The sequence below is a fragment of the Canis lupus genome, chromosome 8, assembly GCF_048164855.1.
Source record: "Canis lupus baileyi chromosome 8, mCanLup2.hap1, whole genome shotgun sequence".
Taxonomy (NCBI): Eukaryota; Metazoa; Chordata; class Mammalia; order Carnivora; family Canidae; genus Canis; species Canis lupus.
In genome coordinates, this window is record NC_132845.1 from 16,796,675 (window position 1) to 16,938,600 (window position 141,926).

The 141,926-nt window shown below is 40.0% G+C and overlaps 2 long non-coding RNA genes and 1 other non-coding gene across 3 annotated transcripts; 1 reads left to right on the plus strand and 2 right to left on the minus strand.

Annotated features, from left to right (window-relative positions):
• Positions 1 to 53,141: 53,141 nt before the first annotated feature.
• Positions 53,142 to 57,381, minus strand: LOC140637551 (uncharacterized). Its single transcript, XR_012034641.1, has 4 exons — positions 57,267 to 57,381; positions 56,970 to 57,183; positions 55,558 to 55,637; positions 53,142 to 54,493 (listed from the first exon to the last, which is right to left on the minus strand). It is a non-coding gene; the product is annotated as an uncharacterized lncRNA (long non-coding RNA).
• An 8,891-nt stretch (positions 57,382 to 66,272) lies between these two features.
• Positions 66,273 to 118,398, plus strand: LOC140637898 (uncharacterized). Its single transcript, XR_012034975.1, has 6 exons — positions 66,273 to 66,628; positions 77,410 to 77,455; positions 115,738 to 115,760; positions 116,466 to 116,503; positions 116,665 to 116,758; positions 117,949 to 118,398. It is a non-coding gene; the product is annotated as an uncharacterized lncRNA (long non-coding RNA).
• On the minus strand, positions 80,726 to 80,832 carry LOC140639284 (U6 spliceosomal RNA). Its single transcript, XR_012036056.1, has one exon. It is a non-coding gene; the product is annotated as a U6 spliceosomal RNA (small nuclear RNA).
• Positions 118,399 to 141,926: the final 23,528 nt, after the last annotated feature.

The following is a 141,926-nucleotide window of genomic DNA, read 5'->3' on the forward strand; positions in this document are numbered from 1 at the left end:
ATAAGCAACACGAGGGCTCCACTTTGGTATGCTACACAAAATTAAAATGTCAATATTTACACATGACCTTCAAGGCTCTTACACTCTTGCTTTCTTAGGATTCGGTACAGACTGCATTTTCCTTAGTCCGTTACCAACAGCTTGGAAATTCAGTTAGAGGACATAACCCAAATGTTCTCCAAATGTTGCTTCCAAATGGTCATCTTTGAAAAGTGCTGTTTGAAGGCGCGCACCCTCTCTGCACTGAGAGAGAGCTGTCGCTCTGCTTGCCTAACTGCAGGGGAATTATCCAAAGATTAAAACCACCGATGATAAAGACAGTGCTGTGCAGCGGACTTTAATTTGTTGATAACTAAGGCACAAGAGGCCTTTTTACATGCTTCTTGAAGCTTCACTATTGTGTATTGCACATTCCGCCCCTGCTTGTGTGCTGACACAAATAAACACGATCATAACGGTTGAAATGTAGTTAGAAACACAATTGAGAACATCTGTATTGTAAGCAGAAATAAATTAGAAATACTGAAGTGTTTTGTAGCTGTGAAAACGAAGAAATAAAAAAATAACCCACAGTACCTGGATTAAGCGGTTATAAATAATGTATAAAGCAAAAATCTCATTACCCCCTGTGTAAACTCCCCCCTAATGAAATATATTTTATGAATGTAGTAACACTGTAATAACCAAAGCATTTGTTTTTCCCCCACAAACTTTCCACTTCATAACTGTAAGATTGTTCGGATTTACAAGTTGGGGACAAAACATCGCAGAGTTTACCGGTTTGGGTGTCTTCCTCGTGACCTTCAGCTCCGGGACTGCTTACTGCACACCTTCACACTCCACCATTTATCAGGATGGCACTTTGCACACGGCAAAGTTTGCCCCAAATACCATCACATAAAAACCAGCAGAAGTGAACACAGACCCCCACAGACCTGGACGAAAAGGCTTTGAGACGGTTGGGGAAGGCAGGTGAACTCCACCTGTGCAGGTCAGACACCTGCTGTGGCCCAGAGGTGCACGCAGGGCCCAGGCTGCTAGCCACAGAATCCAGCCTGTTGCTGATGTCACTGTAAGTAAAGTGACAGCTGTCAGGTTAGTGTGCTTTGTCCAACTGAGCTATGAGGCCATTCCAGGGGTGGCCGGAATGTTCCACCGGGCACCGTCCTTAGCATTTCCAGGAACCAGGAGAAAAGCAGTTCTCTGCCTGGCCCTCTCACACCTGCCTGCAGCAACCCTCCCCTATAAGGTTTCTTGTTTGTTTTTAAAATCCTAAACCCATGGTCAGTCTCTGGAACATCATGGGCCTCAGCAGCATGCCGAAGGGTCAAGCATGACTCTGGAGTCCCGTTATTTATGAAACCATGTGCTCCTGTGTCAGGCAAGGTGAGCCCCATATCTTTAAGATATACTAGGGTAAGAAGTAAAGCATAGAGAACTGACTCAATACATCCTTTGTATAAAAGGAGCTACTTACCGTAAGCCTGTGTCCTACCTCAAATACCTAATGATTCCTCTGAGCTTCTAATTAATGAATTAATGTACGTCCTATCTGGCTCTCCTCATGTCCTTGGAATGTTTCCTAACTGAGTCACAGATATCCATGCAGATACCTGCCTGAATCTAGCCTGATGCTTGGTCAGTTGCAACTCTTAACCTGCATGACTTGTGCCCATGTTCCATTTTTGCCCAGCCCCCTTGGGACAGCAGTGGTGGCCAATGGCTGAGCAGAATGGCCCCAGTAGATTCCCTTCCAGTATGATGTCATTTCTGGGCTCATTTTTGGAGTCATAGTCAGAAACTTGAAATTTCTCCTCATTTTGGTATGCAGCTATGGCAATAGTGAGGGAAATTATTGGATTATGAGTCAAAAGACTCGCTCTTAAGGCCCACCTTGCCCCCTCACTACCTGATGTTGGATCAGTCCATTTCTGAGCCTCGGTTATCTAGAAAACAGAGATGCTAATTCATACTTCTTTTAGTGGGACTAAATAAAGGAATGCAAATAAGAGACTTTATACAGTTTAAAGTATTATTGAGTGGTATCACTGGGTTACTGAGTGGTGTCATCTATTTGTCTTAGTCTGTTTGAGTGGCTGAGGCAAAATACCAGAGGCTTCCACGTGGTCTAAAGGTGCAAGGTTGCTCTCTGGAGCTTCTCTCTCTCTCTCTCTCTTTTTTTTTTTTTTTTTTTTTTTTGGAGCTTCTCTTTAAAGGGCACTAATTCTATTCTTGAGATTCTTGAGGTCTCTGCTTTCTTGACCTAATCACCTACCAAAGTCCCCACCTCCTCATACCATCACTTTGTTGGTTAGAATATCCACATATGGATTTTGGGGGGACACATTCAGACCAGAGCGTCATTATTAAAAAGAAATGTCTATCCTACCTTCATTACAATGTATTTTGAGGATCAAATTAAATCAAATCTGCGAAGAGGGCTTTGAAGAGTGTAAAGAGCTCATCAGTGCAAAGTCCATAACTATACTGAGAATGGAGCATATGTCAGCTGGATTACCTATGGTCACTAGTTCCCTGTCCACATTTGCCACAGCAGCACAGTCTTGTAGACCGAAAAGGGGGTACAGAGGCTGGAGATACTAGAGCTAGCATTACCTTTATCAAAACCTTCTATTGTGAGCCCTTCCATTAATTGTTTGGGATCTTTGTTTCATTTTTTCTTTTCTTTTTTTTTTTTTTTTTTTTAACATGAAGGAAAAACAGTCACCTCCTAATAGAGTTGTTGGGGAAACATAATTGAAATGAGTTCCAAAGGTAGCTCTTATGGACAAAGTTATGTGAAGGACATAAATTGTGCATGAACTCTTCCAGCAATGAATAGGCACATCTCCACATACCCCTAGGATCTCAAGCTGATAATGTAACAACAAGAACCTATTGAATCAGGACAAGGTGATGGTTCTGCTCGTGTGACAATCTAGGTCTCAGAGTCTGGTATGCGGGCAGGGTGTAAAGAGCAGATTGCATTTTTGAAAGAAAGGTTAAGCTTGAATGTTTTGGACAGGAGGTGGTTAGATGCATTTTTAAAAAGTCCTTGAATTTACCTGATGAGTTTTGTGTCCTTGTGATGGTTGTAGCCCATTCCAGGTTATGAATAAATTTAGCAACACAAAAGAGGTCATTGAAAAATCTCTCGCTCAGATGCTCCATTTCCTCTGATGCCCCTTCCAGCTTTCTCCTCTTCTTCACTAATTTGGCAACCTTCCAGGCTGCCCTTCTGATCATTGTGAGTTTAAGATTAGTGGTTTGTGGTTTTAGAAATGTTTTGAAACTTTTATAGGAGAGCTGTGGAAAGGTGGAGGTTTCCAGAAAAGCCTGAATAGAGGTTAATTTCTTTTATTTATTTATTTTTGGCTTTCAAACAACCTTTTATTTGGAACTAATTTCAGACTTAAGAAATGTTGAAATACTATAAAGTGTTCCTTCCCATCCTTCACCCTGCTTCCGCTCATCTTAACAACTCTCATCGCCATATTAGTTATCAAGAATAAGAAATTAACATTAGAACATTATTATTAACCAAACTATAGACCTGATAAGAAATCCACTAATTTTCCCGCAAATATCATTTTTTGGTTCCAGGATCCGATCCAAGACCCCACGTTGCATCTTACCTCTAATCTGTGACAGGTCCTCAGTCTTTGCTTGTCCTTCATGATTTGGGCGTTTTGTGAAGAGTAATGATCAGTAATTTCGTGTAATACCGTTTAATTTAGGTTTGTCTAATGCTTTCTCACAAATGCAGTTTTGGGAAGAATATCACAGAAATGATACTATGTCTCTTTTTAGCACATCATAGATTGATGATGCGATATATCTTATTATGGGTGATATTTACCTTGATCACTTGGTTAGGCTGGTGTCTCCTGGTTTCTCCACTATAAAGTTGCTGTCTTTCCCTTTGCGTTGGTAAGTATTTTGAGGGAGCTACTTTGAGTTTGTTCAACTCCTGTTTATTTGTTTTGAATTTCTTTTGCATAACGGGCAGACCCCTTTGTATTTTCTTCTATCTCAGTTCTGACACATAGGATCACACACTCTTAGATACTCTTTGGATTGTTCAAGAACATATCCATCCAACTGAGTAAATTTAAAGATCTAATTGGCTTTATTCAACAATTCAGGAACCAGGCAGCAGCCCATCTAGCAAGTAGAAAGGAGCTCCCAGGAGTTGTACAAAATGGAAGGTTTTTATAAGAAGAAGGCGAATGATACAAGGAAGTTAAAAGAGTGGATTATTCCAAGCAAAGTTACTTTCCCTTAGGGGAAAGCAGGGGGCGGGGGGGTCTTATCATGCAGATTACCTCACTAGGGCTGATCAGGGAAATTCCAGACTGATTGGTTTAAAATTCCACTCCTGGGAGAGGTTGAAACTGCAATTAGGTTTGTTAACCTTAAAATTAAAACTGCCAGTTATTCTACCAACAAAAATGAGTTTATTTGGGAATAGCGGAGAATTGTTATCCAGGACAAGCAAGCTATGGCAAGACCATGGGCAAGTCCAACCAGCAAAAGAAAGGAACCTTATTTTATAGAGAAGAAGAAGGAAGTTGGGAGTTGTTTTGAATAAAAGTCCATCGGAGAGAAGCAAATGTTAAGGGTGATGACAGTTTCTCGCTGGCTAAGATGCAGGGGTAGTCGGTTTGCTATAGAAGATGCAACACTCAGCTTTTCCTTTTGGGGCCCATTATTGACAATTCTTCCTGTAAATGACATTGAATGGTATAGCTCTCCCTTCCATCCTCCCCTTCTAGCATCCTGAGTCCATTTCAGTGAAGTTTCCCTTTATTAATTTTCACAGGCTTGGTATTAAGTCTTGGTGGCACTTAGCAAAAGTGACTCTATTTTGGGCCTGTAGTTTCTTTTAAACAGAGGTTTTGCCTTTTTTTCACTTAATAATGGATGTCATGGTTTTCCTCATTCTTTTATAGTTGTATGGTTCTCCATTGTGTGGATCTACCAATTTATTCAAGCTCTCTCCTACATATGGGCATTTAAGTGCTTTGCAATTACAAATGGTGCAGCAATGAATATGTTTGTGCATATGCATTTTCATAATATTGGAGATATAGAATGGGCTAGAAATGGGCTTGCCAGGTCAAAAATAAAATGTATGTGCAATTTTGTTAGATATTGCCAAATGTCCCTGCAGGAGGTTTGTACCAATTTGCATTCCCACTGGAAATGTATGGAAGTGCCTGTCCCCACATAGCTTCACCAAGGAACTTTACTAACAGAAAGTACTCTGATGTTTTAGAGTTTTGCCAGTTTGATAGGTGAGAAATGGATTTCTTTAATTATGAGCATTTCCCCACGTTTGAGGGCCATTTTTAATCTCTCCTTTTTTTCAGTGAATTATCTATGTCTTTACCTCATCTTTCTATCAGGGTTTCGGTCCTCTGTCCCTCAATTTTTAAGATTTCTTTATATATGAGGTTTCTCCAGTATATGTTAAAACATCTCCCCATCTGTCTGCTGTCCTTTTACTGTGTTTACAGTGTTTTTGTCATGCAAAAAATTTAATTTGTATGCAGTCAAATTTATCAATTTTTTTTATTATCCCTGGATTTTAAATTATAGTTACCAAGGTTAAAGAATAATTTAGCTATGTTTTCCTCTGTACTGTATGATTTCAGTTTTTACATTTAGATTCCTAATCTACTTTGAGTTCATTCTACCGTACGATTTGAGATATGGATTTAATTTTATCTTTTTCCAAATGACTACCTAGTTGTTCCAGGACTATTTATTAAACAGTACCTCTTTACTCCAGTAATTTGAGGTGCCACTTTTCCCATATACTAAATTTCCATTTGTATTTGGGTCTATTTCTGGACTATTCTATTCCATTAGTCTGTCTATTTTTCTATTCATGGTCCTGCACCACACTGTTTTAATTATCAAGGTTTTATAGAATGTTTTATTTTCTTGGTACCACACACATTTTTTTTTTCTTTTTCAGGGGTTTTCTACCAATCTTGCAATTTTTTCCCCATATGAACTTTGGTAGCAAATTGTTTAACTTCAGAATATAGCTTGTTGATATTTTATTGTAATTGTAGTAAATTTATAAATTAACTTAGGGAGAACTGATATTTTTATGATGCTATATAATTCTGTCCAAGAACATGGGATGTCTTTCCATTTACTCAAAACTTTATTAGTATCTTTCAGGAGTGCTTAAAAATTTTTCCTTGTACAGGCTTGCACACTTCTTGTTAAATTTCTTTGTAAGTATTTACTACATTTTGAGGCTGTTGTAAATGGGGTTCTCTGCCATTATTTCCACTAGTTATTGTTTGTTTGTATAAGGGCTACTGATTTTTATTTTAATTTTATATCCTATTATTTCAATAAATTATTTTATTGTTTGAGTTAGTTTTATTAAGATTTTCTGGAGTTTTCCAGGTATATTGTCTTATTTGCAAATGCAGTTTTTTTCCCCCTTTAATCATTCTCATGCCTCTAACTGATTTCTCTTGTCCAGTTGCATTAGCTAATTGGGTAATTCAGCAGAGATAGTGGACATTTGTATATTGTTCTTGATCATAGTGGAAATGGCTTGAATGTGTCTCCATTAAATAAGAAATTGGCTTTAGAACTAATCATCAATTTGAGAAAGTATGCATTCATTCTACATACTGGAGTAGTTTTACCATGAGTGGATGTTAAACGTCAGTTGCTTTCTCAGTGTCTATGGAAATTGTTACATAATTTTTCCCTTTAAGACTTATTGCTATGTGTAGTAGGCTGAATAATGGTCATTAGGCCCTACACCCCTAGAATCTGTAAATGTTATTGCCATTAGCTAAACCCCAGGACCTGACCTCTGCTATCTACCTGCTTGTACTCACCAACCTTTGCTTCACATTTTTCCTTAAATTCTTCTTTCTAGCTTCTCTCTTAACTCAGGAAAATGGAAAGTGAAACCACTCCTTGAACGATAGGAACTGCCCTGACAAGACCTCCAGCTGGCCCAGACCACCCAGACCAGTTTGAATATAACTCCTGAATTGTGCCTGTGCAAATGGACCATGGAGTGACCCCTGGAATGAACAACACCTACCTTTACCTCATTATAAACTAAAATCTCTCCCCAAGAAGGAGGACAAGCCTCATTTACATAACACACAATGTGTGGAAAGGCATGTTTCCCTAAGGTGCATGAGTGACCTCTGCCTATGATGACAGGGCTTCCTGTTCTAAATATTCATCCTACCCCTAAATAAAAGGAACCTATCCACCCTTGCCTGGGGAGTCGTGGCTTTGGAAGCAGCTCGCCATGTTCTCCTTATTTGCTGTAAGTAAAGTATGCTTTGTGTGACAACTCAACCTGATGCAGTTTCTGATTCACCAAGGAGTAGAACTCACCTTTGTTTGGTTACATTATATGATAATACTGGGTTATCTGAGTGGATACCCGAGTGCATATCCTTGAATGCATTAAACGTGTGGTTGGTTATGAGAGAGAAGTAGGGTGAGGTTAGATACATGCATGGAGGAGAAGGTGATGTGAAGATGGGAAGACAGATTGCAGTGATGCCACAAGCCAAGGAATGCTGGTGGCCACCAGAAGCTGGAAGAAGCAGGAATACATTCTCCCAGAGCCTGTAGGAGAATGATTCTTCCAACATCTTGATTTAGACTTCTCACCTTCAGAAGTTCGAGAGGATAAGTTCCTGTTGTTTGAAGTCATGAAGTTTGTGAAATTTCTAAGACTGGCCATAAAAAACAGATGGAGATTTTGGTACTGAGGTGTGGATGTAACAAATACCTAAAAATATAGAAATGGCTTTACCAATTGGATAATGAGTAGAGGCTAGAAGAATTTTGAAGTACATGATAGGAAAAGCCTGGGTTGGCTTAAACCAAATGTTAGTAGAAATATAAATGTTGGAACACCTGGGTGGCTCAGCAGTTAAGCATCTGCCTTTGGCTCAGGTCGTGATTCTGGGGTCCTGGGATGGAGTCCTGGATGGAGTCCTACATCGGGCTCCCTGCACAGAGCCTGCTTCTCCCTCTGCCTGTGTCTCTGCCTCTCTCTCTCTGTGTCTCTCATGAATAAATAAATAAAATCTTAAAAAAAAAAATGTTAAAGGTGCTTCTTGTGAGTATCCAGAAGGAAATGAGGTCTGTTATTAGACACTAGGAGAGAGATGATCTTTGTTTTATAGTGGTAGAAAAGTTAGCCGAATTGTATCCTACAGTTGTGTGTAAAGCAGAATTTGCAAGTAATGAAGCTGGATATTTAGCTAAGGAAATTTCCAAGCCAGGTATTAAAGGTGTAGCCTGGTCTCTTCTTGTTGCTTAGAGTAAAATGACAGAGGAAGGAGGTAAATTGAGAAAAGAATTGTCAAGCAAAAAAGGAACCAGCACTTGATGGTTTGGGAAATTCTTAGCCTATCTGGATTACAAATGAAGCCCAAATGAGAGGATTCAGGAATTTAGGAGATTAGGAATGTTTGCTCTGGAGAGAAGGCCAAGGATGTGGTAGGACAACCTTTGGTTAGTGTAGAAGGGATGTAAGCATTTTGGATCATGTTTGCAAATACAGACAGTTCCCCCATGTAGGATGGTTCGACTTAAAATTTTTCAACTTTATGATGGTGCCAAAGTGATATGCATTCAGAGAAATCACACTTCGAATTTAGATCTTTCCCTGGGCTAGCGATATGCTGTACCATCCTCTCTTGTGATGCTGGGCCTTGGCAATGAGCCACAGCTTCCAGTCGGGGATGCGATCAGGAGGGTAAACAGCTGATACACTGACCACTATGTACCCACACAACCGTTCTGTTTTATACGTTCAGTACAGTATTCAATAAATTACATCAGCTATTCAATACTTCAGTATAAAATGGGCTTTCTGGGAGATGATTTTGGCCAAGTGTAGGTTAATGTAAATGATCTGAGTACATTTAAAGCAGACTGGGCTAAGCTATGATAACCAATAAGTTAGGGTCTTAAATGCATTTTTGACTTCTGGTATTTTCAACTTACAATGGTTTTATCAAGATGTAACCCCATCATAAATTGAGGAAGATCTCTATTTCGTTTAGAATTTTTGCATTGTTATTTGTGAGTGTTGAGCTCTGTGGGTTTATTTCTTCCTATTGTCTTTATTTATTTAGATAGGAGTATTTACACCATAAAAAGGATTAAAAAGCCTCCTTTCATTTTCAATGTTCTGAAGCAATTTATAGAGCAACGGGACTAGCTAGTACAATGCCTTGTGAAATCAGCTGTGCCTGGTGATTTTTTTTTTTTTGTGGGGGAGCACCTTAATAACTGTCTGTATTTCTTATATGGAAATTGCTCTGTTTAAGCTTTCTAACCCTAATGAGATCAATATGTATTTCCCTAGGAAGTTGCCCATTTCATCTCAGTTTTTGAATTTATTTGCACAGAGGTCTGTAACTAAGTCTGTTATGATTTAAAAAAAAATTATGAAAAAAATCGTTTAGATGGTTATTTCCTTCTTTTCATTTCTTTTTCTTTTTCTTTTTTTTTTTTTACTTGAATTTTCATACATTTTCCCTTTTGGGGGGGGATTAAGTTAGCTAGTGGTTTATCTACTATTAAAATTTTCTTCCCCTGTGTTGGGATTTTGATCCTTTACCATTCACTGAATGTCTGCATGGCAATGGAGATATAACCACTTTTCTATCTCTTCTATTTTTTTAGTTGCAAGAATTTTACTTTGACCCAATATGCAGCAGTTATGTAGTAGTGTTTCACTCCCACCCCCACCTTTGTTTTAGTATTATATGCACATGTATATGTTTTCAAATGCTCTGTATCAGTCCTTTTGTTGAAGTTCTCCCAGTCATGATTTGGTGGGAAGAAGCTTATTCTTCAGTAAATTCTTCAAGGATAGTTCATAGATCCAGTTTTCCATAAATGCCTGTATGTTGAAAATAATTTGATATATTAGATATATCCTAATGTTAATGGATGTAGTCAAGGACCTCTTGATGATATATAAAATCCCTTTTTTCACAATTTCTTTCACTGAACTCTTAAACTATGTTACTCCATTGTTGCCTTCTTTATAGGTTGGTTTTAAAAACTGATGCCAGTCAGGATGCTTGGGTGGCTCAGGTAGTTGTGTCTGACTCTTGATTTTGGCTTAGGTCATGATCTTAGGGTCTTGAAATCAAGCCCTGACTCAGGCTCCATGCTCAGCGGGAAGTCTGCTTGAGGATTCTCTCTCTCCCTCCGACCCGACCCTCTCCCTTGTGCACACACACTCTCTCTCTCCCCCAAATAAATAAATAAATCCTAAAATAAATAAATAGATACTGATGCTAAACTCTTTTGTTGTTGTAAATTTTTCAGAAAAAAAAAAAGTTTTGTAAAAATTGTTTGTTCTTTTTACCTGGAGGTCTTGAAGAATATATCTTTGTCTTTGAGATCTAATACTTCTTTTACTGGAATTTGAATCTGTTTTTGGCCATTCTGGGTTAATTGTCTCAGGTGCCTAGAAAGCCTTTTCAAAGTGTGGATTCAGGTCTTTTTCTATCTCTGGGAAAATTTCTTGGATTATAATTTTAAACAGTAGTTGTGTTTCATTTGTTTTCTCTTTTTGTTCTTTAGGGACTCCAATAATACAAATATTATTCCTTCTTTGTCAGTTTTCTATTGCCACTATTTTTCTCTGATCCATTTTGTATCTTACTTTATGTCATTTTCATGCCCTTGGTTGTTTCCCTGCCTTTCTTTGATGCCCCTTATTAAAATTTCATATGAGTCTCTTTTCTCTTGTGCATTTTGTAATTTCTTCTTTATTTCTGAGATAAGATGATCTTTTTTCCTCCATTTTTTCCTTGAGTTCAATCAACTATTTTTTAAATTTCTCCCTGCTTTTTTTTTTTTTTATTCTTTTGTCCATTTCTGTTCTCAGTGTTTGAATTTCTAATTTGAAGTCGTTTTTCATATCCTCAAATGCTTGTTAGGATATATTTAATTCGGTATTGAGTGTAAACTTAAAGTTTCCTTCTGCTTCATGTTTTTTTGGGGAGAGGTTGGCTTTTCCTCAGTTGATTTGTGTGAAAATTCATTCTGCAATAGTCCTTTTTGGAGTTTATTGTTCTGTCTTTCATTTTTATGATATTGGAATGGTTTTCATGGTTCCTAGTTAAATGACACTCTTTATTGTTGGTCCTGTAAAATTCAGGTACTTTGGCAGGTTTTTGTTTGTTTTGGTGTTGGGGGAGGGGTTATGAGTCCACCAATTTTGTTGATTTTTTTTTTTTCTTTCAGGACCTTACCTTTTTCTTCTTTTCTGCTCATCACCTAAATTCCTAAAGGACACTGCTTCCTTCTTCTTTTTAACCCCCCTCCTAGAAGCTATGTGTTTGAGACACATAGCTTTAAATCACACTTGCTATTTCAACTGTGTCTTTAAATTGTGTGTCTGGCTCTTTCAGTAACTGTCTACCTTTTTAAAAGGCACATACTTTGAAATCCCCTTCCTAAAGTCCTGCTGTATTTAATCATTCTGGTGCACTCTCCAACTTTCCCTAAGGTCCTCTTGCCTATGTCCCTCCTCTGAATTCCTAGCAATTTTTATTGGTCTGCCTTTGGTTATAGCCAAACTCTCTGGTGGGAAAAGAAAGGGGCAGAAGGGCATGGAATTTGTTTCTTTTTCTCTTTACTCACATTTTTTTTTTTTTTTTTGGCACTTTTAGCACTCAGGATTTTCTTCAAGTAATATTGAGAGTGTGATTTTTTGCATAGAGATTTCATAGTTGTGAATTTATTTCGTATTGTTTGGTAGAGGGAAGGGTTAGGAGGTTATTTATTATATAGCATCATTGTCTTGATGTACTTGAAAATTCTCAAAGAATGTATGTTTTCATGTTAAAAGAATAAACTCATCCTTGCCAGTGGTTTTAGTTACCACCCATACAACTGATGGCTTTCGTATTTAGATTTTTAACCTAGACTTTTTCATAAGTTTTAGGTCCATATATCCAATTATAATCCTATAGCCTCAAATTCACCAAGTTCAAAATTCAACAATTTCCTTTCCCCACAGTATTGATCTCACCTCTCCCCTCACACATATTCTATTTCTTGTTGAAAAGTAGCATTCTCCATTTGGAGACTCAAATTAGAAATTCTGGAGTCATCTAGAGTCATTGAGCTCCCTTGTCTACTCATCCCATTTGGTACTTAATAAATGGCTGTTGGATGAAAGTCCTCATAATTTCTGGAAGAAGATGAAAAAGAAACATTTCTGTCCCTGGACAACACCAAGCATAAACTTGAGTAGGGTGTCTTTGCTATTCAGGTATAGATCTTGCTATTGATGGGAATAACAGCACAGGATGCTTATAATTTAAGAGGGAGTTTATAGGCATTATAAACTTGTTATTAGAGTCCAAGATCTTGGAGGCAAGGACAATGTGTTATTCATTTGATAATCTTTTACAGTACTTGGCAGAAAGCTTAATCAAGGTCATTAGGGATATTTTAAATAAATGAATGATAAAATGAATGGATAACCATGATATCACCTGTGATAATAACACACATCTCCTAATGCAAAGAAAAAGTGGTCTGAAAGATCACTCAACTTAAGCAAGTCAACTGAAAATCCCACAAGCATTAGGGATGTTACAAAAATGAATGACATGGACACTCAGGAATTTGGGTGAACTACGAAATCTAACGGAGGGCTCTTACCCATTCTTTGCATGTGCCTTTGGCATCTGGTGAAGCCTCTGGACCCTTCTCAGAATAATGATTTATGCATAACATAAAATACATAGAATTGCAAAGGAAACCAATTACATAAAAATATAATTATCAAAGTATTAAAAAAGACACACAAATGTGTGATATGATAATATATGTACTTCTTTACTAATGCATTAAGACTATCTAGCAGCCAGACCAATAACTATCATATTTTCAACTATAAGTGAGTATAAGTAATTTTTCAACATATCTTCAACCACTGTAACGTGATGTAAAAACATCTGTGATTTTTGGGGCTCAGTCGGTTAATCATCTGACTCTTGATTTCAGCTCAGGTCATGATCTCAGGATTGTGAGATAGAGCCCCATGTTGGGCTCTGTACTCACTCGGTGGGGTGTCTGTTTGATTCTCCTTCTCTCTCCCCCTCTGCCCCTCTCCTACTACTCTCTCTCTCTAAAATAAATAAATAAATCTTAAAAAAACCAAAACCCCAAAAAACTGCGATTTCTGTTGGTGACACAGTTTAGGCACTGCTAATACCACAGTAGTTTCTTGCCTATATTCATAATTGAATAAAATGCTAAATTTTAGTTAGACATTAGTAAAATGTAAATTTTACTGTAAAATGTAAAATTTTCCCCATCTGAGTTCACAGCTTTCTGAATTCTATACATATACCTACATTCATGAACTCCAGGTTAAGAACCCCTGGTTTACAAGGAGCAGTTCTACTCAGCTCTGACTATAGGCATGCAGAACTGAGAGCCCCATGGCCTGTGGATGCTCAGGTTTTTGTGACCTCTGACCTAAGCCCTAATGAAATTATGGGTCCATCATCCATATTCCTTCCATAAGAGTTGCCCTGATGAAGAGGAAAGAAAAGATTGGATGTGACACTTAAGTTGTTCATTGACAGGCAGAAAGGTCTGTTTTGCCTAAGACAAAATAGACTTGCCTTTTACAGAGTTAGAGATGATATCCCTAAGCTGTTCTCTGCAAACGCCAGTCTGGAGGCTCTCTCCTGGCTCTTTGGGCCATGTCAGAGGAGGATGTGGAAAGCAATGGGACCTGGAAAACAAATTCTACAACTTGTAGATAATAAAAGAAAATGGTAGGGACTTCCCACTGGCTGATAGAAAGAAAATGTCACAAACACGAAAACATAATAAAGCTGGGTTTGAGGCCTTGGTGCCTTCCGTTCATGATTAATGATTGGTCTCAAATAGGATGGGTAAGGGAAAGTGAAGTTCCTCTTGAAGTAGCTTTAAAAATGCCACAGCTTAAAAAAATTATTGTAACATCAATTTAAGAAAAAAAAAAAAACTCTGCTAAAATGTAAAGGTCAAGAAAGATTTGGGTGTTTTTAAATGCTGTCTTGAAGAAATTCTTATAAAGGTTAAGATGTCATGTAGTTTCAGAGTTATGGGCATAGGAGGGGGGTCTGAACCAAAGCAGCGCTACCTGCAGGCCCTCGGTGACTGTGACCCACGCTGACGGTGGGCAGCAGGCAACTGGCAGATCAGTGTGTTACCGTGTCAGTGGGAAAAGCAAGTATTACTCTCTTAGAACTTGGAAGCTGTGGGAACATTTCACTGCCAGAGCTCTGTCCTGATGGCTAGCAGGCCTCACGATCATCTGCCCCATATCGTAAGCAGTGGTACTCCAAGCAGCACTCAAAGTCCCCAGGATGAGGGGACTCTGAGCTCCTGCTGTCTCTCTTGCCTTCTCTCACTCTGCCCTGAACTACCGAATTCTTCAGCAGGAAGTTTCCACCTTGGGTTTTAGATTTATGGGGCCTGGGAGAGTCTCCTGACCTCCACATGTAGAGCGTTCTATGAACACGGCAGAGGTTTCCATGACTTCACATCTAAGTGGTCTGGGAATAGGTGTCCGTGGGGTCTCAGGTGTTCTAGTCACAAGCTAACAGACCCCTAAGGGACGTCTCCCGGCCATGGCAAGCCTCCCCTGAGAAAGCAGATAGAGTGCCTGTACACCAGGGCATCTGAGCAGGATCTCAGGAACCTGGTGGAGGGGGGAGGGGAGTTACCTGGTCTCAACCCTATGAACATAAAACCCAAATCACCTGGAAGTTATCCAACTGTACCTCTCAATGTGGTTTGTGGAGCAAGAGCTTTGGCCTTACCTGGGAGCCTGTTAGAAATGCAGAATCTCAGACCTCACTTAGACTTACTGAACCGAAAGCTACATTTTAATAAGATGCCCCAGTGATGCACATACCCACAGAGACACACTGCTTGCTCCAGATAGAGCTTTGGTGTAAGTGTGTGCACACACAGAGGTCGGCTCTCCCGCTGGGAATCTCTGTTGAACGATAAGAGTCGGCCATAGTTCTCTGAGGGAAGGGATGGAAAATACCATTGTAGAGAGTTCTAATCTGTCTTGCCAACATCTATGAAAAGAAATAAGAGCTTGACATTACCCCCTCACTGTGGGCAGTTATCTTAGTTTTATCTGGATGATGTGGGGGCCTTTGAAGTGCAAGCCAAGTCATCTGACCCCTCATACCACCTCTCCACACAAAGTTCCACACATTAATTGATCTTGTGCGGCAGGGCTGGGCTTTTAGGTCAGGTGCTAGATCTTTGCATCGTTCGCAGAGTATCAGAGAGTGACTTTCAAAATGCAATCTGAGTGTCTTTCTTAATTGAGTCTGGTATCAAAGAGCCAACCATTTGTGTTAACTTGAGATTTCTTGTTAAATATGCAAGCCTTCCTGTCACTGCTTAGGCCACTTCCCTAGTGCGGGTGACGTGCTTTCCCTGTTCTCCTGTGGTGGTTGTACCAAACTGTCTACCAAAGCCAGCCGACTTACCCGAACACTTCCTCCTTATTCCTGCCGCTTCTTCTTTCTGATTTTACTGATTTTATATTTCATTTAGTTAGCGTTGAAAATATACTCTTGCTATTTCATAGAGCCTGTCTTTCCAACTAGATTTGTAAACCTATTAAAGGCAGAGACATATCCTATTTCTTGGGTTTCAGCCCCCAGCCCAGGGCACTATATTCAGGAGGGGTCTAGTAAACTTAAAAAAATATGTATATGGGATGCCTGGGTGGCTCAGGAGGTTGAGCGTCTGCCTTTGGCTCAGGGCGTGATCTCAGAGTCCTGCGATCGAGTCCTGCATTGGGCTCCCTACGAGGAAGCTGCTTCTCTGCCTGTGTCTCTGCCTCTCTCTCTGTCTCTAATGAATAAATAAATAAATCTTTTTTAAAAAGTATATATTTTATATACATATAAATATATATTTTATGTACATAGAATAAAGAAATATATAAATACTCATGTATAAATAAAACAAAATGCATAAAGTATATATAATATATAAATATTCATATATAAAATACATAAATATTATATATGTGTGTATATATTTATATATAAAGTATCATCATCAGTTATTAATGGTTCTAGTGCCAGTGCTTTCGAGATGTCCGTCCGGCATATGTCAGCTCACATGCTCCTCACAATCACCCCGTGCCATTCCCGTGACTCTCATTCTAAGAAGAGGAGACCAAGGTGGAGGCCATAGAGGACTTTGCAAAGTTATGTGGCCAGTGTGGGGCCAGGCCAGATCTGAACTCAGATTTATCTGCCACATTTCACCCCTCCTCAGTAATGCTGTCGTGGGAATGAGTTTTCCTTTTGCTGCCCACTGAGAGCAGATCAAGAAGGCCGGCTTGGTAAGGAGATCAAAGACCAGGTCCTCAGGAGCCTCATTACATGTATGGTGGGAAATTTGTATCTTTCTCTGTCTTCTAGTTTTGCAATCTCTAGCATGGGGGTGGTTATCCCTAATTCACTGGGTGACTGAATAGTTCAGCCCTCCAGTGGGTTCAAGAAGAATGGAGGAAGGGAAAGGACACTGAATGTGGGGGCCAACCTCAGGGGCAGTCCCCAGGACTCAGGGCCCTTGGGCACTCCTGAGACTGGTGTTTCCCTGCACAGCGACTCCAGCTGCAGCGTCTGGCTCTTTCTCCTGCTCCTTGTTTCTGGTTCCTTACAGGAGTTGTGGGTGGGCCTCGTACCCTGAACGAGCCTGCAAAGGTCTATCTCTCACCTTATGACACCAGAAAGAGCAGCTCTCTTCTTCACAGCATGCAGAAACCAAAAATTGCTCATTTATGAACCTACTCACAAGGAAACAATTCACACTGAAGGGGCCTGGGGTTCTTTGACATTCAAAGCAAAAACCTTTGCTTTTGCAGGCATCCAAGAAACAAACAGAACAAAGTAAAACACACGAAACAAAAACCTCACAACACCCTGGATTTGGAAAGAAGTAGATCTAACGTGATTCTTTCCCAATCAATAGTCAATGAGGGACTTTAATTTGTGAACACAATTACCATGATTACTATGACCCCTATGGAGTCATTGCATTTTACTACTCATCCTGGGAACTGGATTTCCATATTTAGGAAGGACAGTAAATGATATCAGGAATCTTGTGTAGCTATATAAAACTCTTTCCTGGATATGTAGTGCTTTTCTAAGAACCCTTCCTGACTAAATGATTCAACGTGCTATCAAAACGTTTTACAGATGTATAATTCATCACCCCAATTAAAACAGTGCTAAGTAAAAGGGAACAAAGTTCAGAGGTCCACCGTTTCTATCAGAGGTGCCCCTATCCCACATGTGTCCTCTTGGAGCTACCATGATGGCTGAGATTCTCACATTTGAACCGTTCTCACCATTAGAGCGATTTATTTGGGTTAAGGCATTGTCTCTAGAAGGAACTTATTAAAAATACAGGTTACTTGGGCCTACTAACACAATTCCCACAATAACCATTATTCTAGCTGCATGAATTACTTTATCAGATTAATTAGCTGTCACCTATCAGACAATATGGCTCTGAGGAAATAAGGCATATTTTAATGGACATCATTGTCTGAAAAATATGAAGCAGTTCTAGAAGAGACAGCCCTGCTTGGGGGCCCTATGCTGGGGGTCTGGGAGGCTAGAAGACAGAAAGACACTGATTAAGAAGGGGGAGCAGAGGAGAGGTAAGTGAGAGGAACATCAAAATCGAGCCTCTATTCCCTTCAGGTTTGCTTCTGAGCACCACATTCTTGATTTCTGTTTAAATGTTTTTAACATCAAGTGGCCAGGCCTCCAAAATATAGGTCCTAGTGGTACCAAAATTAGAAATGAAGTGATTCTCACGCCCATCCCTTCTGACAATGGTCACCCATAACTGGTTCTCCTCTCCTCCCTGGGCTCACAGATCAGCAGCCCTCTGTGTCCAGATGGACTCATGTCACCGACTGTGGGACCCCAGAAAGTGGGTGGCCATTAGACATATCACGTGGACTTCTCTCTTTCTCTCTCTCCTCCCCTGAGTGGCTGAAAGGCAATAGCTAGAAGGCCCGAGAGAGAGGCAAGAAGTCCCGGGGCAGTAGAAGCCTGGATCTCTGGATCACCACTTGGAGGAGAACAAACAACCCAGGGGTGCGTTGAACCGGGAGCACCTACCTTAGGGATCTGCCATTAGTGAGAAATAAAACTTGATTGTGTGAAGACATTGAGATCTGGGTGTCTTTTATTATGTCACATCACAGAGTCTTATTTACTGTGATTGTTATAACTTACCATCTGTATTGATATTTGTTATCACAAGATTGCAGGATATTTAAATCTCCTGAGCAAAAAGGGCCTTTAAAGTGATATTAAAAATAATATCATGCATATTAGCAACTCCAATTTGCTAAGGACTTTCTATCAGGCACTAAGTGCTTTGCATTCTTTTTTAATCCTTGTAACAATCTTTTGAGGTGGATTTATTATGCCCATTTTACAGATGTGAAATGGACTTAAGAAGCCTATTAAAGAGCTTGCTTTAGGTCATGCTAGCGAGCGGCAGTGTCACTGTGACGGTGGGCCGAACTCTTGGCCAGCGTGTGATTCTATAGTTACTCAGGGGAAACAGGATTAGACCACGGAATGACACGGCAAGGTCACACCAAGAACTGCGGAAAAGTCTTGGCCTTAAAGAGGAAAAAATGGATCCTATCTCTGCCCACAAAAGAGCGGCAAGAACATTTCCTTTATCTCCATTTCACACCTCAAAAATATTGAACTGATTTTCTGTAATTTCCCTTTTCTGCCCTTCATTGAAAGACTTGATTACGCCCCAGTTTCTGCAAAGGGAAAATTCTTGCTGCTGAGTTATAAATTTTGCAGATGAGGACATTCTAACTAGGTTTCAACCGTGGGACATTTATCCCTCCATTGATACTTGCATGTAACTCCATCAGGGGAATGCTTTTTGTAGAGGAAACAACATTCTGTTTCTATAGAGGCAAAACAGGGCAAAAGGTGGGCACGGTATGTGGTGGAGACATAGCTGGAAGGGAGAGGAAAAAAAAGAATAAAGCCAAGGCGATATAGTTTATTGGCTGTTCTTATGGCTAGGGAATGCGGAATTTCAAGTTTTCTTTTTTAAGCAGAGAAGGCAGGGTTTTGCCTGACTGATCCCTATCATGATTGTTGCCATTCGAATTCAACAAGAGAATGCACATGGATGGGGCTTCATGAACGTGTCGTGTGTCACACACAAAAGGCGTGATGATTGTAGAGTTTATTGCTAGAAAATCTGCATATGGTGCATATGGTGCTGGCCTCAGAAGGCCCCCAGGAGCCCACACATGATCAGATGGGAGAAAGTAAAGTCTATAGTGGTTTATTTTTTTAAATTATTTTTTAAAAGATTTTATTTATTCATGAGAAACAGAGGCAGAGGGAGAAGCAGGCTCCTCACAGGGAGCCCGATGCAGGACTCGATCCCAGAACCCCGGGATCACGCCCTGAACCAAAGACAGACGCTCAACCGCTGAGCCACCCAGGTGACCCACCTCCATGGTGGGTTAGAACACAGGCTATGGAGGCAGAGACTGGGCTGCTTCTGCCATTTGTCCCTTGTCCAGCTGTACAACAATAGCTTGGTCAGTTACTCCGTCTTTCTAAGTGCCGGATTCCTCCTTCATAAAATGGGGCTAATGCGATCTCCCTTGTTGTGTTTTGAGAACGTCGCAGGATAACACATACAAGCTTTGTGAGGGCGATGGTGACGATGACTCAGACTCAAGAGACAAGAGACAGGCCAGCCAATAACAAGAGCACGTTGGCTTATCTGCTTTTGTGATAGATGTCAGCATCAGTTTTACAGATTGGAAGGATAAAAACAAAATCGGGGTAGAAGGAATCCCAGAGAGACTTGGCCGGGCAAGGACACAGACAGCGGGTACATGCGACACCCCGTAGGAGTTGGGACTCGCATAGTGGGGATGGTAGAAGGAAACCACAGGTGAATCCACTGCCTGATGCATGAGCCTCTGAGATCTTGTCCAGGTCTCGGTAGGCACCTGCTCATCCAAGAGGAAGTGAGTTTCCACAGGACACAGCTGGAAGCAGAAGTGGGCTTACGAGGGCTGATGGGGAGAGAGAGGCCGACACGGCGGCACAGCGGCAGCCAGAGAACTCTCACAATAGTCTTATAAGGTCAGCTGAGGGGCTGGGGGCAGGGGGAGGGCTGGAGCATCTGACCTTGTCCTTTGGGCCAATCCATCATGTTCCAGTCATTTGAGGTCCATCCTATGGTAGGGACCGATCGTAGTCGTTAGAGCTCAGAAAACAAAGGTTCCATGTGGTTTATTCTGGAATTTGTCTTCTGCTTTCAGTATTCTACAGGTTTCCCACCAGCCTACTAAAGAATATCACTTCTCTGAGGAACAGAATGCTCTGCTCTGATACTAAAAGTAAGATGTTTGTTTTTGAAGCAACATAGATTCAAATAGCGATAACAATTCTTTGTGGAAAATAAAAGCATCTTTATATTTATTTGAGTAAACAGAAAAATAGCACAATTGCAATGATTTCCCACCTGCCAAACAAAACTGTTTCCTTTTGTGAGCCGTGTTCCATATCCAAGGGTGGTAAAAGCACACGGCTGCACAAAGGGAATTGTGATGTATGCAGCCAGCGTGAGCCGCTGGGCCTGCCGACAGGAGCTCACCTCACTCCATTATGTTCCTCCTCCGCCAAGAGCCGTGGAGCATCGACTGGACGGACAGGCCCGGCTGCTCGGCAAAGCAAACGGTGGTCTTCCCTGGGAGTCCACTTGTGGGGATTCACGCCTGTTGAGTTGGGCCTCAAGTCCAAGCGAAACTTGAGGGAAGCTGTCCTGGAGCCCAGGCTAAGCCAGAGGGATTTCCTGCGGGTTCCTTTTCAGTCAGATAGCTCTTGTCCTGGGGAGGAACTGGGCTTTTTCCACCTCAAGGGTGAGCTCGTGTCTTGGGAGGCCGGAGCCAGGACATGTAGCCTTCCCTCTTCCTCGTGGCTCCCTCGGTGGCCCTGGCTGGGCTGACCCCCCAGCGCTCCTCAGGAGCAACCCGGCAGGACATGCAGTTTGTACCTTCACACTTGTATGATTTTCACTCAATTCCCAGGGCTTTCCAGACCTGATCCCGAGGCTTCTGGCTGGTCCCTGACTCCCTGGGCCCTCCACTATGACAGTGACATTAGGTCCAGTAACCTTAATTTAAAAATAAAAAAGAATTTTTTTTAAGTGGCTATGGTAACAATCACAATGACCATTTTTTAGCTCTTTATTACGTGCCCAACCTTATGGTAAGGACCTTAGTCACATCGTCCTGCGCAGCTTCCCTCAACAACAGTACGAAGCAGCTCTAGGCGCGTAGTAGATACCGTTGGCGGCCCTCTCCCTCCTGGCCTACCCAGGGAGGTCTCCTGTAGGCGGGTTGCTCCCCTGCATGACAGCTGTGTCCCTCTGCCCGGGTGTGCTCCGGCCTCATGGGAAGATGCTCAACCCAGTGAGGGGATAGTCTGGAAGTACCCATGTGTCACTGGCCCAGCTGTGACCCTCAACCTTTGAGGTATGGGAGTTCCCCCATCAATCCCCCGACTTCCTCTCCCCTTGGAGGGACAATGCTGAGGCAGGTTCTCACAGTCTCGAGGAGCATCCTCCAAGGGGCAGAAAGCACCTGGCTGCAGGGGGAAGCCCTCCCTGAAGCTACTTCTTCCTCACACTTCCTCATTCCCTTGTAGTGCTTCCTGGGATTATCATCCACACTTGCTCGGACCCTTGACTCCACATCTGCCTTTGAGGGGATCCAAGGCAAGCTACTGCACAGTTGTTCTCACTTAACACAAGAGACACGCAGGCTTACTGGGATTGGCTTGCTTGCTGAAGGGCTGGCTGCTGGTTGGTCAGGCGGGACTTGAACCGGGACTGTCTCCTCTCTTACATGCTTCTGCTTCCATCTGAAATGGTCCAGGTCTATTTTTTTTAATTAATCAATGTAATTGATATGGAGCTTCTTTCCAAAAACAGACTCCAGTATATAAAACATAACCTATATTCCTTCTACCAAAATATATTTACCTTATGTTTTGTTCCTTCGAGACTCAGGATTCAGCTAACAATATAATTAGAGATAAATTGAATAAGTTAATTAATATTGCAATGCTATTGTCCACAAGTGGCTAAATGTAGGATACCTCTACACTTTACAGGGGACTTTTGAGATCGCAATGTTGTAACTTCAAGAGAGGACCCTCTGTTAGTGGAATTTCTGGTGCCTGGTGGTCCAGGAGACATCGTCTTCACGTTCGGTGGGCAATGGGACTTTTCCCAGGCCCCTTAGCCCTTTGCTTGTCCGGCCTGCTAATGTCAATGCCCTAATCATCAACAAGATTCCTCTTGAATTGGAAGGCAGAGTTCAACGGTGAAGGTGCCCTAGCCTGGCTCCTTCTGAGCAGCAACAAAGACACACAACCCTCCTTTCCTTAAGTCCCATCTCACCAGGGGACACAGAAGACCTGTTTGCCTGCTTTGGTTGGTTCCTGGGCCTGTAAGAGGAAGATAACACTTGCTCCAACTTGCTTTTCAGCGGGTGATGTGAAGATAAATGCGAGAATGTCTACAAAGTCCTCCACATTCTTGGGATGAAAGGCGCTATGTAAATAGAACACAGTTTTACGATGATTAAACTTTAATGCAGCAGCTCTCAGGCTCATAAAGGGAGCACAGCCTGGCTGGGAGGCGGGACTGCAGGGCTCCCCCCTGTCATCATTGCCCCCGTGAGCTCGCCCGCCGTCCGGCAGCCTCGTCTTCGAAGTGCCCATCCTTTCTGCTCGTTCAATTTGGTTTTTATTTTCAAGAGGCCAGTTATGCAGTTATGTTTCTGCCCTTCACATTCTTCAGATTTGGGGTCACGTTTTAGAAAGCACATACGTACAAGCATACTTGGGTCACCTAATAGATGACCCGACTCCTGCAACAGCCTGGGGGCCAGATCAGTAACTAGACATTTAGATATAAATTTTCCTCTGAAGACAATATTCTTGACCCTCTGCATGTTTGTCGGTGGCCTGACATACACTGGAGCATCTCCCATTTTCAAAACAACAAGCTATATAGTTTTCCTTTTTGTGACAGAATTGGAACTACGGGATTTCTCGGCAAAAGCAAAACAAAACAACCATAGAAAAACACCACCTTTTCCCTCTCAAATTAATTCTTTCAGTTTATGCTCCTGACTCCATAAAAATGTGGTTTAGCTTTTGAAGTTTTTATTAATATTTATAATGCCCGTTTGGTGCCCTTGAACCTCACAGAAACAGAGCCCTGATATAAATACCTACCTTCTAGGTGTAGTATACCCAAGCCCAACCATAAACTTTAATGTTTATACATATATATATTTGGCTTTGCTTTGTTTCTCCTGTCTCTGTAGAAAAATTTTTTAAAAATACTTTTTAAGATGCAAATTTTAATAGCTTATATTTTATTTATTTTCAAAAGTAATGCATGCTTGTAAAAAAATACAGATGTGCATAGAGAAACAAAGGAGAAAAATCCCCCTTTCCGGATCCATTTATAAAATCCCGATAGCAAGAAGTAAATAAGGTAGTTTAAATACTTTGTAAATTAGGGTTCTCTTAGTTTGAGAGATTGAAATTGTCTTAAGCTGGTAACCAGTCATATTTCTCTCTTTTGCTTTAGAATAGAAATAGAAAAAAATTGTAGAGTTTCAAAAAATGCAGTGAACTATAAGAAATTAAAATCTCCCATTAAATCCATTACCCCCAAATAACAAAGTTTTAAACTTTTAGTGTATTTCTTGCAGGATTTTCCTCTGCAAATAGGAATAAACAATGGGGACAGCCCAGTTGGCTCAGTGGTTTAGGGCCGCCTTCGGCCTTCACCCAGGGCGTGATCCTGGGGACCTAGGATCAAGTCCCACGTTGGCCTCCCTGCATGGAACCTGCTTCTCCTTCTGCCTGTGTCTCTGCCTCTCTCTCTCTCTCTGTGTCTCTCATGAATAAATAAATAAAATCTTAAAAAAAAAAGGAATAAACAATAGTACTCCATTCCCCTAACAATTTTGTGATGTCAAGGAACAGTCTCCAAAAGAATCATATTTTTGAATGGCTCTCACAAATATTCTTTTGCAATCACTTCGTCTTAGATTGTTTCCAAATAGTAAGATGAGGTGAGGTGGGGACTGCTTATCACTCATGTCACGTATCCATGGTTCGGGTGGGGTGGGGGGGCTGCCCCTCTGCTGACCAGAGGGAGACATGTAGGTAGAACACTTGCTTGGCCACCTCTCTGGATTCCAAGGTGGAGGGATTTTCCTGGCAGGTGACACAAAGGTGTCAACTTAGTCATTCTCTGAGACTATCCTATGAAGTTCCACGACTGGATGTTCACTCCTTCCTCTCCTTAGGACCCCTGATCTCCAGGATTCAGCCAACTTCTGTTTCTCTTACTGTCTAAATAAGACTCATTCATTTGGGCATGTTTTTGCCAAATGTTGAATTAAACAGGGGTGTTTAATTCTGAAGGAAAAGTTGTAGGCTTGTGGCCACAGGTTGAGCTGCTTTGCTAATCTGGTTTAATCAACCATTAGGATTACATATGGGTGCTCATCTGTTGGATTCTTGTGTTTGTCTCTCACCACATTCCAAACACTAACGGGGAGAGACAGAGAATTGAGAGAAAAAGTGTAATTGATTATACCCCTAAACCCCAAATAATATTACTATATGTAACATTTACTTAGTATTGACTCTGTGCCAGGCTGCATGTTCTCATGTAACTTCCAACAACCCTGTGAGATGGCGTTATGATTATTTCCATTTTATGGATGGTAGAGGCATGGTGACACCTCCCCCCCAGCTGATGTTTGCTTCCATGCACTTAATCACTTTATTGTCTCACTTTTCATCTATTCCGTATCATAATTAACATGTGAACTTTTTTATATATAAATTGTAGCTTGAGCTTGTAAACTACCCAAATGCTGTCTCTCATTATTGAATATGTCTGTCAGTACTTTTATACTTTTATAATATTTTATTATAGTTACTGACTTTCTTTTAATACTATTTACAGTGACTTTTTTGGTGAACAGATTTCTATTTTTATGCAGCTAAATCTATTCATATTTTCCTTCATGACTTTTCCATCCTGGCTTTTTCCTTGCCTACCCCAATAGATTTTCATCTATATTTTATTCTGAATTCCTATGGTTTTAATATTATAACTTTACCTCTAGAAATTATTTGGTATAATAAAGTCATTCAAAATGTTTTTTTTTTTTCTGCTTTTTTCCTTTTTTTTTTTTTTAAGATCATCAGTACCATCCTTTCTTTGCTGATTTGTGATGTATATATATGTTTTTGGTCTCTGTTTTTTTCCATTGCACTATACACTGCTTTACCTGTACTTTCAGTCTGTTTTTGTTTGCTTGTAAAAGTTTTTACTGTAGCTTTATGGTATATTTTAATATTTAGAAGGATTAGCTCCTCCTAATTACTCTTATTTTTAGAAACTTTTTTGTTATTATTATATGATACTCTTCTACATATATTTAAAAAAAATTTTTTCAGTGAAATTAATTAACATTTTATTTTACTGTATGGTAGTGAAGTTTGTTTTTTTTTTAAGTGAATAAGAATTACTTTATCAAGTTTCTACCCTAAAATCTTACCATGAATTTAGTCAGAAGATAGTAATATTTGTGACTCAACTCGGAAATATTTAGTATCTTTTTAAAGTTCCTTCTTTCCATCTAGGAACATGCAATTTATTTATTTTTAATATTTTCTTTTGAGTGTCTCAAAAGTGCCAAATTTCTCTTTATGTAGGTGGTATTCTTTTTTTGTTTAAGTTATTTCTATTACTTTATATTTTTTGAGACTATTGGGAGTGGAATCTTTCATAAATAATTATGATTTAACATTGATTAAACTAACTTATTGCTGTATACAGACATTTTAAAAATACTTATTTTGTTTGTGACTTCTTTGTTAAACTCATTACTTTTGACGTTTATCCTTCCATCCTTTTGAGTTGTCTATATATAACTATGTCACTTAAAATAATGATGATTTTTGGCACTTACAATTCTTACTTGTTTTATTTACTATTTCATTGACTGAAGCTTCTGAATTATTGGAAATAATAGCAGTTATAGTGGGCCTCCTTATTTTGTTTCTGACTTTAATGGAAATCCTATAAGATTTCCCTGTAAAATATAATGTAGTTTGTTGCTGTAGGATAGACATTTAATAGGCTTAAATAGATAAATTTTCATAGTTTTGAATAGGTAGATTTAAATCAGACCTGACAAGAAATAATATTTCTATTTATAAATATGAAGGCTAGATATTAAATTAAATTAAATTAATTTGTTTAAAAAATATTTTTTTTATTTATTTGACAGGGAGAGAAAGTACAAGTAGGGGGAGCAGTAGGTGGAGGGAGAGAGAGAAGCAGGTGCCCCCTTGCGCAGGGAGCCCAAAGTGGGACTTAATCCCAGGACCCTGGGCTCATGACCTGAACCGAAGGCAGTCACTTGACCTACTGAGCCACCCAGGCACCCCTCCATATTGAATTTTATTATGCAATTTTTCTTTGGTCTATTTATATTTTCAAACATTAAACCATCCTTGCATTTTGAGAATTGTATCTACTTAACAATGTGATGGGAGGCAATTCTTCACGGATTTTTCACATTTCTATGTATCTTGTAAGTAGAGGCACTGACTGTTCATTATTTCAAAATATATTTTCAAGGACAGAGATGGTCGTTCCCTTCAGAACAGAGGTCAGGTTTGCTTATAGCCTTGAAGATATAGTGTCTCCCCCTGGGGCAAACTGCAGGCAAGCTTACTGTCCACTATAACAAAGATAATGTCTCCCTTTGGGGTAATGGGCAGATACTTATGGCCCATTTCTAAATATCCAAGTTTCCTAAGCTCAGAGTTCCTTTCCTGTAATGCAGCCCACTGACTGCTTGCACCTACCTGGGCCCACATTACATCATCCGCCGGAGAATGCGGGGGGCGGGGCTGAGGGGATGGCAGGCTGCTTCCTTGTAATAAAATCCTTTGTCTCTGACCCTAAAGTCACATTTTTCTGCCACATGAAGCTGTAGCAGGCTAACTTGTCAGCTTGCAAAGAAGCTGAAAACTCCAACCTTTCCCAATTCTTACTGTTTAAGAGTTTCCAATTTCTAGAAGTTTACTTAGGAATTCACATCTCTATTCAGGAGTCCTATTAGTCTGTAATTGTTTTCTTCATACTATCTTTTTTAGATTCTTACGGCTATGTTAACTTTAAAAGCAATTTGAAAGTTTTCTATCTCTTTCTGTGCCAAAATGGCATATATCGCGATCACATGCAGATTAGAACTTGCAAAGGCTGGTGAAATGGTTCTGACTTGGAAACCTTGTGGGAATTAACTTCTTTTGCAATTTGTTTTCCCTTGACAAAGCTTTATTCAGTTTACTCATTCTTAATTAATTGTAGCCATTTATATTTTCCCCCAATCAGTGAATTTAAAAAATTTAACAGTCTATGGCACTAATTTTGAAGTGTCTCACATCCATAGCTTTATCTCCTTTCTCATTTTATGTGTTGCTTTACGCTCCTCTTATTGACTTTTTTTTCTAGACTTGTCAGAACATGCCAGACTATTATATTTTTAACGTTGGCTTTCATTACTCTTTGCTTTTATTTTTGTTATTTATTTCCTTCTGCTTTCAAAAGATATTTTTCATTTTCTAACTTCTTAATTTTAACTAAGCCTAATTATTTTGTGTTGCTTCTGATCTAATCAAACAAGCTTAGAAATCTGCTCTTTCCTCCTGATAATGGCAGCTCAGTCTTGTAAGATTTGATATATAATGTTCCAATAATTATGATTTGTAATCACAATTTTTATCTTTTCCAAGAGTTACTTATGCACATGCTTTCTAATTTACAAGTAAACAGTTTCCTTTTTAAAAACTCTTGTTACTATTTCCTAACAAACTATTTCCTAGTGTGTTTCTTTCTTTCTTTTTTTTTTATTCCCCTAGTGTGTTTCTTTACAGTTGTGGAATGTAGACTGCATGCTTTTCAAACTTGCTGGATTTTATTAAAGTTTTATTTGTGTTCAATGAAATTATTAACTTTGAAAAATATCCTGCAGGTGTTTTGAAAGTATATTTATTCATGCAAGGGCATAAACTTTAACTCATAACAATTACATCGACAATTATTAGTTAAATCTCTATATTAGGCCTACTTGATTTATCAGGGAAGGAAATGAGTCTCAAAATCTCAGCTGAGTGCCTGTTTCTCCAGGAAATCAGAGTTGTGTGCTGATACAGTCTGACAGCAGTTACTAGATACATGATGGCTCCTACTTATTCTACTTTTGTTGTGAAGTCTATCTTTTTTATGTACTCTAAATTTACAATCTTTGTTTTGTCCAGTGCCTGTTGGTTTCTTTTTGTGTATGTGTTCTATTAATCTTTTTATTTACACAAACCTCATAGATCTTTACTTATCTTTTTTACTTTGAATTCATATGTATATTTTTAATCCAGCATATAGATAGTTGAATTTTGTTTCTTAGCCCAAACTGAGAGTCTTGATCTTTTAATAAAGAACTTTAATTTGTTTACATTTATTTTCATAACTGACATTTTTGTTTTTATTTGTTTCATCTTGTTTTATGCTTTTCCTCTCTTTGCTTCTTCACTGCTGTCTTGGTTCCTTTGTTTGATATATGGACACTAGGTTTACTTTGCTCTTTTTCCTCTTATGATTAGAATGTTTGCCTGTTCCTTGAAATTTTAATTAACATATTTAATCCTATATTTCTTTAATCATGCCAAGACTGAAGCAATCTATTGACCTTTTACTTTGTTAGATAATGAAATTAGCATGAATCAACCATTTTCTTGTTATCATGAAAACATAATTTTACTTTTAAGTATTAACTATGGGACAGCTCTGAGACCTTGGCTTTATTTTAGGAGCTAGTTAATGTTGCTAAAATTATGGAAATGTTACTAGGGAATCTTAGCTCTCCAATATTATCTAGTCCAAATGTATAATCAATTTTTTTTTTTTCTTTTTAACTGGGGCACCTGGTTGGCTCAGTAGTTGAGCATCTGCCTTTGACTCAGGTCATGATCCCAGGGTCCTGGGGATCAAGTCCTGCATCAGGCTCCCCACAAGGAGCCTACTTCTCCCTCTTCCTATGTCTCTGCCTCTCTCTCTGTGCATCTCATAAATAAATAAATAAATAAATAAATAAATAAATAAATAAATAAAATCTTAAAAAAAATTTTTTTTATTGTTGTACCACAGATCTTTATGCTTTCATGCAAATCTCTAGGCAGAGCAATGAGGCCATTGGCCATCTACAGATGACCTGCAGTTTATCAGCAAATTATTTTTTTGTTTGTTTGTTTTTTGTTTTTGTTTTTGTTTTTGGTATAGTATCCAATAAATACCTGATGAAATATTCTAGATTTGAAGATGTAGAAGACAGATATGGCCTGGTTCCTAGAATTTCTGAAGCTTATAGAGGAGGGTATTAGGGTGTTTTTAAGGACTATATTGTCCTTATTCAGCTCCCCATTTCTTCACACACCTCTTTCTGCTTAAGGAGTTTAGTGCATTTTGTAGGTTGTAATGAAATAATAGTCAAACTTTCTATGGACAGTGTTAGCCCCATTTTGAAGAAAATACTCAAAAAAGCACTAATCCAGATCACACACAAACTATCTCTCTAAATTAGCAAATGATCCACATACATTTACATACACATACATTGCTGGAGTTCATGATTCTTAATTTTTAGAGATGGTAACACAAGATAGGTGCCTACATGACAGCCTTTTTCATACAGAATCACTGGTCCTTGGGTAAATGTTTGTGTTTACTATGATGGTCTGTGTGGTATTTATGCTTTAAAAATGACCCATTCCTTTTTGGCTGACTGGTGGCATCATTTCCAGCAAGACTTCAGTTGGGTTTAACAATGTAAATAGCTAGAACTCATTTCTTTTTTTTTTTTTTTAATAAATTTTTATTTATTTATGATAGTCACACACACACACAGAGAGAGAGAGAGAGAGGCAGAGACACAGGCAGAGGGAGAAGCAGGCTCCATGCACCAGGAGCCGGATGTGGGACTCGATCCCGGGTCTTCAGGATCGCGCCGTGGGCCAAAGGCAGGCGCCAAACCGCTGCGCCACCCAGGGATCCCGCTAGAACTCATTTCTTGATATTGGGTGTCACTGTGTTTGTCTTTGGAATCTTTTCAATCCATCCTGTTCATGTTCAATGTTATGAATTATTTGGGAATCATGTCATGATCTCAGCTCAGCAAGCCTATCTATTGGGAAATAGGCTTGATGTTCATGTACTGACCATATCTTGACCGTACTTTTTCTTGACTTTGAGTGATTCTTAACTTGAATGTGACACCACACCACTACGAGGTGGGTCAGTTCTACTGCTTTCTAGAACTTTCATTTTAAACTTGATGCCATGATGACAGTATGCCTACTTTCTACAGGAAAATCATTTGTAATAGCTTTTCCCCATCTATCCTCCATGTGATAATATGTCAATATAGTCAAATTTGATGCACGAGAGCTCTACATTGCCAATGAAATTGCCTATTGAGCAGAGACCTGAGTTAAGCTTTGGTCTCCTCTATGCTCTCAGGGCATGGTGATTTTGCCAACCCCGCAAAGAGGTATGACAAGCTGAGAGTGTTCAAAAAATACAGATCCTTGAACTTCAACCAAATCCAGTGAATCAGAATCTCAGGAGTCCTAAGCTCTGTATTTTGGAACAGCAGCTTAAGTAATAACAGTATTGCTGGATCCCTAATGGGAAGGACCACCTGTCTAGAGGCTCTTGAGTGCTGCAGGTGTGTATGTATCTCCATGAGTGGTACTAAAATAGTAGCATCTTAGAATTCGAAGGAACCCTCCTAGCTCATGTCTCATTGTATGGGGTGGGGGGAAACTTGGCCAGTTAAATTACATGTCTAAGTACACACAGCTGCTTAATGGAGAAATGTGAAAAGCAAAGCAAAACAAAAACCAAGATTCCCGATTCTTAATCTAAACTAATTTTCTCTAAATTAAACTATCTTTGAATATTTTCATAAAGGGTTTCCATTTATAAGTTCAATATTTACACTAGGAGAGATAATTTAAATATAAGCTAAATACCTTCCCCCACCCTGAGCATTAGAACAAAAATAGAATTTGGGAGGCAATGAGTTAATTGAACAATGTAGCTTCACTACATTAGTAGCTGGCAAATATTAACTGAGTATTCAAAAGTCATTTCTGGTATAGGTTGAAATCAGCATAGGCTGATAGATATACTAAGAAAGGTAGAGAATAGTATGGAACTAGCACAGCCTTTGTTGTCATATAGACTTAGGGTCAAATCCTGACTCAACTCTGTGGTTCTGGGCAGCTGTAGGCTTCAGTTCTGGATCTATAAACTAGGTATGATAGTTTCCTTTTACGGATGTTGTTAGGTTAAATAAAATAATGTATAAATGGTGCCTGGTACATAGTAACTAAAGATAATAATTTCTATTTTTTTCTTTTTTTCTTTTTGTTTCAAGTTTTTATTTAAATTCCAGTTAGTTAACATACAATATAAAAGTTTCAGGAATAGAATCCAGTGACTCATCACTAATATGTAACACCCAGCGCTTATCACAACAAGTGCCCTGCTTAGTCCCCATCACCCATTTAACTCTCCACCAGCCCACCTCCCCTTCAGCAACCCTGAGTTTGTTCTCTATCATTGAGAGTCTGTTTTATGGTTTACCTCTCTCTCTCTCCCCCTATGTTCATCTATTTTGTTTCTTAAATTCCACATGTGAGTGAAATCATATGGTATTTGTCTTTCTCTGACTAACTTATTGCACTTAGCATAATACACTCTAACTCCATCCACATTGTTGCAAATGGTCAGATTTCATTCTTTCTTTTTTATGGCTGAGTAATATCCCCCTATATATGTATACACCATGCCTTCTTTTTTTTTTTTTTTTTTTACACCATGCCTTCTTTATCCATTCATCAGTTAGTGGACATTTGGGCTCTTGCTGTAATTTGGCTATTGTTGACAATGCTGCTATAAACATCAGGGTGTACGTGCCCCTTCAAATCAGTATTTTTGTATCCTTTGGGTAAATACCTACTAGTGCAATTGCTGGATCATAAGGTAGTTCTATTTTTAAGTTTTTGAGGCACCTCCATACTGTTTTCCAGAGTGGCTGTGCCAGTTTGCATTCCCACTAACAGTTTAAGGGGGTTCTTCTTTCTCCACATCCTCGCCGACATCTGTTGTTTCCTGTATTGTTAATTTTAGCCATTCTGACAGGTCTGAGGTGGTATATCATTTTGGTTTTGATTTATATTTCCCTGATGGTGAGTGATGTTGAGCATCTTTTCATGTGTCTGTTAGCCATGTATATGTCTTCTTTGGAAAAATGTCTATTCATGTCTTCTGCTTATTTCTTAACTGGATTATTTATTTTTTGGTGTTGAGTTTGATAAGTTCTTTATAGATTTTGGATACTAACTCTTTATCAGATAAGCCATTTCCAAATATCTTCTCCCATTCTGAAGGTTGCTTTTTGATTTTGTTGATTATTTCCTTTGCTGTGCAGAAGCTGTTTATGTTGATGAAATCCCAATAATTCCTTTGTTTCCCTTGCCTCTGGAGATAATTTCTCATTTCTTAAGTGCTTATTAAATTTTAGCCACTGGACAGACTATATAGCTATTATAACTCACACTAATGCTATCTTAAAGATGAGAATCTAAAGCTCAGAAATGTTCCCTAACCTTCCTGGGGTCATGGAAGTATTAAGAGGCTGAGGTTGGAGTTCTACCTGTCTTAAAAGCCCCCGGTTTCATGAGTTTACTATCCTGTCTTTCAATAAGTGATAGCTATCAATGTTGCCCCCATCCTCCCTCATAAGTTGATATAATTAGTGGTCAAGCCCTCAGCTCATGGTTTAATCCAGTTCATTCCCTTTCAATAAATAATAACTACATGACCTTGGGTGAGCTCTTTAATTGCTCCATTGGTTTCCTCATTTGTGAAATGAGGATGATAATCTAGTTTATAGGGTTGTTGTGAGGCTACCCAAAAGTCTCAATATTTCTATTGCTTTTTACGCACCAGTCAGTCTACTATTCTAAGTGAGAGTGCATGCTGTCTTGGCCATGTTTTGGAAGATGGTACAACAAGCATTCAGTACATTTCCTGCGTTCCAGGTGCCATCCCAGTAGAGATGTTTGCTGCAAGGCAATGGAAGCAAAGATTGGTTGCATCTTCAAGATTCCCCTGGCCAGATCTGGTCTTTCCTCTTGCAGAGAGGAGAAGCTACTCAAGGTCTGTGACCCTGAACACCTCTGGAGCTCCATAGCTTGCAGGGGAAGATGGGCCAGTATCTGAACAGCATCTTATCACCTCCCTTGTGATGTGCTTGGTGAGCATGCTTACAGAGAAGGGGCTCAGCTTTCTGGAGTTCTGATGTCTCTATGGATGGAGCCCAGCTCTAATGAGACAGTTATAATGGAAGCCAATGCAGAGAGAGCTGCCGGGATGCAGTGGCTGAGGCACCGGGCAGGCCTGTGCACTATTCATTCCAATGAAAGGTTTTGGCATGTAAAAGCAGATGCTGCTAGTGATGCCCAGCAATATGTGTCTGTGCACATGTGTGTGTTCGCATGCTTTTAGCTTTCTTTCTGATACTAAATCTAAGGAATGACCTTTTAAACACCGTCTTTCTATATTTTAGCTCTCTGAGGAGTAGAACTGTCATTAAAGGCATGAAATCACTGACAGTATTTCATTTCAGTAACCTGAAGTTGGACAAATTTCCCCCACTCTCAGCCTTTCCAACAGAAGCACCACACAGGTCTGCTTGGAGGCCTTCATAAAGCTTTGTTCTTTGTCATGGGAGAAAAAATTCTAACGCTCCTTTATCTTCCTCCTTTGCATACTGTGCTCCTTATCTGGTGCCAAGGTGCAGCAGCACCTCACCCCTGTTAGGATTTCCATCTCAACCCAGCTGTTTCCTGCATCTACCCACCTCTCCCAAGACTTATATGCTTGATGGAATTAACTAATACCAGTTGTGCTTTACTTATCTGAGTTTAAATATATCTGTTATATGCCAACATTTTACTAAAATGTATCTGTCCACTTCTATTAACAAGCATTACTTTAATTTAGTAGTACGTGATATCTACACTTATAGGGCTGCGATTTTACAGGCCTATAAATACTGGGGTGCATAGAAAAATCAGATATGTGATGAGCTGAACTTACAAAATTGATAAATACTGGGCAGTCATTTGAATTGCAAAGGAACCCTTCACTTTATTCAAATATTTCTTTAAAAGTAATAATAATGTCTTCACATTTGCATAGCGGGAAAGGCTTTGCAGACGTCTTTCACATACATTATCTCATTTGCTCCTCTCAACATTCCGGTGAACTAAGTGGGATAGTGACTATTATCTGCATGCTTTATGGGTAAGAAAAATACAAAGCATCCTTAGCACATTTGAAATGTAATTACCTTTACAAAAAGTCAACTCATCATCATGTTAAGATGTATAATCCATTGTGAAAATGATGCCTACCTGCATTTGCTCATATGTAGGAGAGTTAATGCCCTGGTTATCTCTTGCTATGTAAGAGATTACTCCCAGACTTAGTGGCTTAAAATACCATTTTGTTCTATCTCACTATTTTTTTTTTTTTTTTTTTTGGTTAATAGTTTGAATAGGGCTCAGCTGGGTGATTCCTCTGTTCTGTATGGAGTCAACTGAGATCACTTGAGATTCTCAGCTGGCAGATGAGCTGGTCTGGAGATTCTAAGATGGCTTCATTCCCAAATTTAGTGCCTTGACTGGAAGATTGATTTTGGTTGAGACTATCAATCAGAATGCTTATATATAGGCTCCGCAACATGGTATTGGGGTAGTTGGGGACTCAGGGCTCCCAAAGATGTCATTTCAAGAGAATATAAGAGGAGGTTGTCAGTATCTTAAGGCCTGGTTTGGTTCAACCACTGGCTTCTCATCACTTCTTCCATATTCTGTTAATCAAAGAAGATCATGAAGCACACCCAGATTTAAGGAGAGGGAATGTACACCCTATTCTCAGTGAAGAGGTATGAGAGAATTTGTGGCCATCTTTAATCTGCCACAGTCCATTATTTGGCCATTGCTTATTCACATTCCTTCCCTATGTAAAAATATGTCCACCCTCTCCAAAGAACCCCCAAATTCTCATCTATGATAGCACTTGGATCCAGGCAGCATGAAGGTCAGGCTTAAGATCCAAGATCTTCTCATCCAAATCAGGTACAGGTGTGGATGAGACTCTTCAACCGTAACTCCAATAGCAGTTACTGCCATACCTTCTGAGTATCACAAACAGTCCCTTGCAGGTACCTTAGGCTTTCACTACCAGTGTCCTTGACATCTTTCTAGTTTCTTCCCACTGTCTGGTTCCAAAACCACTGCCACATGCTTTTTGTTTTTATTATGCTGGCACTCTACTTCCGGGTATCAAATTCTGTCCCCATTACCTACTGCTGAATAACAAATTATCTCTAAACTTAGTAACAACCATTTTTATTATATTGGGATTTTATTGCTCAGGCATTGAGGTATGGCTCGGTTCAGTGATACTTCTGATCCATCCTGAATTGAGTGAGTTCCCTGAAATAGTCTTCAACTGGTGAATGAGTTTGTCTGGAGGGTTCAGAATGGCTTCGTTCACATGACTACCACCATAGCCGCTTTGCCTGGAAGGTGGGGCTCAGCTGGGATTGTTGACTGGAGTGTCTATACATGACCTTTCTAGCATGGAGATTTCTAGGTAATAGGCCTTCTCATATAATGACACAGGGTTTCCAGAAAGAGCATTCCAAGAGATAGGATATGGAAATTGCCAATTTCGTAAGCCTTAGGCTTGGAATCTGGCTCAGCCTCACTTTTGCTGTATTCTATTCTATATTCTGTAGTCACATAGCCCACCCACATTCAAGGGCATGGGGTATAGATCCAAGTTCTCCACGAGAGGGATGTCAAAGAATTTTAGTAGTACAGAAAAATGATGTTTAGCTTTTCATTTTGAATTATTTACTAATACTTATAGGGCTGCCTGATTCAATGGACTAACTCATGATTAGGAATTAGACGTTCAAGGTCCTGGTTCCATTTCTCCCATTACTTGGCTGTGCTTGAGCTGAGGTAAAAGATCTTTGGGTTTCAGCTTCCATCATCGACAAAATAAAGATGAAGATAACTGCTGCTACCCACTAGCCCAAGGGCAAGTTGTGCCTGTTTGAAAAAAAAAAAAATGAGGGCGCCTGGGTGGCTCAGGCATTAAGCATCTGACCTCGGCTCAGGTCATGATCTTGAGGTCCTGAGATGGAGCCCTGCATCAGGCTCCACAGCAGGAAGTCTGCTCCCTTTCCCTCTCCTTCTGCTCCTCCTCCCCCTCAAGTAAATAAATAAAAATCTTTTTTAAAAAATCAGTATTCAAAAAAGTACTCTCTAAAGTGCTCTAGGAAGTAGAATAATAAATTATTATAACTAATTGGGCCATAATAAATTTACCATATTTCTCTTTTAAGAGAAAAAATTGGGTCTTAGAATTGTGTAGGATTAACAGAACCACATAAGAACCAGGTTCTCTGACACTCACACTTCAAACACATAATTCCACACCATTGCATGCATTTCTGCTGTTCCTGAGCACCAGGCAACATACATTTTCTCACTGAATCTTTGCAACACCCCTTTGAGTAGGTGCCATTAGTAACATCTTAATCATGTTTTCTGAAACATTTTTGTTCTGGAGTTTAAATTCTAACACATCTTTTGCATATTTATACATAATACATCTTAAAAGAATCTAATGAAAACTTTAGTAGAGTCTGTAGGGGTTTTGTTTAAATTCTATGGAAATCTTCCCTTTTTATTTTATACAAATATTCTTGCAAAATGAGATAAAAGCAGATTTATGAAGATATCAAAATGATATAACTAAGGGGAGAGAAAAAATAAAAGCTGCAGAAGAATTAGCAGAAGCTAGTTTTACTTACAGAAGCCAGAAGGAAGCTGAGGCAGTTGGTGCTGTGGGAGGGCGATGGGCTGGAGGCCAGGGCTCCTGGCTCCGCTATGCTATTAACTAGGAGCTAGGTGTGCAACCTTGAAAAGTTTGTTCTCTCCTCTAGACCAGAATTGCTTTTTGTGTCAAATGAGAGGGTGGGACAAGATGAATTCTAAAGCCCATATTAACTTGAACATTCTTTTATCACACCAAGAAAAGGGATGAAACACTAAATAAACATAAATATATCCTCTTATCAAGGAAGTAAAGATGTGGATTAGAAGATAGGTTTGGGAAGTGAAAAGAAAGAGAGAGACAGAGAATGTATGGAATCTTGACCTGGCAAATTGTAAGTAGTAGAAGGACCGTAGTGACTGAAAAACAAACCAGCCAACAAGGAGGGAAATCGAGCATATACATACACACACACACATATACCCAACCCAGCCACCAGAAGGTAATTTGTAAAATTTAAAAATAAGATAGAGAGAAAATTTTATTTATTCTTTCAACAAATGTTTATTGAGCCTCTGATGTGCCAGGCCCTATTTTAGGTACTTAAGGTATAGTAGGTAATAAAAAAATCTCTGCCCTCATGAAACTTATATTCTAGGTTGAGGAATACAGGTGATAAGCAAATTAGATAAGTAAAATATGCAGTCTGGTAGATAATCACAAGTCCTCAGCAGAAGAGTGCAGTGGAGAAGGAGGTTGAACATGTCACAACCCCGTGTTGTGTGTTTGCGACATTAGATAGTGAGACCCAGGGAGACCTCACTGGGTAAAGATTTGATGGGAGTCAGCAAACAAGCTGTGGTGACTTTGCTTCCTATTTCATGGATAAAATGAGAACACTCATAAGAGTATTGTGGACAGAGGGAACAGCAAGTGCAGAGGTGCTGAGATGGAGCAAGCCAAATGTTTAAAGAATAATGAGGAAAAAAAAAAAGAATAACGAGGAAGCCAGTAAAGCTGGAGTGGAGTAAATGAAGGAGAGGGCAGTAGGAGGCAAAGCAGAGGAGAGACGCTGAGAAGATTTTGAGCAAGTACCATCTGGCAGGTTTTGGTGTGATACCATTATTAGTAATGGTATTTAGTCTAGTCTCTACCATGTAGAGACTAGACTAAAAAAAAAAAAAGAAGGACAGAAAAGGGAGGAAGAGTTAGGAGGTTACTGCACTACCCCAGGCAAGAGATGATGGTAGCTCAGACTAGAATGGTAGCAGTAGGAGCAATGAGAAGTGATGAGATTCTGGATATATTTGAAGGTTAGAAGGAATAGGGTTTGCTGATGGTTGGGATGTATGGTATGAGAAAAGATGATTCAAGGAAACCTCAAGGGTTTTTGACTTGAGCTAAGAGTTGCAATTGTCAGGTAAGAAAGATTATGGGAAGAACAGTCTTGGTGGTGGTGGTGGTGGTGGGAGGGAGCGACTGGAGTTTAGTTTTAGATGTGTCACCTGTTAGGTGCCTAGTAAGTATCCAATCCATTCAGGCATGTGTTGTGGATACATGAGTGGATTTCAGTGGTGAGGCAGGTTGGAAGTATAAATGCATTTGAGCCATGAGGTTGGATCAGCTTTCCAACAGACCAAGCATAGATCGAAAAGAGACAGGGTCCAAGGATTGAGCCTAAACTCAACTGCAGAAACTCTACTGCAGAAATACAGACAAACATCAAGAATAAACAAAGAGGAATGACCAGAGAAGTAAGGATAAAACCAAACAAGCAGAGAGTCTTAGAGGCCCAGTGGTGGGGGTGGGGAGTGGGTGGGGAGTGGGTGGAAAGTGTTTCAAAGAGAAGACAGTGATTGTGTCCAATGCTAATGATTGATTGAGTGAGATGAGGATAGGGAAATGACCACTGACTTAACAGAGAGGAGGTCTTTAGGACCCTGATAAGAAGGATGTCACCAAAGAGGGGCACGTGAAAGCCTGATTGGAGTAGCTTCAAGAAATAATAGGAGGAGGGAAATTGGAGAAGAGAATATGGGCACTCTTTCAAAGGGTTTTGCTCTAAAGGAAAGGTGAGAAAGGTAAATAGCTACAGGGGAATTGTAGTAAAGAGAGCTTTTACAAAATATCTGAGACAATGACACATTTGAACTTTGAAGACAGTTATCAAAGAAAGAAAAGAGACAATTGCTGGAGCTCTCTCTGAGTAGGTGAGTGTTCTGGGATCCTGTGGCAAGTGGAGAGGTTGGTCTTGACTAGGAACATGGGGAGGAGAGAAGGTTGAGTAAATGGGCACAAATGCAAGGAGGAGGGTAGATGTGGTGGTGGAAGCTGGGTGACGTTCCCTTGAGTATTGTCATTTTCTCAGTGAAGTAGGAAGCAGAGTCATCATCAGCCTCAAGTGAGGATGACAAAGGTGTTAAGAGGTTTGAAAAATGAAGAGTGAGTATGAACCAGTTGTGTAGGGGAATAGGAGAGTTATTGGACTGGGAAATATACTATATTTGTTGGAGACATTCAGGGCTCCTTCTGAGGTGAATATAGAACCTTTTGGTTTCCTGAGGTCATATATGATTGGTCCTTTTCAAACTGGTCTTCTCAGAATAAGATATTCCTTGGAGTACCAATGGAGAAGAGAAGACAGGAAGAGAGGACCCCTGGAAGTTCATAAATGTCTTAAGATGGAGTTAAGAGAACATACTTCATCTTCTAGAACACCACCAATATTTCCCTGGGATTTCTTACCATAACCACTTTCTTCATTCCTCTCCCCCAGGGTCCCCTTCCTGAGTTTCCTCAGCACAAATTGAGATGTAGCTACATACGGGTTTCAGGGAGCAGAACCACTTCCTCTATCTGATGTGTTTGTTTTACTTTTGTATTGGTCAGATTTTTCTGTTATTCTCTGGTAACAAATGATCCCCAGTTCTCAGAAGCTTACGGCAATCAGGGTTTTCTTTCTTGTTATGTGTTGGCTCTAGGTCAGTTGCAGTTCCACGTATCTTCATTCTGGAATGAGAGCATATGTAGGTCTGGCAGAGAGAAAAGAGCAGTGGTGGAATTAATCTGATGGCTCCCAAAGCTTCTGCATCAGAGTGGTAATTGCCAGGTTTGCTCACTTTTCATTGGTCAAAGCAAGTCATATGGCTAAGCCTGATGTCAATGGGATGGGAAAGCATAAACTGCTTTTAGGGAGGAACAAATAATTTGGAATAATCATATAATTAGCCACAACTTTTTCCATGTGTGACAAGAGAAGTCCTTCTCAAGCAACACAATGGGTCAAATTGCTTCTTCCCAGACAGAATTGGCATTTAATCCTCAGGAGTAACCTCGGGGTGATTAGACAATTGGTATACATTTCTGGGTGCAATTTTATGTCTGGCACTGTGAGTGAGATTATTTAGCTATTTAGCTTTAAAATTTAGGAAATATTTCACCTTCAGGGATGCAGGTCAGATATTTTGTCACATACGTTATAGGTATTATAATATTAAAATCAATCATGCCAAGTTTTGCAAAATGTATCTTATGAGCTAGAAATGAGAGTTCCATCCAGACCTGTCTTTTGAGACCTTCTTAAGTTCCATGACCAATTTTATAATAACATAAATATAATATAGGAAACAGCCCCACCTGCAATTTAATAAAATAAAAATCCAGATAGAGAATTCCATATGTATTCCTTGTCTAGAAGGAAGAATTTTATAGCTTGATAAAGAGCTAGTGTATTGCTTTAAAACACAGTGTAACCAAGGCCAATGATTCAAGACGTCCCATGCCAAGTATGGTGCCCTGAATGACACAGTGGGTTGTTCTGAGTCATTGCCTAGCCATCCTAGCCTAGAGATGAGAAACTTGAGACCAGCCGTGAAGGTATCAGGGTTGACGTGGACGCTGCCTGGTATATTGGTTTAAACACTTCCATGTTTGGCTATTAACACAGAAGGAACCAGAGTCTGCTGCTGTTGCTTCTTTAGTTTCATTTTAGCAAATCTTTTCTTCTTTGTTTATGAATATGTGATTCTGACAGCTGACAAAGGACATTCCGAGAACTTAGTCAGGGCCCAAATTGTGCACTGTTGTGGGAGCGTCTCCTCACAGATTTGTCCAATGACCCTGCTCTGGAGAAAACACTCAGGTAACGCATTCCCAATGGTGGCTGAGCTCCCATCAACTCACCGCTGGTGCCCTCATTAGAGTGTTTTTCTTTCTTTAGGCTGTATTTTTTTACATATTTGCTTTTTTCCCCTAGTTCATCTCAACCTCCCACCACAGCAATTTTAGTGTCCGTGAAGGGGACTGGGTAGTCATCCCTGGAGATTACCTTAGGTTTATTTTTAGTGCTGACAGATTGGAAAAATTACTTTCCCTTGCTGACTGTACCAGCACTGCCTTCACTCTGACTTTAGAATTCTGGACTTCTCACATTGGGCTGAGGCTGAGCAGGTAACCCATGCCTTCATCTTAAAGGTGGACCAGTCACCTTACAGTGAGGTTAAAAGATTTGCCAAGAGTTATGCACACATCCAAGAGTGTTTCTCTTTGGTCTGTTGGTGTCAGGTCTGTAAGATGTTTAACTGTATAAAATGTTAAGTTCCACTGACTAAATTGGACAGATTGCAGGTAAAAATCCTCACTCCCTAAATCCCAATTGATCCCCTGGGCCATCCATACTCCTTAAAAGTGTTATTATTACTATAAAGCTACATCCTCAAAAATTATTTCCCTTGGGAACACACACCTCACCCAGACAAAAAGATTACTGTTTTTTTTTTTTTTTTAATTCACTCAATACCCTTTGTCTCAGTTTTCTTGTTTGTTTCTTTCTTCCTACCTTATGTCACATTCAAAATGGTATCAAAATGCTATGAGCTCCATCACCCTCTGTTTATTGTCAGGTTGAACCATATAAAATTTCTAACATTCAGCTTTTTGACCCACACATGTGACAATTTCATTTGTTTTTTGGCCTAACCCAATCAGCACAGGTTAGCAAATTGTGAAAACTTGCATGCAGAATACTGCAGATTATTGACCAAGTTGATGGCAACTCATTGATAATATGTAGTAGAGTTGAATGTGTATCTAAGCTTCATTATTCTTTGCAAAAGGAAAGCTAATTAGCATGTTAAGAGAGAATTTTAATTTGGAAGCGAATTTCATCTTTTAACAGAAAAAAAAAAGCATGTAACTGAGGTGCGCACATATATGTAGTGTGCCGAGACTTTGTGCGCAATGGCTGTGACCACTGCTCGGCAAGAGCAGCTTGTTCAGGTCTTTGGAAAAGTGATCCTTCATGTGTTCTCCTTCTTTCTCATCCACCCTCCCTCCCTGGCCTTTCATGGTCGACTTCTGGAAAGAGCAGTCTACACTCACTTTCTCCACATTCTTGCTCTAATTCACTGTGTAACACACCGTAATCTGGTTTCTGTCCCCAACACTCCACTAAAACTATTTTTGCCGGGGTCACTAATGACCTTTGATTGACAAATTCAAGGGAAGCTTTTCTGTCTTTATCTTACTCAACTTTCCTGTTGCATTTGACAGGATGGGCCAAGATTTGCTTCTTAATATTTCATCTCTCTCTCTGACTTTCGATGGTCTCTCTGTTGTCATTCACTGTGTGTCTTAGTGTCTAGTCTACTATGGTCACGGGAGGCACTTATCTATCTTTCTTGAATAAATGAAAGCATGAATTAATGAAATTATTTTTTAGTTAATTATTAGTTATTGCCAATAAATCAATTTAGTCTGCACTTCCAGCAACTTCTCTATATACTTCCAGCATATACTTCCAGCAACTTCTAGCATATACATTTTCACCAACACATAACCTTCCGTGGGTTATATTCTTCATGTTTCCATCTCAGAAATCCTACTAGGTCACTGGGGGCAAGGCAGGTACAACCAAGGAGGCTGCTGGTTCCTTTTTACATGGCTCTCTCTAATTCTGAGCATTTTCAATATGCCCAGTCATCAGTCATGGTTTTTAGTAACCCCTGTTAGGAAAAAAGATTCATGTTCTTTTTCTTTCCTCCCCAGGAAGTATCACTTAGAGATCCAATAAAGTGCATTAACAAATAGCCACTTGTTGCTTGCTTAGAGATATGACCTGACAAAATGATAGGGAAACAGCCCAACACCAGACTCTGGGAGAACAAAAGAAACGCGCCAACAGAAAATGTGACACACGCGCACACTTTATGCATGTTTAATTTCTGTTGTTTTGGTTGGAAAACAGCTGCAGGTGTCCTCTAATTATAACCCCATTTTCACAAATATCAACTGTCATATTTAATCTGTTATATTCACCATATAGCCTACTGTTACAGCACATTTCTTTCATTACAAATTTAGTAGCAGAGTTTCAAATGCGCAAGCTAACATTCAGGCTAGTCAATTAATGCATTATTTACAAGTTAAATGTTATTAAAAACAGGTTCTTAATTTGCTAATGATTTAGTAGACCCAAGGCAATATTCCAATTTTTTTTTTTTTTTAAATGGAAGAACATTTAGAACAGTCAGGGTGGGGAGAGATGTCAGGGGTATTTTGGCTTCCCTCACTATTTTCCGAGTCTCTTTTTTGCTTCCTTCTTTAATGTGTGTTGTTTTTGATGCCTATACTAATCAGTTGTGGCATGAGTGAGAAGAAAGACAGATGAAAAATAAAAACAACCTAAAGACTATTGTGAGCGGTGTTTTTAAAAAACCACCAGGCAGTTTGGAATGACTCGATACACATGTTCACCATACAATTCGGCATATTTTGATTTACAGTGCTGTTCTAACAGCACAGCAGGTTAGGAAGGTTAGAAGTCAAGGAAATTAAAGGTTATTAGCATTCCACCGTTGTCAGGCTACACAAGTGGAATATATGTCTTTTCAAATACACTTTGAAAAATTAAGTTTCTGAGGTTCAAGGGCCTCAGAGTCATCACCGCACTGTGGGTTTTGTTCTTTGTTTTAGTTTGTTCCTTCTTTTTTGTTTGACCTAGATCATGATCCAGATCCGTATCTTTTGCGTTCCATAATTCCATGACACGCTAGTTATTTATGAAAGATAACATGAGGTGAGCTCTTTGGTGACAAAGGATCCCGGCTGTGTGGACCTGGTGATCCTGCCTTCATGCCTTTCTCTCCAGTCACCTTCCTGGCTTAGCACCACCCCTTATCTTCACCCTTTCTCCCCTGTCCTCTTCTACCTTTCAACCCCCACCTTTTTATAGAGGGGCAAGGAGGGGCAGAGGGAGAGGGAGAGAGGATTTTTAGCACCAAGCACTGAGCTCCACACCCAGCACCGAGCTGATTGGGGGGCCCTGAGGCCATGACCTGAGATGAAATCAAGAGTCCCACACTGAACCAACTGAGACACTCAGGTGCCCTTACCTTTAAAAAACCTTAAAACCAAGATCTATTTTCTTCATGGAATCTAGTTAAGATGACATCTGGCTCACATGAAACTTTTCCATCCCTGATTCCTTTTTCTTTTTTTCTTTTCTTTTCTTTTATTATTTATTCATGAGAGACAGAAAGAGAGAGACAGAAAGAAAGAGGCAGAGACACGGGCAGAGGGAGAAGCAGGCTCCATTCAGGGACCCTGATGTGAGACTCGATCCCGGGACTCCAGGATCACGCCCTGGGCCAAAGGCAGGCACTAAACCTCTGAGCCACCCAGGGATACCCCCTGATTCCTTTTTCATGTCTCTGTCACATAATCACTCACTCAAATATGCATTACCCTGCATTTTTCCTCTAGTTGTTTCTCTATCAAACGGTAGAGTCAGAAAGACCTGCCATTGATTGGTGGTGTGACCTAGGGCAAATTATTTCTTTCCTCTTGGTCTCCCTTTTCTCTTCTCTTAAATGGAGATAAAAACCCTTATTTAATTGTTGTGAGAATTGGTGAGATCATATGTGGGAAGAACCCAGCTAAATTGTAGAAGCCAACATGCGGTGGCTCTTGTTGCTGTAATGAAATAAGATAATTTCTATAAATCTCCTAGCATAGTGCCTAGCTCATGTTTGGCACTCAGTGAAATTTCATTCCCTTTGGTACAATAAATAGGTCATAAGCATTTCTTGTTTTCATTTTCACTCAGAGTAAAGTTTTCTCAAGGGCAACACTAAATGTTTTTTTTCATACTCCAGCTTATGTGGATTAGCGTTCCACCCTCCACAGTTTGGAAGGCTTGGTATCTCAGGAGCTCCAGGTGGGGTCGAGTGCCCGCGGCCCACATCAGTGGCCCAGGCAAGGCTCTTTCTCATCCTATGCCTTACTTTCCCTATTCCCTCCACTCTTGGGATCATCTTCCAAATAAACTACCAATATCCAAGGCTCTTGTCTCAGGCTCTGCTTTGGGGGGAACCCAAACTAAGTAAGGAAAAGATTCAATTGACAGAGAAAGACAATAAATTGAACAATGTGCAAAATTGCAGAACTTTCCGAGCTGCCCTAGGCAGCAAAGACAGGAAAATGTCAGTAGAACAAAGCCAAGAATGAAAATCACGCATTCATTTACTCACAAATATGTGTCTTGAGCACCCAGTATGTACCATAACAGATAGTCTTTTTACCCCCATGGCACTTACAGTGCAGTGCAGGGACACGCCATAAACAAGTCAACATGCAAAATCATGTCAAGGAGTGATAGCAGCTCTGAAGACAAAGAAGGCAAGAAAAGAGTTAGACTGTCTGCAGGAGAGGATCCTATTTTAGACAGTGTGATTTATTTAAAATGAATCAAGGCCTGTTTGGGAGGGTGATATTTGAACAGAGACCTAACTAGAGTGAGAGTGACCTACCTTTTGTCCATTGCCTACTGTCTTCTGGAGTGAGAGCAGAAAACAAATGCTTTCTAGCCTGTGGATGGGGTAATAAGATGAGATCAAAATCCAGCTGGTTAGAAAAAATGCGGCACAGAGACTTCTCAGGGTGCAATCTTCCAAGCAGAGTGCTAGGCTGCTTCAAAAGGCCCTTAAGATTCAACCTGGGCCTGCAGCTCCTGTGAAAGCCCTTCCTGCAGAAATGCCTACAGCTTTTCATTTTCTCTCCTGACTCTTGTTCAGTGTGTCCTTCTTTTCAATAACTCAATTAAAAAGAGTGCCCTGATTAATATACAACTTTAGGGCACATACAGAGCATATCTTGTCTCATTTAATTCTCATCCAACTTTGTCCATCAAGTGCTTTCATCCTTATTTTATAGATGAGGGGACTGGGACCTCCCCAGGTCACTTGGAACCACTCATCTATGTCGGAGCCTGAACTCAAACTCAGTCATTTGGCTCCAACCCAGTATTTGTTTCAATGCTGAGTCCACAAACCCCTTCACCTATTTTCACCCCTCCCTCTATCACCTCCGCCTGCCCATCCATGGAACCTGACTTGCGTGGGCTGATGACCCTCTCCATCTATAGGATCTCATCATTCTGACTTTGTATCAGATTTTAGTAAACCCAGAGGTTTATTTTTTAAATTTGTAAAGAAGATTCGATTTTTAAGTAATCTCTAAGCCCAGTGTGGGGCTCGAACTCACAACCCTAAGATCAAGAGTCACATGCTCCACTGGTGGAGCCCACCAGGTGCCACCAAACCCAGAGGTTTATAACTGGAAAAGTCAGAGGATAACTCTTTCAAGAGATTCAATCTTCAGGATTCCAGCTTAGCCAGGTGCTGTACTCTTGATTGGGTTTTCTCATTGCCATATTTAAATATCAAAAATTTTCTTACAAGTAATAATTATTTTTAAGTAAGTACTACCATAGCTGATCCTTAATTCTCCTCCTTTTGAGAAAATGTGAGGTGAAGCTTGACATCATTGCTCCTGGATCTGTCCCACTCTTGCCTAGTGGACTGTTTTTGTTTTCTTGCAGTACATTGCACTTGATTCTGAATCTGAAAGACTTGATCCCTCAGCGATCGCTCCTCTAACATCTGTGGGAATTCAGAGATAATTTCCTCTGTCAGGAACTCTGCTGTATAGCTTACGGTTTCAGGCAAAGTGGGACTCTTCCTTGGGGTTGCAGTTGGAAACTGTAAAATTTTTAAAGTTTAAAATCCAATGTTCTATGTCAGTATCTCAAACAATATATGGGAAGCTACTGCACTTTTAAGGAGCTTGCTCTTAAAATGTTGGGAATTCAAGATGACAAATGTCCGCTTAAGGCCATTTCTTCTGGCATATAGGTTGACAATGTTGAACATTTTTAAAGTTTTGGGTTTGTTTTGTTTTGGTATACAAACCCCCCAACTAATAGTTTTCAATCATTACAATAACTCAACGTGTGGTAGGTATTTTTCCAATTTCCATTTTATGCTTCAGTATCACTTTCTACTTCCTCTTTAAGACACTTTGCTCATTTGTAATTATTTAACAACTTAGCTTTTGGGACTATTTGTTTAATATGCCGGAGTTAAAAAGGCAAGTTCTTGAACCAGACAGACCTTGTTAGGATTCCTGGTTCTGAAAGCTCTATGCCCCATGACCCTGGGAAGATGTCTTAATGCTCCCCCACCTCAGTTTCCTCATCTGTAGAATGTGACCAATGACAGTATTGGCTTTATATTATTGTTCTGAGTTTTAATAGTGATCATGTGAGCAGGCCTCGGTATACTGACTGGGATACTGCAAGCATGCCACGACTGTCAGCAGTTGTTATCACTGCTCTTGCTCCGTAATAAATAGATGGCCATCTGTCATGGGTTGCCAGGGACGGTCCTGATTTGCTAGTCGTCTTACTGTAATTATTAATAGTGTTCCCCTGTGTTCTCAAAAGTGTCCCTGTTGGGAAGCACTATAGAAATGGTGGGACTGATCAGTGGTTGCCTGGGTGAGGGAAGTGAAACTGGGAAAATCTGAATAAGGTGAGCGCATGGTATCAATGTCTACATCTTGGTTGTGATATTTTACTATTGTTTTACAAGCTGTTACTCTTGAGGAAAATTGGAGAGGAAGTACACAGATCTTTCTGTATTATTTCTTACAATTCCATGTAAGTCTACAAGGATTTCAAAATAGAAAGTTAGTTAAAAGAAGAAGAAAAAAAGTCCCAGTGTGAAAGATAATGATATGGTCATCCTAGAAACAATATTCCTTGGCCCACTAAGACATGGCCACCTTTCATTGAAAAGACCTGCCATTGGTTCCCTTTACTTCCTTTACTCAGCTTTATTTTCATCCATAGTACTTACCTCCACTTGACATGCTATGTTTATTTGTTTCTTCCTTCAACAACTGTGTTTTGAGTGTTTACTATGATGCCTACTATGTGCCAATGAAGAAACAACATATCAATGAACAAACTCCTTGTGAAGCTAACATTCCAATGGAGGAAATGAATAATAAATTAAAAACACAATTGATAGATTATTTAGCATGTTGAAAAGGGATAAGTGTGTTGAAGAAAAAAATATAGAGTAGATATATTTGTCAGGGTTCTTCAGAAAAACTGAATCAAAAGGATCTATATAAATATTTTTTATAAGAAATTGGCTCACATGATTATGGAGACTGGGAAGTCCCAACATGTGCAGTTGGCAAGCTCTAGACCCAAGAGAGCTAATGATAGGGTTCCAATCCAAGTCCAAAGGTTGGAGAAGCAGAAGAGTTGATGGCATAAGTTCTAATTTGAAAGCTAACAGGCTCAAGACCCATGAAGAGCCAATGTTTCAGTTCAAGTCCAAAAGCAGGCAAAAGCTGATGTCCTAGTTCCAGGGTGGTCAGGCAGGAGGAGTTCCCTCTTTGTGTTGGGGTCAGGCCTTCGACTGATTGAATGAGGCTCACCTCCATTGAGGAGAGCAATCCGTTTTGCTTGGTCTACTGACTCAAATGTTGATCTCAGCTAAAAACACCCTCACACTCAGAATGATGTTTGTGCAAAAATGTGGCCACCTCATGGCCCAATTAAGATGACACATAAAATCAACCAACCACAGCAGGATAAATGGGAATGGATACTGGGTCATGGTTAAAGTTTTGAACAAGGTGGGCATGTAGCATTTTTGGCTAATGGATATTTGAGCAGACTGGAAGAAGGTGAGCCACTTTTTGGCTTATTGCTTGAATTTTCTAATCAGAATGAGAGCTTTATGAAGCCAGGGATTTAATGTTTTATGGTTATATTCCCAATACCTTGTGCTTATTAGGTCCTCAAAAGTATCTGTTGGGTCAATGAGTGAATGGTTGGGGATGGGAACCGTGGTCTGCATGCAGTTATACCTCCTGTCCTTAGTGCAGTGTTTGACACATCCTTAGCAATCAGTAAAAGATTGTTTTTTGTATTCCTATGTTTGTTAATAATACATGATAAATGTCACCTTGGACATGGGCTTACTTGCTTTGTTTGATGCTGTGTCCCAGCACTTCAGCACTTAGAACCATGCCTGTAACACACATAATTATCAGTCAGTAATGATCATTACTAACTATGGGCCCAGATATGGAGATAAAGACTTGTGAAGTGGCTCAACCATGGTCCCATGGCCAGGAAGCAGCAGGGCTGGGGCCTTCACATTGATTTTCCTCCTCTCAAATCACAGTATTTTATCTATACCCAACTGCTTTTAAAACCATCCTGGGGTCTCTCATTTGGCCATGGCCTTTCTGTTACCCACCCCTCTCACCTCGTATTTGCTCACACCAGGCTGTGCTGTGATGACTCCCTGAGTGACAGGCAGTCAGGTTATGTTGAGTTGTCAGCACACACACCTCCAAGGATAGCCACCTCCTCCAGACACCACAGTGTCAAGGGATTACCTACCGCCCCCCCCCCGCCCCCACGGTAACACAAGCGAGAGGTAATGTAACCTTTTGGCGACCATTGACTTTGTCAGACAATAGTATGTGCAGTTCAGTTTGAAAGACTCCACCGGGAAGTTGCAGACTTTTAAAACTAATTTGGTGTTTATTCAACTTTGCAATCACTTCTATGTACTATCTGTGTTTCACACACCGTGAAACGGCGCTACACTGTGCAATTGAATTAGTTGTACAGTGACTCAAAGGCATTAAACAATGACTTTGATATTTTAAGTACTGACTAGGAGGGATTTTTAATTCCTTCCTCATAATGAAAGCAACAAAAAAACCCAGTTACACAACCCTGGAACACTTATTCTCTTTTCTATTCTGGGTGGACCCCACTGAGACAGAAAAAAATCTCCGAGCATTTAGTTTGCTTAATGGCAGAAGAAAAATTAAACAAGCATAGACGTGCAACCTTAATGACACCCAGCAACACTAGAATAACAGTTCCCAGCTTCTAAAACCTGTTATTTAATATAATGGGTAAATCTTGTGGGAGCTTTTCAGGTGCTGCTGAGTCTGAAAAAACAGCTACTTTGTGAGAAGGGGCGGGGGCAGGGGCAGGGCTTGGGCCCCGCTTAGGCTCATTCGCTTGGGAGAGTTTCAATGCCCCATGCAGGACAGGCAGGTGCTGGCCGAGACCCAGTGCTGGCCGGACAGTCCCCAGAGGCCACGGCCCTTCTGGAGACAGCACGGTGGCTACGTGGGCCACCAGGGTTGTCAGTCCTGCCAGGGACAATAAGGAACTTTCACTACAGAGCCTTTCTGGAGATGGCATAGACAGAAAGGAAGAAGGGGGGAGAGGGTAAAAAAAAAAAAAAAAAAAAAAAACAAACTCAAAACAAAACCACAGCTAGTGAATTAGCTCCATGAAACTACAAGCATTAGCTGGTAATAGTTCAGGGCAAAGCACCTAAGTGATGATTCACATCTGACAATAAATATATGAATAGCTGTTGAAAGCTTGTTTGATTTTCACAAAGAGGTTTGAACAAACATTCGTTTGTTCATTAGTCTTAAGCAACACTTTTATGGCAGGGGATGCATTAAACCTAACATATGTCTGCTACCGAGATATTTGGTGGTTTTAAAGATGAAGACACAAAGCCATGCATATCATTTTGTGGAGCAGCCTTGAACTACCTGTAATGGAGTGAGATACAGTTATTATGCATTAATGCTGTGAATCTTCATCCAACAAGAGAAAACGAACAGGCGAGAAGGACTGCCGTGTCTTTGGGGATAAAGACTGAGGGGGCCCCGTCCTGCGGTGGTACTGAGTTTGCATAAACTCATTTTGTTGTTGTTGTTGTTGTTGCATAATTTTTAAAAACGCAAGTGGTTTAAATCTGTTCCCCGAGGTAATTTATGCTAAACTAGCATTCCAACACCATAAATTCCCCGCTTATGGCAATCTTCGCTTGGGTGTCAGGTCGGGCTAGGTTACTGAGCAAATGGCCGCTTCAAAATTTTTAGGGTAATTGCCTCTATAACTCGTTTAGCATACACCCTGTCAGGAAATCTCTCATTGTCATTGATGCTTCTGTTCCCCTTTTCCCTCCTCCTTTTCCACACTGCTGTATGCAAGGCCACTCTCCAGTGCTGAATGACACTGCACCTTTCATCTTCTGTAGCACCCGGATCTTGTCACTGTTACAGCCTCCACAGCCTCCACTCAAGACAACATGATGTCATGTCTGATGAGATCCGGAGGGTGGGGGTTTGGCTGAGCACCCTTAGGCCCACCCATCTTTGCTGAGGAAATCATCAGTTGAGAGAAGATAGGTGGATTGGGATAAAGCAGAAAGCAAATGACCATAGCCCAAATTCTTCCAATTTGGTTTTGTTTTACAAAGGCTGGGGTTGGTTATTGATGTTTACCAGAACGGTGTGAGCGACTTCAGCAGTGTACTTTGATCCCTTCTCTCATCTCATGGGTGTGGACGGGGAGCCTTGGCAGGAAGGATGTCACTGGGATTGTGTATTGGATGCAAGGCTTGGAGCTTCTATTGATAGGTTGCTCAGTAAGGGGATTTTTCATCAAACTGCCTCATAAAATATGTTAAATACCCAACTCTTAACTCCAATTCATTAATTATCTTGCTTAAAATATACTTCAAATATATCACATTTGACATGGTATGTCACCGATAGCAGAGGGAAATGATAACACTTAAAATCAATAAATGTTTTAAATTTATTTTACTTATTATGGTTGTCATAACATTTTGACATGGAGGGCTGATATGTCAACAATGCTGTTATCACGATGTAAAGCAATGGCATTGAACTGTCTAACCTTCCATGTTGCTGTTTCAGGGGAAAGTGGGCCCAGGGGGAAAATACAGCTAAAATCTCCAAGGAAGCGTCTGCTTATGGAGTCAATACGGGTCATCACTGAATAAAGCAGCCTGAGTACAAAACAAAAGCTGGAGGAGAAAGTCCTCACTGTGATCTGTTGCCTTTCTCCCAGTGAATTAAAAAATAATGGGAGGTGAAATGTATGCAGTGCTTTCTACATCCCAGGCCCTATACCATGTGTTTCATGGTATTTCATCGTGTGAGAGGAGGCACTGTTATCTCTGATTCATAGATGAGAAAACCAAGTTTTGCAAAGCATACATGACATGCACAAGGTCACAGAGCTAATAAGTAGTGAAATCTAGGTTTTAATGGATCGATGCTTGGTTCTCTAGAGACACCAAGGCCATCAGTGTTGCATGGCTAAAGTTGCTTCAACTTGAACTCAGGTTGATTCTGGCCTCTGGTTCAGCCTGACTTCCTACCAGAATACTGCCTCATTTCCAAGCCTCAACCATCACCAACCGCTGGACGCTGATATGGTAGCAACTGAATGTGGGTGATGGGTTGTGGTTTACAAAATGCTTTCGTACTCCTAGAGAGGAGAGGCTTGGAGGCAACTAGCCCTCTTTTCTTTGTCTCCAAGCCTTAGAGATTAAAGACAGAGTCAAAGGAAACTGCAAGAAAGAAGTACTCGAGAGCTATGCTTTTTCTGCTAGTTAGGACACAGGCAAAACTAGATTTTTTTTTTTAAGGGCTAAATGTAGGTTTGACCCTGCTTGAACTAACTCCAAAGCAATGAGTAATAGATGTGACTTGGAATCCTTCACAGCAGCAGTATGTTCTATGCCCAGCTAATTAAAGTTCAGCAAAGGGATCCTGGTGGGCAGGGTCAATGTCTTCTGTACCTTGGTCTCTATATTGTGTGGACTGGGTGCCTAACTGATATTTGTTCAGTGTGGTTGTTCATCCATGGCCAGATATAAGCAGCTTGTTCATCTTTTTTTTTTTTTTTTTTTAAGATTTTATTTATTTATTCATGAGAGACACATAACAGAGGCAGAGACATTGGTAGAGGGAGAAGCAGGCTCCTTGTGGGGAGCCTGATGTGGGACTTGATACCAGCACCCAGAATCATGCCCTGAGCCAAAGGCAGATGCTCAACCACTGAGCCACCCAGGTGCCCCAGGTTGTTCACATCTTAAGCCGTCTCTTTTCAACTGTTGGTTTGCTTATAAAGTGTTTTTGTTTTATTTTTACTGGGGGTCCACACCAACTCCTTAACAATTAGCTTTGGCAGCTAAAAGGTGATCATTTGTTTAACTGATATTTATTTCCTATTACTGTTATGGACAAGGCTCTACGTGAGGCAGTGGGGATAGACAAATGTGGGTGATAGATGTTAGTCAACTAATGAAACAATGATTGGATTATCATAGTGACAAGTCTTATAGAGGAAAGGTATATGACATTATGGGTGTCCCTACTAGGAGAACTTGACCCAGACCGGGGGATCTAGAAAGGCTTTCTTGGAGAAATGATGTTTCATCACTGTTAAGGATGATTGAGAATTAACCAGGGCAAGCAAAGTAGGGAAATGATAGGAGGCAGGGTGTCAAATAAATAATCCAGGGAGAGAGAATGCATTGGTGAGACCAATTTGCTCAGAAGAAGCTCAGCAGTATTCTGAAACAGAAAGCAGATCTGTTTGGCTAGAATGAGGGATAGTAGGGTGGAGAGCAGTGCAGAAAAATGAGCCTTGCTTTAACCACTTAAAACTTTTTGTTTGCAATAATAAGGGGAATATATTAGCTCAGTAAACAGAAAACCCCAGAGGTAGGATGGCTTGTGACTTCCTCGAGTCATAACTTCATCAGAGCTCTCCATTCCTCTCTGGTTTTCTTAGCCTTAATCTCTCCTACGTGTTGACATGTGTCTCCTAAGGGAGTGAAGAAATTGTAACAGTCCTGGCCCTCACGCCTGCCTTCTGCACCATCCAGAAGAGAAAGGAATTTGTGAGAGAATTCCTAATAAGAGGCCTGCAGATTCACCCTGATTGGAGCAGTGGCCATCACATGGCCAGCCCTGAACCACAGCAGGTGCCGAGCAGGCAGGAATGGTCTGTTGAGTTCGGCCTGGAGCAGGTGAACTGTCTCTGGAGCCAAGGGACAAGCCAACTTCCCTGGAAACAGAGAGATTATAAAACAGAAGTCAGGGCTGCTGGTAAGCATAGAATGGACGATGGGGACGCCATAGTTTCTGTTACTAGACTAAAGAGGTCAAGATAGGCCTGTGCTGTAGAGTTTGGGCCTTATTAAAACCATAAGGGATCATTAAAGGACTTTCAGCAAGTCAGCAATGTCACTAGATTACAATAAGATGTTTAAGAACACGATTATGAACTCCATCTTGGTGTTCCTATGTCCCTAGTTCCTAAGAAGATAATAACTGTCAGGTAAATAAATCATCAGGTCAGAAACAAAAATGCAAATAATTAATTTTTTAGTGGTCCTAATAATATCTAATATATAATAAATACAATAATAATAACAGTTAATTCTTATTCTCTATCTACTGTTAATAATAGCTGATAATAGTAATGAACCAGCCACTCTGAATAGAGCTTTATAAGCATTATTTTATACAATCTTCTATACTCCTAGGAGGTAAGTCCCTCTATTACACCATATTACTGATGGAAAAGCTGAGGTCTGGAGGTTATTAAGTAACTTACCCAAGGTTACACAGCTAGCTAGTAAAAGAGCAAGACCAAAAGCTGCCTGAATTGAAATATTGTGCTATTTCCACTAAACTCTGGAATATCATGGGGGCAATGGAAACCACGTCTTTATTTATTTGGCAAACAATTACTGAATAAATCCTTGTGCCAGGACTCAGGAGTCTCAACTGGCTAGCCATCTGCCAGAATTGGAAAAAAAATTGTGGTAAAATACATAAAATGTAAAAATTTGCCACTTAAACCATTTTTAAGTGTAAAATTCAGTGGCATTAATTACATTCTCAATGTTATGCAACCATCCCCCCATTTATTTCCAAAAGTTTTTCATCATTTTGGATAAAAATTGTAACCATTAAAACAATAGCTCCCCACTTCCCTCTCCCACCAGCCTCTGGTAACCTCTTATCGACTTTCTGTCTATAAATTTGCCTTTGCTAGATTGCTAGATATTTTATATAAGTGGAATCATACAGAATTTGTCCTTTTGTGTCTTATTTTATGCTTACCTCACTTCGCATAATGTTTCCGAGGTTTATCTGTGTTATAACATGGGTTAGAATTCCATTTCTTTTCCTGGATGAATAATCTGCAAGCAATTTGACAAAACTATTTTTGTTAGTACAGTGATGACAAAATATTTGAAGTTGAAAAAGTATAATTTCAAGTTAGCTTTGCATTCTCTAGTTTTCACTCTAATCTTCTGGGGTTTTTTGTTTTGTTTTGTTTTGTTTTTTTGTCTTGTTTTGGGGAGAGGGAGGGGCCGAGAGAGTGGGAGAGAGAAAATCTTAAGAATCTCACAAGCCTGAGATCAGGACCTGAGCCAGAACCAAGAGTTGGATACTTAACTGACTGAGCCACCCAGGCGCCCCAGTCTCGTGTTGTCTAGAAATCAGTAGCTTACTTCCACTCATTGAGGTCCCCTGCCTGGCTCCCAAAGGATTTGTGGTTGCAACCACTGCCCTTGTGGTCTGGGGTCACAGAGCTCTTGGAGATTGTTGAGACCCAGTCCCCTCCTCAAGAAGGTAGAAACTTGTCTCTATGTTCCTTTCTGCCATCACCTAGTAACATGTTGCCTAATATACTAGATGCTTAATGAACATTTGCGGGCTCCAGTTTCAATTTAGCGTAGCAGATCTTTATCGAATGTTCATAATGTTCCAGGCACCGTGCAAAAGGCTAAGGATACAATGGAGAGGAAAAGAAATGTGTCTCCGGTTCTCTCGGAGACTCTGCTATCCATAGACAATAACGATGATAAGAGCTGATGATCTGAAAAATAGTAATGTCTTCCATTTTTATAGGGTTTTTTTTTTTGGTGTTTGTTTGTTTCCAAAGAATGTTCCTGTATATGAGTTCGTTTAGGGCTGTGGTGTTTGACACACATGACTTTTGAAAACCAATGTCTATATTTTAGTTTATTCCGAACGGAACAAGTTAGAAGAAGTTCTTGGCTAACCAAGATTTTTAAAGTCCGATTTGATGGGGTGGTAAATGATGAATTAATTCTTTCAGAAGGTTTTTTTAAATCTAAAAATAGTTGGTGTAAAGGAAATTGTTTCTCAGCCAAGTTGGGAGATGTGCCAATCTTTTGCTGTGCTCTAAGAATCCTTCCCAACTTGCCTGCCATTTTATGGGCCTCACTCTCTTGATAGCTCCAGGATTTAAGTTAAAAGGGTGTCTTAAAACAAAACGCAGAGTGCACTGCCCTTGTCCCTTCATGTGTGCTATCCAGCCTTACATCAGTTGCGAGGGCTTTTAGAGAGTGAATAGCTTCGGAGTGTCCTCATGGAGGTTTCCTGAGTTCACCAGACTGCCTGTCACCTGGAACTGTCCCACTGATCTGGTCACCAGCAGCATCCTCGTGGAAAAGGAGGTCATGCAACAACAGCTGCCACCCAGACCTCGGCGACTCTCTGACCTGCTGTGTAGCTCCCAGTGTGGGTCTGTCTTCAGTTGTCGCAGCCTCCCCACCCTGGAGATCTGAGAAAGAACATACGTGGAACGAGCCAGCGTTTGTTCAGTGAGATGACCGAGAGGAGCTGGTGTCTTTCTGAATTCTCTCTAATCACTCAGTCTTGTGTCGTTACCAATGAGACCGAAAAGGGCCCACGGAGGACAGTGGACTAGAATCCCTGAAAGAATCCAAATGCAAATTACAAAAAGTGCTTTTTGTCCAACCCCAGGAAAGGACATTAATACATCTGAGCGAACCTACCTAAGAAAAGTGTGTAGGAGGCAGAGAAGGAGACTTGGAATGGGAGGAAATGCCAGTTCGGTCTGGTTCAGAGAAACTCCAACCACAAGCTCTTTTCAGAAGGATATCGGGATTCAAGCATTACATCATCTAAAGAAATTCTCATTGGTGTTCAGACCCTGTCTGGCTGGAATCGGAGTCTCTTTATTTAACCCTTTCTCAGCTGAGACATAGCCCACTCTAACTTTGGGAATATATGTTCCATGTTGTTTGTAACAGCCGTTAGCATTTGGGCAGAAAGCGTTCGAAGGGAGTTGCTTTCTATAAATCCCTCAGCTCAGTAAGTTTTTATGCTTAGAGTGTCAAAAAGTTATTTCAAACGCTTTGTTGCTATGTAATTGCAAAAGCAGCATTCCTGAGAGAAACGCTTCAATGAGAGCCTTTGAAAAATAGACATTTAGTCATTGTATGATTACCTTTCCCACACCTCGGTCCCCTTTCTCTGACTTTCTTCCAGCTTCATTGAGAGGTAATTGACACCTAACACTGCGACAGTTTAGGGTTTACAGCGCGATGACTTGCCATGCGTGCGTATTGCAAAATGATCACCGCAGTAAGGTTACCTCTGTCTCCTCGCATAATTACCATTTTTGAAATAGTGAGAACATTTAAGGGTACTCGATGAGCGACTTTCCAGTACAAAATACAGAACTGTTAGCTAGAGTCACCATGCTGCACACTACATGCCCAGAACGCAGTCATCTGATTACTGAGAGTTCGTACCCTTTGACCAACATCTCTCCAATTTCCTTCCCTCTCCAGCACCTGGCCACCATTCTTCTCTGTTTCTCTGAGTTCAACTTTTTTAGATTCCACATACGAGTGAGATCACGCAGTATTTGTCTTTCTGTGTCTGACGTATTTCACTGACCACAATGCCCTCAAGGACCATCTGTGTTGTTGCCAACAGCAGGACTTCCTTCTTTTTAATGGCTGAGTAATATTCCATCATCTGTATATCTGCACCTATATCCCCATCATCTTCTATATCCACTTATCCCCTGAGGGAAAATAAGGCTGTTTCCATACCCTGGCTATTGTGAATCACGCTGTGATGAACGCGGGAGTGCATCTATCTCTTCAAGGTAATGCTTCCATTTCCTTCAGATATATTCCCAGGAGTGGGATTGCTAAATCATAGGGTACTTGTATTTTTAATTTTTTGAAGGACCTATGGCTGCCCCAGTTAACACTCTGACCAACAGGGACCAAGGGTTCCCTTGTCTGCATACCTTTGCCAATGCTATATCTCCTGCCCTTTTTGAGAACAGCCATTCTGATAGGTGTGAAGTGTTAGCTCACTGTGGTTTTGATTTGTATTTCCCCAACGATGAGTGATGTGGAATATTTTTTCATGTGCACATTGACCATTTATATATCTTCTTTGGAAAAATGTCTATTCAGGGCCTCTGCCCACTTTTTAAATCAGAGTGCTTGTGTTTTTTCTACTGAATTGTATGAGGTTCCTTATGTATTTTGGATATTAACTCCTTATGAGATACATGGTTTGCAAATAGCTTCCATGGTTTGCAAATAGCTTTTTAGTTTGATATAGCCCCACTTATCTATTTTTGCTTTCTGTTGCTTGTGATTTTGGTATCAATAACATAGTTGCCAAGAACAATGTCGAGGAGAGTTTCCCTATATTCTGTTCTAGGAATTTTATGGTTTCAGGTCTTATGTTTAAAGTCTTTAATTCATTTCCATTTAATATTTGTGTGTGGTGTAAGAACTCTTTCCCTGTGAATATCTAATTTTCTCAGCACTATTTATTGAAGAGACTATCATTTCCCCATTTGGTATTCTTGCCCCCCTTGTCAAATATTAAACCACTCATGAGTGTGTTTATTTCTGGGTTCTAGATTCTGTTTTGTTAGTCTGTGTGTTTATGCCAGTATCATACTGTTTTGATTACTATAACTTTGTAATATAGTTTGAAATCAGAATGTGTGATGTCTTCAAATGTGTTCTTTCTCGGGATTGCTTTGGCCATTTGGCCATTCTTAAGTCGTTCTATACAGATTTTGGGTTTTAAAAAAATTTCTGTGAAAAATGCCATTGGAATTTTGATAGGGATTACAGTGAATTTATAGATACCTTTGGCTGGTATGGTCAATCTCTTTTCTTAACTTTTGGCCAACATTTATGTTAGATTGCTGCTTTACCTTGTCTTTGTAAGTGAATTTTAAAATTATGAACTTATAACTAAGCAACCATCTACAAAAACTGAAGTAACATACAGTGGTCACCAAGCGATTTGTAAGTATTTTGGCTAAATGGTGATGATTTATGGGCATTTCCCACTTTATCTAGGAAGAGGCACTGATACAGTTAATGATTTCAAAAGCATACCATTCTGGAATTGGCTTCTAGTCTTCTTGTCTTCCCACTGGATGCCTGAATGGAACCAGATAGATGCAGACAGTAATTATGGGTCAGAGTGATAAAATGCCTCATAACAGCTTGGGAGTTGTGAAACTTTGGGCTATTATCTTAGTTTCATATCACTTTCCCTTCCTTCTAATGGCAATATTGGAAATACATGTTTTCCAGTTAATAAATTAAAACCCTCTCTACTTCAATCATTTTTGGTTTTCATAACATCCCTGGAGATAAATGGAGATGACTAACAGAGGCAAAAAAAAAATAAGTCTAGAGGTATGACAAATTGTATAGGCTGGAGGAAAATAGGGAAAAGAAATAGGGCCCTCCAATCCCATACTCATTTGTAGGAGGACTGGAGGCTGAGATGTAACTGAGTACCCTCCCTTCTGATCCTATTACTACCAAAAAAAAAAAAAAAAATCATAATACTTGGCCTCACCCGTCAGGATTTGGTCCCTGAAGAGAGGAAGAGAAGGGTGGGAGAGTGAAACTCCCAATGTTCTGACCTTCAGAGGAGATAGGAAATTCAGACAAAGAGCATGAGTACTCGAGGAATATGAGCTGTCTCTACCTTCTTCCACACAGAGACCTCCATTTCAACTGATACAGACTTGGCAATTGATTCATAATGACATAGTATTTAATGCTATAAATTTATTTGCGTTTGAAAGAGTAACACTTATATATTCTTTACCAGCCTTAACAATGTTCTCTTGTCACCTGCAAAAACTATTTTCTAGAATTAAGGTTCCCCCTAGTCCAAAGCTCAAAATTATCAGTCATTACTGAAAAGAGGAGTAAAAACAAGCCAACAAACTGCTGTGCATTTGATTCCAGTTCAGAAATCCATTATCTTTCAAATATTCATGTTGTAAGTCAGGTTCTTCAGGATACAGACTCAGAGAATGTACTGGGTAGTGCTCTGCCTTTGGGGAAAGGGATGGGAATCAGACTGTGGAAAGAGAGAAGTCAAACTGTGATACAATCCCAACAAAGGCTCTGAGTTCTGTGACCCTCATCATAGGGCCCTTTGGGGATCTCTGAAGCTGAGCTACCTCTGCAGAGTTGTCTTCACTTGGGGCCAGGGGACTGGGCCTTTACACCCCTACAGTGTGGCCAGTCATGGGATGTGGGTGGCCCTGGGGATAGGGTATGACCCCGGGTGAGGTGAATCTAGAGCAAGTCCTAGTAAGGCGCTCAGCTGAGAGTTGCAAGTGGCCAACACTGCCAGTAGCTGAGGGAATGAGTGTCTTAGTCCCACAGGGTAGATCGGGGTGGTACACCACAGCACCCCCACACTGCAGATGAAAGATCTCAGCAAAATAGACTTCTAAGATTATTCAATCCTTTCAAATGTTGCCAAAGTAAATTAGGGTGATAAAGACTTCAAAGTCAGCCCTGAATGGCCTAGAGATGGCAGATTTCTTAGAAATTATAGGGCAAGGATCTTGTTTAGAACCTTTTTACTCAAATCATCAAATGAATGCCTTTCCCATGTACTAGATAGTAGCAAGAACACAAGGTCTTTTCTGGTTTTTGATGTGTAAGATGGTGAAGGACAGAGGTAGGAGGATAGCTGTCTCCATCACGATCTGCTTGAATAAAAAGCATTTGGCTTAACCTTCACCACCTCAGCTTGAGTCCACATTCTCAGAGGATGAGCTAAAGGTTGCATTCTGGATCTTTCTTTGAAAGAAGGGGAGAAATCTGCTGCCAAGTACAGGAGCATTGGAGCCTTGAAATGGACTCCAAAAACCGGTTGTGGATTTGGAACAATGCCTTATATGGCATCGCTGTTCAGAGCCACTTCAGGGAGCTAGGGGATCATCATGGCATTGCCTACGGTAATCAGGGGCTGTCTGACATTCAGGAGGTGAAGCAAGAAGATATGTGTGCCTAATGTTGAAGAAAAGCATTTTTATGTCTGTTAACATTTATGGTGTCCGATTGAGTGGGTTAGCAAAATAAAGACAGATGGCAACAGATTAATGCGAACACTTACAATACCTACAAGATTGCACCCACTCCAGCTGAAGCTCTTGCGCTCAACTTCCTCTACAACTCACAGTCAAATGTCACTTAGTGACCCTGAAGAGAAGAGCAATTTATGATGGATCAGGAATCAGGATTAACCATACATTTATCATGGAATGAGGAATCAGAAACTTCATTTAATGTATAACTGTGATGTTTGTCTGGGGCTGGTGGATCATTACTTTGCAATCACTCCTTGTGTTAGGAAGCAGGAATTGATTAGCCTAGGGTCATTAAGTCCATCCCCTGCCTCCAGGCTGTACAGTTTGTGTAAATGGTTCCAGCTGGATATGCCTTTATACTATTCTTAAGGAGCTCCTGAAGAGGAAATTACGAGATGTCCCAGAGGAGCACATTGTGAGGGTCTCAGAGCCCTAAGATCCAAGAAGTTCTTTTCCATCTTTAAGGAGCACTGGACTAGGGAGTCATGAAACCTGGACGCTCTTATCAGCTCTGGGATTTAGCAGTGGTTGGTTAGACCTCGGGGTGGCTCCTCTTTGACCTAGTTTTTTCATACGTAGGAGGAGGTTGAAAGGATTCTTCCAGACATGCCCGATACTTCCACACAACTGTCGGGAGCATCAAAAGAGGCAGTGAGATGTAGAACACTGTTGCATTTCTAAATTAGGTTGTGATTCACCAATTCAAGGGTACAAATGGAGATCAATTAGATGCAATTAAGGACTGATCGGGCCATGGAGAAGCAGATGCAATTAGAAGTGAAAAGCCTCTGTGAGTTTAGATTGAGAGAACAGGTCTGAGATGGAGTCAGTCCTGTTTACAGTTGAATGCTGGGTGCATTTGACTTGGTCATGTTCAAGCCTATTGCCCCCATCACAATGTGATACCGAAGGTTAAGTTATCTCGCATGGGGGATTCAGTTGTCATTGTTGGGCTTAAGTATCATTTGGAATGAGTTTTGTTTCTAGCTTTAAGATGCTCAGTGCCCTGGAGTGCACTGTCCTGTATTCGGCTGAATCCAATTACTAGTAGGACAGTGTGGGTTTGGTGTTGAACCAGAAACCCACCCACTCACTGCACATGTGTTTCCATATCACATAGTGAAAAATACATTGTAGCTTCAAGTCTCTGATAAATGGTGGTAAATTTTTCCAACGTTGGAATTTTTCTAATGTCTGATAAATGTCTTTCATAATTCACCAAAGCTTTTTGAGTACAAGAGAACATCCATTATAAAGCAGAGATATGAATTTTCCCTGCGTATGCCTTCTGACATGACCCCACCTTTGCTTTGCCGGCATTTGAGTCAAGGCCGTTTTGTTGTTGCTGCCCAATGGGCTCTGAGGCTGCACTGGAAGAGTTGTGACCCTCTCTCCCTCGACACTTGGACACAATTTGTCCTGTCTTTTTCACCCTTGGAGAGCCTCACAGCTGGTCTGCATGATACCCGATATCATTTTTATGATAAATGGAGGCCTTTCTTAAAGCGCAGTATCTCTGTCCTGCTATGGTGAACAAAATGCCCCCTCCAAGGACAATGCACTTCCTATTAGTTGCAGCTATGCACAGCCATTTCTGCCCTTTGATTTTTGCATCTCCCAAAGTTTGGCTGTATTTCTTTCCTCCCTTTTCTATTTGGTTCCTGGGGCTTTATAGCAGACTTTGTTTGAAGTTCCTGTCTTTCAGAGGCTTTTTACACTTACTTTATTTATTTATTTATTTATTTATTTATTTATTTATTTATTTCAGTAATGAGTGGAGGGTTATAAAAAACAAGTCGTGAAGATGCAAAATAACTGAACAGCACACGATTTTAGTATTTCACAGTACATACATGCTAGTGTTAAAAAGGTAGTACATAACATAACATAATATTATCACTTAGCAAGAATTTCTGTTACCAAGATTGAGCACAATTTCATTGATGCTCACAATGGTGCTGCGAGGTAGATAAGGAAACAGACCAGAAAACTGGGACTCTGTGAATTGAGTGTTTTGTTCGTTTGCTTATTTCTAGCAAGTGATGGTGTCAGTATTCAAGCGCAAGTCTTCTGCTTGCGTGTCCGTGTCTTTTCGACTTTATCACAGTATTTAGTACTAATCAAACTTGCAATGCTATTTATGTGACACATTTAATGACATGAATGTTGGTGATTGGGCTGGTTGGCCATCCGGCAGCCATGGTAAGCTACTTCAAAGAAAAGGGTCAGTGGGCTTTAGGTGCCAAGCCAACATTCATTAAGGTGGTTGTGCTGAACAGAAAGGGAGAACAAAAGAGGTTGCAGCTCCAGTGGTTCTTCCTTGCAGGCTTTAGGAAGGTCATTTTAGGGAGGGTGCAATCCTACCTCAGGTCAGTTCTGGCGCCCCAGGCTTGGGAAGTGAGATAAGACAGAGGTTGGGGTGGTGAACCTCTTCCCTTTCATAGCACTTGCCTTGTGAGGGCCATCCTTTAATTCTAGAAGACAAGAAGAAAATATATGCCTCAGAAAAGCTTATTTTAGGGTTTAGTAGGTGCCTAAGGTGATAATTATACATCTGTGATGGTTCATTTTATGAGTCAACTTGACTGGGCCGTGGGGTACCCAGATATTTGGTCAAACACTATTCTGGGTATGTCTGTAGGGGTGTTTTGTAATTAACATTTGACTGATAAGACTGAGTAAAGCAGATAGCCCTTCCTAATGTGGGTGGGCCTTACCCAATCAATTGAAGGCACAAATAGAGCCAAAAGGCTGAGCCTCCCTCGAGTAAGAGAGAATTCTTCCTGCCTGACCCACTTTTGAACTGAGACATCAGCTTTTGCCAGCCCTCAGACTCAAAGTGAAACATCAGCCCTTCCTGGGTCTTAGGCCTTCCAGCCTTCATTTTTTTTTTTTTTAAATTTCTTTTTTATTTATTTATGATAGTCACAGAGAGAGAGAGAGAGAGAGAGAGGCAGAGACACAGGCAGAGGGAGAAGCAGGCTCCATGCACCAGGAGCCCGACGTGGGATTCGATCCCGGGTCTCCAGGATCGCACCCTGGGCCAAAGGCAGGCGCTAAACCGCTGCGCCACCCAGGGTTCCCCCCTTCCAGCCTTCAGACTGGAATTTTACCATCAGCTCTCCTGGGTCTCTAGCTTGCTGACTGCAGATCTGGGGACTTCTTGGCCTCCACTATCATGTGAGCCAATTATTTATAATGTATCTCTTTATATATATTAGTACTGTTTCTTTGGGGAACCCTTACTAATATAAGATACTTTCAATGAGGTAGGTGGTAAGTAGCAAATGATGAAGTATAAGTGGTGGGGTGAGTTTACTATGGAAATTTGGGGGAAGGGTGTTGGGACCTCTGGCAGAAAGGGTACTCAAGAAACTGGAGACAAAAACGCAGAAGCAGCTACCCTCTCCATACAATGTATGGGTGCAATTTCTCAAGTTGCTGTGACCCATCAGGGCAGGAAGGCTGATGGGAGAGGTGGTGAATAGAAGGAGCTGGAGAGTAAAGGTGATTTGGGAGCATAAACGGGGAGGCCTGGGCTAAATTCCAAGCAAGGGTTTTGAGCAGTTGCAGGACAGTATGATGTGTGGGGGTGAGAAGCATTAGAGAAATGTAGAGAGGCGGATAGGGGGAGGGAGAGCCATTCTGAGAGGATGAGAAGAGAACACACAGAGAAAGCATCTCTGAGGCTCTGAACAAGCCTTGCTTGCAGCCCCCCTAGGGGTGAAGGCAGCAGCCATGTTACTCTATCAAAGCTTACCTTATTGTAGCTCAATCCAACAACCACTTGCTTATTCATTGCTCAGCAAATATTTATGGAGTATTTACTCTATCAGACACAGTTCTAAAGTACCGGTGTAATAGCAATAAACCAAAGAGTCTAAATTCCCTGCCTTCCTGGGGCTTCCATTCTAGTGCTATGCCGTGGCTCTGGGCTATCCATTATAGACAAAGAAGCATCTACCCCTCCCTGTACCTCAGATCATGACTCCCACTCTCATCAAAGCCCAAATTCTGAACCAACAAGACATCTCTGCTCCGAAGGAGCTTATAGTCCAATAGAGCACATGCACAATTCAAGATAACAGCATAATATGCCACATGGGAAAATATTTGAGGGGAATGAGACTCACTCTCTCCTAATGTTACTTGAGATTTTGCCCTTAAAATGTGACTATATAGTGCCTCACAGAATACAAAGTGCATCTGACATCTATTATCTCGTTTTATGCTCTGAACAATCCTTTAAGTTAGATAAAATAGTATTATTATTATTTGAAAGTTTAAGAAAATGAACGCCCAAATGTTAATGGTCCTGATTTTATGCGGAAGTCTATATTTCCCTTTCCCTCAGATCAGACCACTTGTCCTGCCTTTCCTAACCTCTCTCCCGTGGCAGAAGTGAAGTATTGGGTGCAAAGCACTAGGCAAGCCAGTGGCAGTGAGCTGGTTCTGAGGCTTTGCTAATCATGACTAACCAGGTGGGCGGGTGCAAAGGGTAGTATAGTGTGGTGGGTGCAGGAGTGGTATGTCGTGCTGCAATTGGCCATGCGTGCCCAATTTATGTGTCATGCAATGTGAGGGAGGAGTGTTATATGGTATTACAAATTTGTAGGGAACTTATACCCTCCACCTACAGACAACCTTTAATATGCATAGAGGTACTGCTCTTTCCCTGTCGGACAAAGCCCACAAAGGGGAGGCTGAACAGTGGGAATAGAAGGCAGCCTGAGAGAGATGGGCAGTTCTGCTTTAGAAAGCTTTCCTTGCCTTTCCCAAAATATGGGGACAGGAGAACCAGTTCTCCCAGGATGCTCCAGGACAAACCCAAGGAATTGCTGCAGCCCAGAAGTCAAGGAGACTGGAGAACGAAGATTCCAATTTTCCTCTAGCGATGTGTGTTTAAGAAGAGTTTGCTGGACAGTTTCATCCTTGCCATCGTCCTAGAGCGTGGTGGCACAGGTATTGATATCCCCACATTGTTCGTGAGGAACCTGAACCTGAGGCTTGAGTAATTTATGGAGATTAAGAATGAGTTGCAAGTGGAATGGAGATTTGATTTCAGGTATATCTGACATTGAAACCACAGGTTTCCTTTTCTATGCTACAGTTTTTTTCCTTATGAATAAAAAGTGAGGAAGAATTGTGATTAAATTAAATATTGTAACTAGTTATGTATGTGTATAAATTTAATTATTTAACAAGCTCACATAGGGTTTGTTAATAGTACTGTTTTTATTTTTCTCCATTAATTGTGGGTTATAGAGCTTTAGAGTATCAACCCTTGCTGCTCATGTGGAACTTCTCAAATATATAGAGAGTTTGTGTGTGTGTGTGTGTGTGTGTGTGTATGTGTGTAGAGGTATCAGCTTTGACATTGAATCAGAATTTCTGGGAGGTGGGCAGCCCGGGTGGCTCAGCGGTTTAGCGCCGCCTTCAGCCCAGGGCCTGATCCTGGAGACCCGGGATGGAGTCCCATGTCAGGCCCCCTGCATGGAGCTTGCTTCTCTCTCTGCCTGTGTCTCTGCCTCTCTCTCTCTCTCTCTCTCTGTGTATCTCTCATGAATAAATAAATAAAATCTTTAAAAAAAAGAAGAGAATTTCTGGGAGGAAATCTCCAGGTTGTTCAGATGGGCAGCCAGGTTTGGAAGCTACTATTAGGTCCTGTGCTGAAGCGGAGTTTAGCTCTGATGATGTATGGCTTGACTAAGTCTCCCCAAATGGTGTCTAAACAGTGACCATACTTGTATATACTCATACCTTAGCAAGCCCCATACATAGTGGAAATACACAGAACAGCCTACTTGTAGTAGGTACAATTCTAAGATAATCCCAGTGACCCGTACTTGGTATATTTCTCTCTCTTTGAGTAGGGACTGGACCTGTGAGGATGATGAGATAGTCACTCCTTTGATTGGGTTACACGGTTACATGGTATGGTAAAGATGAATGGATTTTAGAGTTGTGATTAAGATCTCCAGGCAGTTGACCTTAAATTAATCAAAAGAAGGACTATTGTGGATGGACCTGACCAATTATATGAGACATTACAACAGAGTCTAGAAATCAGAATCAGAAAAAGCAGTAGAGATGCTTTTCTATTAGGTATGAAAAAAGAAACTTCTATTTGTAGAGCAGGCCACATGGTAGGGAAGGGTGGAGCCTTTAGGAGTTGAAGGCTTCAGTCCTATAACCTCAAGGAACAGAATTCTTCCAATTAACTCAGAAGAGGACTCTGAGCTCCAAATGAGATCCGTAGCTCCTGCTGACACCTTGATTTTAGCCTGGTGATACACTGAGCAGAAGACCCAACTCATCAATGCCTGACCCCTGACCCATGGGAACTGTGAGATAACAAATTTGTGTTATTTTAAGCCTTTAAAACAGATAAATAAAATTACTTAAAATAAATAAATAAATAAATAAAATTACCTTGTGGTAATTTATTATACAGCAATAAAGAAAACTATTACAAATATCAAAGTCCAAATAAATATTTTGAAATATGTGGGTTATATCAATTTAAAAATTATAATACATTTTAACTTAATATTTCTCACACACACACATCGTGGGTTAGGGGTGAGTGGAGATTTGATTGCATGTATGTCTAACACTGAAATTTGTTAGCTTGGTTTTTTTTCCACTATGTGTTTCTTCTTCACCTAGAATAAATAAAAAAGGAAAGCACTGAAGTAGTTCTAAGGTTTTTGGAAAACTGTACCTCTTAGCAATCACTACCCATCTCCCATCCCTATAATTCCTATGATCACAAATCTGTTTTCTATCTCTATGGATTTGCCTATTGTGGACACTTCATATTTATTCAATTATACAATATGAGGCCTTTTGTGTCTGGCTTTTTTCTCTGAGCATAATGTTTTCAAGATTCATGTGTTATATAATAAGTAAAACCTGTCATATCAATGCAGTGGATATTATTCAGCCACAAGAAGGAATAAAATATACTTTTGCTTTATAGATTTTGGTTTTCTGTTGTTAGGTATATAATGTTTAAAATTATGTCCTTTTTTTTAAGATTTTATTTATTTTTTCATGAGAGACACAGAGAGAGAGGCAGAGACATAGGCAGAGGGAGAAGCAGGCTCCCTGTGTGGAGCCTGATGCAGGACTAGATCCCAGGACCCCAGGATCATGACCTGAGCTGAAGACAGACACTCAACTACTGAGCCACCCAGGTGCCCCAAAATTATGTTAGATTGATATTTTTGTTAAAGTGTGCTTTTTTGTCTGTAGTAACAACTTTTGTCCTGAAGTCTATTTTGTCTGATATTGCCACACAAAGTCTCTTCCAGTTGCTATTTGTATGGTAGATATTTTGTCACATTTTTACTTTTAACCTATTTCCACCTTTGAATCTAAAGTCTGTCACTTGTAAACAGCATATAGTTGGATCATGCTTTATAAAATCCATTCTGCTGATTTTTGTCTTTTTATGGGAGTATTTAAAGATTTTATTCATTTATTTATTTATGAGAGATACAGAGAGAGAGAGAGAGAGAGAGAGAGAGAGAGGCAGAGACACAGGCAGAGGGAGAAGCAGGCTCCATGCAGGGAGCCTAATGTGGGACTCGATCCCAGGGCTCTAGGATCTAGGATTTAGCTCAGCGCTAAACTGCTGAGCCACCGGGGCTGCCCAATGGGAGTATTTAATCAATTTGTATTTAATATAATTACCAATAAGGTAGGATTGATGTCTGCCATTTTTCTATTTGTTTTCTGTATGCCATATGACTCTTTTGTTCCTATTTTTTCATTAATGACTTCTGTGTTATATAAATATTTTCTAGCATGGCATCTTAATCGCCTTGTTTCTTTTACTATATTCTTAGAATATTTTCTTAATGGTTGCCATGAGGATTGCAATTAACATCATAATTTATCATAATTTAGTTTGCATGGATACCAACTTAATTTCAACAGTATATAAAAACTTTGTTCCTAGCTACTACATTCCTGCCCCTCTCCTTTCTTACATTATTGTCATATAAATGAATCTTTATACATTATTTGCCTAGTAGCAGCTATAATTATTTCCTTACGCAGTTTTATTTTAAATCTTATAAAATTGCAAACAGAAAATAAATTTATACTGTGTTTTATATTTATCCAGTAGTTACCTTTACTAATGCTCTTCATTTCTTCATGTCGATTTGTTGTACTGTCTAGTGTCCTTTCTTTACATCATAAAGGATTCTCTAGTATTTTTTGTAGGACATGTCAGCTAGTGACAAATTCTCAGCTTTGTTCATCTGGGAGTGTTTTGATTTTTCCTTTATTTCTGAAGGATAGTTTTCCTAGATATAGAATTATTGCTTGTTAAGTCTTTTTTTTTAATTCAGCATGTCAAATACATTAATTAGCTCATTTGCTTCTGGCCTCTAAGGTATTATATTTAAAAATCAGATATTAATCTTAATGGTGATTCCCTGAACATGATAAATCACTTCACTCTTACTGCTTTCAAGATTTTCTCATTGTCTTTCAGAAATTTCATTACAGTGTATCTAGGTATGGATCCTTTTGAGTTTTATCCTATTTGTAGGATTGAGCTTCTTGGATGTATGGATTAATGTTTTTGATCATTTTGAGGAAGTTTGGGCCATGATTTCCTCAAATATTTTTTTCTGCTTCTTTCTCTCTCCTACTGGACACCCATTTTGCATATGTTGATAACCTTTCTGGTGTGCCACAAGTATCTCAGACTGCTCATTTTCTTTCATTCTTTTTTCTTTCTGTTCTTCAGATGGTATCATCTCAATCATCAAGTTCACTTATGCCTTCCTCTGCCAACTCAAATATGATCTTGATCCCCTCTTAGGGAATTATTTCAATTATTGCACTTTTCAACTACAGAATTTCTATTTGTGCTTTCAAAATAGAAATGGCTCTTTATTGATATTTTCTATACAGTGAAGCCATCATTCTCATACTTTTCTTTAATTCCTCAGATGTTTTGTCCTTCAATTCTTTGAACATATTTAAAATATCTGATTTAAAGTCTTTATCTACTAAGTCTAACATCTGGGCTTCCTCAAGGACAATTTCTCTTGATTTTTTTTCTTTTACATGTTTCACAGCTTTGTTGAAAAATGATGTTTAAAGTAATATAACATGGCAACTGCAGAAATCAGACCCAGAATTTGTTGTTGTTTGTTTACTTAGTGATCCTCTTGACCTAATTTTTAAAATCTGTTTTATTTGTCATGTTTAGCCACTGACATCTCCATTCGGTTAGCTTAGTGGAAGCCTAATGACTAGAAAGAGATTTTCTTAAATACCTGGAACCAGTAAGTCTCCCAGCCTTTGCTGAAGGGTTTTGCATGTGTTGGGGTCCAACTTCAACACTCAGGTTGGAGGTTTACAACAACTCTACATTACCCTTGCATCTTGTTTCCAGAGAGCCTCAAGATTAGCCAGACATGTGAGTTTAGGACCTTCTCAGCTCTTACCTAGAAATGTGTAAACTCTATACATGTACATGGGTTTCTAGATCCCCAGCAATATGTCAGAATTTTTAAAACTGCAATGAGAATATCATTCCCAAGATTTTAAAATTTTTTGGTTAGCTTCTTATTTGTCCCAACTATTATCACTACCTCAGGTAACTGCAATGTTGTACGGTTGCTGTTGATTGTTTTTGATAAACATCTTCAGAGGAAAGTCTTTTCACCCCAAGTGAGGTCTGAGTCAGGTCAAATAAAGATAATCCTTCAAATGGAGGTTTTCAGGAAATTGGCAGACTGGTAAAATAATGACAGTTCACTGGGACCCCTCCAGTGCCTGCTAGACTGCTGGATTTTACTCTAATTGTGGAATTGTTGGTTTTCAAGTTTACATCAGCACTAAGCAGAGTAGGATGAGACTAGGACAAGTTGTAATACCATAAAGCTTGCTGTTCTTATGGAAAGTCAGCTGTTTTTCTTGAGTAAACACTCCTCAATTCAAGCCTTTGGTTAATTTCCAGAGTTTTGAAAATTTTTATTCTGACAGTTTTTTTTTGCCAGTGTTATTTTTGTTTTATGACAGAGCAGAGTTTTGGAGGTCTTCATTCTACTATTCCCACTGATACCATCTTCTCCAACTCATGTTTATTCTTCAACAGTTTTCCTAAGATTCCATACTTCCTCTTTTTGGACTGTGCACCTATCTCATTTTTGGCTTATGGTAAGAACTAAATACACCTGGAACATAAAAAGTTCAAAATAAGGGCAAATTGAAATTGAATACATACTGCTACAGTTCTTTTGTTTATATGCATACAAATAATATGTAACTCACACACATATATAATCAGTCTAGTATTCTGGCAGAAGTGCTTAGAGCACCTGGGTGGTTCAGTGGTTGAGCTTCTGCCTTTGGCTCAGATGTGATCCCAGGGACCTGGGATTGAGTCCCACATCAGGCTCCCTGCATGGAGTCTGCTTCTCTATGTCTCTGCCTCTCTCTCTGTGTCTCTCATGAATAAACAAAGTTTTTGAAGAAGAAGAAGAAGAAGAAGAAGAAGAAGAAGAAGAAGAAGAAGAGAAGAAGAAGAAGAAGAAGTAGTAGTAGTAGTAGTAGTAGTAGTAGTAGTAGTAGTAGTGGTGCTTGGCTTTCCTCAACATTTATGCTCATCTTCCAGAGTGTAGAGTTATTGATTAGAAATGAGTTCCCAGCCCTGGACTATATTTTCAGCTCCCCAGTCCTTACATCTAGGAATGATTACACAATTGGTTTTCACCAATGGATTGTATGCAGTGTGTTGAGGTTGAGTAGAGGGCATAAAGAAACAGTGTGCTTCTCTTCCCCCTTCTTTCAGTTTGATGTAAAAGAGTGTAGTGACCTTGGGGGCCATGTGTTAAAGATAGTGGAGCTATGATATGGAATGAGTCTGGGGCCCTGGATCATTTTCTTGAAAAAGCACTCATTCTGGGGTTTCTCGAGTGAGAAATAAACTGTTATGTTTTATCAATTAATGTATTTTGTGGTTCTTTTGTTATAGCAGGTAGGATTTCCTTCCTACAAGAGGCAGTCCTACAAAAATACTGGTGTTAAAGGATAAAGCTGACAACTGGGTCAATATATTATCCTGTATGTGGTAACACCATTTTTGGAAAAATTATTTCACCTAATCATGTGTATTTGAGGATCACGGAATAAGGGTCTCTACTGTATACATGGGTATACCTAGACATGTTTATCTGGGTTTGTGAAATGAGCTGATGAAGCTTTCTTTGGACAGAGAAGAGGATTAATGGCTGTCAGGTTGGACAATAGCTGCCCCCCCCAAGGAGAAGACCTTCCCAAGAATAAATTGCTAGGCTTTAACTTCCTAGATAATATGTTAGACGGAGGAAGAATGGGCTCCTTTTATTTAGGTCCAGGAAAGCTTCTCAAGGCCAAGGTCACACTCTTAAAAGAGACTATGTCGGGATGGAAATATCTGGCCTAGGGGATTGATGTCAATTTTCACATCTGGAGTGTCATTCTAGGAGTCAGGAATGACAGAAAGTTGAGGAAATGCCATAAAGTGGAAGCAGAGGACACTAGCAGTGATTTGGGACACACATGAGACACACTCTGGCGACCCCGTGAATCAGAAAATGGACCAGGGAATCTCGAGATGTTGCCAGCGAGGGTTAGGAAAGGGACAGTTCTTTTGTTGCTCTATTGTGACATACATTTCTGACTGAACCACCAGGCTTTTGAAACCCGAGGAAATGTGGCCTATACACATATGCCGTGATGAGCTGGGTTATACAGATTATAATGGAGGCAGAAAAAGATACTGTGATTCGCGTCTGTCCTTTGCTCATTCTCTTTTATTGTCTGAAGTTCACTTATTTTTCCCCCTAATTGTATGACCACTGGGAGTAGAAATGCACCATGGATGGAGTTCTGAGAAATCCAGGGGAATGTTGTAATAAGAAACTGTTTCCTATTGATCTTCTCCCCTCCCAGTAAGCTCTGTATTTGGCTTGCTTTGGGCGTGGGGGGAATGGGGCGAGGGCAAACATCCAGTAACTTACATTTTCAGGAGCTTTGTGGTTTAGACTCAGAAACTCAGTGAACTGATAATGATGGCAAGCAGAGGTTAAATCTCCATTTCATCATCAAACTGGGGAGTATAAAGGATTTGTATTCAGTCACACAATGTGGAATGAGGGCAGCTCTTAAAATGATTGCTTAAGGTGCTTTTTTCACACAGCCGCTGTTTGGCTAGATGTGACAAAGTCTGCTCAAAAAGAAACTTTTGACTAGATATATAATAAATGAGAAATGCCCTTGGGAAAAGGGAAACACCTGTTCCCCTCACCACCCCTCCCCTCAGTTCGATTCCTACCCATTCATTACTTAGGAATATTTGGATGGCAGACGTGTGGAGTCCAGCACCCCCATCCCCTAGCCACGGCCCCAACACAAGTCCCTTTGGTGTTTTCAAATGAAGAGCTTGGGGTTTTTTTCTCCTTTGGCAACTGGTTTGCTTTCATAGTGCCTCTACGGGCCATAGGAATACACTGTCCCTAAAAGTATGCAAACTCCAATTTGAAAAGCCGGATGTGGGAATGATACACAGGAACGAGAGAATGCCTTTGCTTTTGACCATACATGGATCCTGGCACTGCAGCCTGGGGAATTTGCCCAGGCTGTTGCACAGCCTCTGCCCTGTGCCCTCAGCGGGCAGGCAGCTGTGCTTTCTTTAGCATGGATGCTTCCGGAGAGTGACCGCTCATAAACCTCAGATGCTTTCCCTTCACGACAGAAGGGCCCCGCCTCAGGATTTTAGCCAGAGCAGACACCACTCAAGGGGAGATGTTTGCTGAACATCCTCTCCCCTTAAATCCATTCTACTCCTCACCATGGCTTTGCAAGAGTCTTTTTTATTGCCACCTCCCACAAAAGCTTAAAAAATGTTTCTTTTCCACTTAATTTACTTTCCAATTTCTTACTCATACTTGGCTTCCATCTTTATTTCACTTCTGCACGCCTTGAAGGTAATAATATTATTTAATAGTCATATATACACCTTCCCACATGGGGGCTACATCCTTGCGACATTACAAGCCCGCAGCTCCCCATTTTTATTCCTCGAAATCCAGAGGAAAACCCCCCACAGAAGGTGCTAGATAATTAGCTTGGCTACCGTTTGCTGCAGAAAGCGCTTTTGGTTGGCTCTGGTCACAGGGCCTGCGCGGCTTTGGGGCTGGGGCCTCCTGCTTCAGTGGAGGGGCCGTCAGGAGGAGGCTGCAGCCAGACCCCAGCTCCCTCACCACAAGCCCTTAATTGTTTATTAATGAAGCTTTTGCCAAACAAATCTACACATTGTCTCAACCCTCCGCCCCCAGAGCGCATTCCAGCCCGCCCACGAAAGTGCACTGTGGGGCTGCTCTCTGCAAAGTCTCCTTCCTCCCCTGGCAGAGTTGGTTAGGATTCAAACTTTTTACTTTCTTTCTTTTTTTTTTTTTTTTAACTTTTATTGGCTGCACCAGCTAAATCAGAGATGGTTTCTGCGCCCCTAAGAATGGCAAGCACAGGTGTTCCCGCTCAAAGCTGAGCTCGCATCTCCTCGCCCCTTCCCTCCCCGAGCAGCAGCGCGTCCCTCTCTGCTGCGCAGCTGGTCTCAGGCCTAGCAGACAGGAAAGCCCTGGTGACCACTCCTCCCAAACGCCCGGTGGATGGAGCAATCCAGCAGGAGTAAGCCAACAGTTGCTGCTTGGTATTTGACCATCGTTTAATGAGTGCCCAGAATTCGTCTGTAAATGCACATTGTTAATTTAGGGCCTGCTATTCATTAATTAGGGGTTTAGTGGCAAGTGCCATTGAGCTATCTGCAATGTTTGAGGTTACGTCAAGCCCTAGCAAACGGCCTGCTGATAACAAGCTGCATCCATCTTCATTACTCGGCCCCTCCTGTCTGACTTTGCTCAGCATCTTCGAAGGGCTCTGCCTCTTGGAACTGAAGAATTAAACTTTTATCCAAACCAGATTCTGCTCTTTCACCTCTTCTGATTCCTTGAGTACTTCTCATTTATTTTGCCTAAATGACATCTGATTACCTAACATGGAGTGGAGCAAGGTCTTAACCTAAAACAGCCTGCAGACCTCAGTTCTCAGCTGGAGAATTCCAGCGGGTTAACGCTAAGGAAATCCTTACATTTCCATTTCATCTGATACTGGGCTCAGCGTAAAAGAAATAGTTTTTGATTTTTCTTCTCATAAAGTTGCAGTTCCAATAGAATTTTTTTTTAAAGCCAGAGAAATACAGGAAATTAATTTTAAACCTGGAGAATAAATGTCCCTATTGGTTCAAGTTTTCTTTCGCAGTGTTTCTTTCCCTGAAAATATGTATCATTTGAGGCAATCGTGGTGCCAAATGAAATAATTCCAACCGTCTAAAGGGCTCTGCATGTCAAGCCTCAGCTGTACAAACGTGGTCCTGTTGGAGGTAGGTGCTCAGTCACCAGACGGCTCCAAAACCCGGCTCCTCTCCTGTTTCTAGGCCTCCAGCGGAAGCAGGCGGCTTGAGGGGACGATTAGGGAGACGCTGCTCTTAGAGAAAACTATCTAAGTACAGAGTTTGTTTATCCTTCCAAGGCTAGGTTAGAGAACTTGCATAAAAACGAACTTCCACTGACAGATGGTCTCTATAAGTAGTTGGTTCTGAGAAGGGAGAGAGCTACCTGGCATGGCTGTTTAACACATTAGGGTGCTTGCAGGGAGAGCCTACTGCTCCCCTGAACCATGGTTCAATTTTAAGCATCACTGGCCGGGATGGGTTATTGTGACTATTTGGAGAAGGGCACTGGAGAGCCCGATGCTCGGGGTGTGCGGGGGAGAGGGGAGGAGGAGGAAGAGAACGATAGCCCAAGGGAGGGTATCTGAAAACCTTTGCACCACTGAGCTGGCACACTTATCACAGGGTGACAGTCTATACCGCAGGCCTGCGGTGCGTTGCTGTTTGTGGTGCGTGCTGCCAACTGGCTTAGAAAATGCAGATCCCACTCTCAGATAGAGAGAGCAGGAGGCAGTGTCAGCTGACTGACATCCCCCCCCCCCCCCACCCAGGGCCTCCCAGGCTCTGGATGCGGGAGGAAGCGTGGCTCCTGGCTCCCAGCCGGGCCTGCCAGGTGGGAGGTAGCTCTGCCCAGGGAAGGGCCTCCTCTCCCAGCAGCTTTCCCCAGGAACTCCTTACCACCACCCTACCCCCCCCATCCCTCCCAGGGGGCTAGCATTCACCTGGAGGGCCCCCATCCCTTTTCCCAGGATGGCAAGGATACCATCTTGTTTTTAATTTGGTAATTAAGTTCCACAACACGAAGATTAATACAAAAAATTGAGCTGCATTTGCAGCTCATCATCTTGTCCTGCATCTTAACCAAACACAAAATAGAAAATGTCCTAGAGACTATGGTAAGAAAAAAAACAAAGCCAACAAAAGGCTTGGTCTATAACATTTAGTCATGAAGTTACCTACATTATGTGCAATTGAAAGAGACAATTTTAAGCTGAGGATTTCTTAAATTTACCATAATGATGCTCTGGACACTTGAAGTAAGAGCCCTTCGAAGCTGACGTGCTGCGGGATAAAGCACACTCTTTCTCCGGAAAAGAGAAAGCCAATATATTGTGGTGGCAGAAGGAACAATGGAGCCAATGAAACAGAGGTCAGAGCTGAAGGTTTCTGCTGGAAGCAAGCTATACACAGGTATTTTAATTTTTTTTTTTTTATTTTTATTCAGACAGAAACTCTGCTCTGGGACCTGGAGCACTGCATGCAGACTGCTGGTAAGAAAAGCACTCAATTGTTCAATTTTTATTATTCAATATTGTATTAAAAATTTTTTAGGCTCTTCGGGTCAAGGCAACTTTTAAAAGGTTAAAAGCTATTCAAAAGGGTTACCATATCCATAAAAGCAAATGAGATTAAGCCTAAAGACTGATGGAGGAAAAACAGTAATTTAGATAAACTGCCACCGCCTCAAAAATGTTTTGACTTTTATCAGAGAAAGGGAATCCAGAGATTCTTGGATTGGTTGTCATATCAAAGAAAGATTCATTAAATTTGAAGCAATTATCTTTGTGCTTTTTACCGTTTGGTGTGTTTTAGGCCCAGTCCCACCTTTCTTCAGTTACATTCTTTAGAATGGCTTGGGAAATGTGATTGCTTGGCTCCAACTTCCATCTGTCAACTATTGACCTTGCTGGTTGGGCATCTGTAACATCAGACACTATTGTCATGGAAAGAATTATGATGTTTCAATCAAATGTATTGCAAAGTTAACAAATCCATAACATGGTCTGGACCACATGGAAGAGTTTAGAAAATGTGTTTTGGAGACCTCAGGGAAAAGCAAATAGGCTATCCCCATAAATGTTGACCTCCACCGCTTGCCATTAACTGTGTAAGTTATCGTATTACAACAGAAGAGCTCAATTTGAACCTCAAACTCGAAGGGAGCACTTGGAATCAAAATGCGGGGTTCAGCAAGGGAGACAAAACCCATTATTATGCTCCCGACGTGAAGTTCTACGTCCATACCGTTGATTGACCTGATGGCAACTTTGGGCCAGCTGCTAATACTGAGTCTCCTTAGTTTCTGTCAAAGTACGGGATGAGATGCTTTAGTCTGGTTTTTGTTGCTGATCTCAGAAAACTAAATCTGCCGGAGGGTGGGACTCACAGAGCTGCTAGATCAGTCAAAGAGGTGATTGCAGCAATCAGGGTTAGCTGATATTTACTTGAAAGTCTAAGCATATAGAACAGCAAATTTCTTGACATTAAAGTGAGAAGTGAGTTGATATAAAAATTTAATTTCATCTGCTATGGAAACTGGGTCTGGCCTGACAAAATTAAAATGGATAGAAATAATATTCTGGACACTTAAATTTTATTTTCCCTGTCCTGTGTCTGAACAAATACGCATTCCAAGTAAGTCAGAGGAGCTAAAATTTCCATTTCACGAGAAATATTCCCTGACAAAGAGTTTTTGTGCCACGTATCTTTCACTTTCATAAACTCTAAAAGGAGAATGGTTGTTGTGGACGTTAAAATAATCGGGTTTCTTGAATTACAAAATGGCAAAGCAAAGCTGATGCATCTCAGAAGAGCTAAAAAAAAGCAGGCATCAGGTTGGGCCCCTCCCGAAGAAAATCTATTATATCAAAACAAAAATTTGCAGATGAATAAATTAGGGGGTGATTATTCATATTGTAAAAGAGTCTTTAAAGGATTCCCCCAGGATTCTTTTAAAGGCTTAGCTCCACTAGTTCATGTAAGTGTTTGTGTGCAGATCATTAACTATCTGACAGGCAGGCCGGAAATGCAGGTAGGGAGCCAAGGGGGAAGGGAGAGAATGTTCAGGAGACAGAGGAATCGGTGACACCTGAGGCTTGCCAAGCCTCAAGATAAACGTTGATGAAACAGTAATGAAAATCAAAGTGAAACTGTGATGCTTATTTACAAGTTATGCTTTATATTCCAGAGCCTTGCAGGCAGACTGCTCCGGTTCAGATGCCGGGTCCACCACCTATTTAGCTGTGTGACTTTGGATAAATTACACAACCTCTCTGAATACCAACCATCTAGGGCTGTTTAAGTATAACTCGAGTTAATATATATAAAGCACTTAGTGTCCTGGCAGGCAGTAAATGCTGTATAAAAGTTTCTAAGATGGCTCTGAAACAGCTATTACAAAATATCAGAGATTCTCCAAAGCAGGGATTATTAGTATGATTAGGATACTGGAAAGTGATTTAACAAGAGCAAAATACTCCCTTCCTACCCCCAAAAGAAAACAAAACCAAAACCAAAGGAACACTGAGGAATGAATACTGCTGTCTTTTTGGGTTTCCCAAGGAAGTCAATCTGAAACGTAAACTTATTTGAAATTATCACCCTAACTTCAGCTTCCTAGGGGTTTGGCAAAATTTCCAAGATTAAGATGCACATAAGAGGCAATCAACTATCTAGTGTCTGTTGACTTTTCTATGTTAAAAGGCTTGGATTCATCTATTACTACACTTGTCATTTTAAGAACCATAGTAAATTAGTAAATAAGTTGAAATATAACTTTCTTATTTGTGGGAAAGATAACTTGCTTGCTTGACTTTGCTGGATTTGCACAAACATGAACTCTTTCTGTGTATCCTATCCAGTGCATCTGTGCATGTGGAGTTACGGGCTTAGAATAGACATTAATTGATTCTTTCCCAAAGAACAACCAGTAATAAAGTGTCTCAATTCCACAGTTCTAGTCTGATCAAATGGTTAACAGGTTGCCAAACCAGAAGCATGAGAAGGGGTGAGTACAGATAGTAGGGCAGCGGAATCTCAGGTAGAAGTCAGGCGCAGGCCCATTGTCATTGAGGTGGCCCATTTATGGGGTCCTGGCAGTCGATAATTGGCTTTACCATGTCAGTTTTGACATGACTCATGAGAAAGCCCAGACTATTTTAAAGGCCAGTCCTGACACTTTTATTAAATTATAAAATGGTCTCCTAATTATTTAACTAAAATTCTCCTTTGGTGCCCCCTCCCCAAACTCTTCTGCTCAGGACAGGCTTCCCTGGTGACCAGCCCTCTGATCATATCAGAAGACCTACTACTTTCTCACATTCTATGCTGTATCCCAGTTGGATACAGGCTGAATAAAAATATGCTTTCTGGTCCTCACACTTAGTTTATATGAGTGAATGCTGATGGAAATGGGTAAGTAAATAGTTTTTAAGTGCAGGAGATCAAATTACTTCCTTCACAACTTGAAGTTCTTGACAGCTCTAGCAATACTAGGCTTTTTTTAAAAAAACATGTTAAAGTGGGTTGATCTTTACCTAGCCTTACAGCAGATTGCCACATTGTCAGCTTTCAATATATTATTTTTTGAAAAAAAATTAAGTTTTTGATTCATTTTGAGGAAAAATTTCTCAAGCTCAGAAAACTTAAAACCGTGGAAATCTGTAAATGCTTTTTGAGTTCTACAGAATAAGGGACAGAACTTTGCTTAGGTGGGAACTAATTTAGTTGCTTTTATTTTGTTATTTTAGTTATTTATTTTTTTTTTTATGGAATGCTTCATGAATTTGCATGTCATCCTTGCGCAGGAGCCATGCTAATCTTCTCTGTATCATTCCAATGTTAGTATATGTGCTACTGAAGCGAGCACTGGTTGCTTTTAGCTAAACAATTAATTCTTACTGGTTGTTTCCTGTGTGTCCAATAACCTTTATATGTTAGTACCAAGAATTCAAATTTTGTTAAACTTTGCTCATTAAACGACTTTGCCCAAAGGGACTTGGTTTCCCAGGTTTAAATTCCCCTGTTATATTTTCTCATTATATACTTATCCTTCACAGCATGTAACACAGTATTGAGCAATGTATTTGTGTAATTATTTGTTTAACGCCTGTCTTTATGGATAGACAAAAAGCTCTGTCATGATAGGGGCTGGGTCTGTGTGGCTCACTGTTATAGACTCAGTTTTCCCACAGGAACACGCACAGAGTAGGCGCTCCAAGAGTTTGTTGAATCAACAGATACTTACTAGTAAATTTTCTGTGCTTATTCTTCTTAGTAGTAACTAAGTATCTATCATATACATTCCCCTTGAAGTTTTTTTTTTATTTTTTACTTTTAAATTATACATATATATTTGTAATGGTTATATTTGTATATTATATATATATATATTTTTTTTAATGGTTAAAATATTCAAACTTGTATGAATGGGAAGTGGAAGAAAAGCAAAATTTATCCTCACTGCCCTTCACTGATGTCCAAAGATTTCCAAAGTTAATGACTTTAATTGTTTCACTTTTGAGCTCTTCTGGTATTTACCATCATATTTCTAAAGAATACATCATATTCTTGATTTTCTTAAGACTTCAGGTAGTATCTGTAGATTTCCGGATGAAAGATGCCAAATTTCATACACTCATACTTTTACTTTCTCCTTTCTCCCCTATGCTCCTTTAAATTCAGGGTTTTGTTGTTGTTTTTTTGTTTTGTTTTCATTTTTCTATTAACTGTCTTTGTTACTTAACATTGTACTTAACATATGATTTTCTTTCTTTTTTCTTTTTTGTTTTAAATTGGAGTTCAATTTGCCAACATTTAGCATAACATCCAGTGCTTATCCTGCCAAGCGGCCCCCTCAGTGCCCATCACCCAGTCACCCCAACCCCCTGCCCACCTCCACTTCCACTACCCCTTGTTCGTTTCCCAAAATTAGGTGTCTCTCATGTTTTGTCACCCTCACTGATATTTTCACTCATCCTCTCTCCTTTCCCTTTATTCCCTTTCGCTAATTTTTATATTTCCTAAATGAATGAGACCATATAATGTTTGTCCTTTTCCAATTGACTTATTTCACTCAGCATAACACCCTCCAGGTCCATCCACGTCGAAGCAAATGGTGGGTATTTGTCATTTCTAATGGCTGAGTAATATTCCATTGTATACATAGACCACATCTTCTTTATCCAGTCATCTTTTGATGGACACCGAGGCTCCTAACCTATGATTTTCAATCACCACTTAGGACAGGCTCTATTTTCCCTGTATTAGGTGAGATGAAGAAATCAGTGTGCCTATATTTTCTTTTTTTCTTCCTCCCTGCTGACTTCTGTCAAATCAATGGTTATATTTTACATTTTTTTTTTAGTTTAAAGCAATTTACCTGCAAGCATTATTATTTTAATAATTTACTTATAGATTGTACCATTACATTTCCTTCTGTATCCGGTGTCTTTCAAATGTTCTCTATAGTTTTACTTGAAAATAATATCTGATATATATATCAACAACTGCTCAAAATGATGTCATATTTTAGTTTGCCTCATATTTTACCATGACTTTCTTTTACATTTATTTTCATATGCACACTGCCATCCTCAATCCACCTCCAGTTTTATTTATGTATGTATTTTTTCTTCATAAAGCCCTCTGGTTTCTTTCTATTTTCTATTCATTACTTTTTGGGCCTACTGATCATTATGAGATTTCTTTCATTGTACCTGTGGATTGGATTAAACTGTTCTTAGACTCCTTTTATTCCTCTTTCTTCAATTATTTTTTTCATATTACTGGAGTCTGTCCTCATATTTTCCTTAAAAAAGATGGATGAGGGGCACCTGGGTAACTCAGTTAAGCATCTGTCTCTTAGTTTCTGCTCAGGTCATGATCTCAGGGTCATGAGATCCAGCCCTGCATTGGGCTCTAGGCTCAGTGTGGAGCTTACTTGAGATGCTCTCTCTTTCTCTCCCACCCACCCCTCCTCCTGCTCACAGTACTTACTCTCTCCCACAAATAATAAATAAATAAATAAAATCTTTAAAAAAGTAATAAAAAAGGTACATGTACAATGAACTATTTGACTTCTTTATGTCTAAAATGCCTTTATTATTCACTTAAATTTTATTTATAATTGCTTTCGATGCAGTATTCTAGGTTTAAAGTTGCTTTACAAGCTTTTAAGAGCTGGTGATGTTGGTAAGGCATTGATGTCGATCTGATGGTCATTCCTTTTTAGCACTTTTTATTTCTCTCTCTTTGAAATCTTTTGGAATTTTTCTCTTCAGCTTAGTTCTGAAATTTTGCAAGTATGTAACTAAAGCATTTTTGTCCAGTTGACATTTGGTGGGGCTTGCCAATTGTTGGGTTGATATTTTTCCCATCTCCAGGAAATGGTCTTCATCTATTTTCTTTTGTTATTTCTTTGATTATTTCAACTCCTTCACTGTTTATGTTGTCTTCCTCCAAACCATGTAAGACCTCTGGATTTATGCTTTATATCATTGCTTTTCAAGTTTTAATGCATGCGATTTACCTACACATCTTTTGAAAGTGAAGAATCTGAGTCAGTAAGTCTTAAGTGAGGCCTGTGACTTTAATTTCTAATGAAATAGATGATGCTGATCCTGCTGGTGTGTGAATCACATTTTGAATAGTGAGGTTTTATATTTCTTGAAATAACTCTTTGTGCATTTTTTTCTTTTTTCCCCCCCTTTCCATTGTGGAATGTCTTATTAATTCCACTTCCACATTAAGTTTCAGTCTTTGCTTCTATCTGCTGTGGTTTAGCTTGCAGTTTTTTATGTGATTATATATTTTTTAACTTTCAAGAATTCATAGCAGACTCTTTTATATTATAAATACAATATATTCTTGAAATTTTGAGGATACTTATTAGAAAATTTTAATGTTCTCTCTTATTCCTTCCATTACCACTGCTGCTTTGGTCGTCAATTTTTGTGTATTCACCTTTGTCTTTCTTTTTCTTCTACTTGATTTCCCTTAACTGTCTGGTAATCCCTCATTCATCATTAATTTGGGGATATAAAGGACTATATTATAAATATGCTTATATTTATAATAGCTAGCCTTCATATCCTTTGCAGTCGAATGGACCATTTTCCCCAAAAGGCCAGTGTTCTGAATGAGAGGGCTGCCTTTGGGCTCTGTGTCAAAGGGCGAACTCTATTGACAAGTGGCTTTTTCTTTTAGCACATTAACAGGCATGGGGTATCACAAATTGCCAATAAGCCAACTACTCCATATATAGAAGAAGAAGAGGGAGTCCTTCACACAGCTGTCCTGAAGATGGGCTTCCCATTACAAAACTTTATTGCTGCCTCTTAACAATTTCTTCTATCTGTACCTGTTTGGAGCCTCTCCAGAGATATTTTAAAGAAAATGAACCCCACCTCCATGACACCTCTTTTCTACGTGTGTATTTTAGGTTGCAATTTCTTCTGCTAGAGTTTATCTAACAACAGAATCCAAACTTCTTCCTATCTTCCCAGACTCTGTCATACTCTCTGGCCTGCTAATGTCATCCCCTTTACTCCTCCTCTTTTTTTTTTTTTTTGGATTGTTTCAACTGTCAAGGATTTATTTATTTTTTTATATATGAATTGTAATTTCAATGAGGATTTAGTATGGAAAGGAGGCAATACAGGGTCCTGTCCATCATCTTGAATTAAGAAACTATATGGCTATCTTAGAGCTGCTCTAAATGCTTATCTGAATCTGGCTAACACTCATCTGGCTGTTCACAAACAGACAGACCTAACTGTAAATAGGTAAATTCCCATACAAGTTCCCCAGACCTTGCTAATTATTCTTCATGGATCAAGTAGGATTTAATAGTGTTAAGGGCTTTGGATGATTTTAAATTGTTCTCTAAGCCTCTTGGCAGTCCCATGTGTGTACAGAATAGCGTGATCATAAAAGAAAGTAACTATAGAGAAGTACCTAACCTAAAAAGGCTAGGATAAAAATTAAAGTTAAAAAAGAACTTGAACTAGCCTACAATTTACTTTGGGGTGTTACATATTTTTATGTTAGTTGAGCTTGACCAATTCTACCTTGGATTTGCCAAGAAAATAATTGATGTAATCACAGAGCCAAGAATGATAACATGTGAAGATCTGTGGAGGATTGGCAGGACCCCAGATCACTGGGAAAAAGCCAATGGAATACCTATTTTTAAAAGGCAATAAAAAGTTGTTTGAGAATTAATGACCTTTAATAGAGTGAAAAAGCAGGCATACTGATTACCTTGACCCAAATAAGTTTTAGACAGTCTTACATAGTAATGGCAGTAATGAGTAGAGGAAATATATATTCATGTATTATATCAACATAACATTAAGTATCTAAAACTAGATAACTGTTTTTAATGTAAAAATATTAGAGTTTTATTTATTTTATTTATTGCTATCATTTTATTAGGATTAAGTCCATATCTTGTCAAACATCTAGGTAACTGAAGACATCTAGATTTTGGCCACATTTCTCTATTTTTGCATAAACATGCACTGTCGTGTATATGTTTCTAATAACATAGAAATATGATGTTAAATTGAAAATATTAACAGAGCCATTATTCAGAAGCCAAATCCTGTCTTGATAACATATAGGATATATGTTAAAATTTTGCATATATTACTGAAAACTGACGGTGCTGCCTTACTCTAGAATTTAAAATTAAATTCAAGATGATTTCAATAAACTAAGTCATTATTCTGAAATAACACAGAATAAATGCTGATATAAGTTTTTTTGATTAAGAAGGAAAAAAGAATCCTCACATTTTTGAAGTAGGGGATAACTATTAGACAATACTTAGGTAGAAGAAAAAGATGAGGAGTTCTTAGAGTACCCAAGTAGTAGTATCCACTGACTATAATTTGACAAAATTTTTCACACCTCTGGCCTTTGTCTATAATGCTTCCACTGCTGGGATCTATTTCTTTCCCCTCTTTATCTTTCAAATTTTCCATTGGCCCTTCCAGTCTGAACCCTGCAAAGCCTTTCTTGCTATATATTTTGAGTTAGTTTCTCTGTCTTCTGTGTCCCCTTGATATTTTGGAAATTGAGATACAATGAACATTTGTTGAGTGCCTACTACCTACTAGGCACTGCATCAGGAAATAATAACTATATCACAGGAGCATGACTGCAGAACAATGATCTTTCTGTAACCAATTAAAGAAGCTGAGGCCCTGAGAAGACACTTGAATCGCCCATGGCTACACGACTAGTAGATAGCAAGTAGATTTCTAAACTATATAATTACCATATAATCACTGGACAAGGCAGAAGAAGCATCTTATTTATCCTTCAATCTCAGTAGCAGCACACTGGCTGGCACATGGTCAGATGTAACAAATAAATTAAGAAATAAATGGTGTAGTGGACTTGCATTAAAGGCAAGCTGGATTTAGGTTTAAGTAATTTACTTTTCTCATTTCTTAGAAGTAAGCATTCAATAGATACTCATTAACATTCCTACCTCCATGTTTTATGCTAATTTTGGTTTAGATAGAAGCATCATAATGTGTAGTGATGAACATATAGACAGTAAAAAAATAATAGGAAAGTAGGTGTGCTTAAGGTAGAAGTACAATGCTGATGGTTTTGTTCCCATGCTTCAGACATTGTTTAAAATGAATCAGTTCATTTTTTATTAGATATTTATTTATATTTAATGTGAATGAGTACTTCATCAATCATTATGGAAATAATAAAGTGTATAGACACAGTCCCTGCCTTCAGCATAAGACAGGCATATAAAAGAGGCATATACGCAATGACAATCCAAGGGAGTATGTGTTGGTGCTACAGAGTCAGTAAATAATGTGCCAAGTGACCAGGGGTAGGTCTCTGAAGAGTTGGTATGCAAGCCAGGCCTTTGACAGGGCCTCTTAGGTGATAGCGGTGCTCAGTGTTTGCTGAATGTTGAGTGGCATTTTCAAGGTTGAAGTTTAGGGAAAAAGAGTATTCACTCATTCATTTATTCACCCAATATATTTTTGAATGCATGCTAGATACCAGACATTCTCCTGGGCCCTGGGATATTGACTATTATCCCAGATATGGATCTCTCTTCAAATACAGCGTCATTGTGTTAGATTCTTAAATAATAATCAAATTTCAGGGTTGGGAAGGATCTTTAAAGGTCAAAGCTTTTGGTTCTAACTTCCAGAATAGTGGTAACTACCAGAGAATTAATATAAATGCTGGATTTTAAGCATGCATTTATCCCTCAGAAAATTTACCAAAACAGCTAAGAGAAAACCACAAATATGATCTAGTGCTCCCTCTCACATGCTTCCAGCTCCATGGCTCACCACTGTAAGTGAGGAATTAAAGCTGCAACAAAAAATCAGCCATACTTTAAGAAATAAATTGACAGTCCTGATAAATCTTTTTTATTGATATTAGATACTAGCCACTAGTGCAGCAGGATCTGGGTAAATAAGTTTAAAAAGAATTTTCTGTCACATTGAGAGAATTCGAAAAATATTAAAACATACACATTACTTAGCCTAAGATGATCTGAAGACAATCACAAGAATATCATCTGTTAGCTCTGGTCATTCCCTTACTGAGTATGAGAATGACTGGCTCCATATGAGAGGGTTCCACTGCACTATAGACATTTTGAGAGAGGGTTAGTGGCTCTGAAACAAGAGGGATAGAAAGTCCCTGTTGGTTCTGAGGGTACCATTAAGAGAGTTCACAAAATTCAGCAAGAATCAAAATGTACATCCACTTGACTCGTCTCTGCCTATAGCCACGGTCCTGGATGTTGAGCTGGGAATGAACCCTCTAATTTCTTTTTACCATCAACATTTGTAAGACAAAGAGCAAAAGAGTCTTAGATGCCTCAAAACAAGACTTATCGAACAAAAATGATTTTGTAGAAATAAGTGTTCACTTCTTGACTGAAAACCTGCCACATTTCACATTAGCCTAATATGTCTTTAAAGCGATGAAGTACTTGACAACTGAAAAATGATTAACAAGGAGGAAAATGCATATTGAAATACTCATCTGTGGAGGGCCTCATAAGGGGAGGGGTGGGTATGTGAAGACCCAGGTTGCAATGCCTGTCTTGCCTTTCGGAATAATAGTATCGATTATTCTGGAGAGAACTGTTGAGGAAGAACACCAAAAGGAAGTATCCAGTTGACTTCATTTCTCTTTTGCTTTGTCATAGACCCACACAATGAATCTTCTAGCTCCGTTCTCCATCTTGTGGCTGTTTCCTCTTTCCTTTTGCCAGAAGAGCTGGCTCTGCGTGCCACCCTGGCCCCATGCTTCCCTTTCCCCCTGCACACCTAGGAGGTTATTCCTTTTCCCTCCTCCAACATCCAGAAAAGAGAAGCTCATTGCTTATGCTGCAATTTTGATAACCTAACTGGCAGAACAGTTATTCAAATTTTAAGCTTCTGAATGCAGCAAGATCAACCTGGCCTATCCACATAAATAATTTTGACACGATAAGTATGCGGGAGCGATGATAACCGATAAGTGAAGCAATTACCTTGCTTTTTTGGATTATATTAAATGAAGATTCTGATAGAGTAATGAAAAGAGACAAAGCAGACAAAAAGTCGGCTGCAGAGCTTTTGGGCACTGTGTTATCTCTATTATACCATATTGAAATAGAGAAGCTATCACCAATCATGCATTTCTATGTAACTTCTGGCTTCTAACAGTGAACAATGAATAAATTGTCACAAGACAGTAACTGATAAATTGGGATTGGCAGTGCTTTTTTAAAAAGCATAAATAAACTCACTAGTCACCTTTTTTTTTCTCAAAGCAGTTTTTAGGGGACTCCAAGAGAGGGGAATCCAGTGCATCCTATGTAACCTTCTGTTCCCTATCTCGACCCCAACCCCTTTGTTACCCCTGTTCTTTGTCTGGTACTCAGTTTTAAGGAATCAGGACTGGGTTCTGGCATTATCACCAAATTTCACCAATCTGTGGTCCTTCTGACCTGCCATGTGGCTTGACTGTCTGGAATTCACAGCGACATCAAGTTAGTTTACAAAGTTTACTTGGGGTGAAGCAAGTTTCACAAATAAGAGGAAGGATAAAATATGGACGGTTGGTTCTCTGAGCTCTGGGCTCCAGCAGAATGAAAGTTAACAGGCCTACAAAAGCTTTAATGATGGCCCCATCCTGAATTCGCAGATTGTTCTGAAACAGTATCCCCTTGTTGTAGGGAGTAGCAATAGGCACTGCTACCACTAGAAACCACTTACGTTAGGGTTTTAGGTGTGAGCGAATGAAGTTTTCTAATGCGAATCGCTCTGGCAGTTTGTTGGTCTAATGATGACTTGTTTATTTATTTTTGTTTTCTTTTGAAGACCGTCCTTGGTATACGGGGGTATGGTTTAGGAATGTACAGAATTCAGTTGTTTTTACATTTACAGCATGAGCCACCTAAGCTAGTTATAGTGACGCATCATCCACCATGGTGTAGAGGCAGGGGCTTGAATGTGGAGGTAGAAGGACAGGGTTCAAGTCCCAAAGCCACCACTTACTCATGGCATGGCACTGAGTGAGTCGGTGTTACTTTGAGTGTCTCCTCTGTGAAATAGGACTCCCAGGATTTAAAGGAGTGCACGTTAGTGAAAGTGCTTTGCGAATGATTAGACACACTGCAAATGCTAGTGCTGACCTGCCTGGTGGATACCTTCAAGTTTCCGGGAAAGGACCAGGCCCACTGCTGCCATTGGTTTTATCAAGGCCAATGGCTTATAATGGCAGGGTCTGCTGCCTTCGTTCCATGAAACAAAGAGTGTGGGAATAAGCAGCATTAGTCTCCCGCTCCTACAGGCAGGATCATTTATTTCCTCTCTTGTTAAAAATGCAAAAGCCATTCACATGGCCACTTTTCAAAATGAAGGGGCCAATAAAGTTATTAAAAGCAAATCACATTTGATTAAATTATTATTATTATGGTGTTTAAAATAACATTTGTTCTGTTTATCAAGCTCCAGTCTTACTGCACTAGCAAAGAATTTGCCTTTAAAGATCAGAAAAACAAGGAACTGGAAAGGAAGCCCAGCGCCCGCACCAAAGACTGCATCCTTGGATCATTTTTCACGAGTCCTTTACAAGCCTGCACTGCTAGCGCTCAGCCCTCCAGACCAGTCATACAAGTTAACGACAGTGGGGTTGAGAGAATCAAAGAATGTGGGGGGAGACATGGCAGGAAGAGAAAAGGAAATGTTGACATTGCTAACCCCAAAGCAAGGTCTGCTTTTACATTTGCTTGGCAGTTCTTTCACTTTTATGACACATTTAGCTAGCTGACTTCACATAACCATTTGTTACTCATCCTGGTCTTCTTAAATGTATAATGTCTTCCCTACAATAAAAAAGATTGGTTGTTGGTGTCACTTGAAATAAAGGCAAAGTATATTTGTCAGTTTGTACATGGCCCATCAACCTTATCCCTCAATATTAGAAATCAGCAATTATGAAGTATATTGCAATGAGCTTTGCCACGATTGGTCATAACTGGAAAGACAGGGATTCATCAGATGTGGACCAGGTACCTGCCTCGTGGCACAGAGCCAGTTGTGATGACTGGTCAAGCATAGCAGCTCTACAGTTACTCCGCCTGCCAAATCACTGCCAGCAGAGCAGCAGCAGCCCCCATGCCTCTTCCAGAACCCCCTGCCACCTAATAACTAAAACTTAATGGCTGGCATGCCTGGGCCTCCCTGTGCCCATTCTGATTGGTCAGTACCTATGTCCTACTCGTTGTTAAGTATTCGCATATCGTGGATATCTACTTAGAATTACAAAGTTAAGTAGACAAAATAGCTGTATTTCAGCCCATGGAAATGAACTTCTGTCTGCAGTCCTTAAATCGAGGTAAGCCTAACAGAATTCAAGCCGCCAAATTTAGGGACATATAATCCTTTTAATCTATGTATTGTCTTTATGCTTTTATGTGTTTCTCTGGGTATATTTGATTGATAAGGATATATAAGCTTTCCACTTTGGATGGGTATTAAACACATGGAGAAAACCCAAGGCATAGGGTTTTGGCACTTACTGACAAAGGTTTTTGCACCAGTCAGACACCTTTGCAAACCTCTTATGATATTATATCTTTGACAACTAACCTTAAATAACATGGGGTAGATCGAAAAAAATGGAGCTCCACTCAGTGCATGCCGTTTAGAAGAGCGCTGACGTATTTACAAGACCTGCCAAAGCTGTGCTAGGCCTGTTTATGTCCCAGGACCAAAATACGGTTTCCATAAAACCTAGAAAGTATTCTAAGATAGTCCAGGATTCCAACTGGTAACCCACTGCTTATGGACCATATCCTTTTTAAGCACTTGACTTTGGAAGAGGAATAAAAATGAGGGCTTCTGATGAGACAGTAACAAAGGCTCTGGCCACGACTGAGTGAGTGCATTTGGAGGTTTGAGCTCATGCACTAGGACAGCCCAGCATTTGCCACTGGATTGCATCCTTACTGAGTTCACCAGTATTGATTCCGTCACATGAAAAGCGGTGGCGTGGTGATGTTTCTGTGAGTAGGGCATAAGGAGTTAGGGGAGGTAGGCATATTCTCTCTCACACTATGGAGAGCGAACACACAGGTATATTCTCATTCCCATTCCCTTGAGGGTTCATGTTCCTTATCCCTAGTGTGTAGCACATAGTGGACATTTAGCAAATATTCATAGAAAAAATAAATATTCTCACAGATGAAATGTTAAGTTCTTTTTTCATACCTCATACTGGTTCTTCTCCTTGGAATGGTTTTCTTTTCAATCGCTTTATGCCAACTCCTTCTCATTCTTCATTTATTTATTCATCAAATATTTACTGAGTGCTTACTGTAAGCCAGGAACCATGTCAGGCACTGGGATCCAGCCCTGAACAAGACCTGGCTCAAAGGTCACTGCCTCTGAGAAGCATTCCCCAAGTCTCTTGAGCAGGAGTTGCCCTACCTCTAGGTCCCACATTATCTCTGCTGTTATTTATTACATTGCATTTTAATTAGCTGTGTCTAGTTCTTTCCCCAGTCTAAACAGATATTCTTGAAGATGATGATTGGATCTTGGTTATCACTATATTTTCACAGCCATTAAAACATTATTTGTGACTGAGGTAGATTGGTGACAAAAATGACTGAGTCTTCACATTTTCCTGCAGCCATGGCCTTTGTCACATGACCCCTTTAGCTCCGTTCATCGAGAGGCCAATCTTATTTCCCAATTCCTGGAATCTGGGTTAACCTTGTGCCTTGCTCTGGCCAACAGAACATGGCAAAAGTAATTCCAGTTCTGAGCTTGTATCTCAAGAAAGAATAAGCCTCATCTAGCCTGGTGGATGACAGGAGGCCCATAGCTTCATCACCTTTGGCCCCCCAGCTGCCTCACATGTGCATAAGGCTGTCCTACACCAGCAGCCCCGCCAAATCACCAGTTGAACAAAAACATATGAACATGTCTTGTTAAGGTAAGGTCAGCCTTTCCCAGATCAGCCAACTGTCCAGCTGATCTACAAACTCATAAAAACTAATAAATACATATTGTCTGAAGCCATTCAGCTTTGGTGTGACTTGCTCTACAGCATTGGCTAACTGCTACGTCATTTTAAAACAAAATGTTTCTTACATATAAACAACCATAACAAAAGATTTTGTGTCCTCTTGACTAGAAAGTTTAGCATTTTTGGGAAAAGCAGTCAGCTCTTTATCTTTCTGCAGGTAGGTGCTGCCAACCTTGGCCCTGGTAGAGATTATGAACCCCTGAATGTCAGAGCTGGAAATAACCCAGTGGTCATCTTACTTATACCCCTCAATGTCTTGAAAAGGAAAGTGAGCCAAGAAAAGTGCTGTAACTTACTCAAGGTCACCCAGCCTCTTACCAAGTGCAGGTTCGACCGCAGTCTATTTTAGCATGGTACGGGAAGAAAACCGAGGGCCTCCACATCTACAACACGTTTCTTACCTCCCAACCAGGCTTTGATAACTGAAGTCTTCCATTTATCTTCTTTTTTTTTAAAAGGTACAGTTGCCACAAAGTGTTCATAAACATAGTCAAACTTAATGAGGAACATTATAAGCATCCAAGAACCAAGAAGGTTATCTAATTGCTTCAATTACTAAAGAAATGCAGTATGTGTATTTTCTTCTGCCCCATTTATAATGTGTTTGGACCCTCACTGCAGGCAAAACTGATGCCAAGAGTTCCCCAACAGCAGATGTGTGTTCACACATGCCCCCTCAGCTTGGAGCTTATTAATCTTACAAAACACCAATTTCTTAACTGGCCACATGATTATTCAACCCTGATTCAGAGGATATGATCACTCCTGAGGCTTGTTTGCTAGAGGAATTCCATTTGCTGCTGGATCACATGATTCTTGGAGGACCATAATCAAACAGTGCTTAGGCCCAGGAGCTCTTTGAGAAACATTATTTTCCATCGAGGAAACAAGCAACCTCATCCAAAAAGTATATTCTAGACTCTCACACTTTTGTGTTTGGCTTAGTAGAATATTATGTAAATCTTCTTTGCTGAGTAGGCAAAAAATCCATGGGTTAGTGATTGGGAGGGAAGAGCTGAGGACTGTGGTTGAAGCATCTGAGTGTTTTCCTGATGAAAATCAACAGGTCTAAATTTATAACAATCAACAGCTATGAAGACAAATCATTTGGTATCGATCTTCTCTTAATCAGAAATCAAACTGAACCTTATCTCCTGACAAAGTAAAATTAACTTTTTTTTGTTAATTACTGTAATTATCCTCTCCACATTTATTTTGACAGCAGGGTCAATGGTGGAAAACCATCTCCTTAAATTGCCTCTTGCCTATTATGAATTACAAATTCATATAATTTTGATACATGATTTTTTTTTTGCACATCCTTTGGGGCCTTTCACAACACATGATTTTTTCACTGAAAGTCCTTGGTGACTTAAAAATAAGGCAATGAAAAGAAAGGTCATATCCAAAGGATGAACTATTTGGAGAGACACCAGATCTTAGAACTACCTATCAATCACAAGGAGTCTCATCTTTCCTTTAATTTCCCCTCTAAGGATGCTCCAGAATTCTGGAATATTATAAATAGAAATTAAGAGGTTATTGGGATTGCCATAGGGGTCATCAGTTCGGGATCACCTCACATTGACTTTTGGCTTAAGGCCTAATTTTGCCCCAGTGTTGCATTACGGTTGAGAGCAACCCTTAAGGAAGTAGAAGAAAAGTCTCAGGTCATCATAAGCAATCAACTCAGGGATAAAGGTCATTGCTTTGTTGTCTGTGGATATGTCCATAGGTCCCCAATGAGACCTCCAACTTCCAGGCTTTACCACAGTTCCTCTCCTGGGCTTTACAAATTATCCTTTATCTTCTTCTGGTTCCATCAGAAGCCGAAAGAGCTTGGACAGAAGATTGACCTCTGTCAGGATCAAAGGGAACATATTATTTGCTCATTTAAACACTTTATTGGAGGGGCATAACTTCTCTGAAGAGTTGGCTATTGGCAGCATTTTTCCCAAAGTACAAATTCTTCACTAAAAACGTTAATCCTCCAAAATGGCCTGTTCACCCAACTTGTGAAGCAGATGGGGTAAAGGTAAATGTCAAGCTTTCCTGCTATTTTATTATGATCCTCAGAATATAATGAAATTCTTTCATTCATGCATTCATTCATCAGTTATCAGGCATCAACTCTGTGACAGGTAAATATTAGGGGGACTCATTTTTTCTTCCAGTGCTCACAGACCAGTAGGGTAAGCACATACATAGGAGGTTGTAGAACTTTGGTAGGGACTTTTTTTCAGCTCTTATGTTGGGTCCTTCTTAGTAAAACTAATTTCTAGGTCTTTTTTTTTTTTTTTTTTTTTTTGGCATTCATAGGAAAATCAAGGTACTGTACTTTGGAAATCCATAGATTGGAGAGAATGCCAATAAAAAAGTGAAGGGTTAAGCTACAGGCAGGCACAGAACATAAGTAATGTACCTCATCAATGTTTGAGAGTGGAGTGGAAGGACGAGGAAAGGCATACCGGAAAAGGTGGATCCTGGGATAAATCTTAATGTAAATATGAGTTCAATTTTAAGCAGTTCCACGAACACAGAAAATATCGGAGAGGGATCCACTCTGTATCTTCCCCATGGAGGCTCTGCCCTTCATGAGCCACTATCCACTAGAGAATTCTGGTTAACTGAAATGCTTTTCAGGGTTGCCCATTTTATACTCTGGCAAGCCACTGGAGAAGTTTCTGTATACAGATCAGCTTTTTTTCATGCTGGCAAGTCAATTAACTAGCCTGGCCTACCTGACTGGGGTGTAATGTGGTTTGTACTGTGTTTTGTAGTTAATGTTCATGTGTGTTATTATTATTGATATTACCTGTTATTGATGCTCTAGTGAGCAAAACCTTTTTTTGCTTCCTCCCTAGTGGCTCAGGGAAAAGGAGAGTTTTATAAACAAATAAATAAATTCAAAATTTCCCGACACACAGAAAACATGGAGAGGCCCGCTCCTTGATAAACACATTGGCATCTTCATCTGGAAGGTTCTTGTTTTCTAACGAATGACTTTCTTATTGTCCCCCAGTAGTTCTACAATACTTTACAATAGAACACAAAAGATTGAAAAGATAGGTGATTTTCTCAGTTAAATGGAGACTTGAAAATTTCTTTGGACTTTTTAGTGATTTTTCTTGCACATTTTGCACATTTTATACATTTTCAATTTAATACACTCACGAAGGCAGTTCCGGCTTATCTATGAGTAACTAGGCACTACCTTGGCTCAGACATTCCTAAATCCATCTATTTTAAGAATTTTAAAGTACCTCTTATCATTTCAGAATTCAGATTCAAAGTCAGGGAAAGGAAGAGAGATATTTGTTCTTGGCCTCAGTCCCATTCTGAACAATATGAGGTTGATATGGTAGCTTGGAGAATGAATTTGGGATGTGTATAGATTTTATTTTAAAACTACTTACATTTCCTCTTTCATGAACAAGCAAATGGTGGTTTTTGCAACTGTCTTCCCCAACTAAGAACACATCTTTTGTGAAAGGAACACTCTCTTATCTCTCACTGTGTCTTTTTTTTTAAATAAAAATAAAAACTGTATCTTTTTTTTTTTTTTTTTTTTTGTGGGAAGATTAAGATACTTTCCTTAGAAAACCTCTTGTATAGAGAGAGAGTCAATAAAAAGCCTGAGATCATTTGTCTCATGAATTCTTGGAAACTCAGGTACCTAGACCAGGAAGGTGAAACACGGAAACAAGCCCTATTTCCAGTTCATAACTCAAGTGGGTAAACTGAGGCCTCCAGGCTTCTTCTGCTCTGTGAAAAATTGCACAGGGATTCCCTATGCCACCAATTTTGCTTTGTGTTTTGGAGTCTTACTATTTCTAGAAATAATTAAAATGACTCCACAGTGAGATGAGAAAGATCGCATAGAACCTACTTCTTAGAAGATGCTGTTCTATTGTCAACGCTCTCATCCCCTTCTGCACAGAAAGGTGTAGCATGAGGTACAGTATGTGTGGTGTCTCTTCCCCTCCTTCCTAATACATCCGGGGATCTTAAAAGTTAAAAGTTAGCCTTAAAAGTTAGTTTTACCTGAGAACTATCGACACATTTTTCTCTTCTCAAGTCTCCTTTTGTGGGCCCCAGTGGTTGAGTCTCATTGGCTCTTACAGAATCTGTGGGCCACTCTTTCTGGCAACCTACACATGCTCACATCCTAATCATTCCTTTCATTTCCTGGCTCTTCTATCTCATTATGGCTCTTCCTCCATGGGCTCTTGTTTTTGATCAAGTTTTTCTTTAGTGAGACGTGAGAAATGGCCCTTTCCTTTTCTTTGCCGTTTGTACTTCTCTTCACCATCACCACAGGGCCATTTCAAACTATCATTTTTAAAGGTCACTTGTTTTGTTCTATATGCAGTTGAGCCTGACAATGGGTTAATGACACCCGAACAAGCCATATTAAAATTATGGACTGTATGATCGTAAACAACTATTGAGTAAAAGGAGAAGAAAGTAAACAAGCTCCTTTCCAAGAAACCGACATTGAAGATATTAGTTAAAATGTTAAAGTATATTAGCCAATTACATAAAATCCTTTTATATTGCCTTGCTTCATTTCAAACATGGCATGGGCTATTTTGTCTGTGAACTCAAGTGGAACAAAAAGCTACAGAATGCAATTTGTGTCAGGAGCTGGACTACAGAAGGACAACTAATTCTAATTAGTACGAATTCCCCATAGGCCAGAGGGAGGCCAAGTGCAGGAACCAACTGCCTAATGCTCTTTCTATCTTGCAACAGGTGGGCCAAGGCCTTCTAAAGGTTGTCATGGCAATAGCTAATGGTAGACCTTTAGCTGGACACCAGTAATTAATTGCGGGCATGTCTAGCCTTTGAATGTGATATCTTTTAATACATTTCTGAACGAAAAGAAGATTGGCTCTTCTAATTGGTTAAAATTAAAACAGCAGAAGGCTTTGCCAAGAAATACTGCGATATAGAGCAAGTCTGATTTCAGCTTCTCAAACTTAGATTCTCTGCCTATCGCTACATGAAGGAGTAAAGAGAAAGGTATTTACTTCTGATAACACTAATATTCAGTGGACTGAGGGCTCAAGAGCAAAATAGTCACATAACACCCTGCTCAACCATAGTTACAGCCTTTACAAAGTGCACCTTCCAAATTCCGACAGGTGATCAGAAATGTGTAGCTGATTTCCCTGAGTGTTTATAGCCGTCAGGGCAGCTATCCCTGAGTAGCGATCTTCTGTGATGGCCTTATGCTGGCAGGGTAGACTCTGAGCACTGCTTGGTTGACAGATGTGGCCAAGAGTGGGGAGGGCTGCGGCCTTTTTGGGAAGGAGGGGACTTCAGGAGACAGCTGCACGAGGAGTCCCCTCAATGCCTAGCTGCAGACCCTGAGTGCACACTCCAACCTTGGTAAGCAACCCTAAAAACTGAGCAAGGCTGGAATGGCGGCCTATTGGAAAAACAGAGCCTCATCCTGTTTTCACAAAGTGCCTGCCAATAAAGTGAAAGAGAATATTCTCTTCCTTTGGGTTTGAAATTATGCTGTTACATATCCTAGAATTTCAAAATAAAAAGACCAAGCAGGATAGAAATAATAGCTAAATGTGGATTGAGTCTTCCCGTATGTCAGGCATTTTGCTAAGTACTTTGTGTGCATGATTCTCCCGGCAACATTAGGAAACAGGTGTTACCGTGATTCCAGTTTTGAGGATTGGGAAACTGAGTCATAGAGAGGTTGACTTGTTTCTTGCCTCCCAGATAGGAAGGGACAGAGTCAGGATTTGAATCCAAGCCTGACCCCACAGCTTCCGCTTTTCACAAAACAGAAAGCCATTGAATAAGTAAATTGGGTTGTGTTTCTTTATTGTAGAACGCGATCAATCTCCCTTTTAAATGATTCAATCCAAAACACATTATGTAATCTTTGAACTCTGAGTTCCAAGCCCTGATCCCGAATTTCTGAATTTTGACCCCATTTATTGAAATGATTTTTTTTTCAAGGGACCTTGTATTAAATGCTTATATGTCTAATTACAGGTCCATTCATCCTTTTTCCCTTTTGGTTGAACAAAACGGGAAAGCAATATTCTTTTCCCTTGTTCTAATGGCAAAAAAATAAATAAGGGAGGATCTGTCCCCCTTCTCACTGTATCAGCCAAAAACACATTTGAAATTTTCCAGCCACTTCTCTTTCATGTCTGATGTTTTAAAAAAATAATGTTTTAGTGAAACAAACAGATTCAATCCATTTTAAGAAATGGATGTTTTAAAAATATGAGGTTCTAAGCAAAATTATGCTGAATTATATATTTATGAGGATTAACTTGTTTTCATGAATAGTACAGCTTTTCCTGGGTGAACAATTTCCTTTTGGCTTCATTGGATGAGAAAAATATACATAGGAGTGTTTTTTTTAGAGATCTTAGTTCTTTAGGTGAACACTTGAGTTCGAAATATTTATTCTTGCTACTCTCCAAGTGTGCATGAATAAGAAGTACATGAGGAAAAAGAAAACTAAGGCATCTTCAGGAGTTTAATTCCTTGAAAAAAATAGTCTTAGCACAGTTCTTTGACCATCTTAATGCGATACGATATGTGGGCAACAGACCCCCATACTGTGTTATGACATGTCTCCTATGTTGATGTACGTATGTGCTGGTGCATATCACCTTTACCTACACATGTTCAAAGCAGAACAGTTTTTTAATTCATTGTAACAGATGGAAAATTTCTGGGCTGTGGACCACAAAGGGAGGAAGATATTTTACAGAGTGTTATTGCTTTAATACCGTTTCTTTATCAGGGCCTACTGCTCGGTAAATAAGGCAGACATCGGATTCCCCGTGGATTTACTTTTACCAAACAATTGGACTGAAAATGCTCCAGAGAGGTGTGCCCCCCCCACAGCCTCCACACACCCCATTCTGTTACTAGAATCGTTTTATTAATAAAATGCTTTTAACATGACCTCCCAAGATTTTTGACTCTTATTGCTTGGGTGGCACTAGAGGCTAAAACGAGGCTCCTTTTAATAACACATTTGCATAAGTTGATCTGAAAGATCCCCATGCGATTACATGACTCCAGGGTTGGCCTGTCATCTCAGAAAAGCCTGAGGTACTCGTCCCAAAGAGATCAAAACTCAAGAATTAACTAGTCTTCATAAAACGAGAACATCTCTAGGAGCAGTAAAACAAATGATTATCATTTCTTTTTGGCGTTGGACTATGCCAAGCTAGAGAAAAACAGAGCTTTCAAACGTTGACAATCTGGTATATTGAAGTATGACCATTATTTTTTATTTTCCACATTTTTGGTCCAAAGACAGTTCTGAGTAATTGATTCCCATAATGAGCTATGGTTCGTTAGTCAATTTAATTTATAATTGAATTGGATGGATGTAACTCTGTGTAAAATTGTCTCTGAAGAATCTGTTTTGTTCGTCTGTTCAACTTCTGACAGGGATGGAAGAAAATCTAAATTATTCCCTCCTGCAAGGGGGAAAAATTCAGAGTCTCAGCCTCCCTGGTGAAATTAAGAGAAAAAAATATTTTTAATAGTTGCCATGCAAAAATATTATGGCTTTACTAAAATTTATACAAGCATGTCAATTAACACATTCATGGCGAGGTTGGTGGATCCAGGCGTCTGAGTGCTGCCTGAGGCAAAGGCCTTTCCTGAGCGCCGAGAAGGGTTTCTCATTATTAGAACGAGCACCAAGTCTCTCTGCATTTATTTTTATCAGTTATTGACAAAGATGGTCGCATCGCTACATAAATATACCCAGAAAACAATAGCTCTAATTCTCCAGGTGTTTAGCAATCATCACAACTTGTATTTTCTATACATTTCTGCTAATGGTGTAATTTGGGGAACAATTATTAAAATAACCACGTGGCGTGTTGTGTTTTTTTTTTTTTTTTTCCTGAAGTTTTGAAAGACTGTCAGGAAAAAAATTTTAACTTTAATTGTTAACAACAGGCTTTCATTTTTGTTCAAAGATTTTTCCTCTTATTCCCCAAGCCCTTCACATTTAAAACTTTTACAACCATCTTAGCACACACTCAAAACAAAGCCATAATTATGTAAAAAGAAATGTTTTACAGTTAATGCCATCTAAGACACTCACCAAGTGCCAAAATGCATAGGATTTTGGTAAAAGGCAATCTGTTCTTTGAGGATAATGCATGCAAACCAGTCTTGTGCAAAACCTGAAGCAGGAATAGTATACCGCCTCAGATCACACCTATGGAGCTGACTTTGATGCTATGCCCAGAAGTGGGTTACAGGCTGGGATTTGAATGAAGTTTAATCATTTTTAGAAGCGAAGGCCCTTCAGGGTACTCTTGTTCCATAAGACTTATTATATCTCCGACAGACGAAGGCAGAGGCTGTATTCTTCCTTGTGAACAATAGTGATACAGTAATGATCTCTAATGACGGACTGTTGTGGGGACGAGAATGGCTGGGATGAAAACAGCTGTCATTTCACGTCGTCAAACCCCGTCCTTCTGTGGACAAAGAGATCATGAATGCACATCCCAGAATCTGACGGAGAAGGCATTCTATCGCTGTGTGTCCACTGCCATTTGTGTGGGCTTTAATCTAATCCCTTGCAAATGTTAAAAATATATATTTCAGTTAGCTACAATGATATGAATAAAGAAGGTTGAATTACGGTGGGTAGGGATATAAAGTTCAAATGTTACAGTTCCCAAGAGACACACACACCTGACGGGCCCGTCTTTCCCTGACCTTCGTGGGGTTTTGGCTAGTTTCTTATCCTTTTTATTTTTTTTTTTCTTTCTTTCTTTCTTTCTTTCTTTCTTTCTTTCTTTCTTTCTTTCTTTCTTTCTTTTTTTTTTTTTTGTTTCTGACATGGACAAAAAAGATGTTCTACTTGGAAAAATACTGCCCTAAGGAGCCCGGCTTGACATCAGCCCCCTGATTTTAAACAAAGCAGGATTTAACTTTGTCAGATGAACAACAATCACCAGAGATCACTTAAATTCATAATAGTTACATTCCTCCCAAAGAACTTTTCGGTAGGACTCATCTTTTATGTAAGTCAGCTATGTAAAATGGATTGAAAGTTGAATCTAACAAAATATTCAAACCCACATCAATCATTCATACATAATACACAGTTCGATGGGGGCCGACTCCAGGGCCCAGATAAGCAGTGTCACAGTAAGTTATGTTCTGTGGCAGCAAAATCAGTTGTGATCAATCACCTGGTAACCAGCATAAGTTACATTTTTACTTTAGTCCTTAAACTCTTTTGAGGGTACTTTGAAAAGTATTGTTTTTATCTAAAGTAGAGGATCAATACCGGTGATCAATAAGCACTCATTTCCAACTAACGAGGACAATGGTGAGTGAATTCCTTTAAACATTTTCATAGTAGCGAATGTGTTGAGTTGAATAGGAGATCATTAATATGTCAAATTTTAAGCGTGATCTTAGAAATCTCCGCTGAGACCACTCTCAAAGAATGCCCTCGTTCTTCAAGACAACTGTTCCATTTCTAGGATTTCCAGTAAAATCATCAAAACCTTGTATATTGATGAGTCCTGCAGTTTCAATCCAGACCCAGTAAAGTCCAAATCATTAGGTATTGAAAGTTTGGGCCATTGTGGATTTTCATAAAGCATTTTGTGTGATGAGGTGAAAGCCCTTGCAATGGCACTCATGAATATCAAGAGTAGAAAATATGGGGTTGAGGCTGCGGGGCCTATGCTTACTCGCAGTTGTGAGACCCTGGAAAGAGTCCTGCTTACCACTCTTAAGAGTAGGAGAAAGAAGGGAGATTTGGACACCAGTGACACTAGTCAATTTTTCCACAGTTTACACATTCTCTCTTTTAACCAGTTCTTCAAGGGCAGGGACTACGGCTTATATTTCATTGTATTCAGGAGTTGCTAGTGTATTTTTGCACCAACAAAGATATTAAGGGAATATCCAGTGGTGATATTTCTCCAGCACCTTACAGTTTTAACGTAAAAGCCACAGCTGGCTGTTGATTCAGTGGCTTGACTTCTACAATAGTAGAGGGTTGACCTGGATGAGAGATACATTGAAACCGGGTAGTTATCACAGGCTAGGACAGGCCATAAAGTGGCCTTTAAAGGAGTAGCTGACTTGAGGCTTTGAAAGAGTGGAGGGAGACAGAGTGAAAGGTGAAATGAGCAAGAAGGAAGGGATTTGTTCCTCCCTGGACCCATGTTTTTCAAGAATTTTTTATTGGACAGCCCTCAATAAAAAGAAAAAACAAATAACCCTTTGGATATACATCTATTACTTGTTTGTCTATAACTTATATATGTGTGCTGGTATCATCAGTTAATATCTCAAGCACAACACCCAGAGCAAAATTTATCACTTATAATAATGAATGTAGCTGGTCTGAAATTTCTTTTTATTATTTTTGGTTGACTTGTCATATAAAATTATATTGCCCTTATTTTAGTTAGTAATGTGGCCGTTGATGGGCATGTGCTTGGAAGAGTATGTGTGTCCACTCCTGCTTGTATCACCGGTATCAGCTTTGATCAGCAGATTTTGCAATCTGTATTAGTTTCCATCTGTGGTTTTGCAGCAATTTTAAAACATAAGGTGACTACTTTGTGAGGTTAGTGTAACTAAAGTTAGATAACAGATTCCATAAATCCACTTTATCGGGACGGTGATTGCATGTGATTGCATGTTGTGTGTGTTGTCACTCCCTGCCTCTGAATCCCATGGTCAGCATGCTACTCGGGGCTGTCTGATATACACACAAATCCGGGTGGGCATTTTGATTCATATGGCAATGCATATGGAAGTATGTGCAAAGCTGATTTTTTATGTATATATGTATTTATTTTTTAGAGAGAAGTAGAGAGAGACAGAGAGTGCACACACTCATGTGAGTGTGGAAGAGAGGGTCAGGGGGAGGAGAGAGAGAATTTAAAGCAGGCTCCATATTCAGCAAGGAGCCCAACACAAGGCTAGATCTCACAACCCCAAGATTATGACCTGAGCTGAAATCAAGAGTCAGATGCTTCACCTACGGAGCCACCCATGTGCCCCTGCAAAGCTTATTTTTAGTATAAATATAAATGAGCATCTCAGCACTTTTTCCTGCATAGCAAAAGATCATCCTGCACAGCCCATTTTAGAGAATGCTGCGCTCGACTACAGGAAAATGTCCCACTGTTCTCTGGCTAGGAACAGACTTCATCTGACATGAACACCAGAGACACCGAATTCCAGACTCCCATATTGGGGAAGGTGGCATTATATTACAAGACAAAGAGAGTCATGTTTGCTTCCTCTCCCTTTATGCGATAGAGATAGGAATTTATTCATCCATTGATTGATTCTATAAATATTTACTGGGAACAATCTGTAAGTCTGGTATTCTGTCTTCTGTTCATATAGAATTTATGGTCTAATGGAGACTATGGAGGCAGGACATCATAGTACATCAGAATGGGTGCACCAGTGGCAGTGAGCACAGGTCTTTTGTGCACCAGGAGGGACAGCTCACGGAGATGTGGAAGGTCAGGAGAAGCTCCCTATAGCAGGTGACCTGGACACTGAGGCCATCAAACGAAGTGGGACTGGTACTGAAGTAAAAGAGGCTAAGGTGTGTAAGGACCAAAAGAACTCCTTGAAGGCTGGCATGTAGAACATTAAGGGAGTGGGACGTGAGACGGGAAGGTTAAAAGAGAGATTAGCTTTAGCAAGGCCTTATCTATGCTGCTATTAAAGTTTAGACTTTATCCCGAGGGCAAAGGAAAGCCATTTCAACAGGGAACAAATATGATCAGAGGAAGGCAAGTATAGAAAATATTTACTAGGATGCCCGGCACTTGCTAAGTACTCAATAAGTGGCAGCTCTGATGAACATTATCAATATCAATATCATTATCAATCTTAGTTTCTCAATATTATCATCAGCTTTGATCTATGGAGTCATCCTGGTTGCGATCTGGAGAGCAGATTGAAAGGAACAAGACATTTTATCTGAGCCCTTTGTCCTTAATTTTTCCTCTTTACTTCTGGAGGTGGGCTGAGCCCACACAGTTGTATGCTTTCCCTCTCAAAGAATCTTTTATAAAATTTTAATTTTATCTATGTGTTTATTGCTTACCAAGATGGACTTGATGGGAAGAGGTAAGAGGGGACTCTGGGGAAGAAATAGAAAAGGGTAAGACCTGGAGATATGTTATTGAAGAGCATTGATCATAGAGAATCGCACAGCTCATGTGGAAAGCAATTCACACCACACCAGTTAGGCGCGCGTACTCATTGACTGACATCGTTTCTCTGGTAACATGAGGAACACTCTCACTCTCAAATGCCTGGTTGACTTACCCTTTACCCATATGAAAATGTCTACTTTTCCCCCCTTTCCTTTGCAGAGTGTGTATGCACACGTTTGCATTTGTGTGAGACGTGGGTGTGCTTGGTAAGTTGCTGTAGCCGTGTGGTCGATTCCTTTGGCCTGCCTTCTTGGAGCAATTAAAAAGGCAAGTGGCTTCCCTTTGAAACACTGGATGGAGCACATTCGTCTACCATTTGTGAGAGCTGCATGAGTCACATCTCATTGAGGGAAATTCTTCATTGAGCACTGAAGATTGAACGTTTCTTTAGATTGTGAAAATATATTTTTTAAGATTTTATTTATTTATTTATGAGGGACACAGAGACAGAGAGAGAGGCAGAGACACAGGCAGAGGGAGAAGCAGACTCCATGCAGGAAGCCCAACCTGAGACTCGATCCCAGGTCTCCAGGATCACGCCCTGGGCTGAAGGTGGCGCTAAACCGCTGAGCCACCAGGGCTGCCCAGATTGTGAAAATATTAACAAAGACATTGTCAGTGGAATTGCTGGCATCTTGAAGATAATTTCTCTTTGTGTCATCAACATCTGCTCGGAAAAATGTGGAGAGACTGTTGGTCTTTGATGTCCTTCGGCTGCCATCTTGTCAAAGGGAGGCAGCCGCCAACCTTTCTTCTGTGTGTTAATCTCAGTTCAAAAGGTGTCCAAATGAATACAGATGTGAAGTTTTACATTCTTAGTGGGCAAGATGGACTATGGAAAATTATCTTAGAAACGGTCATGGGAATCCAAAAAAGTTTCATTTTTAAAGCAACAGGCACTGGCTGTTAAGGGGATAAAGGGCTAGATGATGTGAAAACCTAGCAGTGTTTGAGGCATTTCATCATTCAAGGAAACAGGCGGCTTATTCCCATTTTTGGAAACACTAATACCTGCTGTGCTGAAATTAAACATTGCATGAAACAGGTATTTAGAATGCCCATCAGTAAAAAGATTAAAAACAGTAAATCTCAAGCCCATGAGGCCCAGACCCAATCTGGCAAGCAGCCTATACTGCAAAAGACTTCCTACTTTTGAAGACAGCAAACTTCAGCCTGGCTAGGCAAAGACCAAGCATAAATACAGTGAGAGAATCTTATTTTTCTTTCTTGCATGAAGGGTACTGATGCCTCAATCCTCTCCTTAGTTAACACGAGATTTAGTCCCAAAGGAAAGGACTTAATTCCCTGAGACAAAAGTGTGTGAAAAACCTACTAGAAGAAATAATGTGCAAGCAAGAAGCTTACCTCTTCAGGCGATGTAGGGGAGCAGGCCACATGGAGGTGTCTGAAGGAACTGGCCTGTCTGTGGGACAGACCACCTCTGCCTGTCAAAGCGTGCGGTGGTGAGATTCCATCACCTTCCCTGACTTGTCCACAAAGAGAGATGATTTTCCTGCTAATAAACACCAAAGCAAATATTAGTTTGTGATTCCACTTCACACATCTGAAAATGTACGAGAAAGGCAAACATAAATTAAAGTTGGCATTACAGAGCTAAGGGTATACAATCTGGAATGGATGATCTTTTTTTTTTTTTTCTTTTTTTTTTTTTTTTGGTGCACATTGTCAAGTAATAGTTTATCTTTGACTTTTATGTGTGCTTTCCCTTTTGGGTGCATTTTCATCCAATACCATTCCAGATTTATATATGTAATATCACCTAGAGAATGATGTACAATATTCAATACCGGTACTGTTGGTACAATCCATTTACAATAATAAAAAGTTAAAAAGACAAAATGTAATGATAATAGTAAACCAAAAAAAAAAAAAAATCAATGCTTTTCTAGTTTCCTACTCTTAACTCTTCATTCACTAACATGTCCTCTGGTGCATCTGTGTTAAGTAATGGACTGCTTTACACCCTTTCTCTTTCCACCCCCAGTTCCATTTTGTCCCATTGTCATTGTATTCATCTACGGCCTTAACTCCTCTGACATTTCTTCTTGTTTTCATATTTATGATACATTTTCAAAATTCATTTGACATCCTCTGTTACTCCATTTCATTTTGAATTCTCAAAGTTTTTCATTTTTAAATAATCTACCTTTTTTTTTTTGCCATTAGCTTTATTTTTTGTTGATGTTTGCAGAGTGCTTTTGATGTACTGCTTTTGTCTCTACCCCTTTCTCCCAGCTTCCCTGCCGCAACCTCCTCACTCTTCATCTTCAGTGATACCTTTTCCTACACTCCTTTCATCTGCTTCTTCTTCCTTCCCTCCCTCCCTGAGTCTTTTCCTTTCGGTGTTGTATTCCTTCCTTCTATCGGTTGTCTCTACTCAGACCAGGTACACCTGACATTCCCTCTCATTTCGTTGGCCAAAGCAAGTCACATGTCTAAACCTGACACAAGGTGGGTCCCCAGGAAAATGTTGTAAGTCTCATAACAAAGATCACAAGTAGAATATTCTTGCAGGGAAACAGGAGTGAATAGCTGGGAAAAATAAGATGATTATTATACATAGCAAATGTTACTGAATTGAATTATAATCAGAAATTCTTAATGGGGGACACCTGGTGGCTCAGTGGTTGAGCATCTGCTTTCAGCTCACGGTGTGATCCCAGGATTCAGGATCAAGTCCCACACTGGGCTCCTTGCAAGGAGCCTGCTTTTCCCTCTGCCTGTGTCTCTGCCTCTCTCTCTCATGAATAAATAAATAAATCTTGAAAAAAAAAAAAGAAACCCTTAATGACCAATGTATTCTATTGAGAATGTGCAGACTCATGAGAGTTTTAAGAATTGTTCTTATTTTTTGTTTATCTTCCTCTTCAAATTCCTCCACTCACAAGAGGATTTGAAAAACATGTCCAATTGAGTACTTAGTACTGATTCAACAGGCAGAAAATTGATCGTGAAGTCGTTAAACAACAAAGATAATATGACACAGGAAGAAACTAGTTATTTTTTTTAAGCACCGGAGAAAGATTTTTGGTGGAGTACTCACATGAGAAATTGTTCTATTTGCACTCACATCCAGAAGAGGTCATTTTTTTTTTTCCTTTTAAATCCTGTTCACTACGACTACCATGGAGGGAAGAAACAGAAGGACTTTATAGATTGTCCATCCTGAGAAATACAAGCCAGTCTTCGCACGGACAGGTGCAGTAGCTAATCAAATTATACTGTTATAGCTAAATGTGGTTGCAAAAGACTTAGGACCTAAAAGTCTGAACCTTCTCTCACCTACCAGACAGGGACACTTTACAGCCTCAGTGCCTCTCTTTCCTAGCTGCTGGCACAATTTGCACGTGTGTTCTGGGATTATTCTTTCTCCAGGTGAAGGCAGGTGCCCTGACCAGGATAGTAGGTGCTCAGTAAGTTTCTGTCAAAATGCAGCAATGACTGCAGAGCAGTTGCTGACAGAGAGGCTGAATATTCTCTATCATTAGTATTTCAGTCTTGATGAAAGAAAATGATGGCTCTAGTTTAAATCCCTGTTGAACAGTAGGCAAACATGTGTGATAGTGCAAGAGACCAGAAGTGAGATGTTAGGCAACTAAGCATAGGTTTAACTCACTTCCAAATGCAAGGGAACTTTAGTTCATCCCAGGTCCTTAGTGTGGTTAGATTTGTATCTTAATTGTAGCCTGTTGTCTACAGCCATATCTATAATTAAATTATTTCGCTTACTCTGTATATTTTATTGTATAACATACAATTGGCCATTCTAAATTTTCCCCTTTTTAATTTAAAATTTTTTTTCTGAATTTTAAAAGTCTTTTCTCATATGGCTAAGAAGTTCTAAAACGGATGGAGCCAAACCAACCTTCATCATGTGTCCAGATGGTCAGGGAGGGAAGATCACAATGTAAATAGCATCCCTCTCAGATTCCCCCCGAGGGCCTTTGGGTCAACCCCATCTACACAAACATCTTGCACACAATAAGCACTCAATAAAAATTTTCCGAATTGAATAGGAAAGTTAGAGGCAGGTCACGGTGGTCAGAAAGGCTAAATCACACACCGCCCAGAAATCCCAAGACTGATCACCAGCTGAATATGTCTGAACAACTCATTAAAAACCAGGGGAAATGCGGGAGAGTATTTCTTCCCTACCCCATTACTCTGTGGGAAATATAAATGAAATAGATCATTTACATAACGGCATAATGTGCCTAGATATAACAGATTATTTGCATAACTGCATAATGCCACCAATCAGGAAAAAAGCCTTAAATATTTCTGGGATATGAACATACAGAATTATAGAAGGTATGCATATCAACCAATAATCAGAGCCTTATCTTTTTGGTAACTTGTATCCCAATACAGACAAACAAATCTACCGAAGTGAATGAACCACCCGGTACCATGAAATGAAGGGGGCAGTGCTTGTGAGACCCAAAACTGCACCGTCCGGGTTCAGTTTCCCCAGACCAACGTTCTCTTCCTGCATCATGAATGATTGATAGGGACCTGCACTGATTGGAATATATGAGCAAGGCCTTTTGAAAATAATTTTAGAGTGAGTGATGAGGAAGGAAGGACGAGATTGTTCTCTTAGGTATCAATGCCTTACCTTTCTTGTTAACAATGATAGCACTTCGAGGCACTAGCAGGATAAGGAAAGAAAAAAAAAAGCAGCACGGTTTAGTGAGCTTTAATAATCTTTTTTTTTTTTTTTTCCATAACCAGAGTAGCTATGCCAGGTTATATATTTACCTTAGTGCAAAAGTTCTTTAGTGTGTACAATTCCGCTGAGTTCATTATATTTTTAATGTATCTCAGACTCATTTCAGATCCTGATTTCCCAGTACAAACTAGAGTAACAAATATATAATTATTCTCATAAATAACTCAGCACCTTATATTTCAAACAAGTTTCCCCACAAGGCACAAGTGCCCTATATTAAATTCTTTTAAGTGTAAGTTGATTAAGGTAAAAATTAGTTGTTATTACCTTATGGACATTTTAGTTTTAGCAGCAATTCAAAGCCAGGTCTATCACAAGTAGATTTGTTGCCGCCCACAGGTATAATCATCAGGAAAATTAATAATCATGTTCAGTGTGACTATAAATCATTGTGGTTTAAGCAATTAATTTCTGTAGAAAAATGAAAGATCTATAAGTATTATTACTGTGCAAACTACATGTTGTGAAAACCTAGATCCAACACAGTCAAATTGCAAATGCAGGGTTTCTAATTTCAGAGTGTGATAATATGGGGTCATCGGAGGCAGGGAAGCTGATGGCTCTGAATAAATAATGTGGTAATTTTTAGCGGTTTATGGCTGTAGTTTCCAGCGCACAGAGCATCCGGAATCTCTAAACCAGATGCGATGGAGAGAGTTACTAATTTCTAGTAAAGGTAGAAGAAAAGACTAGCCAAAAATGCACAGGGGATAGTTAAGTGAGTTCACACCAAGAGCGGAGCTCATACCCCGAGAGCCTGGGCCCTAGCGAGGCATCAGGCCCACGGGGCTGCTTCCCGGAGACTGCTCTCTTCTGGGTCCACCTGTGCAGGCCACACAGTCACACCTGGGTGGCAAAGACGTCCAGGTGGTGTGTGTGGCTGTCTGCATCAACCGGGGAAGCAAGGAGCTCAGGATGGGCTGAGGAACGGGTTCAAGGTCAAAGGGCCCCAAGCTTGGTGGACTTGACTATCCAAGTTTGACCCCTGAAGTTTATGGTCTCTTTCTCTAATGTTATTCTCTGATTTTTCTTCACTCTTTCTCTCTTCTCACCTTCCTTCCTCTTTCCCTTTTATGTTTCTATTACCTGATTTTCTTTTTCAGATCCACCCCCCCCCCCCCCAACTATCTCTATGCTTTTTCCCTGATGTTTTGGGTCCCCTATGGATGCCTATGAGTGTTTCTTAGCCAGTAGATGGCCCTTTGGCTTAAAAGGCTGCTGGCCCTTTGTGCAGTTGTGGCATTGGTAGGCATGGCTCTTTGAAGCACAGTTTGTCTCTCTTCCTCCTCAGAGGTATGGTCTCTTTTCAAGTCTGCCTCCCTAGGTATGGTCTTGGTCCCATCCCATCCCAATTTATTACAGTTTCTTTTCTAAGAGGCACTAATCTTTATTTTATTTGTATCCTTCATTTCTTAAGAAATGTTGTCATGATTTAAAGAAACAATATAGGTAAAATGAGGAAAAAAAGGTAGACACAGAGGAAGGAAGGAAAGAAGGAAGGAAGGAAGGAAAGAAGGAAGGAAGGAAGGAAGGAAGGAAGGAAGGAAGGAAGGAAGGACAGAAGGAAATAAGGAAGGAAGGAAGATAGCAGAATGACTGTTCACATTAAGAAAGACTTGACCTTTTCCAGAACATTCACTGTAGGTGTTTTTAAGTAGCAAACTAATTTAAAACATTGACTACTATTTGATTTGTGCAACTTTTTGGGAAATCGCTCGTTTGCATAAAGTGAGCCACCTCTGTTATTAGTTCAGCAATACCTCACCTTACATGACACAATTTGTAGTTGACAATGTATTTTTACTGGCCTACTTCATTTGACTCAAAAAAACACATGGGTGGGCAGGGAAAGGTCTTATTTCTGTTTTCACCTGAGGAAAGAATTTAGACTCTGAGGGACTAAGTGATTTGCTAAAGTCGCAAACCCAGAGGAGAAAAAGAATAGAAACTCAAACCCAGGTCTCTGACTCCAAAGCCATGACTCTTTAAATCACACATGGGATTTAAGAAACAAAACAAAAGAGCATAGGGGAAGGGAGAGAAAAACAACACAAGACAAAATCAGAGAGGGAGAGAAACCATAAGGAACTCTTAATCCTAGGAAACAAACTGAGGGTTGCTGAAGGGGTGAGGGGTGGGGGGATGGGGAACTGGGTGATGGACATTAAGGAGGGCGCGTGATGTAACGAACACTGGATATTATATAAGACTGATGAGTCATTGAACTCTACCGCTGAAACTAATAATACACCGTATGTTAATTGAATTTAAGTTAGAAAAAAACCTCACAAAAGCCAAATAAATAAAAATAAGTTACACAAACTAACCGAGCTTCTGTTCCTATGCTATTGCAATTGCTCTGGTTGATGCAACCAGAGCTCAATCCAGTGGACTCCATGTAATCCTTACCTTACCTGATTTCCAGACAACCTTGACACCCTTGAAGTTTCTTGTATTTCCAGGGACTCTTCTCTCCTCTTTCTCTTCCTCCTCCTCCTATCATTCTTCCTTACTCTCTTTTAGTGGTTCATCCTTCTTCTTCACACACTTAAATGTCAATTTGGTTTTGGCGCATTTCTCGTTTAAGCTCTCTCCTTGTACAATCTTCTTTCTTCCCAAAGAGTCAGCTACTGCTCATTGCTGAAGATGAATGTGTGTTCATACCCTCAGCCCAGACTCCTGCTCTCAGCACCACATCTGTAGTTTCAACTGATAAATGAATATATTCATTGGAATATCAAATAGGCAACTCAACCTCAGTTATATCCCAAAATGAACTTCTCTTCTCTACCAAATCAACTTTTTCATTTGCTTCCTACCTAGGAATGCCACCATCCCACAATCCTGATGAAGAACCAACTTCTAACAAAAGTGGGTCATCAGGCTCTGGTGGATCTTCTTCCTAAATATGTCTTGGCTCTGTTCCTCTCTCTTTATTTTCCACTCCCAATCAAGAAATCGTATCAGGAATGTGGATGAGCTTAAAATTAGTGGGAAAAACAACATGAGCTTGACTCAGGTCTTTATTCAAACCAGGATCCCAGAGCCAGCCCCCTAATCCAGCCCCTGTAGTTCATAGCTGTTTAATCCTTTTACCCTTTTCTTCTCCAGCACATAAACTTCGAAGTATTATATTATATGTATTAATTTATTTATTATTGAAACTTTCCCTCACTTTAAGCTTCAAAACATGAGGGGCTTTGTCATCTTTGCTGCTGTTTGTCAGGGCCAAGAAGAGTTCCTGCTTCATAGCAAGTGTGAGAGAAGAGTATGCATATCAGTCAGCATCCCTGCAGAAAAAGAAGGCATACTTAAACCAGGTACATTAAGACTTGATAAAGGCGCTATTTGGGGGGATCCCTGGGTGACTCAGTGATTTAGTGCCTGCCTTTGGCCCAGGGCGTGATCCTGGAGTCGCGGGATCGAGTCCCACATCGGGCTCCCTGCATGGAGCCTGCTTCTCCCTCTGCCTGTGTCTCTGCCTCTCTTTCTCTCTCTCTCTCTCTCTCTCTCTCTGTGTGTCTTTCATGAATAAATAAATAAAATCTTTTTTTTAAAAGGCACTATTTATGAAGGCATGGATAAAGTTGAGGAAAAGGAACAAAAGATCATGTGGGATCTCGGGCTGGTAAGAGCTGGGAGGACTCAGACCTGCTGGCCGAGTAGGTAAAGGAGGAGACAGTTACTGGAACACTTGCTGGGATGTGGAAAAAAAGCTATGTGAGAGTACCACCTGACAGGAGCTGTGACCTTCAGTAGAGGGGCACAGCCAGCCTCCCCAGGGCACCACCTTAGCAGGGAAGGAAAAAAAAATCCAGATTTATCATCTTGCCCTCCAATTTCCTGCTCTTGCCCCTATTGTCCTAACCCAGAAAGCAAGGGAGCACATGAATATGGTTCATGGTCCACAGGAGGGGAGAAGGGTGGAGAGAGACACAAGGAAGATGCAGTATAGTGTTTTAAAGTGAATGAAGGAGACACAGGTGAGTGAGTGATAATCTTTATTTTAATACACATAAAAGTAGTATGTCATTCAAAACTGCAGCACTTTTACTGCCATGAACACAAAATCGCTTTTGGATGCACCTCATGCCCTGTGCAGATAGACCTTGGCTGAGAACCCCTACTATCCACTGAGGCCAGTGGCATAGTTTAGAGTTCTTACCTGATCACATCAGTGTCATTTTAATTTTTTTTTATTTTATTTTTTAAAAAAAGATTTTATTTATCCATTCAGAGAGACAGAGAGAGAGAGAGAGAGAGAGAGAGAGGCAGAGACATAGACAGAGGGAGAAGCAGGCTCCCGGCAGTGAGCCCAATGAGGAACTCAATCCCAGGACTCTGGGATCATGACTTGAGCCAAAGGCAGACAGACACTCAACCACTAGGTCACCCAGGCACCCTGTCAGTGTCTTTTTTTAAAGTGGTAACTGTTCCTCTTAGCCTACAAAACAACTTCCAGGCTCTTTGCCTAGCATACCAAGTCCATTGTGATTCGATCCTGTTCCTTTTCTGGGCTTATCCTCTCTTACCCAGAGCACCGTGCCTCTGTTCACCCAGTACACTTGGAGAAAGGACCACACCTAGTCCTTTAGGCTTCTGTCTTTGCTTATGTTCCTTCTTCTGCCTATAGTTTTTTTTTCACCCTAATCTCCTTTCCATCTTACATACACCTTCCCCAGGCTAAATCATGCTTTTCTTCATGAATGCCTTGGGTGTAACACCTCTGATGCTTTCTATGGAGCTCTATCCCACTCTGCATGATTTTCTTTGTTCATGTACACCTTACTTCATTCCAAAGAGATTTAGGGTAGGGACCTTACACAGTTAGACCTCCTTCACTTGTACTCTCGTAACATTTTGAAATGTCTTTATTTACACTTGTATTGTATTATTTAAATTTCTGCTACAGGATAGTCCTTGAGAGCAAAGACTCTGGATTTATTTACAATGAAACTCCAATATTGAGAAAACGCCCAGCACACAGTACTTAGTACTTACATAATTGTATGGTGAATAAATGAGTAACAAATAGGAGCCTAAAGTACTGAATCATCCAGTATGACTCCAACTCACTGGATCCTAAAGTTTTAGAACCCAAGGAATAAAGCAGAATTGATTTTTTGTGATTGTAAAAGTGGAGATGGAAGTGATTCTTTGGATTCTTGGGTACAGGTATATGGATAAACAAATCATTCTCTGATGTTCATTCATTAGCTGGAAATATGAATACTCCAAGGAGGCTACAACACTTAGAAAAGTAAACAAACAAATGGAAGCTGTAGATTTTAAAGTAGCACCAAGGCATACCTTCTCTCACATACTAAACACTCTGTCAATTATAAATCACTATACAAATATTAATGACTTATCATCATTATAATTAGTCATCATCACTCGATAAGAGATACACTTAATTCTAAAAAGTGTTAAATATTTGCGATGATAGAATAAAATGTTTCCACTCTTCCTGCCTGGTCTTGGTGTTTTTCCTCTGTAACTTTAACATTTCATAGCTTGGTTCTCCTTTTGGAGACTAGATAAACCCCTGAGATGGGGAGGGAGTGGTAGAGAAGGAATATTTAGTGAGCTTAGAGAACATTTGGAGGGCAGAATTAGGTATTTCGCAAAATTTGGAGCAGCTCAGATCTCCTCTAGTGTACTTCTCCTTCACTATTTTTCTTTTTTACATTTCTTTTGAGATAAAATATACGTGCATTGGAATTCACAGATCTTAAGTGTACAATTCTATAAATTCTGACAAATATATATACACATGCTACAAAACATCCTTATCAAGAAATAGAGCACTTTCAACACTCCAGAAATTTCCCTTGTGTTTTCTTCCAATCAATCCTCATCTCTATAAGCAACCACTGTTCTGACTTTTAATATCATAGATTAGTTTGGTCTATTCCTGCACTTCATATAAATGGAACTACATAGTAGGTATTCATTTGTGTCTTGCTGTGCATCAACATAAGGGTTATGTGATTCATCCACATTACTGTGTTTCAGTAGTTTCTTCCTTTTAATTACTTGCATACTATTATAATGTATAAATATACTACGATTGCTCTATCTATTCTCCTAGGTGATGACATGTGGGTTGTTTACAGTTTTCAGTTATTATGAATAAAGCAGCTGTAAACATTCATGTACAGACTTCTTGCAAACTTAATGCTCTTATTCCTCCTTGTAGATCTCAAAGAATGGGATTGGCAGGTGGGTATATGTTTAACTTTATAAGAACTCTAATTTTCCCAAAATTATTGTACCATTTTATACTGTCACCAGCAATATATGAGAATTCCAGTTATACCACGTTCTTACCAATTTAGTGTTATCAGTCTTTTTAATTGTAGCCACGGTAGTGGATGTGAAGAGAAACCTCACCAAGACTTAATTTGCACTTCTTTGACAATTAGTGAGTGATGTTGAACACTTTTTCAGGTCTTACTGAAATTTTGTGATGTGTCTGTTCGAGTCCTTTCTCTTTTTTTAAATTGAATGATGTGTCTTATTACTGAGTTGTAAGAATTCTTTATATATGCTGCATACATATCCTTTGCTATACACACACACACACACACACACGCACAGCTAGAATGGGGCAAATAGAAAATACTGAAAGGATAATTTTTGTAATGCTCATAATGAGGAGACATTTTTATTTTTGATGAAGTTTTACTTATAATTTTTTTCTTTGGTGATTAGTGCTTTTTGTGTCCTCTTGGAAAATTATTTTCTGGATATGAATGTCATTTTCTTCCAGAAAATTTATAGTATTAGTCTTCATGGTTAGATCTATGATCTATATCATATTACTGTTTGTTTGTGGTGTGAAGTAGTGGTCTATGTTCATTCTGTTTTATGTGGCTATCCACGTGTTCCAGCACCAGTTTTTAAAAACGCTTTCTTTTCCCACAGAACTGCCCTAGCATCATTGTCAAAACCCAATTGACTAGGTATGTGTAGGCCTATTTCTGGGCCCTCTATTCTGTTGCATTGACCTCCTTTCATCAATAGCACACTGTCTTGATTGCTGGTTTTAGAGAAAATCTTTAAATCTGGAGACAAGGGTTGTCCTTTGACTTTGCCTCTCTTTTTCGGGATTTGTCTTTTCTAGGTTCTATCATCAGGGAAATTTTAGAATCAACTTGTCAATTTCTGGAAAAAAGCCAATGAAAACTTATTTGACCATGATTTCATTGAATCTCTAGGTGAGTTTGGGAAGAATTGACATCTTAATAATATTAATATTCAATATATTAACATTGTTAGCGTTAATTGTAACACTGAATTTTGAAATCCAAGACTATTTTCTTAGCTCGAGCTGCTGTAACAAAATACCATAGACTGGGTGGCTTAAACAATAGAAATATATTTTCTCACAGCTCTGGAAGCAGGGAAGTCCCAGATCAAGGTTTTGGTTGAAGTCTACCTTCCTTGCTTGCCTACAGCTATTGTGGCCATGTCGTCAAATGGCAGAGAGAGAGAGAATTCTGGTATCTCCTACTTCTCTTTTGAGGCACCAACCCAATCAGATTAGGGCCCCACCCTTATGACCTCATTTAACTTTAATTACCTCCTACAGGCCCAATTTCCAAATAGAGTCACATTGCACATTAGGGCTTCAGCATGTGAATTTGGGGAGGAGACAGTTCAGTTCATAGCAACTATGTTATATCTCTTCATTTATTTAGGCCCTTTTTAGTTTCACTCAGCAATATTTTATAATTTCCAATATAGTGGTCTTGCACATCTTTTGTTAAATATATTCCTAAGTATTTTGAGTTTTAATGTTATTTTAAATGTTATTTTAAATTTGATTTTCTGGTTTTTTGCTTCGAGTACATATATAAATACAGTTGATTTTCATATATTCCTTCTTTTAAGGGACATTTTTGAAGGAAGACTTGGCTGGGAAAATTTGACTTAGAAGAACTTAGTGATGTCTCGCAAATAAGACAGAAGCATTCGGTTTTGGAGCTATCTCTTTAGAATTAGGCCACACAGTTCTTAGCTTATAAATCCCAGACACAAGGGACAAACACCGCCTTCTTGTAGTGAGGTAGTCATTCTTCACTTTCTCCAGAGTAGCCAGTGCCACCTCTGAGAGATCCTTTCAGGATGGCTGCTCCTCTCTGGGATCCTGTTTCTGACACAAGAACAAGAAGGCTGTCTTCCATTTGTCCACATGAGCAGCTGTCTAGTCTGGTGGTCTGACTCCTTAACCAAAGACACCATTGTGGTGCCATGTATTCGTGTGACAGATTCCATTTTTAAGCAGCCAAAGGCATACTGAATGTAATAATTGAAAACTTTTCTGGTACCTTTCTCCAAATTTAAAGTTTCTGGGTAACCAGGGTAGGTGGCTATGTTTCTATTTGTTTGTTTTGTTTTTAAATAGGGTTACATGGAGATTGGATAGACAATGAACTACAACAAGAAGAAAATCTAAGAGACCAACAACTCTTTATGGAAAATTTAACTCTGTGGCTACGGTATTTCTGATGCTCTCACCTTGGCAAAATGTTAGAAGTCTCTTGTAGAAGAAAACAGAGTTGAGAGGTTGTGTGTGCCTCAAAGACACTGACTTGGATGTTCAAAAAACTCTTTTATTTCTTTCTTTATTTGTATTGAGGTTGGAGAGGGACATAACCCTTTAGGTGAGAAAGTAAAGGGGCACCTGGGTGGCTCAGCAGTTGAGCATCTGCCTTTGGCTCAGGTTGTGATCTTGGGATCCTGGGATTGAGTCCCATATCAGGCTCCCCAGAGGGAGCCTGCCTCTCCCTCTGCCTATGTCTCTGCCTCTCTCTTGGTGTCTCTCATTAACAAGTAAATAAAATATTTAAAAGAAAAAGAAAGTAAAAGTGTTTATTTCAAACAAGCTTGAATTTTTGCCCTTTCTTCTCCGAAATGTAATCAGGTACCTCCACTGCAAAGGACCTGACCAAAATTAGGAGCCATTGGGGCTCTCTTAAATAAAATCCTACATCTTGTAGGGACATGTTGAACAGAAATACTGAAAGGTTAGCCCCTCAGATTCTCATCCATTTGATACAGGGCCAACTTTTCTATTTAGGTGAACTCACCTCATGTCTTCAAATCAAGTGTCCCTCTAAAATACTAAAGAAGACGCTGATTTTCCACAGTATATTTGTACAATGTGATTCTTACTGTCATAAAATAACTGCAAGGACACACCACAGCGAATTTATTATAATCTTCCGTGAAGTAATACTCGGTGATTCACTTTTTATTCTCAGAGCTTGTATTGTTGCTAGATACCTCGGTAGGCACAGAATTGCAGTAGGCCATCCATTCAGTCTGCTGATGTTTATTTAGCCTCTTTTAGTTTATCCTCTGGAGAAGCTTTTGATTCCAAAGAGACAGGGGGCATAAATCCATCAGCGGGGATTTAGGACAAATTAGGTTTAATAGCCACAGAGTTGCAATTTTGCCACTGTACTTTTTAAATATCCATTCCAATTTGTTAATACAGCATAGATTAGTTTGAGGATGATTTCAGACTCCCCCGTTGAGAGTTTTACATATGTAAAATCTCTTTAAGGTCAGAAGTTAAGTGTGCATAGTTACAAAGGGCCTTTAACCTCATAGGATAATAATACAATTTTACGGTCTAGGTTAAGAATTCCTCTCCCAGTTATTAAGGCTAAAGAATGAACCTCGGTCCCAAAGAAAACATGCCTGAAGAGTGAGAAACGTGGCCACTGCTCATATCCCAACAGCAGAGCTGCCACGGGGAAGGCAGAAGATAAAAGTAAGAAAAAGAAAACAAAAAGGCTTCCAACAGACAATTCACACATGTCACAAAAATCCACCCTCCTGTGTCTGAAGTCACACATATGTCTCTGTATTTCTATATTTAGGCTTATCTTTGCAATATCTTTGATTGTAGAAGCTATAGAGCTTTTTATTCAAATGGGCATTTGCAAACGATATGTTTCCATTTGCAACACACATCATTTCAAATCATCCAGATGCCATGAGCTCTTGCTTAGTCCACTAATTTATGTGACTTTGGAATTGTCGGATTAAAGCCTAATTTGACGACCAAATTTCCTTGTAAATGTAATTAGAAATACAAGGCATGAGGCAACCATACGGCAGCTTGAGCTGAGTTAAAAGTATCTGCACATCCTAAAACTTTTACTCCTTTTTATTTGAATCATCCGTGTCTTATTTTAGATATGTGTTTCATTGCCATCAACAATAGAATTATTTTCATGTTGTGCCACACTGTCTTAAAAGATAATGTCAAATCGATGTGGCTTTTATCACGGTTTTATGAGGAATGCCACGTGACCTCTGCAAGATGGAAGAAAGCCACACAGGCACTTGCAAAAATGGGTAAATAATCTGTGCTCGAGTTTGTATGTGAGGGAAGATACCATTAACTGATTTAGTGCGTATGTCTCTACATCCAAGAGGCCAATCTTAGGAGTTCTTTTCTCTCCTATGTGAAGACTAAAATAAGCGTTCATGATGGGTGAGGTGACCCTCGTCCAAATGTGGGTTCGGGGACCCAGACTCCTCTCAACTTGTGACTGTACAATCCTCAACTTGGGACTGTTGAGGACACCAGCCTCGCATGCATCAAGCTGGTCAATGTTGCAAGAATATGACGGATAGCAGGTGGGAGGTTTATACAGGCCTGGCTGGGAGCTGGCATGTGTCACTTCTCACATTTCATTGGCTGGAAGTCAATCACATGGGCTCATATAACTGCAAGGCTGGATGGGAAATGTCATCTGGCTTTGTGCCCTGGCGAACAGGGACATCTTTATCAGTAAAGATAGCTGTGCTTATTTTTTTGTTATATCAAAGTAAATGACTGAAACTCTTAAATGAAATACCTTTAATAATCTGAGGATGAGTATCTCTAATTTGTGGGCACACCACAAATTTAGAGCTAAGATGATAAAATTATATTTTCTGTCTGTCTCAGAAGGAATATTCCTTAAAGAAGTGGAAGGAGGAAGTGTGGTAGGAAAAGCAATAGGCCCAGATTCATGAAATCTGAATTGTTTCTTCCCATCTGCTACTACTCGAGTGACCTTAGGCAAGTCACTTTCAGGGCTTTTTTTTTTTTTTTCTCATTGGTACAATTCAACATGAAGTTAAATGATTGGTTGGGTTCCATTCAATTGCTTTCAGTTTGTGACTCATTGACCTTGTTTGGTTTTCTTATATTTGGGAGATCTATAATAAGTGGAATGCTAAATGAATATTTCTCATGTTACTTATGCTGTATCGTAGAACTACTATTTTGTCTTTAATTTACAGGGCTTATGCGAACATTTGATAAAAGTTTTGCCTTTTCCCCTTCTGTCCACCAAAGCTTTTAAGATTTACCCTTTTCCAAGTTTCTCACTGCCTATTTTTTTCATGGAACAAAGGTTAACAAAGATACCATTTTTACAGATAGCTACTCATTAAATCATTACAGTCTTAGGTTTGCAGAATAAACTGGGTCATGAAGCTTACTGGCTGTCATCTGTGAGGACAGTGAGTGAGGAATTGAACTTAGGTCTGTTCAATCCCCAGCTGTCAAATTGCCTCTAGACGATAGATGGGATATTGTTTAACATTAAAATGTTTCTTGAAGGCCTTTGCTTTCCCTATATCCAAAATCATCATAGAAAAGAGATTTTCACAGTAAGATTTTTCTCTTCTCCTTAATTTCTTATTTCCTTTACTTCTACGGGTATAGAAGTGTATGGGTGCATGTGTGCGTGCACACATTTATTTTTTTAATTTTAATTTTTTATTACTATCATTTTTAAGATGTTATTTATTTATTTGACAGAGAGATAGAACCAGAGAGCAAAAGTGTGGGGAATGGCAGAGTGAGAGGGAGAAGCAGGCTCCCCTCCGAGCAGGGAGCCCAATGTAGGGTTGTTAGTGTTAGGCTTAGGCTTAGGCTTAGGGTCCCAGGACCCTGGGATCACTGCCTTAGCCAAAGGCAGGTGCTCAACCAACTGAGCACTCAGGCACACACGCCTGCACCTGTATTTATTTATTTATTTATTTATTTATTTATTTATTTATTTTCTGTGCCTGTATTTAAAATAAGGTGCATGCTCTTCCATTTCCTTCACCTGAGCACATTCTGCAGCCCTGATATTCTCAACAGGAAAATGGATTATGATTTTTTTCAACTTAATTCTTCCAGACTTTTCTTATCCTGCCCAATGTTTTACAAAAAGCCTCTCTTCTCATTTTAATGAATTTACTGAGGACAAGATCTAGAAATTCTCCCACTGAGTAGCAGAGGATGATATGCCAGGGTGCTTCATTTCCTTGGATCAGAGTATATAACTGTGGCCCTTGGATCTTACAGCATTTTCTTAGTTCACTAGTGGGGAGAAAACAAAAAGAAAGCAAAACAACACAATACAACACAAATGTTTAAGGACCTGTTTCTCTTTGCAGGATAAGTATCATAACAAGAGGCCAGGGCCTCACCCTTCTGAATCCTCCTAGAGTAGGTATTTCTTTAATTCCCACTGGGCTCAAGGGAATAAGGATCTGGGCAAATAACTGGTTTCACATTATCTGTTTTCATCACAGAACTTCAAGACACTTTACCAACACAGATTCATTCCCATCACACTTACGAGAAGTAATATCGTCCTCATTTTGCTGATGGGAAAAGTGGGGCACTGGGGGTATAAGTGACAAAATCAGAGAATGTGGCGGAGCAGGCAATCGTACCCAAGGCTCTGGAGAGCCAGGCCTTTGCTCTGACAACTACATAAAACTTCTTCCGAGGATGTGGCTCACATTTTTAAAAGATATGTCTTACTTTATTTTTAAAGCACAGAGAACCTGCTGAAGAGACAGAGAGATGAAAAAACTTAATAACTCTTACTTAGAAGGTTGAATGATGCATATTGTTAGAACTTGGAAAATATCATCCACCTGGAACAATCCAAGGCAGTGAAAAGCTGTGAAACTATTAACAAACAGAAAAATAGGAAATGAAAAATATTCATAGGGGTTTTTAAAAATAGAAATGTCTTGGGCTAAACACTAAATTTGAAAATGAAACTATCCCAGCTTCTTTTAGTTACACACCTTCATTACTGATTCTGGCCAATGAAAACATATTTGGATGCTTTCAACTAGACACATTCTCTGTGCATCTATCTCTCCATCAGTATTTTCCCAGTGTGATCTTTGTCATTTGATACTTTCATTTGGACAAGATAGGCTGGTGTATTAAGCAAAAACCAAAATATGCCAAATGTGATGAACTGTTTCAGTTTTGCAAACATCAGCTTAGGTAAGCTTTTCAACAATAAGACATTAATAATCTTCTGCAGATGATATGAAGCAACTTTTAATGATTGATTAATGGCTCTCTGATGCAAACAGTGATAACAATGAATGTACATGTTCATTGTTGTGTAGGCAGATAGAGAGATCGTGATTCAAATAAAAATTAACCTATAATTAATAAACAAGCACATGCTAAAGTCAAATATTTATGCCTCTAGCCCTTAAAGCTAGTGAACATATATAAAGCTTGTCAGTATTTTTAATTTTCCTGAGACAACTGGCTCTCATAAAGTGAGAAAAGGACAGAAGGGTAGCTCTGTCAGGAAAGGATGTGCTTTTAAAAACTTGCCCAATAAGATCATGCAAATAAGCAGATTTTCATAAGCCCCAGTTGAAAAAAAAAAAAAAATCCTGGGCTTACAGGGAATCAGGCAATCCACCCAGAAGAGATGTTCCACTTTGCTTCTCTTACTTTTTTTCTCATTCAAAAGTTTGTATTGATAGAGCGGCTCTGAGTTAGTCTCCTGCGGGGCTAGCATTTGTACTCCTTTATGGTGAGAACAGTTGGAAGAACTGATGATTGAGCCTGGTGACCAGGAGGAAGCAAGGCGTGGGGAGGCCCATGCAAACATGGGGGGGGGGTATGGGGGTCTGAGGGGAGCCCAGTAAGACTTGAAGGATGTTTATGGAATTTTTCAAATCCATTTGGAAGAAGAGGATACAGAACACAGCTGTTGGAAGGATGTATAGAATTGTAAACCTTTTAGTAATTGTGTCACTGCCAAATTATACTTTCTCTTTGATTTACTTGGTTAAGTCCTACACAATCCAGAGGAACTCAATATGTAACAATGATAAAGATGATGGGAATTGCAAATTGGCGACGATTTATATTATGGCTTTTGTAAATCTGTGGTTCCCAAAGTATGGTCCTTGGACTGACAATATTTGCACCTGGGAACATATTAGAAATGTGATTCCTGGGACCCCACCACAGACCTACTGAATCTGGGTGTGGAGCCCGACAGGATATATTTTAACAAGCTTTCTAGATGATTCTGATCCACACTGAAGTTTGAGAACCAGTGTTATAAGAACCAAGCAGGACTCCTGGGGTAACCATTGAACTTATTGGGCAGGCCAAACCTAATGGGATCTTCTTCAGAAGGTTGAGTCTTGGGGCTAACAGGAAGGTTCCGTACCTTCATCAGGAAGGACTCAGGAAGGGTCTTAGAACCATGCACACTAATCCTGAAAGGTCTTTAAATCAAATAACAATTTGTGTTTTGAGGGCTTGCTTCTCCCACCTTGAAATTTTCCTCAGTGTACACTCTGGCTTAAGTGGTGGTGCTCCTGGAGCAGCCCTAGCCAACTTCACAGAATATTCTCTAGAAAAACAACAGTGTCTCTTGCAACTTTTTTCTTGTTAAGGCAATGAGGCAAATCCCTCAACCCAAATTACTCTCAATAACTTTCTAGCTGTTACTGAAACTGGAATTACATACATGGATTGGATTCCTTTTTTCCATAGTGGGCTCACCGGACATGTTGGAGTTAGGCAGAGAGAGATTTAGCAAATCAGGATTTATACGCTGTTAACCCTTAAAATATTAGAATATCAAACCCAATGTGAAATCTGTGTATTGTAACAATAAAGATTTTGTGATGAAAATTTAAAATTATCCTAAAAGTTATAAGCAAAGATTGTGTCTATCTCCTCATCAGTATATCCTCAGTGTTATCTTTGTCACTCGTGCAGAAAGATGCAGAAAAGAAGGATAAATATGGCAGCACAAGGGTGATGCAGAGCATGTTGGACAGCCTGTAAGAAGCAGGATCTAGAGTCCCTGCCATGCCAGGCATCAGCCTGTGGAGTGAAGGACCAATGGTGCCTTTGGAAGGAGACAGTGAGGCAGGGGAGGAGAGGCACTAGGAATCAGGAAGACGTGTGACAAATGGGCATGACCATTGTGGTGCATACATGTCGTGTGATGGCCAAAATTCAAAAGGTAGAAAATAGGTACATTAAAGAAAAATACTGTGGAACAAAGAAACTCTATTAATATTGAAATGTCAACCCCATAGGCCTCTGTGGTATCTCTTAGGGTGGGGGGGGGCGGTCCTAAGTGTAGGTTGGATGGTCTTTACACTTATTTGGCAAGTTATGTTTTCTCTTATCATAGTACTAGTTACACTGTATTATAAATATTTATTTACCTTTGATCTCCACTGGACTATAAACTCCTAGAATACAGGGCTCACTATTTCTCTCTCTTTCCCTCCCTTCCTGTGTTTATTGCCCTAGCATCTATTGTGTCTGATACAGAGTAGGTAATCAATAAATGTTTTGAATGAGTGAATGAATGAATGAATGAATGAACAATCATAAACTGACTGAGTCAGTTGCTAAGAGCTTATTGGCAATCGACAGACAAGAGATGCTTTGGTCCCATCAGTCTGGCTCTAGGTTCTAGATGCAACTGTGAAGAACAGGTGTCTCTGTGAAAGAGAAAGGCCAGTTACAGAAACTGAGAAGAGAATTGATTCACATAGGAGCTCAGTTCCAGAAATGGCCTCTTGTTTGGTGTGTCGGGACAGGTCAGAAAGAAGTGGGGCTCAGCTACACAGACAGGCGACCTGGGGAGGAGGAGCAAGGGTCAGAAAACAAAAACAAAAACAAAAATTTTCTTTTCTTCAGGTACCTGGTAGAGTTTGTAGAAAACCTAGGTTTGAGTAAGGAATGGTTTAGCAGAGTCACGAAAGAATTTGGGGAAATATGTCCTCAGTCCATGGACTGACTAGGTTCAGAGGGACAGTCACAAGGAATCTAGAACGGAGAGCCTTTAAAGAAAAAAAACAAAAACACTTTAGTTGAAACTGAATCGGTGTGTGTCTACTCACCTGTTGGTTATTCACCTGAATAACACTGGTTTTTTAAGAAGTGATCCTGTTTGTAACGTGTTATATTACAAGTGACTGGCCTAAGTATTAACGTTGGCTTTGAGTAGGAGTGATTGGAATATCGTAGGAAATGATTGAGTGCTTGTCGAGGGAATAGATGAATCATGGCAAAGGCTATATGTCATAAGTCATTAGGAAGAGCCCAATAATCTCAGGGTGGGAGCCCATTTTACCACCAGTCAGTGGCCCTAAATGTCCCAGGTGACTAAGCCAGAGAAAACAAAACACTAAAGCAGGGGGTGGTGGGGTGGTGGGGGGTGTTTGATTGGTACAAGGAAGCACTCCGTTAGCCAGCCCTTTGATAAGATGTAGAAACTGGCTACTAGGAGAGATGATGCCTACCGTCTACAAATATTTTAAAGAAAAGAGCTCATCAATTCCAAAGAGTGTTTTTGCCTTCTTAGCCTGGAGACAGGGCTTGGGTGTATTCCTTCTAGAATCTAGACAGCTTCTCAAGGCCTCTCAGAGCACTCTGGGATTCATGCCATGGTTTATTGTCCTTCACCTCCTTCCCCACAGCTGCACCTTTACTTCTTGCTCTCTCTCTCCCTTCCTTCTCAGTATCGGCCATATCCCTGACCTTCCTGTTTCTTTCACTTCCATTCTCTTTCCTGTGCCTCCAGACTCTTCTTCTTTGGCAGCTGTTTTGGGGGATGTGGCAAACGGGCTCATGGTAATCCAGTACCGCCCCCGCCGCAGCTCACTGATGGAGCTTGTGAATTGTGTTTCAAACAACCTTCTCAGCCTGGGACTGGAGGACAATCCTGGAATTGGCTTTGGATCTGGAGAGTAGCCTAGAGGAACTGGCAACAGAGGATGTGGCCTGCTCTAACTAGCTAGGAAAGGCCACACCCAACACTGTGACTACCTTAGGAGGGGACACTTAGCAACGCAGACAATCACTAGAGACAAAGGAGCTGCTTCCATTGTTTGTGTGCATTTGTACAATTGCCACAGCTGCGCAATGGAAACCGAGAAGTGCCTGGGCAGCAGGGGATGCTGATTTCCACTTTCGTTCATTTTCCAGAGGCCTCTTCTGTTGTCACTCTCTTCTTTTAAAACGCCAATGCCAAGAGTGTAAATTGGTGCAGCCACTATGGAAGACAGTGGAAGAACCTAAGAAGGTTCCTCCAAAAATTAAAGATAGAATTCTCACAAGATTTAGCAAACCCACTCTGGTTAAGTATTTGAAAGAAATCACTATCCTGAAGAGATTTCTGCAGTCCTGTGGTTACTGCAGCATTATTTACAATAACCAACACATGGAAGCTAAGTGTCCATCGATGGATGTATACTATGCAGTAGAGTATTATATTATTATATTATTCAGTCACAAGAACGAAACAAATTCTGCCATTTTCCATAAGACAGATGAATCTTGAGGGCACTTTGCTAAGTGAAATAAACCAGACAGAGAAAGACAAATACTGCATAATTTCACTTATATGTGGAATTGGAAAAAAAAAAAAAACCTGAACTCATAGAAACAAAGACTAGATTGCTAGTGGCCAGGGGTGGGAGCGTGGGGGGAAATGGAGAGATGTTAGTCAAAGAGTACAAATGTCCAGTAATAAGATAATTAGGTTCCGGGATTCTGTTCTACAGCGTGATGACTGTAGTTGACAATACTGTATTATACACTTAAAAGTTGCTAAGAAAGTAACTCTTCAGGGGCACCTGAGTGGCTCAGTTGGTCAAGCTTCTTACTCTTGATTTTGGCTTGGGTCATGATCTCAGGGTCCTAGGATGGAGCCCCACGTCGGGCTGTGCACGCAGCAGGGAGTCTGCTTGGGCTTCTCTCTCTCCCTCTCCCTCTGCCCCTCCCCTGCTCCCTCTCTCTCAAATAAATAAATAAAAACTCTTTAAAAAAAAAAGAAAGTTGCTCTTAAATTTGCCAACACACACAAAATTAACTAAGTGAGGTGATAGAAGTGTCAACTAATCTTTTTGTGGTAATTATTTTGCCCATATCGACCTGTACCAAATCATCATGTTGTATGCCTTAGACTTACACAATGTTATGGGTCAATTATATCACAATAAATCTGTGCGTGTGGAGGGGTAAGAATCCAGTGCCTTCCTGTTGCCTTGGGTGCATCAGACCTACTTTTGTCCCTGTCATTTGGGCTTTTCCTCTTGGGACAGCGCCTTGCACCCTGGATGCCTCCAATGTCACTCCTCCCGGCTGATGTCTGGTCTCAGTACATGCCCTCTCTCTGCAGTGCCTGCTTCTCAGGGGAACTTCTTGGAGAGCCCTTGGTGTTAGAACCTCTTATTTTTGTGTTTCCCCCACCACCTGGAACATGGACACAGAAGGTGCCCCATAAGGGTGTTTGTTAAATGTGAGTTTGTTGAAATGACATTGCTGGTCTACCTCCAGCTTTCATCTCCTCCCTCATTCTTTCTGAGATGCGCTAGAAAGAGAACTGGCCTCTGAGTCAGCACACGGTTGTGGCCCCGGCCCCACACCCATTTCCTGTGAACCCTTGGGTAAGTTACTTCACCTTTCTGAATCTGGTCTCCGACTGCAGCGCAAGAATCGCAGCCGTTTTCTGTTTTATGTCTCATAATATTGTTAGGATTAAACGAGAGACTGTGGCTGAAAGGGTTTTATGAGTTAGAAAATGCTCTATATTTAGAGTACTTCTTATGGCAAAATCTGAGTTAATGACCGACAATCGCTTAAAATATTACTTTTCTCAGATAACTTGCATGCTTGCATTATGAGAGAGGACATCGTTTTAAAAATCTATTTCTGTTCAGTGAGGAATTATTCAATGTCTATTATGTGTCTAGCAATTGCGTACACACTGTGGAGGTTTTAAAAGAGGTGTAAGAAATGAATACTTTCTGAGAAATTATGACATAATTAGAGGGTACAAGCGACTCCGAAGAGCTGCCTTCTTGGGGTTTAATACGCGATCCTAAGACTTTGGAACTAGACTTCTCAGATCAGTAAAAATACAAAAGGAAACAAATTGGGAGACCACCATAGAGCTACCAAGTTTTAACTTGCCTCACCTATTCAAGAGTTTTACAATTATGTTTGGACTTTGTATACAACAGGATGAAAAAGTGTAACATCAGGAAAAATCTGTCAAAAGCTAAAACTTGCTTCATTTGAGATTTATGAAAAACATATAAGATGTGGCCCGATCTTTCCTGCTTCACTTGGAGCCATTCTGCATGTTGTTATGGAGCAGGAACCGGGGCTCACCACTGTGCCCCCTTCTCTTGAGATGGATTGTTTTTCATTAAGTCTGCGTGAGACTGCACAAGGCCTTGGCCCCTCTGCTCCCTTACTCTTCGGCAACCAGAAGGTTGAACCTGAACCTCTTTGATGCTCGTGTCTCTGGTAGCCATCACCACCTGTGGCCATGTACATTTAAATGTAATAAAATTAAAAAGGTAATTTCTTAGTTGCACTAGCCACATTTCAAATGCTTGCTGGCCACTCGTGGCAAGTGGTGAAAGTACCAGACAGTGCAGATTTAGACCGTGTCCGGCACTGCAGAGAGTTCCATCGGATGGTGCTAGACTACATGACCCCCACTCCCGCAAATTTTCTTAATTTTAGAATTCCAGGATTTTTGCGGTTATATGTAGATTACATGCTTAACTTCTGAGTCACATTGAGGCCTAATCCCTAGTGAAGTTTTTCAATCGTCTCTTAAGTTCCAATCGTGATGATAATTCTTATTGAATTCTGATGGATGGCAAAGATACCAATTACCGCCTAAGAAGTATTATGATTTTACTGTAGATGTTACGCAGTTTGGTTAAACCAAAGTCTCATACTCAACCTTCTATATTTTCTGAAAGATTTCCCTCCATTTGAATACCCCCTATTTCTAATCCATACCAGGTATTGCTCGCTTTTTCTTTCTTTCTTTCTTTCTTTCTTTCTTTCTTTCTTTCTTTCTTTCTTTCTTTCTTCTTTCTCTTTCTTTCTTCTCCTTTCTTTCTCTTTCTTCTTTCTTTCCTCTGAGATTAATCTCTCTTAACATTTTCACAATCTTATGGGAAAAACTAATCTAAATGATAAGTAGGTTCTTTTTACTTCTTCAATCTACCATAAAATTGCCAATGTGTTGTTAAAACCACTATTTTTATAGAACTTGTGTAAACATTGTTTTGGACTCCATCTGTTGAATCGGTCCCAGCCGCTAACAAGTATTGTTGTGAGATGTGCCGTCATTGGTGATGTGGACGGGGTACAAACTGAGATGGCTTGGCAACATGCAGTGCCACATAAATTAAACCATTGTTGTCGCCATTAAAGGAAAGCACCGATTCCACTTCCACTCTCCACAAAGTGGATGTTGGGAGGAAAGTACCCAGCATTCGCTTTCTGAACCTGAAAGAACAAGATCATAAAAAATACGAAGGCGATGTCCAAATACCCAAGATATTAAAACAAAATTAAAGGAAGAAGTATGAGATGGGGAGAAAGAGAACTCAGGGGTCCCTAAAAGTGACCCGATAAACTCTACGACTGAAATAAATGACAATTTCTGAACATCAACATGGATCCGCTCGGTAGTCTCTCTTAACCTTTATCTTTCTCGGAGCAAGCAGGAGTTGGCAAGTAGGAGCCAACACCATTTTCTTGCACACCCTGCGTAAGCATAATAAAACAAGTAAAATCTGAATATACCTGGTTACTATAAACATGCGGCGGTACTGGCCAACAGAACTGGCATGACTGTTCAGCAGAGGCCTGTGACATAATCCATCCCAGCTTGGCAAACTCACAGACGCTGACCTCCACGCCTGCTCAGACTCTGCTTCTTGTCAGTGAGGCGCTCTTGCCCTGTGTTTTCCCATAGTGCCCACGTGCTGCGTTGAGAGCAGAGAAAGCCCTGCAGTGGGCTTGTGTCAACATTTTTATTGCAAATTCCCATTTTCTGATCATTAAAAAGCTTTCGGCACAGAAGTAGCTTTGCGAGAGTTCAAGCTTTGAAAGGATTCATTTAATGGCTTAAAAATAACACTTGGGCCACACCCATAATTTAAAATGGTCTAGCTGGCTTTGTGGCCTGGGTTTTTTCAAAATGCGTAAACTTAAAATATGAAGGGACTCAGGACTTGGAGCGGTTCCAAGGATTGGGTTTTAGTGTTTGGTGAGCTGGAAGGGGGTTCCTTAATGGTGAGCTTTACTTGCAGAGATGAAATTGTAGGATCAATTTAGTTGGAATGTTGTCTAGCTTCAGCTAGAAGGGGTCTCTCAATCAACTTCTCACAGGGTTAGGAGGGAAGAAGGGTGGGGCCTGGGACAGGCTATGTACTTTAGGGGGCCCAGGGAAAAGTGCAAATGCTGGGGCCCTTGTTCAAAATTATTAGGAGTTTCAAGATGGTGACAGCAGAGCATTAAGGCAAGTGCGGGGCCCTTCCAATCTGGGGCCCTGTGTTATCGCCTGGGGTGCTTGTCCATGAAGCTGGCCCTAGCCAGGCCCTCTCTTGATTTTCTTTCCTTTTTTCTTCCTTCTCTTCTTTTTTTTTTTCTTCCTTCTCTTCTTTTTCCCCCCTTTCTTTCCCTCCCCCCTTCATCTCTCGTTCTCTCCTTTCTTCCCTGTCTTCCTCCTTCCCCTTGCTTCTTTCTTTCCTTCTTGCTCCCAAGGTATACTAGAGATTTTGCTCTTCCTAAAACACTATTAATGGGCAAAATCAGCTCAAGTATAATTTATATATGAGCACCGTTATTTTAACAGTTTCTGTCTTAATTCTTTCAAAGATAAAGATAGGTTTCTTTCCTAACTTTCTTTCCAAAAGTTATTGTAGAATAACCATGAAAACTCTTGTGAGGAGATGGTTCTCTAAAGCTGGTAACATGTTCTCATATCTATTTTCAAATGTGATCTTCAAAAATAATCCCCTGAGGTCATTAAACTAAATGAACCCATTTTTCAGATTGAGGAACCGAAGCTTCATTGTAATATTCAGTGAGTTGCACAAAGCTTTTCAGGCCTTTCTTGGTAGAATCGGGATCGGAATGTCAATCTTTGGACAACTTAATCCTATTTTGAGTGAAAAGGTGCGAGACATCAGCAAGCCTAACTCCAAAAGGAAGGAGCCCCTGGACCAAGAAATGATGGAAAAATTATGAAATGAGCTTGTTTTCCCTAATTCTGGGATTGGACCAAACTAACTCCCTGCAAAGACTTTAAACGATCATGTTTTTATGAAACTTGTTCTGCCTCTGGAGACCAGTCCTACAGCCTGGCTGAATTCATGGGATATGATGTTATGCTATAATTGGGCTTGTTTACAACTTGGTGAACAGAAAAGATGGAGGGGGCCAGCCATGGACTATTGCTGAGTACCAAGAAAAACTTTAGTAAAGACTAGATAATAGAGGTTTGAGGTTTGAGGCTCCTGTTTGTCTACTGAAACTTCATGGGCCCTGTACTTCTCAGTTCATCCCGTGGGCCATTAATAATGTGGTACTTAAAAAGTAAATAAATAAATAAAATTTTAAAAATAAAGAAGAAGCTCTTTTTGGTCAATTAAGTTTAGGGAAACAATGACTTTGACAAAGTTAAACAGCTTCCTAACTGCAGGACATGTCAAATCTTTAATAAGCCACTGTGATTTGCGATTTTTCAAGAGTGAACACAGCTTTCTGAACTTACTTGACCACAGAACATCTTAACCCTTCCTTTCCTTTCTTTTTCTTTCTCTTCTTTATTCCTCCCTTCCTTCTTTCCTCCCTTCCTCCTTTCCTTCCTTCCTTCCTTCCTTTCTTCCTTCCTTCCTTCCTTCCTTCCTTCCTTCCTTCCTTCCTTCCTTCCTTCCTTCCTCCTTTTATGTTCAAAGAATCTCAAAGGGCTAGGGCTCTACAGAGCATACTTTGTGAAGTGGGACCTTGGATTAAGAACCAGGATCATTGATGATAGTCTTGGAGTGGGCTGAATTGTGTCCCTCAGAGGATATGTTTACCTGGAACTTCAGAATGTGACCTTATTTGAAATGAAGGTCCAAAATAGTTGTAACTAAGGTAAGGATCATGAAAAGAATTATTCTGGACTTAGAGTGGGCCCTAAGTCCAATGGCTATTGTCTTTATAAGAGAAAGAAAAAGGAGATTTGAAACTCAGGGGCACACAGAAGGCCACATGAAGACAAAAGGAGAGACTAGAGTCATGTTGCCACGAGTCATAAATGCCAGAAGCCAACAAAAGCTGGAAGAGGCAAGGAAGGATCCTCCAGTAGAGCCTCTGGACTTGTAGCCTTCAGAATTGGTTCTTGCTGCAACCCTAGGAAATGCATAGAAGACCCACCAGTAAAACAGACCTGAGCATGTGATCCATCTAAGTAGAAGGAAGTATGAGTGGCCCGACAGACTTGGAAATGCAAGCTTGTCAGGCAAGCAGCTGGCCCAGAGCTCAGCTGTCCTTGCTGGGACTGCTCAGAAGGAATGGGCAGTTGCTTACCAGAGAGTTCACTTACGATCTCAGTAGGTTGAAGTGCACGAACCCTACAGAAAAGGCCAAAGAGGTCAAAAGTCCAACGGTCATGGAAAGGGAAATATATACCCATATATTTCCAATATGTCCCATATATACTATGGGACAAAGAGTCATTGGTGGGCTCCTGACAATGTCACCCCTGTCCTCAGGGGATTCCCCCATGGGTCTCTAAGTTGCCTGTGGAGTGAAAACCCTAAATGCTCTCAATGGTCTCACCCCTGCCTCCTGGTTCTCACATAAGACTGGGAAAATTTCCAGGCTCGCTTTGTGCTCTGACCCTCTAAGCATGCTCGTAGTTTGTTCTCTCTCTGCTCTTAGTTGAAGAGGGCATTTCTCTTCTTTGTTTTTTTTTTTTTTTTAAATTTTTATTTATTTATGGTAGTCACACAGAGAAAGAGAGAGAGAGAGAGGCAGAGACACAGGCAGAGGGAGAAGCAGGCTCCATGCACTGGGAGCCCGACGTGGGATTCGATCCCGGGTCTCCAGGATCGCGCCCTGGGCCAAAGGCAGGCGCCAAACCGCTGCGCCACCCAGGGATCCCCCATTTCTCTTCTTTGTCTCTCTGCAGCCTTTCCCCCACATTGTTGCCTTAGTCATTTATTCTGACCTATAATTGGGCAGCAGCATCAGGGCTTTCTTTGGCTCAGAGCAAGGATGAGTTGTGTTAAATAAACGAAACTAGTCTCTAATTACTTGCGTGCTTATTGTGTATTAGCAGAAGTGGCTAAAATGTCAAAGAAGCTTTTGCTCAATGGCTTTCCCTCTGGAGGTTTAGAGGTTATGGCAGCCCGGGAGGGCACTTGAGTTACACTGGGTTTTGTGACTGTTATTAACGCAAAATAATGCCAGTGGAAGACTACAACTCACACGCTCGTGACCCTCTCATTCTAGAAACTCAAAGCAGTGAATCTAACCGGACCCACCCTTCTCAGAAGATGATAGGCATTATGACTAGGACTTCCAGAGACCCACTCATCCAGGTGCTTCCAGCAATTGCCTGGTGCTTGCTTGCTTTCTAAGGGCCTGTCTAGACTCCCTTTCCTCTGTCTCACCAGTAGCGGGCATCCCGGCAGGAACAAAAGTGGAGAGAGCAGTGAGGTTGAGAGTTCAGGGCTCCTGCTCGCCTGGTCTTTCTTCTGCCGCTACTGACGAGACAGCAAATTGGAAGGGAGACTGGTGCCAAAACAACTTCCTGGTGCCACTGCAAAGAGCGACCTGGCTGGTAGTGGAGAAGTGATTCAGAGGTGGTGAAAAGGGGACTCATAGAAATTTCCCGCTTGTGACTGATCCATAAATTTTGGAAACCTTGGTGATCACCCCTATTAAAAAGGCAAAAATATGGGCCACAAAGAGGTTATTCCGAGTTCATCCTGAGACACCGGGGCAGCACTGGAAAATAAACTTCTGACTCCTGATTCCTGTTCTACAATGCCATTCCTAGATGAAGCGTTACCCCTAGCCTGTCACCTCACCAATAAATTTGTAGATGAATCCACTTCCCAAATTCCTTTGCCTGCTCCTCTTACTTTAACTAGGCGTCCCTCCCAAACTAGAGTGCAGGGCAAATATGTCAGGCAGTGAAAGCTTTTGGGGACTTTGTGCAAGAAAGCAAGGAAGCCAAACGCAATAGGTAGTAGAAAAAGACCAGAGAAACATCTGGAAAAAATACCAGAGTACATAATTATGATAACAACTCCCAGAAAGGTCTCAGCTGAAGATTTCTAGGGATTCTCTTTCCCTTATCTGTTGTACACCCGCCCCCCCCAAAAAAGCAAAGCAGACCTCTTTGCCCTGGCATCTCCCCCTAACCATGGGTAACTCCCCATCCTCTGCATCATTAAAAAGGATGATTACTTTATAAATCTTTCTAGAGTTACTTTCTTATTTTTAATATTTATTTGCTCCTACCAGGCAGGGACCATAGACTTTCTTCTAATGATTTAAGATGGAATAATTAGCTAGCAGACCTATCTGAAAACAGATACCCTTAAGATGCAGTTCCTTTCTTTGACAAATGGTCGGGAGAACCTGCTCTGGGCTGTTTTTCAGCAAGACAACTCCTCTTTTGGAGGTTCAAAACACATCCTTTGCCCTCCTCAGTCAGCGCTTGTTAAAACCCTGCCACAGTGAAACTGCCCATATTTAGATCAAACATCCAAGTGAAAATCTGAAGGAATGGAGGCTAATTCGAGAATGTAAGATCCATTAAACTATGCAAGTATGCATGAACTGGAAAAAGTGGATCCCATACATAGCGCTATAGCCCTTAGCTGTTAGCAGGTGTGAGCCAGTCAGTTGTACAATTCATTTGTCTACATAATTGCACTGAAGATAGGCTTTTACTTTGCCTATAACATCTCTAATGAGTAGGTTTTCAGTTCGATCTAACTAATTAATTCTTGTTAACTTCCTTTGCATTGCTGTTCTTTTAATTTAACCAGAGACAGCCCAGAGTTGCTACTAGTGTTTAGTCTCAACTAGATTACCCCTATTCATTAAGGGCTGTAATTGTTGGTCATAGCCTTCCAAGCGGTCATTACAACCTCTGGCTTGCATATTGAATAACAGCAATTTCCTGACTCCAACAGACTCTTGTGTGAGGGAGGAGAAAATGCTAATAAAGAAAGAATAAATGATTCTCGACTCCATTCAGGGCTGTGTAGATTTCTTTTGCAGCAGAAATTGTACCGAGGTGGTAAAACGGGCTCCTTGTAGGCCCCCTACCTCCACCCTGAGCGAAAACAATAAGAACCAAGTGAAGCATTCCCTGCTACTGTGATTACAGCATCCGTAAAAGTGATTATATGGCTGCTGTAATCAACTTCCATGAAAGCTGCCTGTTAGAGCTTCAATAATTACTCATTTCTGTTAACAGCTTGCTTTCAGTTTAGCACTTTGAGGCCAAGGGAGGGGGGAAACCAGGGGCATTTTAATAAAGGATCCCACTCACGTGATATTTTTGGGGGGTAAGTGCTTGTGTGTGGGCAAAAAAAAAAAAATGCACATGTAAGTTTTTTTTGTCCCTTTCTCAATAGCAGCCCCCTTTCATTTTAAGCTTAGATTCTATTTAACCAGCAAAAGCACAAGTTCATACAGGGTTCAATCATGTACTGAATGTTTACTGAAGGAGACACAATAGTTTAAATAAAGTGGCGGTTTTAAATATTTTACCCATTTCTTTAAACAAATTGCCAATCCTTAAAGTCCGTGCTAAACACATTTCAAAAGCAAAATACCACAAGGATCTTTCAATAAAACCTCTACATTGAGTGTTTTACGTACTCCTCTACGCTCTGCCCTGCTCTCCCTTGCCTGAGATGCATTTTATTATTTATTTCCTAGGAGAGGGCACGTTAGGGAGCATCAGATTGGTTCTAAATGCCTTCAGATATTTGTTCTAAATGCCCAGTGGAGGAAATAAAGTAAAAGAAAGGATTATTCTAAGCCTCAGTGACATCATTCACTTAGGTGGGCATGTCTGGAAGGTTCTGGGCAAAGTGGACAGGGAAATGCGTCAGGCCCACTAAGTAGATCGTGACCTGTGTGCCTCTCTCAGGTCACACGTTCAGTGTTTCTAAAAGTCAAGTTACATAAACGTAATATTGCCCAAACCAGAAAAATAGAGACCTTGCTTTTATCAAAGACAAAATGCAAGGTTACTAACTACGCAAGTTCTTTAAGTTCGGTTGGGTCACCATCCAATAAATCTACAGTCCTCCCCCAGGACCATCCTCTGCAACATGGAAAACCTTACAAGAAAGTTGGGTTGTCAGTGCTGTATTTCCCTGACTGCAAAGTTCAGACAATTTGGGAAGTCCTCCAAACTCAGATACGGTTTCATACCAAATCTAAATTTTTTTTGTTTTGTTTTGTTTTGTTTCTCCACATCAAACAAAAGTTAAAATGTATCAGATTCAAATCCTGGTGCTTTCAAAAAATCGCTCAGAAAAAAAGAAATCCACTGCAGTTTAGTTTTTATATTTCTCAAATGACTAAATATAAATGAGAGAAATCTATTAAGTTTTTGAAAACCGTGTGATGAAAATATCATTAAGGTGCCTTCGTGAAACAAAGAAAGTTGTGTTTTATCGGTAGTAATAATCCCATTGACTTTGATTTTGCTTATTTTCTCTAAAGAGCTCAAAGTTCACCTATTTTAAGATTTCACTGCATTGTCATATTACAGCACGTCACAAGAGGATAGCTCATCTAGGAAATGAACATTCTTCAGCAATACAATGACAATGCTCAACACAGGAACAGATTCTATGCTTCTGAGACTTACTGATTTAACAGAGGATGGGAACGTGTTTTCACCCATCCTTCTTCATCGTTGTTCTGGTTCAAATGGACTTCCATCTAAACTATGTCTCCCTGGATGACACGTCTGCCTCTCTTCCCTCACATCACCCTCAGGTTTTGTTTTAGAGTGAAGCATCCCCCATCGGACCATCTATTAATGCTCATAACCCAGTTGCTGTCTCTACGGGAGCCAGACTATGTGCAGAAGACAGGGGTGGGCTTGGGTGGAGAGTGTGGTCGGGCTTGGGGCTGGGACCCTGGGTGGAAGGAGTAGAGCACTCAAAGAGATTTTCCCATTGGATGTCTAAGGCTGTTTCAATAGGCCTCCCAGCTCTCTGGCACTGGAAAGAATGTGGGACTCCAAAATCAAGTTTATTGTGCTGATCCTTTTTCTTTATTTCTTTCCATATTGCCAAATCATGATGGTCTCATTCTTGGTTGGATTATTCTACTGTATGAGCCATTAGATATTTTTCTGTACTTCCATGAAGAGGGAAAGATGAAGCTATACATTAGGCATAGAAGTAAAAATAGGGCCTCCCCATTTATACAAGTAATTTTTTTTTGAGAAACCACAACATAACTATTAATAGAACTTTAAGATGATTTTATCTACATTTATCTATGTAAAGTCACAACTCAAACATGAGAGAATTTAGATTTTTGATTAGCAGCTCTGTAAAATTCATCATATGTGAAATATGAGACAATCAGTGCCCTTGAAAGTATTTGGGGGTGGGTGGGGGAGGAATTATTTTTGGCTTCTGTTTAAGACAGCCACATTCTACCAAAATCTCAAGGAGCTGCCATCAGCTTATACATATCAGGTTTATGCGTACAGGCTCTGCAACTTAGCATGCTGTATTCTGCAAAATGTCGTCTTCTTTGAGGGAGAAAAGAGATAAGATTAGCCTTTGAAGTCAAAAGCAAGCTTGCTTCTCTTCAAGCAGAGATTTCCCTGGGTGGTTCTTCCACTAGGATTTGTGTGTCATAGTTGAGTCCTGTAGTTTCTAGTTTAGTGTTTCTTCTGGTTTCTAAACCCTCGTTCATCTGTCTCTCTTCGTTTATGAGATAGAGTACCACCCAGGTGTCTCCAATAAACAGCCATATTTGACACGATTCAGGTCCCTCAGGCCAGGGCATCCAGGAAGACAAGTAAATTGGTGATGTTCTGACATAGTGTATTCTTAAGATATGAAGATTGTCTTTAAACCTTTTAGTAGGAGGAGATGATTAAGAAAGATGGACTTGGTAGGTATTGAGAGACAGTGGTATGTTAGTGCTGTAGCCTCTGGCTGCCTTATCATATTACAGCATTAGATAAGCCTCTGCCTCCCAATCACACACTCCGCCAAATACCAGGATTCCCCAGTTGTTGGGAGCTGGGCATGGGGAATAAAGCCTACAAAGATTTCAAGAATCTATTCACAATTAGTCTCTTTACTTGCAAACTGACAGCAATGGAGTTAAATAGTTGGTATAATTCTTGCTTAGAGGCAAAATAATATCTTTTTGATATCTTTTTAATCCTTATTGTTGCCCTGGGAATTGGTGAACTACAGGATGCTCCCAATTCAGAACACCTATCGCAGTGTCTTGTGCTTCTAAAACACGTTCAATGAATATTTGTTTCATTAGGAGGTGTTGATTTTTTTTTACATTAATCAGAATACTTGCTTTTGAAAGAACCATCTTATGTGCAATTTCTTTTTCTACTGGAACCCCTAAACTTTTCAAGAGAAGGAGGTAGAATTTAAAATAAGTTCCCTTTGGTTTTAGGTAGACAGACATGTCCAGGGCCTCACCAATGTATAGAAGGAATGACAAGTGTCTCTCAGAAAGCTAGACCTTATTTTAATATTACTTCTCTAATTTTTAACATGGCAACCTTGAGTTGAATATCCAGAACTGCCCTTGTATTAATGACCCTGACATTTTGTCCCAAATCCCTAAAAAACTATTATATCTCTCCTACTTTATGACAAAAATTATTTGGCTAACATTATCATATTATAAAACTATTATATCTCTCCTACTTTATGACAAAAATTATTTGGCTAACATTATCATATTACTCTCCCAACATTTCAAGATGTGGCTTTTATAACTGCAGCTTAAGACTTAAATTTAATGCTAAACAATAAATGAATACATTGATAATATTGATGTTGGTGAAAGTGTGGCAAATGGGACATTCTTACAGCAGCTCATTGGTGAGAGTGTACGTTGATACAACTTCTTTGGAGGGTCATTAGGGCAGAATGTATCAAAATTTAAAGTATACATACTTTTGCACCAGTGATATTCCCTCTAACATTATTTGGCAAAAATATTTGTATAAGCATATAAGAAAATGTGTACAAGAATGCTTACTGGAAAAAAATGATTACTGTAGCATTACTTGTGTTATGAAAAATATTAAAAAACAAATTGGAGAAAATCCAAATGTTCATTGATAGGAGGAAAGTTAAATAAACTATGGCACAGCCATGGAACACAATGAAGCCCCAGGAATGAATGAGAATGATGTGGAAAGCTGCCTGCAATGTAGCACCAAGTGAAAATAAGCAAATTGGTGAACAGCATGCACAGTCTCTTTCCATGGGTAAAGTATACCTTTGTGCATTGACAAGGGTCTAGAGGAACACAATTGTACCTTTACAGATGATACCTGGGGAGTGGGTGCGAAGGGTCTGGGAAGTGAATTGTACTTCTGACTTTATATGGTTTTGTATCGAGTAATTCTGACTTAATTTTGTTTAATGAGTAAGTGCTACTTACTATGAAAAATATAATTTATTTTTTAAGATTGAATGAATAAATTCATGCGGAACTTGCAGTTTTAAAATCTCTAATATCATTATCCATATTTTAAATAATGAAAATATTAGTTAATTACTAAAGTAAGTGACATTCGGATTATTGGATTCTGAATTAAACTGAGAAGTGTAAGACATTTGAATATCAGAATAGAGCCCATCTAAAATGCCCATCTAGGAAATGGGCTTCTATAATGATTTATCAATCCTCTCTCTGTCAGTACGCTTTGGTTTGTAAGTAAAAAGAGCCCATCAAGGTGGCTTAAACAATAAAGGAGGCTGAGTAGCTTCAATTTTTAATTGAAGAGGGAGAAGGGCAGAGCTTCAGATAAGGCTTCATCCAGCAGCTTCAAAATACCCCTGAATGTCCAGTATCTTTTCATCTCTGTGTTGCTGCTGTTCTTCCCGAGTGGTCAGCTTTTTCTAAGGTTGACCAACTTTGATTCCAAAATGGTTACTAGTTGGCTCTCAGACATGGTCTTTTCTTAATTTTAGCAGAGAAGAAAGAGACAGATTCTTTTCTAGCATTTACAACACCGTAACTGCTTGGACCACATTTCTATCCCTACACAGTTACTGTGGCCGGTTGATGGCTTGTTGGCTTAGCCTAGGTCACTGCTTCACCCTGATAATGAGGATGGAGTCATGTGCTCAGGATCACATAGTTGCTCAAATGAAAATAGGGTTACTAAGGAGAGAATCAATGTGAGGACACGTGGAAGTGCTCACTCAGGTCTCCCAAAGCATATTTGCCCCTCCTAGGCCATCTGCTCCATTCTCTTGTCTCCACTGACTTATTTCTCCTGCTTACCATAGTTTTCATTCCTCATAGCTTCAGTTTACCTTGGCAATTGTGCCCTCTCTCTGTTCCCACTTCTACCTATAATATTGTGGCTTTTCAGTTTTAGCTCCCATAGTTTTAGGCTTTTCAGTTTTAGCTTCCCATTTAGGCTTTTCAGTTTTAGCTTCTCATTTCCCATGGGAAATTATTTTTTCTCTTTCTTAAGTCATGTCTCAAAACTGAAATTCTAATTGACTCAGTTCATCTTTTGAACTAGGCTACATGTATTGGCCAGCTTACAGATTAGTTATTTTGAATCAGGCATCCATCCCTGGTCCAATATCTGTAAATGGAGGGTAGAGTTTGGATAGTCCAGTCACATGGTCCGACACATGGCCACCTGAGTAAGAGGGGCTATGGACAGAGTGTTTCTTGCAGGTAGGGAGTGTGGGCAAGGCACATGGACTCAGAGGTTGAGCAATGAAAGATTCCTCTTCTTATTGGACTTTTGCTATAGATATATTTAAAAAAACAGATTCCATATTTCTATATGAAAAAATATCATTTAATCTTTGTGAGTTTCTCCCATGGCCTGTATTATATTTGTTTGCAAATTGGGACTTACCTTTGTCTTTTGAAAGTGGGGTTGATTTTTGGAAAGAGCCAGAAGTTGTTTGGAGCCATTCTTGATGAAAAGTAATGAAGATGGGTATTATAAATTTGTCAAAAATGAGGTGTGACTATAAAAA